Genomic DNA, 121,896 nt, shown 5'->3' with positions numbered 1-121,896 from the left:
GTAGTAACACAGACTTCTCCCAGGAGAAAGAAGGGGGCCATGACTGGTGTCTGGAATCCCAAGAACTGAGCATGCCCTGTGCTTCTTATAGGTTAGAATCTCCTCCTCTCTCCCCACTAATCTCTCTCCTTCCTGCCTATGTGACTACAGGCCCAGGAGATGTCTGTGAGATGGCAAAATGTGAGAAGCAGATGGGCAGGGAGCAGGGCCAAGTGGAGTGACCCAGGCAGGAGAGGCCCAGGGGGCAGTAATTAGCAATTCCCTACCCACAGGCTTTTGGAAAAGGGCAGGTAACCTTGGTAATCAAAGGACTCTGGGGCCATTGACTTTCCATTCCCCCAGGGTGGTCTCCCACTTGCATGACTCAGATGACCTCCACTCCTCAACTCCACTGATTTCCCTATTCTACACTAACTGCCTGTCCTCAATTCTGGCTTCTCTGTCATGGAGATCCATCCATGTCATTACCAGGTCTCTGTTGATAGGGTTTTTTTTTTTCCTTTTGTTGCTGGGTTGTATAGATACATCAGCTTGTCCATTGATTCACCTGTTGATAGATATTTGTGTTGTTTTCCATTTGGTGTTATTACCACTAAAACTGCCATGAACATTCTTGTTTTTTTTTGTGGGAACAAGTTTTTGTTTCTCTGGGATGAATGTCCAGGACTTTGAGAGATGGGTCATGTGGTGAGTGAAGGTTCATTATAAGAAACTGCCAATCCACTTCTCATTTCCACCTCTATTGTTAAAAATGTTCCCTTTATACTAGGTGTGAGGTGGTCATTCCTCATAGTCTTATTTTTAGTCCCCTAAGGACTCATGATGTCAAACAATTCTCAAGTGCTCATTGCTACCTGTTAGGTAGGAATTCTGGTGACTGTAGGGGGCACAGTGGAGCAACTGAGACAAAGGACAGTGCACCAAACGGTGACCGATCAAGTGGGCTGGATACTGCACTGACACTTAACATCCACCTGTCACTCAGCAGGACCCCCTCCCATTCAGGCCTATAAAGACCCTGGGTAGCCGGGGCCATGCTCAATTTTCTCCAGCTCCTGTACCCCAGCTTTGGTGCTGGAACCTGGGAGGGGTTTTCCGGCTCCCCTCCCAGGGTTGAGGCGCAATCCCTGCTGCAGAAGAACCAGGAGATTCTGTTCTGTTCTGCTCAGCTCTGCTCCGTTCTGCTCCATCCCGTTTCTCTTTATCCAGTGTCAGATTGGGGTAAGTTAGGGTTTTTTTCCCATTTGCCGTTCCAATTTCCCTCCATTCCACAGGGGGTCTATCTGTTCGTGCGTGCCATAGATACCTGCACCGTTCCATTTGGGCTCTGGTCACCGGGAGCTCTGTTTCATACATTCTCTAGTGCCCCCACACCACCTACCCTACCATTGCCCCCAGACCTGGTCAACCCCCAAGTCTAAGACACTTCTAAGTCAGTCATAGCCTTCCACCACAAGCCAGTCTTTATCCAACTGAAACCTCATGCTAAGTTTCCTTCACATCCTCAGTTTCCAATTTCCCGTACTCACAGGGAAGGACTTAAACCCATTATAGACTGGTTGCTTACTCAGGGACTCCTCATCCCTACTGACTCCCCTTGTAACACCCCCTATTGCCAGTACATAAACCCTCAGGAACATATCACCTGGTCCAGGACCTCCATCTAATTAATGAGGAAGTTATTCCCACCCACCCAGAGGTTCCTAATCCTTACAACCTTCTTTCCCACATCCCCCTTCTACCACCAACTTCATAGTCCTGGATCTTTACAGTTCCCCTTCACCTCACTCCTATTACCTCTTGTCCTTCACATGGGAGGATCCTACATTCTTTAGGTCTCAACAGCTGACATGGACAGTCTTACCCCAAGGCTTCTGGGACAGTCCTCACCTTTTGGGGCAAGACTTAGTTCAGGATTTGGCTACTTGTGACTTGGGAGATAACACACTCCTACCTCTAAGAGTCTCACAACAGACAGAAACCAAGCCCTGTGTGATTTACAGCCACCAGAAATGGTAGATTACATTCTCTCCTTCCTGGGTTTGGCTGGTTTTATCAGACACTGGATCCCTAATTTTGCACTCCTTGCCAAACCCCTTTATCAGGCAGCAAAGGAGATTCCACATGGGCCCCTTACCTCCCCTGAGATGATAGCTAACTCTTTTTACAAGCTCAGGGATGCTCTTATATCCTCCCCTGCTCTCTCTCTCCCCAACCCTAACTGTCCTTTCCACCTCTTCATGGATGAAAAACAGTATGTTGCCACTGGCCTCCTCCTCGTGCAACCAATGAACCTTCTTACAGACTGGTGGCATATCTCTCTACGCAGCTTGATTCCATGGTTTGTGGGTGGCTACCATGTCTCTGAGCACTGGCGGCAGCAGCTGAATTAACTAAGGAAACTCTAAAACTCACCATACTCCAACCAATAACTGTGTTTTCCACCTATCAACTGCAGGACCTCTTAAGCCAAGAATCCCTCCCACTCCCATAGGTGCTACAGGCACTACATTCACCTCACGAAGACCTCTTCAATTACCCACTCCTCTCAACTAACTTTACCATTTTTGTAGATGGCAGTTCTGTGCTGCCATCTGTGCAATAGGTACCATAGAGCTGCTTATGAAGTTGTCACCAATGCCTTAGTTCTAGAAGCCAATTGCCTTCATAAAGGAACCAGTTCCCAAAAGGTAAAACTCTTTGCTCTCATTAGGGCTCCAATTCCATCCAAAGGTAAAACAGGTAAACATCTACACAGATTCCAAATATACCTTCTTGATTGATCACTCACATTGGGCTGTATGGAAGTAGTGTGGATTTTTCACCACAAAGTGCTCACCAGATAGGAAAGAAAAATAGAAGGTTCTAAATATGTGGATATATTCAGTAGAAGGGAAAATAATGTTTCTGGGTAAGAAAGTTCTTGTGTAATGGAATATATGAGGGTCAAAGTAAGTGCTAAGAAAGTCTATGTAAGTAAAGGGCAAATTTCAACAAGTTTGCATATAACTAAGTTGGTTATATGTACATGAGACAATCAGTTAAAACTATTTAAGGTTTTTCCTAAGGTCAAATACTAATGTACTGATCATGATCATCCATATGTTAAAATGACATTGTGTCTGTTAGGTTTTATTCTTTATAAGCTTCTTAAAATGACACTTAAGAAAGAGTGTGATGCACAATAGCAAAAAATGGGACAATGGTGACTGAGATTTTGGTCTCTGATGATCTCATGGCTATGGCCTGGTGCCTGGGAGTGTTCCTATGCAAGATGCCTAACTGCTGTGGCAGTGCCTCACTGGGGAAGCTCTGTGCAGGGGTCCTATCAGCTCTGACATTGATCTCAGGCACACAGCTCTTGGGCAGGAAAGAATTCTTTTGCCAGATAACCAGTGTTTCCTCAGCTCCTTTCTCTGGTTCCTGCCTGCCTTACAGTAACTTTGGACAGTGGACTTTCTTGAGAGCTACACAGAGCTCCTAACATTGCACTTTGTGGCTATGAAAATTACATAGATATCCTAGTCTCTGTAACTTTCCTGAAAACAAAAAATAATGCTTACATAATATATAACCTGATAATAAGACATATATAAATAAAGATTGCTGACGTAACTGTTTAGATCTGCATTTCCATCAGACAACAGAGCTCCATCTGATCTCAGCTTAATCTTCAAAATCTGTGTTTTGTGAAGAGCCCTGCCCTACCTGAAATAAGGCTCTGCCTCACCCTGCTGCATGTTGGAATGGCTCCAAAGTAAGCCAGACTTTAATTCATTTAAAGTTGTGTTCAAAAGTTTGATATTTGTTGTAAAGATTACTGTGATCTCAAACAGGGGATATAATGAATAACTCAGCCAAAATTCAAGATAGCTATGGAACAAACTGAATGTTTTACTGTTGGTGATTCCATTTTGTGTTTTCCTTGTAAACTCTGTAACTATTGCCTAATTAATTTTTTTGCAGAAGTACTGCTTCAAGAGCTAACACTGTGAATTAACTTGAAATATTAAGGCATCACCAATAGGACAGATAATCTAAACCCCAATTAGATAAAAGGGGGTGACTAACTGTAAAGTCTTAGACAGTGAAGTTAAAGCCCAGCACTAATGGAGCTAAGAAGTTTCTCTTAAATTCTCTACGAATGACCCCTGTGGGAACTCAACCGATTCTTAACAGACAGGAACAGGTCAATTTGACCAGCTTGATCTTAGACACCTAACAAAACAGTTAAAACTAAAATATAGCCATTCTTGGGCATTAAAAAAAACAATAGTTAGATGCAACTTAAGATGTACACTTGTGTTAACCCCCCTAGAATAAATAAAGACTGGAAGTTCTTAGGCAGATGTACCTGCTAATTATCAAGAGAAACTGCCAGAATCAGGAGATTTTAGTCAGTGTAAGACCTACAGATCCTCCTAAACTACATAGGTAGACTTAACCTATGCTTGCTAGTATGATTACCTAGCCCTAAGTCACAAAAATATAGAGATCTTTACTAAACACAGGTTATACCAACAAGAGGACTTGGTCATGCAGTCACTGCCACTCAAAAGCTAGAACAGCAACTCCAAAAGGCAGAATGTTGTTGCTATATGAATGAAACCAGTCTAATGGAAAAGTGAGATCAAAACATTCAGATGTCTAAATAAAAGGCTGAAGCAAGAAAAATCAAATGACCCTTGGCCAGGATGGCTGAACTCCACTCTTGTCACCTAGCTGACCCCTCCACTTACTCCCCTATTTGTGATAAGATTTCTGCTAATGATTTCTCCCTGTCTTCTCAGGTTTGCCCAGAACCACATGGGATAGGTTGCCAGGGTGACATACAACCAGATGGTCCTACACTCTTATAGCAGCCTCACCACCGACCTAGAACCCGAATCTTTTTCTCTCCATTACACCCCCTAACATGCAGGAAGTAGCCAGATGGACTCCAGTGCCCTATATCACCAAAAAGGTCAGGATGTTAGGTCGGAATTTGGGTGACTGTAGGAGGCACAGGAACTGAGATAAAGGACAGTGCACCAAATGGTGATGAATCAAGTGGGCTGGAAAATCCCACTGATCCTTAACATCTACCTGTCACTCAGAAGGACCCCCATGCATTCTGGGCTATAAAGACCCTGGGTAGCTGGTACCACACTTGATTTTCTCTGGCTCCTGTACCCTGGGTGGCTGGGAATTTTGCCTGAGAGCCAAATTCCAATAAAACTTGCTTTGGCTGCTTTCTGTCTGATTTTGTTTGACTGCTGACCATGCCCTGAGCTTACACTACCTATATATCCTGTTTGGTTAGGTGCTGCTCTTACTTGTACTGAGTTGTTTGTTTTCTGTTTACTTTTGAGAACGTTTTAGACACTTGTAAACACTGGAAATATACTTCCACATACATGCATACTCAGCATAGAAATTCTATGTGAAATATGAGATGGACAAATAATGTTCCCCCCCAAAAAAATGAGTCCTGACAGAATTCTGTTTATCAACATCTGCTTTATTTATTTATTTGATTTTAAGTTTGGAAGTGTTCTCTCCTATTCTTTTTTTTCCCCCTTTTGAACCTGGGATCTCATGTATAGGAGGCAAATACTCTACCACTGAACTACATCCCCAGCCTTTTTATTTTATTTTGCGACAGGGTCTGGCTAAGTTGCTGAGGCTGGCCTGGAACTTGTGATCTTCCTCCCTCAGCCTCCTAAGTAGCTGAGATTACTGGCGTGTGCCAAAACATCCAGGTTGCCTTTTATATTTGGATCCATCCTGATATGAATTTTATATATAGTGTGAGGTACACTTACAGATTCTTTTGCCCCCGTACATGGGCCACTACTGCTCATTCTTTTTTTTTTTATTGTAAACAAATGGGATACATGTTGTTTCTCTGTTTGTACATAGAGTAAAGGCAAACCATTTGTGTAATCATAAATTTACATAGGGTGATGATGTTAGATTCATTCTGTTATTTTTGCCCTTCCCCCTCACCCCTGCCACCCCTCTTTTCCCTCTATACAGTCCTTCCTTCCTCCATTCTTGCCCCCCACCCTAACCCTAACTCTAACCCTAACACTAACCCCTCCACCCCCCATTATGTGTCATCGTCCACTTATTAGCGATATAATTTATCCTTTGGTTTTTTGAGATTGGCTTATCTCACGTAGCATGATATTCTCCAATTTCAACCATTTGCCTGCAAATGCCATAATTTTATCATTCTTTATGGCTGAGTGATATTCCATTGTATATATATATACCACAGTTTCTTTATCCATTCATCAATTGAAGAACATCTAGGTTGGTACCACAGTCTGGCTACTGTGAACTGAGCAGCTATGAACATTGATGTGGCTATATTTCTGTAGTATGCTGATTTTAAGTCCTTTGGGTATAGGCCAAGGAGTGGGAGAGTTGGGTCAAATGGTGGTTCCATTCCAAGTTTTCTAAGGAGTCTTCACACTGCTTTCCAGAGTGGCTGCACTAATTTGCAGCCCCACCAGCAATGTATGAGTGTACATTTCTCCCCACATCCTCGCCAACACCTGTTATTGCTTGTATTCTTGATAATCGCCATTCTAATTGGGGTGAGATGGAATCTTAGGGTGGTTTTGATTTGCATTTCTTTTATTACTAGAGATGTTGAACATTTTTCCATATGTTTGTTGATTGCTTGTACATCTTCTTCTGTGAAGTGTCTATTCATTTCCTTAGCCATTTGTTGATTGGATTATTTGCATTCTTGGTGTAGAGTTTTTTGAGTTCTTTATAGATTCTGGAGATTAGTACTCTATCTGAAGTATGATTGGCAAAGATTTTCTCCCACTCTGTAGGCTCTTTCTTCACATTGCTGATAGTTTCCTTTGCTGAGAGAAAGCTTTTTAGTTTGAATCTATCCCAGTTATTGATTCTTGCTTTTATTTCTTGTGCTATGGGAGTCCTATTGAGGAAGTCTGGTCCTCAGCCGACATGTTGAAGATCTGGACCTACTTTTTCTTCTATAAGATGCAAGGTCTCTGGTCTGATTCCGAGGTCCTTAATCCATTTTGAGTTTAGTTTCGTGCATGGTGAGAGATATGGGTTTAGTTTCATTCTGTTGCATATGGTTTTCCAATTCTCCCAGCACCATTTGTTGAAGAGGCTATCTTTTCTCCTTTCCATTTTTTTGGCCCCTTTGTCTAGTATGAGAAAATTGTATTTATTTGGGTTTGTGTCCATGTCCTCTATTCTGTACCATTGATCCACCTTTCTATTTTGGTACCAATACCATGCCTTTTTTGTTACTATTGCTTTGTAGTAGAGTTGAAGATCTGGTATTGCGATACCCCCTGCTTCACTCTTTCTGCCAAGGATTGCTTTAGCTATTCTGGGTTTTTTATTCTTCCAGATGAATTTCATAATTTCTTGCTCTATTTCTGTAAGGTACATCATTGGGATTTTAATTGGAATTGCATTGAATGTGTATAGCACTTTTGGTAGTATAGCCATTTTGACAATATTAATTCTTCCTATCCAAGAACATGGGAGATCTTTCCATCTTCTAAGGTTTTCTTGAATTTCTTTCTTTAGTGTTCTGTAGTTCTCATTGTAGAGGTCTTTCACCTCTTTTGTGAGATTGATTCCCAAGTATTTTATTTTTTTCGAGGCTATTGTGAATGGGGTAATTTTCCTAATTTCTCTTTCTGAAGATTCATCGCTTATGTACAAAAATGCATTAGATTTATGTACATTGATCTTATATCCCACTACTTTACTGAATTCACTTATGAGTTCTAAAAGTTTTCTGGTGGAATTTCCTGGTTCCTCTAAGTATACAATCATATCATCAGCAAATAGGGATAGTTTGAGTTCTTCTTTTCCTATTCGTATCCCTTTAATTTCTTTGGTCTGTCTAATTGCTCTGGCTAGAGTTTCAAGGACAATATTGAAAAGAAGTGGTCAAAGAGGGCATCCCTGCCTTGTTCCAGTTTTTAGGGGGAATGCTTTCAGTTTTTCACCATTTAGAATGATATTAGCCTTGGGTTTAGCATAGATGGCCTTTACAATGTTAAGGAATGTTCCCACTATCCCTATTTTTTCTAGTGTTTAGAGCATGAAGAGGTGCTGTATTTTATCAAATGCTTTTTCTGCATCTATTGAAATAATCATGTGATTCTTGACTTTAAGTCTATTGATATGGTGAATTACATTTATTGATTTCCTGATGTTGAACCAACTTTGCATTCCTGGGATGAAACCCACTTGATCATCGTGCACTATCTTTTTAATATATATTTGTATGCGATTTGCTAAAATTTTGTTGAGAATTTTTGCGTCGATGTTCATTAAGGATATTGGTCTGAAATTTTCTTTCCTCGATGTGTCTCTGTCTGGTTTAAGTATCAGGATAATATTGGCTTCATAGAATGAGTTTCGGAGGGTTCCCTCCTCTTCTATATTTTGGAATACTTTGAGAAGTATTGGAATAAGCTCTTCTTTAAAGGTTTGTAGAACTCGGCTGAGAACACATCTGGTCCTCGACTTTTCTTTGTTGGTAGGCTTTTGATGACTTCTTCTATTTCATTTCTTGAAATTGGTCTATTTAAATTGTGTATGTCCTCCTCATTCAGTTTAGGCAATTCATATGTCTCTAGAAACCTGTTGATATCTTCAAAATTTTCTATTTTGTTGGAGTATAGATTTTCAAAGTAGCTTCTAATTATGTTTTGTATTTCAATCGTGTCTGTTGTGATATTTCCTTGCTCATTCCGAATTTTAGTGATTTGTGTTTTCTCTCATCTTCTCTTTGTTAGTGTGGCTAAAGGTTTATCAATTTTATTTATTTTTTCGAAGAAACAACTATTTATTTTGTCAATTTTTTATATTGTTTCTTTTGTTTCAATTTCATTGATTTCAGCTCTGAATTTACCTATTTCCTGTCTTCTACTACTTTTGGTGTTGGTCTGCTCTTCTTTTTCTAGGGCTTTGAGCTGTAGTGTTAGGTGATTTATTTGTTGAGTTTTACTTCTTTTATTAAATGCATTCCATGAAATAAATTTTCCTCTAAGTACTGCTTTCATAGTGTCCCAGAGATTTTAATATGATGTTTCTTTGTTCTCATTTACCTCTAAGAATTTTTTAATTTCCTCCCTAATATCTTCTGTTATCCATTCATCATATAGTAGCATATTGTTTAATCTCCAGGTGTTGGAGTAGATTCTGTTTTTTACTCTTTTATTTATTTCTAACTTCAATCCATTATGATCTGATAGAATACAAGGTAGTGTCTCTATCTTTTTGTATTTGCTAACATTAGCTTTGTGGCATAATATATGGTTCATTTTCGAAAAGGATCCATGTGCTGCTGAGAAGAAAGTGTATTCACTCTTGGTTGGATGGTATATTCTATAAATGTCTGTTAAGTCTAAATTATTGATTGTGTTATTGAGATCTATGGTTTCTTTGTTCAATTTTTGTTTGGAAGATCTGCCCAGTGGTGAGAGAGGCGTGTTAAAATCACCTAGTGTTATTGTGTTATGGTCTATTTGGTTTCTGAGATTGAGAAGGATTTGTTTGACATATATTGATGAGCCACTGTTTGGGGCATAGATGTTTATGATTGTTATATCTTGCTGATTTATGCTTCCCTTAAGCAGTATGAAATGTCCTTCTTTATCCCTTCTGACTAACTTTGGCTTGAAGTCCACATTATCTGAAATGAGGATGGATACTCCAGCTTTTTTGCTGAGTCCGTGTGCATGGTATGATTTTCCCCATCCTTTCACCTTTAGTCTATGGGTATCTCTTTCTATGCGGTGAGTATCTTGCAGGCAACATATTGTTGGATCTTTCTTTTTAATCCAATCTGCCAGTCTATGTCTTTTGATTAATGAATTCAGGTCATTAGCATTCAGGGTTATTATTGAGCTGTGATTTGTATTACCGGTCATTTGGTTCATTTTTTAAATTTTATTTATTTATTTATTTTTTGACATGACTTGGTTCCTCCTTTATTTGACAGTTCCTTTAAGATAATTCCTCCCTTTGCTGATTTGCTTCTTTATATTTATCTCTTCCTCATGGAATATTTTGCTGAGAATGTTCTGTAATGCTGGCTTTCTTTTTGTAAATTCTTTTAGCTTTTGTTTATCGTGGAATGATTTTATTTCATCGTCAAATTTGAAGGTAAGTTTTTCTAGGTATAAGATTCTTGGTTGGCATCCATTTTCTTTCAGAGCTTCTAGCTTTTAGGATCTGGTTTGAAAAATCTGCTGATATCCGTATTGGTTTCCCCCTGAATGTAATTTGGTTCTTTTCTCTCACAGCCTTTAAAATTCTGTCTTTATTTTGTATGTTAGGTATTTTCATTATAATGTGCCTTGGTGTGGGTCTGTTGTAATTTTGGGTATTTGGAGTCCTATAAGCCTCTTGGACTTGATTTTCCATTTCATTCTTCAGATTTGGGAAATTTTCTGATATTATTTCATTGAATAGATTGTTCATTCCTTTGGTTTGTTTCTCTAAGCCTTCCTCAACCCCAATAATTCTCAAATTTGACCTTTTCATGATATCCCATAATTCTTGGAGATTCTGTTCATTATTTCTTACCATCTTCTCTGTTTGTTCAACTTTGTTTTCAAGGTTAAATATTTTGTCTTCAATATCTGAGGTTCTGTCTTCCAGATGTTCTATCCTATTGGTTATGCTTTCTATGGAGTTCTTAATTTGGTTTATTGTTTCCTTCATTTCAAGGATTTCTGTTTGGTTTTTTTTCAATATCTCTAACTCTTTATTGAAATGATCTTTTGTTTCCTGTATTTGCTCTTTTAACTGTCGATTGGTGCGATCATTCAATGCCTGCATTTGCTCTTTCATCTCATCATTCAATGCCTGAATTTGCTCTTTCATCTCATCATTTGTTTGCCTGATCACTTTAATTATGTACATTCTGAACTCCCTTTCTGTCATTTCTTCTGCCATGCTGTCATTGGATTTTATTGATGTAACATCTAGATTTGTTTGGGGCATTTTCTTCCCTTGTTTTCTCATATTGTTCAGGAATCCGTGGATCATTAAGATATTGCAGATTTCCTCTATTGACTTATAATGTCCCTGAAGATTGCTAATATATCCCCTCTCATCCTTCAGTAGCCTGAAGTCTTGGAGGAAATTGATAATGTGGAAGCTGCCTCTCTAGGGGTGGTGACCCTCAGGTGGGGTGTATTTCCTGATAGTGGGCAGAGGTGCCTCTACTTGTTGACAAATGATCATCCAAAGAGGAACTAGGCTGCGGGCTGAGGCAAGGCCTGTTTGTGCCTGTGTCTCTGGTTTTACCGTGCTTGTGGGAAAACCTCACCCGGCAGGGAAGACTCACCCAGTGGGGAGGTCTTGCTGCTCAGTTCCCCTCCTAGAAGTTCCCCTCAATCCACAACTACCGCCTGGGCTGGACTACCTTCCTCTGCTATGTTCCCAGGGGCCTGGACCTACCTCCTGGGCCTGGGAGCTTCACCCTTTGCAGACATGTCTCCTTAGGCTGCCTCTCCTCAGAGAATCTGCCCGCAGTCCTGGAACCTTCGCTCCGCCCCTAAGCGTGTCTCTGTGCGGCTCCTCCACCAAGAAGCTGCCTAGGTCCTGGGACCCTGCTCTTCACCTAATCACCTGGCTATGCAGCCCCTCCTCTGAGCCGCCACCTGGAGCCCTGTACAATAGCTCCGAGTCCCAGAGACCCGCCACACACCTCTTCCTCGGACAGCCACCCGGTGTTCCGACGCAGTCACTAGGAGTCCAAGCAACTCACTTCGCGTCTCTTCCTCCCGCCAACCGCCCGTAACCCTAGGCAGTCACTCCAAGTCCAAGTGACCCGCCCAGTTCCTCCTCCTCCTCCTCGGGGTAGCCCCCTGGGTGTTCAGGAGCAGTCGCTCGGAGACCAAGCGATCCACCGCGCTCCTCCTCCGGGCAGGCCACCGGTATTCAGGAGCGGTCGCTTTGAGTCCAAACAACTCACCACTCACCTCCTCCTCTGATCAGCCACCCGGAGCTCTGATGCAGTCACTCCTAGACCAAGTGACCTGCCACGTTCCTCCTCTTCCTCCAGGCTGCCCCCCAGTGTTCAGGAGCGATCGTTCTGAGTCCAAACAGCTCGCCGCACAGCTCCTCCTCTGGCAACCGCCTGTAGCTCTGATGCAGTCACTCCTAGACCAAGCGACCCGCTGCGCTCCTCCTCTTCCTCCAGGCAGCCCCCCGGTGTTCAGAAGCAATTGCTCTGAGTCCAAACAGCTCGCCACGCAGCTCCTCCTCAGGCAGCCGCCCAGAGCCCCAGTGGTTTCTCTGAGTCCTAGTGCTGTGCTAAGCAGCCACCTCTTCGATGTTCCAAGTTGTCCGTGTTTATCGCTCCAGCGGGGGGAGGGGCATCTCGCCGGGCAACTCTACTTCACAAAGTTCCCTGCGTTCCAGGACTACCACCCCATCTGGGACGCCTCCCCAATGGGAGAGACTCACCCAGCGGCTTTGAGTTGGTCCCAAGTCTCTCACTATCTCCTCTTTTGAATCCTGCATCCTGGAGCAACATGAAATGCAGCCGCCCTCTAGTCCGCATTCTTGAAACCCCCTGCTTATTCTTAATTCAATTTCCCTTGAGTCTTCTAAGTCATAACATTTAACATTTAGTTCATGTTTGATTTCTGGCATCAGTCATAGGTGCTCCTTCACCCACACATCCTCTGTGTGTTTTAACAGACTCAGACCTGAGTATTTCATGGGGGGTTGTACCTGGTACTGTTTTTCAAATGTCAGTTTCCAGTTGTTCAAGCTAGGGTAGAGAATTCCTGAGTTTGGGTACTGACTTTGCATCTTTCATCCACCCTCATTTCAGTGATCAGTTCCAGGAGATTTTCTGTGGTTTTAGGGCAATGACTCCCCTTGTTCCCTGGTCGTCCTGCATGTCTCCACCTGAGCCATGAGGGCACGAGAGCTGCTGCACGTTCATTGTCATTTTCATCTCTCTAAAGAGGTTGCCACAAGGAGGCCTCTGCTGGCCACCCGCCAGCGGGTATGATGATGTCTGAGGCTCTCCAGCGCAGCCCCCTGAGGAGAGAGCGGCAGGCTATGAAGTTGTGTAGCTGCAGCAGGTGTTCATGGCCTGGCCACAGTCTCTGATTTTCTTGTTTCCCATTGATTTTTGGCCCCATTGATTGATTGTCATCCTGGGCAAGGGACATAGGGAGCTGGCACCTGTGACTCACCTTGCTCTGTCTATGCAAGTAATAGAAGTGTCTGATTCAAAAAAAACAATGCTTTTATTGTCCTTTGTTTTCTGTTTTTTGTTTTCTGGAAGAATCTATCAGCCCTGATTTTTGCTTCACAGTAGAGTCCATGAGATTTTCAGATGTTTCAGTTATAGAGATTGATTCTTCTACTGGTCACCTTATTATTTTCCTCCATAGTTTTGTTCACCCAGGATTTCCCTTTCATGGGGTCTTGAATTTCTGGGTTGCTGCTCAGAGTTATGAATGTGGCATCAAATTAATTAGCTAAGATGGAAATGATCTGTATTCCCAGAGCAGTTTTGTATAAACCAGTGTGCGGCAGTGGGATGAGGGTGGTCTTTACAAGCAGCACTCCTGTTGGGGTGCAGGGGCCAGGAGAAGGCATGGGGAGAATCTGACACCCATACAGACACATAAGGAGAGTTGGCAAGGCCACATGTGTGGCAGATAACTCAAGTACTGCACATGCAGTTTAGAGAGAAGGAGGAGGAACAGGAATCTCCCTGATGTTGAAAAGGCCATTTGTGACTCTAAAGTTTCTGCCTGACTCCTCCTCCACCCTCTCAGCCTTTCCACTGTGACTCAGAGGAAATCCCTGGAAATCAAGGTGGGGAGGGTCACACTGTCAGAACACTCCAAGTGACAGCTCCTCACACACATAATACTTATCACATATATAATAGCGATGGTGACAATAAAATAATGGTATTAAACATGGATGGGGCATTTCTAGGACAAGGAATTGTACAGATAAAGTCACTGCCCTTCCCTCTGCTCTGGGAATCCCAGAGTTCTGACCTATAGGTCAGAACAGAGTTATAACTCTGTTCCTTTTTTGTTCTTCCAAGACTCTCTTGTTCCTCTAGTCCTTGCTGAAACTCCATAATTCCTCCTTAATACATGAAGAATTCTTCACATTTCATGAGGGGAGATAGACTGAGATGCAGGACTGAGATGCCTTGAAACTTACAGCGTGGAGAGAATGGGAAGCCTAGAAACAGCCAGTGGTAGATGGGGGTTTGCACACAAAACTCAGCTCCCTGAGCAGCAATGAAAAAAAGGGCACTTTCCAGGGTAGCATGTGGTAATCAGCTTGAAAACTGGTATGTGCTTTCATCTGTGGGTGTTTCTTACATGCAGATGCTTTGTGCCCAACCCTCCCCAGGGACAGCACTGCATCTGGATAATATGAGATGGGCGGGGCCCCCTTCAGATTCCTCCCTAGCTGTTTCCATAACCCTTTATAAGCCACAGATCAAGGTCCCAGACGGTTGTGCTGCTGCTCTGTCTCCCTCTACTCCGCAGCCTAACCAGAACCATGCTGCTCAGAATCTTTGGTAAGGAGGCTCCAGCCCCAAGTGAGCCTGAGTGTTCTCTCACCCCTTTGTCCCTCTGAACCTCGAACTCAGTTCTCTCCTCTGTATTCAGTTCTCAGCTTCCTACCTGGTGATCACCCCACTGTCTTCCCTGACTGCTCTGCATCCTCTTTCCCCACCTGCAAATTTCAGAGGCTTCACTCTTCCCAGACCCCTCCCTGCATTTCCTCACCTGCCAGCACAGATCCCAGGACCTAAAATCCACTCAGTCATTACCGGCAACCCAAGAAGAAGCAGCTCAGTGACATCACCCTGGGACCCTTGAGTATGACCTGGCTACACTCCCAGCATCACATTCATTTCCCTCTATTCTCAGTTTCTGTCTTCGTTGTTGGACTCCTGAGGTCAGACTCAGAGGGATTCACAGGTGAGGACAGGGGGTGAGGAGGTGCCACTGGTGGGTGGTCCTACACTGGCCCTTGGAGCCCACCCAGCTCTGACTCTTCCAGATACTGGCCCATGGCTGTGCCAGCCAGCGCCCAGGTGTGGGGACCAGACCTACGACCCCTTGGAGCAGTGCTGTGACAATGACACCATCCTGCCCCTGAATGCAACCCAGCTGTGTGTCCCCAACTGCATCTTCTATCCCTGCTTCCAGCACTGCTGCCTGGAGTCCCAGGACTCTCAGAATCAGGCAGTGGTGACATTCAAGGTCCCAGGCATGAAGCCTGACTGCAGGTCCTCCCCCATCTCCAGGATTTGTGCCCAGGTAAGCCTGTGATTCCAGGCCAGACTGAAGGAGGGGCAGGAAGGGACAGAGCTTGGTTGCAGCCCCTGTTGAGATTCCATCTCCCATCCCTGAATAAGAATGTGACTCCCCTAATTCCCTCTGTCTCTTGTCCCTTCACCTCACCCCTGCCTCTCTGCTGTCTCCCTTTCTCTTTATGCAGGAATACCACCCAACCAGCCCTTGGTCAGATCCAACTTCATCTGGACAAGCCTGAGGAGCAGAATCTGGTATCTAGTAATCAGTCATGCTGAGGTTTTTAATTATTGCTATGGTTTGAGTGAGTCCTCCAAGTTCATGTGGTAGAATGCTAATTTATTTTGGGGGGAGGCATGGTGCTGGGGATTGAACCCAGGGTCTTAAGCACTTTATCAACTGGGCTATATTCCCAGCCTGGTAATCTTAATTCTTCAATGCTGGAGTGACTCCTAGAGCTGGGGGAGGTTGGGAGTAAGTGGGAGTGTTGAGATCACAGGGGCAGAGCCGTCATTAATGTCTTAGTGCCATCTGGTAGGAGTGAGTTCTTCTCTCCAGATTCATTACCTTGAGAGCAGGTTGTTATAACAAGGCTGCTCCTCATGCTCTTTCTACTCTCACTGCACCCACTGCACTTGTACCTTCCACGGGGAGTTGAGTGGCATGGGGCCCTAGTGAGATGTTACCATGTGATCTTGAACTTTCCAGACTCCAGAACCATGAGTCAGAATAAACTTCTTTCCTTATACATTATTCAATCTAGGGCATTTTATTATAGCAACAGAAAACAGAACAAGACAACTATATTTCTTCTTTTTATCAGAGCCAGGTACTGGGGATTGAACTCAGGGGCACTCAAACACTGAGTCACATCTGCAGCCCTAGTTTTGCATTTCATTTAGAGACAGGGTCTCACTTTTCCTGAGGCTGGCTTTGAACTCATGATCTTCCTGCCTCAGCTTCCCAAGCAGCTGGGATTACAGGTGTGCAACACTGGCCCAGCCCTATAGCACTTCTTACACCCTTAAATTTCCTGAGATGAAAACAGAAAGCATGTGTTTTTTGAAGTGGTATTGGCTTCATTATGGACTTTTTTTTAATTGTAATTTTATTAAACCACAAAATTCTAGTAACAAAACTTAATTTATTGGAACAAAATTATTCTTTTATTTTCTTCTGGGAATTCCCACCTTGGTGATGCTGTATAAAAGTAACAAATCCTCACTATTAAATAAGAAGGTATTGGGTTCATAGAGGAAATTTTGATGGAGAGAGGTGTTTAATTTGTGAATTATCTACATCTTCAATTCGGGCTCCCCCAGAAAATCAATCCCATATATACCTTAAAAGAAGAAATTACCTGGAGCCTTCCCAGTTGCTCTTCTTTGCAGCCTGTCTTAGTCTGTTTTGTGATGATGAAACAAAATACCTGAGACGGGGTACATTAAAAAGAAAAGAGTATTTTAGCTCACAATTTTGGAGGTCCAAAGCTCAAGACCAGGAAGCCCTATCTGCTCAGTCTTAGGTGAGGTCTTCTAGCTCACCATGGTGGATGACATCACAGATGGCGCATATACTATAGTGGTTAGTGGTGTGTGCAGAAGAGAGGTCACACGGTGAAAGAGGAAGCAAGAGAGAAAGACAACAGAGCTGAACTTGGTTCAAGTAGCCAACCTAGTCCCATAATACCTAAGCTGTTTCTGCAGGACAGGCATGGATCCCTTCCCAGGATGCTTTCCCCCATGGCTTAATCACATCTGGGTAGACTCCTCTTCTTAAAGGTTCTACCATCCTTAGTACTTTTACACTGGAGACCAAACCTTCAGTCCATAAGCTTTTGGGGGAAAAAATCATAACCAAACCATAGCAGAGCCCATCTAACACCTGTCAAGTCAATCACACAATCCTCAAGGAAACCTCAACTCATCTGATACTTGGGCAAGCAGCAAATTTCAGGCCAATGGCATAGCTTGCTACAGCCTGATAGGACTGGGGGTTCCAGAAGACTGGGATGGGCAGAGTCTAGGCCTCCTGACACCCATGGTGGGAAACAGGGGTTCCAACCTGAGCACAACTTTCCAGGATTCTCACTCTAATGTAATGGGAACCTTGAGTTCTTGCGTCCAGGGAAAGTTCTTTCCAAGGTTAGGGGGTTTTATGTTCTAGGGAACATTTGGAGAAGGTAGACAGAGTCTTCGACATAATTTGCAGGGCCTAGTGCAAAATGGGTGAGCTTAGTTCAAAAAATTCAGGAAAAAGAGATAACACAATTACCTTCATTTGAACATCATACAGTCGTTCATGTATTTAAACACCACAGAGTAATCTATATATGTGTGTAATTTTATGTATTGATTTAAAATTTTAAAGACACTAAGATGTTGGGGATATTTCTTTTTAATTATTTTATTACTAACAAAACATAGTAGGGAAAGTTATGCTTCAATGGAGTAGACCATTTTTCCTGCTCTTCCTGCTAGGTAAATCTAAAAGCCCTGACTATTGTAAAACAAAGATAAGACTGTGAATGGTGGAGTGAAAAAGGCAGACTGGAGTCCTCAGGTCCAAAGGACAATGTGTTGGTGAGTTCCTGGACTTTCTTTCACATCATAGGTTCAAGACTCAGAACTGAAAACGTCAACAACCCAGAAAGAGTAATGGAAGAACACCAATAAGGCATGTCCAAAAGTCCTCCCTCTAGCCAAAGGACCAGGACAAGGGAAGTCTAACAAGACATACAATTTTTGGACAATAATGACTTTATTCCAGCCAAACTTCAGCAAAGGTCAGTGGAAAACCTTTCAACTCACCTGCCTGCAAGAAGGTACTCCAAATCCCCCTTGTCTTCATCCATATTTCTGTTACTATAGCAACATCCCTGAGGCTTTTAATGTATAAAGAAAAGAGGCTCATGTGGCTCACAGTTCTGGAGGCTTGAGGTCATGGCACCAGCATCTGATTGCCTCTGGTGTAGACCTCATGGTGCATCACAATGACAGGAGGGCATGTGACAGGAGAGATCACATCCTAGACAGGAAACCAAAGCACAGCTGGGGTCCCATGAAAACTACATCCACCCCTTCCAATGGCACACCCCAATAATCCAGAGACCTCACCCTAGGCCCCACTGCCATGTCCTACACTGCCAAACTCACAGTGCCAGTGAGGGGTGATGGGTGATGAGGGATTAGAAAAGAAAGACTCAGAGATTGTGACAATAAATAGCTGGGATCAAGTGGAGTGCTGCTCTCTGGTGGAGAAGCAGATGTAAAGAGTCACGCCAGCAATCTTTATTTATATATGTCTCATTATCAGGTTAAAGACTATGCAACCATTATTCTTTGTACTCAGGAAAGTTACAGAAACTAGAAACATCTATACAGCTTTTCCACAGTTGCAATGTGCAATGTTAGGAGGTTTTTGTAGAGCTCAAGGGGGTCCATTGTTTAAAGTTACTGTTAAGAAGGCAAGCTCAGGAGTAGCAGAGCTGGTGAAATGTTGTGGTTGTCTAGCATGAGAATTCTTCTATCCCTGGGAGCTATGTGCCTGAGATCAAGGTCGAAGCTGATAAGGTTCTTGCGCAGAGCCTCTTTGGGCGGAGTGTTGACACAGCAGTTGAGCATCCTGTGCCCTTGCTCTGAAACATTCCCAAGTAGCAGGCACGCCACAGCCATGAGGTCATCAGAGACCCCTAATCCCAGGCACTGCTCTCTCATTGTGGGTCACCGCTCTCCACACCCCACCTCCTAAAGGTTCCACCACCTCTTAACAGTCTTACACTGAGGACCAAGTTTTCAATCCCTGAGCCCTTGGAAGGAAAATCACATTCAAACCACAGCACCCGCATGGATGCTGTCAGAGAAGAAAAAGGGGTGGGCTGGGAAAGACATTCTGTCAGGCAGTGACAAGGTTTCCCTCCACCAATTTATCTGCTGTAAAAATATTTAATTCATGTTATATCTTGGATTATAAATTTCTTTTAAAAATTATAAAAATTTTATAATTCAATTTTTATATAAAAAATATAATTTTTTTGTACTAGGGAGTGAATTCAGGGGCACTTAACTAGTGGGTAACAACCCCATCCCTTTTTTTGTATTTTATTTAGAGACAGGGTCTCACTGAGTTACTTAGGTCCTTGCTAAATTGCTGAGACTGGCTTTGAACTCACGATTCTCCTGCCTCAGTCTTCCAAGCTGTTGGGATTACAGGCATGTGCCATTGGTTCCAGCAACATTTTTTGGAATTATCATTTTTTTTTCTTTTTTCTTTGTTTTTTTTTTCTTTTATTAGGTATGTAACCGAAGGACACTTAAGCACTGAGCCAAATCCCCAATCCATTACTTTGTTTTGTTTTGCTTTGTCTTTTGTTTTGTTTGTTTGTTTGCCTTTGATACAGGGTCTTGCTGTATTGAGGGCTTTGATCTTCCTGCTTTAGCCTCCTGAGCTGCTGGGATTTTAGGTGTGCACCACAATAGCTGGCTAAGAATTTTTTTTCTATCTTACATCTGTACAAATATATTGTGTCATCAAAATGTAGACTTTCAAAAATCTTAATTTTTGACATACAAAAAATGAAAAATCACCAAAAAATATTTACATTTAATATTTGGAATTATCTTTTCAATTATATGACTGGGGCTACTGAGATTATTTTACAGAATGACAACTCTATGGTAAATTTTTTTCTTATGCTAGATGTTTTCTCTTTAATTGAAAAATTACTCAATAACTTTTTTTTATTGTAAACAAATGGGATACATGTTGTTTCTCTGTTTGTACATAGAGTAAAGGCATACCATGTACATGCACTAATTTTAAAGGAATAGTGTTTTAAAACATATGTACATTGTTAACATCAGTAAAACTACCACTCATGTCAAGATACAGAGCATTTTTTGCATGAATGTCATATTATTTCTTACATAATGTTTCTTAAATGGACATCCTATAATGTATGTTTAGCAAACATGAAATATTTTGTTAGGGTCAGACACAATGCTGCATACCTATAGTCCCAGCTACTTGGAGGCTGGGACAGGAGGATTTCTTGAGCCCAGGATTTCAAGGACAACCTGGGGAACATTATGAAACTGTCCCAGAAATATCTATTTTGTTATATCCTTGAATTTTACCTGATAAAAATGTTGCTCTTAAATTCTGTGGACTGGCATGTTTTCCATTATTATAGAAGCTTTAATCCTTCATTTGCTACAAATGTGCATATCCAATTGTGTTTCGGTTTTTATTGTTGTTTTGTTTTCTTTTGTTTTGTTCTGGGCACCACAGATTGATCCCAGGGGTGCTTAACCATTGAACCATGTCCCCGGCCCTTTCTTTTTCTTTTGCTAAATTTTTGAGGCTGACCTTAAACTTGTGGTCCTCTTGCTTCAGCCTCCTGAGTCCCTGGGATGACAGACATGTCCCATCATGCCAAGCTCAATTGGGATCTTTCTAATAAACATATTTAACCAGTTTCTGAGGATGATAACTCACTGTATCTCTGTTGATATATTTTTGCTCATCCTAATGCTTCCTTGCTCTTTTCATTTTCGTATTGTTTTGACTTTTTACCTCTTCTTCTCCAATCCAAAAAAATTAGAATGAATATATATTGTACTTTTGTCTGTACACTTACCTCAGTGTTAAATTGACTCAGTGAACTATTATATGATGCAATGAGAGTTTTTCCAATGTAGCACATAAAACAAGTTTTAATCCACCCCTCTTCAACTACTGATACGGGAGTTTTCTTTTCAGACTATTATATTAACATTATGGACAAACATGTTAGTTCTTTTTCTTCTATAAACATAGTGGAAAAGAACACTGTAGCAGTTGTCTTTCATTTTTTGTTAGATTAAGAATAACTTTATTATGCTTCTCCTGTTCAGAGTGGCAAAGTCTTTTCATTTTACTCTTGTTTAGCTTAGAAACATAATACTACATGCAAAACTTACATGTATATGAAACCAATATTGGTATTTTGATGTTTAATCTCAAATCTACTGTAATATGTGAAGATCAAGCAAGAAACCAAAAATGGTTTCATAATTTGTATGTAATTTTAAATACTATTTGCAAGTCAAGCATTGGGGTGCCCATAGCCATAGTCCCAGCTACTTGGAAGGGTGAGGAAGGAGAATTGCTTGGGCCCTTGAATTCAGGTCAACCTGGACAACATAGTTACACCAGGGGTCCTGGAGGTGAGAGAAGAAGGGAGGAACTTTAGATTCCATAGAGGAAAATGAGAGGGAGGAGGGTATGAAAAATGGTGTACTGAGACAGACATCATTGCCCTATGTACATGTGTGATTACACAAGCGGTGTAAATCTACGTCATGCACAACCATAGAAATGAAATGATGTATCCCATTTGTGTACAATGAATCAAAATGCAATCTTTAAAAATAAAAGAAAGTAAGGAAGGAAAGAAGGAATGAAGAAAGGAAGGAAGGAAGAAAAAGAAAGGAAGGAAGAAAGAAAAAAAGAATTTTAAGAAAAGATTACTTACTTCATTTCTGTACCTCCAATTATAGGGAAAATTTCATTTTAAAACTATCTTCCTTACTGGTAGTAGCAAAACCAGAGTTGCTCTACTTCTGCTGGCAGGTGGCATCTGCAGAAGCTCCAGACCTCTGCAGCTGAGAAGTGTCGCAGCTCTTAATGACAGGCCATGCCCTCTAATGTTGCAGCACATTCCAGCAACTCACCATCCATTTCTTCTTTTTGGATTCTTGTTTTGGGGTTTCAAAGAATGAAATGCACAGACCAGGATGAGTGAGTATAAGAGAGGATTTATTGAAGAAGAGGAACAGAAGTCCAGCAGGGTAGGAGGGGACCCAAGAGGGCTTTGCATTTGAGTGTGTTAGTCTAGGGGTTTATATAGCACTTGGGTCAATGTTACTGTTCCAAACTTGCACTAATCAACATTTGGCCCAAAACTATACTAATTAGGTTTTGGAAAAGTACTAAATGCTATTGATTAGCCCTGCAATCCCATTCAGGGTTCCATTTTCCTGCTGCCTCAGGAAAATCTTCCTGCTGGAGATTGCAGTCAGTGGATCGTGCATGCTTAGGAGTTCCAGAGCTGCAACAGTGCATGGAGGGGGTTCCTGCATCAGTGTCCTCACGGGTCAGTGTGTCTTGGTTCACCTCGGTACTGGCCTGCAGGGTCTTAGGCCTGTGCTGGCATGGTGGCCTCCATGTGGCCACAGGCCATGCTCCAGCATCCCTGGGCTGCTGCTCTGCTGCTCCACCCCTCCTGCACTCTGCTGCTGCTCTCAGCAGAGACCAGTGGACTGGCTGCACAACTTGGTGGCCTGGGAGCCATGTCATTCCCCACTCTGAAGAAGTGTTTATAACATTTTCCTAACTGGCTGCTTCAAACTGAAAAGGATTGTTGGCAGGGAACAGGACTTAGGGTCTTCTTACAGAGGCCTACCTAAGGGCCCCCAGTGGGGTGGGAGCTTGGATTTGGATTCCATTTGTAAGGCTATTTGTAGCTTGGGCATCTCACACATCAGGGCAGTCCAGAGATCCATGGTGGCAGTTGGCAGATGACCAGATAGGGTATACATAGGGAAGAGATCGTATTAAGACAGCAATAAGCAAGACAGTAACACATTTTCTGTAAAGAACTAGCACAAAAGCAATTTGTTAGCCAGTCCCTGAAAACCATGAAGATGAGTAGATTATTAAGGTTTAAGGTGGGGTCTAATATATCACCAATTTATGAGTGGAGGCCATTTAAGACTTCAGAAAAATTAGCGAAGTTGTTAGAAACATACAAACCTTTAGTTTGTGTAATGTCTTAGGTATCCATTAGAGCAGTAAATATATCTAATCTTTACCACCTGATACTTGTAAAAACAGCTTTATCATTAGTGTCACCTGTTTGGTAGAGGGATTTCCTTCAGCCTCATCAGGTAGGGCTTCCTTGGAAAAGTAGGTTAGAGCTTTCACGTGTCATATTACATCTTTTAAAGGAGAACTTGTTGGGGTTAAATCATCATACCAGTGAAACTCAGATTGAGTTTATCTATGTAGGAAGTTAGATTTGTAGGCTCTGCCAGTGTGGTGACACACACCCATAATCCCACCAGCTTGTGAGGCTGGGACAGGAGGATTGCAAGTTCAAAGCCAGCCTCAGCAAAAGCAAGGCACTAAGCAACTCAGACCCTGTCTCTAATTAAATACAACATAGGACTGGGGTTGTGGTTCATTGGTCAAGTGCCCCTGAGTCCAATCTCCAGTACCCAGAAAAAAAAGGAAAAAGAAAGATTTGTACATCTTGAGTTGACTAGTTGACTTAGAAGAAACTTGTGACTCTGGCAGAGACTTTCAGGTAATTATAAGGACACCTTTATAACCTCCCAGTTATGCTTACTTTTCTGAGAACTGACACAAGTTTATGTCTAAAGTTACAAAAAAAAATTGTCTTCCTTGTATGACTGTGCTTTAGGTTACACCCTCCTGCCAGGTGTTTAGGACCAAGTTGGCCAAAATTGACCTTGTTTCTATCTACTCTTAAAAGTCAGCTGAGATTCCTCAGAGATCACTCTTGGGAACTCGTGAGAGGCCTCTTGGCTCCTTCATCTTTCCTCTACAAGTCATACCATCTGCCAGGATGGATGGGGGTCTTGCTGACCATATGTGGCTTCCCTTGGAAGCATCAGGGATCCTTCTCTTTCCACTGACCCTCCTCTTTGCAGAATGGACTGGTTGGCTTCCTGTTTTCTAGGGTCCTCTTGAGCCTCCTTATCGGCAGGTTGGGTGACTCAGAGTCGCAGGGCCCTTAGTGAAGTCCTATCATTACCCAAGTTCTGACTGACCTTAGAGGGCAAGGGCCAAAATATTGGCTGTCTTTTCTTAGCCCTTTTACAGCCTTGATTTTGGTCTCCAAGTTAATTTTAAACATCCAGAAGGGCAGTTTCACCCATCTTAAAGTGGGGGCGGGGGGGTAATGGGTTTTGAATTTTGGTACTGGAAGTCAGTATTTAGTACTGGAAGAAAGACAGGCATCTCTCTCTCTCCTGTAGGTGATGGTTTATTGTCTATACTCAGCTTGTTTTCTTAGGAGTAGTACACCTAAATGCATAACACTAATAGGCAACAGATATAAAGTCACTCAAAGCAACCACATATAAACCAGGTTTTGAAATGGCAGTGCATAGGGCTGGGGCTTGGTGGTAGAGCACTTGACTAGCACACATGTGACACTGGCTTCGATCCTCAGCACCACATAAAAATCAATAAATAAAATAAAGGCATTATGTCTCTCTACAACTAAATATATATATATATATATATATATATATATGTGTGTGTGTGTGTGTATATATATATATATACACATATAATGTAGACATATAGTCACATATATCTAGGGTGTCGACTATATTGTAATAAACTAAAATAATGGTTGCTTATTTAATCATTTATGGAGTAATTATTTAAAAGACCTTAAAACAGGTATAAACCTTCATTCTTTTAAGACTTGGGATTTTCCTAATAAAACCTAACAGACACAAGAAATTATCTTAATGAGCAGTAGAGGTCTCTTTTAACATATACTTACTTAGAAAGGTTTCATTAAGAATTGTATGTTACCTATGAAAACCAAGATATCAGACAAGCCTAGTTATTCCTGCCAAAGAAAAATTCTTCAAAGCAATGGACATTCCACCTTAAACATTTTGCAGAAACTGAAACTTTCTTAATTAACTGACCACCTAGAAAAAAGTGTTTTACTAATTTCAAAGATATCTTTACTTTTACCAATTTAAATTGATAATTTGATCAAAGTTTCACATAAACTAAAAGGCATTTGGATCCACTTTTCTTCATCTGTGTGCACTAATGTATCAATAAGTCAATTCTGGTACCATATAAACAATATATGCTACAAGCATGTGTGCAAACATGATAAGTAGGCAAAAATGTACATAAAACAGACAGGAAACAAAGGTTTAGTAGCTTTTTACCAGGTACTGAATCTCCACAGGTAGGAGACAAAAAAATTACACAGTGTCTATCAAGTTTAACCCTTTAGAAAGTAATCTGTCACAGATTTTTACATTATGACTTAAACAGAGGGAGGACCTGGGAAATGGGGAATATTAGAGTAGAGTCTTTCAGCCTTGATAGACACTGAAGTCAAGAATTCAGATGGCCTCCTGACCTCCATGGGGGTCAAATTCACTTCCACCATCCCCACTATTTAAAAAAAAAAAAAGCAAACTCCAGTTAACACAAAACAATATTTCTGAAAAAACTGATAAGAAAATGATTAATTTAGGTGCACAGAACCAAAGGCAAATAGAAACACTGAGCTAAAAAAAAGAGGATTTTCTTAAAAGAGGAAACAGTCATAATGGCTCTTTAAAGGAGCATGTGGTAGATCTTTATCAGATCAGAGTACACTTTTGGGTTGAAGTCGGCCCTTTCCCTTTGTCTCTCCCCTTTTTATAGCATTTAGGTAGGACCATATTGAGAAAGCAGAATCCCAGCGTACAAGAAAGTTTATAGCAGTTTGGATTTAAAAGTGACACCTCTTGGCTGGCATTGTGGCTCAGTGGTAAGTGCTTGCTTGCCTAGCATGTGTGAGGCTCTGGGTTTGATCCTCAGCACTGCATGTAAATCAATGATTCAATGAATAAATAAACTAATAAAACAAAGGTATTTTTAAAACATGCCTTTTAAATGATACTTTTTTTAAAAGTTACACCTCTTTTCCTTGGTCTTAAATTGGTTTGAGCAACTCTGTTCATGCAAGTCTAACTATAAAATGGTACTATAGTTTATCCTTTCCTTGGGCCATCGCTCTCTGTGTTCCAACTTGTATTTGAATCAGACTTGACTACAGAAAAATGTTTTCCCCCGGCGTTTGAGAATCAAAGGAATCCCAGTGTATGAGTGCTTGTGCCAGATGGAGAGTTACCTAACTAAAAGACAAATAAATGGGAAGGTGTCCGTTGGCATTTCTCCATTATCTGAAGCAGATTGAAGTGTCCCTCCATCCCCTATGGACCTCAAATGTTGGAAGCCAGGAGTGAACTGTGGGCATGTCTGTGCCAACTCTAAAGCAGAGGTAGGCCCTTTGGAGAACTCTTGGTGCAATTTCACCCGTCTGAGATTGCTCTGTTGCTTTGACAGATGTCCTGCTCAAAGAGAAGTCTGTGATTCTGAGGAAGTTATTGTCTCTGACAGCTCTAGGTTCAAATGCAATTCCCAGGAGGTGGAGAGAGATACCAATGCCCCAACTAGTCTCTTGGAGCCAACTGCCTGGAGGAGGAAGAATTACTGCACAAGTGATGAGTCCCCAGTCAAGTCAACCACCCCTAGACTTCTCACTTCTTATACCTTGAAGAACCCCTCCTCACCATAAATTCCTTTGGTGCATTTCATTCTAAATAAAGCATTCATGGGATTTTCTGTTTGTTAGAATCATACCCAGCAGGTCTATTCCACCCATTAATGCCCCCACTTTAAAAAAAAGTATTTCTCATCTTCTGTGTTTATTTCTTAATACTACTTTTCTTTCCAGCTGGTCCACACCTCCAAGGCTTACTTATTCCCTACCCCACACAGGCCGTGGCTGAGACTCAAGGCTGTTGGTGACATCCCTTGAGACCTGCCAGTTAGACTAGTTGCTCTTAACAACACAAAATACCTAAAGTTTCCTGTGATCCTCAAACTGTGAGCAATCATGTATTGAGGCCTGCTGGTTGGATTAGCCACTCTTGCCAACACAAAGTACTCAGTTTCCAAAAGACTGTGCAGCCAGGCAGGGGAGGGAATTCAAGGTTGGGGGGACAGTCAGGGAGCATGTCTTATATGCCACTGGGGTAGTGACCACTCAGGGACTGAGGAAGACCTGGCCAACCCAGCCAGGGAACCTTGTCTCCATTGGGCCTAATGTCCACCAGCTGGCTAGACCTCAGCAGAGCCTTTCCTTTCCAGACCACCACTCTTCTCTGGCCAGGAGAATGGCCTCCTCAAGCTCCCCACTGGATCCAAAGTAAGGAACCATATTTTACCTTCTTCTGTGTCTTCTGCACCTGGCACAGTGCCTGGACCCAAGGTAGATGCTTTAAAAACCTGATAGAATTGAATGGAATGGAATGGAATGGAATGGAATGGAATGGAATGGAATGGAATGGAATCAGAAGTGAATGCAAATAGAGAATTGGAGCAGGACAGGGAGGAGTGGAATTTTCTGAGCCCAGCTCAGAGAAGCCTCTATAAAGATGTCATGATGGAGAATTATGGGCACCTGGTCTCACTGGATGTTTTGAATAGATATAAGGATGAAGAACCAACTGAAAAACAAGAAATTAAAGAAATTGAGGAATAAATGGAGCCACAGTGTGTAATAGTTACAAGAATCAAAAGTGAAATTGACCAGGATTCCATGGGTACAGAAACTTTGAACTTGTTGGAAGTTTAGGTAAACAGACAGGAATTTTCTTATGGGAAATACCACAAGAATCTTTGACCCAGGAACAGAAAATAATCAGAGGAAACACTAATACTCTCCATAAGAAACAAAAGTCAGAAGAAAACTGCCATAAATGTGAAGAATGTGGAAAGGGTTTTGTTCACAAAGCCCATTTCATTCAACATCAAAGGGTCTATACTGGTGAGAAACATTTTCGGTGCAATGAACATGGGAAGAGTTTCAGCTGCAGTTCATTTGCTATTGAACATCAGAGAATTCACACTGGGGAAAGGCCCTATGAGTTCATTCACTGTGGAAAAACCTTTAGGGTGAGCTCAACCCTTACTAGACATAAGAGAATCCACACTGAAGAAAGACCCTACCAGTGTAATCAATGCAAACAGAGCTTCAGCCAGAGAAGGAGTCTTGTTAAACATCAGAGGATTCATACAGGTGAGAAATCCCACACCTTATTGAGCATCAGAGACAAACCCTATCACTATATCAAATGTAAGAAAAGCTTTAGCCAAAATTCATTGCTCAGTGAACTTCAGAGAATTCACACTAGGGAGAGACCCCATAAATGTGGTGAATGTGGGAAAGCCTTTAGATTCAGTACATAGCTTATACAACACCAAAATATCCACACTGGTGAGAAACCTTTTCTTTGTAAAGAATGTGGGAAAAGCTTCAGTCAGAGCTCATTCCTTATTGAACATCAGAGGATCCATACTGTTGAATGGCCTCATCAGTGCAGAGTGTGGGAAAAGTTTCAGTCAGCTTTGCAATCTTACTCATCATCAGAGACTTCACACAGGAGACAAACCTCTTAAATGTGAGGAGTGTGGAAAAGCCTTTAGTAGAAGCTCAGGTCTTATTCAGCATCAGAGAATCAAAACCAAAGAGAAGACTTATTCATACACGTAAATTAAGGACACTTTTGATCCAAATTGCAGTCTCATTATACAGCTAGAGATCTACCCTAAGGAAAAATCTAACAAATGTGATGAATGTGGGAAAAACTTTAAGTGTTAGCGCTCATCTGGTACAGCATCAAAGAATCCACATTGGCGAAAAGCCCTATCTGTGTACTGCTTGTGGGAAAAGCTTTAGTCAGAGTTCATTTCTCACAGAACACCCAAGAATCCACACTGGTGAGAGATGCTATCTAAGCAGACAGTGTGGCAAAAGCTTCAGTCAGCTTTGTGATCTTATTCAACCTCAAGGTGTTCACACAGGTAATAAGCCCCATAAACATATGGAATGTGTAAAGGCCCTTAGCCAGAACTCAGTCTGGTTCCACACCAGAGAACACACACAGGAGAGAAACCTGACAAGTGTGAGAAGTGTGACAAAAGTTTCAGTCAACAGCACAGCCTTGTCAACCCAGAAGATCCATGCAGAGGTGAAAACCCAAGAAATCCATGAATGTGGTGCTTGTGATGAAGACTTTGATTGCCATATTTCTCCTATTTAGCGACTTGTTTTACCTACACGACTACAGTAGCAATTTCTTTACATGACAGCATCAAAATATTGGCAGCCATGCTCGGTCGTCCCTGTGTGTCTGCTCGAGCACTGTTGTACATGCCTGCACACTCGGGGCCTGCGCCCCTTCCTCCCCAGAGCAGCCTCTCTAGCCACCTAGTGTTCACTGCGGGGAGGACGGCTTGAAAACCCATGGAGAACTTGGACGACACTATGAACATGACTTACGACTGGGTCTTGGATATTTTAAACTCGTCCTTGACCCAATAGTTGAACAATACTGTAACATTTATGGAAACTGACCAAAACAAACAAACAAACAAAAAAATGAGACAAGTCGGTTACTGTGAAGGGTCCATTTCCATTGATGCCTCTGGATAGCAGGATCCTAATGGTTTACATTAAACGTGTTTATCCAAGTTCTTGGAGGTGTTGGAGAGAGGTTGACAACAGATCTTAGCCTTTATTCGTGGTCAGTTGGCCTCAATTGATCTTATCTCAATACCGTTTCTTTGAAACCACCCTGGGTTAAAATAAAATAAATGTCATGTATTATCAGGCAGAATTCATGATCATTACAAAGATGGACGGTTTGTACTAAAAGGACTGTGATGGTCACATAGGCCCAAAGGACATGTGTAGCTTGGTCTACAAAATTCAGTATAAGAGGCAGGTGCAGTGGTGCACCCTGTAATTCCACATATCCGGAGGCTGAGGCAGGAGGAACACAGGTTTGAGGTCAGCTTCAACAATTACTGAGATCCTCTATAATTTGGCAAGAGTTTGTCTCAAAATAAAAATAAATGGAGGGGATGTGTCTCAGTGGTAATGTGTCCCTGGGTTCAAACTCCAGTATGAAAATAAAAAGTAAGAAATGAGAGTTGGTCTCACTGGGAGGGGGCTCTTGCTACACATCTTGCATCACAGTGTGTGTTGGAAGCTCCACCTACAGGTTGACACAAGATAATGGTCCTTGTGCTGTATTCTATGGTCGTTTGTTGGGCTAATCTGCACAATAACCCTGAAAGGGCATCAGATTGGAGAGCAACTTAGTGAGCTTCAGTGGTGACAGCCTCAGTCACCAGTTCTCTGTAGTGACATGAGACCCCAAGACCCCTGAGAACCACTTGATGGGCTGTGTCCTGAGAACTGTTAAGAGGTGATGATGTTACTGATGCTGTGTCCAGCCACTATTTGGGACAGTTTGTTCAACGAATAACCTGAGAGCTTCCACCACACAGTGACAGTATAAATCATGTCTACACAAAGGTATTGTAGGGCTGAAAAGCCAGAATGTCATCCAGCACAGGTCCAGGCACAGAGTGGGGGGAATTCTATAAGTACTGTATTTTGGAGCAGAAGAGAGTTGGGAAAGATGTACAGGAAAAAAATCATGGAACTGAATCTTATGAGATGGAGAGGTGGATGGACTTGTAGGTGGACAGAATTAAGAGACGTCTAGAACATGTCTCACTGGGCCCACTTTAGGCTGCTAAATCAACCTGCGAGATGAGTCTTTTGACAGAGAGGGGAGTTTTCTTCATTGAACTCATACAAGTATGAATGTGCATAATCCCAATATGCTCATGTTATCTGAAAAGTATGCTTAACTTTTCTCAACTGTCCCTTAAGCCAAAGATTCAGAAATATTCTCTTGTCTCTCAATACCCCCAAATTTACTTTCAGTTATACCCATCTTTTTTCAGACAGTTTGTACCATCACTGGGTTTCTCTATTGTATGATTGTTTTCTACTTCAACCACTAGGTAGTAGCAGTAGCATATTTCTTGGATTCATGTTGGCATTCACATATAAGATAAAAAAATGGAATATGACTTGGCACCAGTGTTAAAAATGCACACAGGAAAGAAATATAACCTGTTGGAAATATTACGCAAACTGAATGTTTTTCGTTCTTGTTAAATTCATTTTGTATTTTCCTTATGGAACTTTATTACTATTGCCTATTAGTGTTTTGCAGAAAAACTGTTTCTAATAGAACAATCTGAGTTAATATGAGACAATAAGCCATCAGCTATAGGACAGACAGGATATAAGACTGACTTTCAGTACTAATACTGACCTCAATTAAATGGAAGGGGTAAATATAAAATTATAGACATTGAAGTGTAAAACCGATACTCATAACTTGAAGACTGGTAAAACTGGCCTGCTGGATGTTTAAAACCAAAAGTTGAAGACCAAAGTCAAAGAAGTAAAATGGCTACAGAAAAAATAGTCAATATTTTGATTCTTGCCCTTAAGATCAGTCAAGATTCATGGAATGATGGAACCCTTCTAAGGATCCTGCAACTCCCAACCTCAGTGAGTCACCCAACTTCCTGATCACTCTGATGGCAAAGACCTTAGAGAACAGAAATCCCACCATGAACATTCTACTTAGAGGAGGATCCTTGGAAAGGGAAAGGTCCCTGATGCTTCCAAGGGAAGCTATACGTGGGCAGCAAGACCCTGATCCATTCTATCAGATGGCACAACCGGTAGGAGAAAACTCAAGGAGCCAAGAGGCTTCTCACATGATCCCAAGTGTGATCCCTGACAAATCTCAGCAGACTCTTAACAACATATAGAAAAAAAGTCAATTTTGTCCAAATTGATCTTAAATACCTGGCAGGGGAGTATAACCAAAGCACAGTCATACATGGACACTAAAGAAAAAGAAAAAGAAAAAAGGACAATGGTAGCTTTGGGTTTTTTGTTTTCTTGTTTGTTTTTTAGTACTGGAGATTGAGTTCAGGAGTGTTTAACCACTGAGCCACATTCCCAGCCCTTTTTATTTATTTTTTATTTAGAGACAGGGTCTCTCCAAGTTTCTTAGAGCCTAAGATGCTGAGACTGACTTTGAACTTGTGATCCTCCTGTCTCAGCCTCCCGAGTCACTGGGATTACAGGTGTGTACCACTGTGCCTTGGTTTTTTAATGTAACTTTAAATGTACATTCATGTCAGTCCTGCTAAGAGTAAGTAAAATGGGGAGATTTTAAAGGAAGGGTTTTCATAAGGAGTACCTGACAAATCTCACAGAAAGCTGTGTCAGAGACACGTTTGTTCTGAATTAATTTGAAACCCACTAATCTACCTAACTTCCGACATAGGGAGACTTTGATTTGTGTTTTCTGTATTTTTTCTTTTTTGTAATGCTTTGACAATCCAGCCCTTATATTTACTATGAGCTGCTATATAGTCTACCTTACCAGGGAAAGTCTGCAGAATTCCCTGCCCTGGAAACTAAAGGCCAATCTGAAAGAGAATATATTCTGGCCATATTCTCCATTTTATCATCCTTCAGGTTAAATGGACCAATCCTTCAGGGATACAGAGATATAACCACTAAGAGAAGGAACACTAAGGAAGTCTAATTTGCTAATTAAATTTTGTCCCTTTGCCCCTGTTGTGGAACACCTATAAAAAATTATCTGTGGCATATATAATGCAATTATGTAATGACAAATATAATTATGTTATGATAAGTATAATATAAAAATATTAATGTAATACATAAACTCTAGATTATTTCCAACTTATTTCAATCACCAATGTTAATGAAATTATCCAAAGATTGAAAACTTGGGGCTTAATATGTAAAATCCTCATATCTGTCCCCATAGTGGCTATGGGCACCAAAATCTATGATCAACTGAAGCCTTAATTCCTGTTTGAATCCTCCAGAAAGTCAGAGTACAAACTGGATGGTTTCCCTGTGCAAAGGACAACTGATCAGAAAGAGGAAAAGAAATGTGACATTTATTCATTTTGCATGTGAATGTGGCTACATTTTGAGAAAGGAGCTCCCTACCCAGACCATAGTTAGCTCAGAATCACCACCCACCTTCCATGACCTGAAATCTACTTGCTCAGGTACCTGCAGGTATTGTTACAGAGGTAGGGCCTGTAACAATAAAACTGAGGCAGCGTGATCAAGTCAGAAAGATTTCAGACATGTCCCTCAGAGTGACAGGTCTGAGTTTGTTGAAGGTTTAGGAAAATGGACACTCTCAAGGAAGAGAGTGGGTCCTCCCAGAGAGGAGGGACAGCGTGCCTCTCCTGCATTACAGTTTTACTGGGAATCCCAGAGACATTTCCAGAGAGTCCTGCCCAGGTCCACTACTTGACTTTTGACTGACAGCAGGATGACATCAGACTTTCAAGTCCTCACTGACATGACAACTCTAGGTCACCTAGGCCCATGTGGACCATTCTAACTGGATTATTAACCATAAATTCTAACAGATTTTATGATTAGTAAGAATTATCTCTCTGAGTTTTGGGAGATCAGATCTGTAAAAAGGGTCAGAAAACTTTCGCCCTTCAGGGTCACTTGATCCCTCTTACCAATGCTATTTCAGGCCTGCATTTCTCCTTCAGATAATAGAGAGTTTTCTGAGGAATGGACATATCCTGGCAGGCAGGGCTGCAGGTACATTGCATTTTGGAAGAGAAATCATGTGGGCTCAGCACAGTTGGTCCACATTGTGGACTTATTCTCTTAACTCTGTGTCTCCACCACTTGCATCTGTCTGTCTCCTATCAGTGCCATGCCCATAATTAGCTCCCACAGCAGAGCTGGACCAACACCGCGTGATCCTGCCATCACTGCAGCCATCCTGGAACTCTGCTTCAGTGGACGCCTGTTGGGTCCCATCCCAAGCTGGCTTTGTCAATGATACATGAGAAAATGATATGAATGTGGCCACCAGGTGGTACCTGACTGACCCTGAGGTCACTGGGTCAGATCTGGGTCTCCAAAGAGGCGACATGGCACTGCTGGCAGCCCTGACTCTGAGTGCCACCCTCATACTGCGTTCCTCAGCCCCAGGCAATGGAGGGCTACCAGCCAGACCTCAAAAAGGGAACTTGGGGAAATTTGCAGGGAGGCTCCTGTGATCACTGGGCCCTGCAGAGGTCAGCTGCCAGTAGACACAGACTTGCCTCCCATTCTGAAATGCCCCTACAGGCAGAAACCATGGTTGTGTTAGAACTTTGCAAAAAGCAGCCTTCAAGCCCCTGGAAAGCAACCTACAGGACCATTATCTCAAAACACACCTGTCAGATCTGTTACCTACAGAAAACCTAGTGGGAGACTAATAATGTACTGCCCAGTTCTGTGAAACCCCAAATCAGTGATTTTTAAGTCAACTAAGGGCAAGTGAACCTTGGGGGTTTATTTAGAATTTTCCCCATAACACATCCTAGTCCAAATAAATGGCTGCTACTTCCTTACTGACCACTCAAGTCTTTCTTCATTCTGGAAAACATTATGAAGACACTTTATGAGTCAGCTGGGGCTGCCAGAACAAAACATCACAGACCGGGTGGCTTTAACAATAGACATGTATCTTCTTACAGTTCTGGAGAAGGGGAGAGGCCTTGGATCACGGCATCCATCAGTTCAGTTTCTGATGAGGGCTCTCTTCCTGGTTTGCAGACAGTCACCTTCTCCTGTGTGCTCTCAAAAAGAAAAGGTTTTTATTTTAAAAATTTTAATTGGCACAAAATAATTGTACATATTCTTAGGGAACAGTGTACTAGTTCAATATGGGTACAAACTATGTGATGATCAAGTCAGATACTCCAATTCAACACATGCACAAAGTGTACTGGAAATGAATGTTGAGGCTTCTCATCATTCAGGTACTGATACTTGCAAGACAGGTATTGGTACAAGGAATCAACTTAACTAAAAGTCAACCTGGAAGAAGTTAGAGGTGCTAGGTCCTCAGAGTGGGAGGGAAAAGAGGCAGCAAGGCTGCAGGCTGAGTGGGGTCTCTGTCAGCAAGGGCCTCAGTCTTCTTCAGAACCTTGCAACTGACTTTGACCTCCTGGGATCAGTTCCTGCATTTAGTCTTCAAACATACACTCTTCTGCCAGCTAATTGATATGCTTTGTGTACATTGACACAATAAATGCTGTTTACCATGAATTGTCTAGGTGGAGCCTCTCTTAGAATTTAAAATGGCAGGCAGAAGGGAGGAATCTCTAAGGGACTAGGAAAGAGAAGCTCGGGACAGTTCTGAAGGAGCCTATTATAATAGTGTGTAACAATCAAATATCAGTGATCAAATGCTAAGTGATTAGCATTTCTATCTCCTCAAATTGTCATTTTCATGTGCTAGGAACCTTGAAACTCTACTTCTCTAATTATTCTGGAATGTGTAAATATCTGTGGTAGACCTAGAATTACCTCACTGTGCTATGGAACATTAGAAATCTCCCACAACTGTTTCCCCTTTCCCCTCCATAGTAGTCAGTTTTTCCACCACTGTGAACAAAAGACCTGATGAGAACAACATGGAAGACATAACGTTTATTTGGAGCTCATGGAGGAAGTGTAGGAAGCAGTTCAGGGCACAGCAGTTAGGAAGCAGAGAGCAAGAATTCCACTCACCAGGGAAAAAATACAAAACCCAAAGGTACAACCCAGTGACACAACTCCTCCACCAACAACACATCTGCCTACAATTACACCTAGTTAATCCATATCACTGGGTTAAGCTATTGACTCAATTACACATCTCATAACCTAATAATTTCACCTCTGAATATTCTTGCATTGTCTCACACATGAGCTTTTGGGGGACACCTCAGATATATACCATAACATTCCCCATTCTGGCCTGTGTCCTGTCCCATATTCAACTCACACTTCTTTAACTTTCAGGACACTAAATGTTTTGGGTTAGTACCCCAACCTTATGCAATCATTTACTCATTTTATCTCATTGATGTTGCCAGATGGGGTCTGAAGATGTCGCAAGAAGGAAAAGGGAACCACAACTCATCCCTGGAAGGTTCTTGATTTACACAGAAGAGCATTTCAGGACACTTAAAAAGTGGCAAAAGTCATGGCCAACATCATTCTTAATGGAGAAAAACTGAAAGCATTCCCTTTAAAAATGGGAACAAGACAGGGATGTCCTCTTTCACCACTTCTATTCAACATTGTCCTCGAAACTCTAGCCAGAGCAATTAGGCAGACCAAAGAAATTAAAGGGATACGAATAGGAAAAGAGGAACTTAAGCTGTCACTATTTGTGGATGACATGATTCTATATTTAGAGGATCCAAAAACCTCCTCCAGAAAACTTCTAGACCTCATCAATGAATTCAACAAAATAGCAGGCTATAAATTCAACACGCATAAATCTAAAGCATTTTTATACGCAAGCGACAAAACAGCTGAACGGGAAATAAGGAAAACAACTCCATTTGCAATAGCCTCAAAAAAAATAAAATACTTGGTAATCAATCTCACAAAAGAGGTAAAAGATCTCTACAATGAAAACTACAAAACATTGAAGAAAGAAATTAAGGAAGACCTTAGAAGATGGACAGATCTCCCATGTTCTTGGATAGGCAGAATTAATATTGTCAAAATGGCCATACTACCAAAAGTGCTATACAGATTCAATGCAATTCCAATTAAAATCCCAATGATGTACCTTACAGAAATAGAGCAAGCAATCATGAAATTCATCTGGAAGAATAAGAAACCCAGAATAGCTAAAGCAATCCTTAGTAGGAAGAATGAGACAGGGGGTATCGCAATACCAGAACTTCAACTATACTACAAAGCAATAGTAACAAAAACAGCATGGTATTGGCACCAAAATAGACAGGTAGATCAATGGTACAGAATAGAGGACACGGACACAAATCCAAATAAATACAATTTTCTAATACTAGACGAAGGGGCCAAAATTATGCAATGGAGAAAAGATAAGCCTCTTCAACAAATGGTGCTGGGAAAACTGAAAATCCATATGCAACAGAATGAAACTAAACCCCTATCTCTCACCCTACACAAAAATCAACTCACAATGGATCAAGAAGCTTGAAATCAGACCAGAGACCCTGCATCTTATAGAAGAAAAAGTAGGTCTAAATCTTCACCTTGTTGGCTTAGGATCAGACTTCCTTAACAGGACTCCCAAAGCTCAAGAAATAAAAGCAAGAATTAATAACTGGGATAGATTCGAACTAAATAGCTTTCTCTCAGCAAAGGAAACTATCAGCAATACGAAGAGAGAGCCTACAGAGTGGGAGAAAATCTTTGCCACTCATACTTCAGATAGAGCACACATTTCCAGAATATATAAGGAACTCAAAAAACTCTACACCAAGAATACAAATAACCCAATCAACAAATGGGCTAAGGATATGAACAGACACTTCACAGAAGAAGATCTACAAGCAATCAACAAACACATGAAAAATGTTCACCATCTTTAGTAATAAGAGAAATGCAAATCAAAACTACACTAAGATTCCATCTCACCCCAATTAGAATAGCGATTATCAAGAAAACAAGCAACAATAGGTATTGGAGAGGATGTGGGAAAAAAGGTACACTCATACATTGCTGGTGGGGCTGCAAATTAGTGCAGCCACTCTGGAAAGCAGTGTGGAGATTCCTCAGAAAGCTTGGAATGGACCCACCATTTGACCCAGCTATCCCACTCCTTGGCCTATACCCAAAGGACTTAAAATTAGCATACTACAGAGATACAGCCACATCAATGTTCATAGCTGCTCAATTCACAATAGCCAGACTGTGGAATCAACCTAGATGCCCTTCAATTGATGAATGGATAAAGAAACTGTGGTATATATATATACAATGGAATATTATTCAGCTATAAAGAATAATACAATTATGGCATTTGCAGGCAAATGGATGAAATTGGAGAATATCATGTTAAGTGAGATAAGCCAATCTCAAAAATCCAAAAGACGAATGATCTCACTGATAAGCGGATGATGACACATAATGGGGGGTGGGAGGTGGTCAAGAATGGAGGAAGGAGGGACTATATAGAGGGAAAAGAGAGGTGGGAGGGGTTGAGGGGAAGGAGAAAATAACGGAATGAATCAAACATCATTACTCTATGTAAATGTATGAATATGCAAATGGTATGCTGTTACTCCATGTACAAACAGAAACAACTTGTATCCCATTTGTTTACAAAAAAATAAATCAAAAAAAAATTTTAAAGTGGCAAAAGCAAAGATTTATTTGGGAAAGCAAGGAGGTTTACTTGGGAAAACAAGCAGTGGAGCAGGATCCACACTCAAAGGCCAGGTAGGATGGGTGCTTGAGAGCAATAGGCACTTTTGAGGCCTCAGTGTTTTCCTTCTAAAGGAAACTCTAAATGGTGAGCATGAGGGGTGAGGTGCTGTCAGCTTAATAAGGTGAGTCTTTTGATTTTAGAGCACAGAGCAGGTCACAGTAGCCTGACTCTTCTCAGAACAAGAAGAATGAAAAATGGCATATCCAGGATTTTGATTCTATGAATTTAAATGCATTTGGAATGGCTGCAAATAAAATTTACTAACCCCAAACACTCCAGAAGACAGTCATGTTAATCAGAGGTTTATTCCTGGAGGTGTCGCTTGAAGTTGTGTAATGGTGCAGGTCCTGGACAACTTGTAACTTAACTGCCTCACACAAATGTTCATCATTTGAGGGGAAAAGAATTAATAAAGGATGTGGTGAAAAAGGAACACTCATACATTGCTAGGTGGGGTTGCAAATTAGTGCAGCCACTCTGGAAAGCAGTGTGGAGATTCCTCAGAAAGCTTGGAATGGAAACACCATTTGACCCAGTTATCCCACTCCTTGGCCTATACCCAAAGGACTTAAAATCAGCATACTACAGAGATACAGCCACATCAATGTTCATTGCTGCTCAATTCACCATAGCCAGATTGTGGAACCAACCTAGATGTCCTTCAGTTGATGAATGGATAAAGAAACTGTGGCATATTATACAATGGAATATTACTCCGCAATGAAGAATGATAAAATTATGGCATTTGTAGGCAAATGGTCGAATTTGGAGAATATCATGCTAAGTGAGATAAGCCAATCTCAAAAAACTAAAGGACGAATGATCTCGCTGATAAGCAGATGAGGACATATAATGGGGGGTGGGAGGGGCTAGCATTAGGTTTAGGGTTAGGTTTAGAGTTAGGCTAAGGAGAGCGGTAAGAATGAAGGAAAGAAGGACTGTGTAGAGGGAAAAGAGGGGTGGGAGGGGTGGGGGGGGGGGAGGGGAAAAGTAAAATAAACATCATTACCCTATGTAAACGTAAAAAAATAAAACAAAACAAAACAAAACAAAAAAAAAAAAGATGTCAAGTTGACTGAATTTCACTGAATCATGAAAAGAGAGAGTTATTCAAAATATACCTCCTCTCAAAAAGGGATGCATGGCTTGTGGGTTAGAACTCTTATGCCCTCCCTTGTAGGGCTAGGCCTAAATACTCCTTATCAAGGCAGTTGGATTCCATTTATTCTGGGTGAGTGTGATGTGTTTTGAAGGGTTTATTATAGGCATGTGCCACCATGCTTGGATGCTGCCCAGTCTTAACACTGGGTTGTTGGCTTGGGTGGGATGCAGCACTCATGACTTGCAGGAACCAGGAATCAAGGATGTGATCCTTGTTCTTCCTCCACCTCTCTATCAGCTCAGTTTCCTCCATCCTCATAATTTCTTATGAGCATGGCATCAAGTTCAGGGATTCAGTACACAGTGAACCAGAACACCACAGTGCATGTCTCCTTGACATGGGGGTCTGAAGAAGTTACTGAGTAAGAAGAGTCTATGGTCAGCAATCAGAAGTGATGGGCCCCAGTCAAGGTCTCATTTAAATGCAGACCACACCAGGATGCTAACAGGCAGAAATATGAATGGATACCTTAAATGTAAAAGGCCAGGAAGCTCACCTCAGGTAACACTCCTGGACAGCTCCTTTGTCCCAGAAAAAAGAAAATAGGAGGGGGGGAGTGAACCAGGCGTCAGTTACAGGAAATATAAAAACTCAGACTAAAAGACATAGCTGATACTTTCTCAATGCCTCTTTTTTTTTTTATTATAAAATTGTAAACAAATGGGATACATGTTGTTTCTCTGTACATGGCGTAAAGGCATACCATTTGTGTAATCATACATCTACATAGGGCAATGTTGTTTGATTCATTCTGCCATTTTTTCCCCTTCCCCCCTCCCCTCCTACCCTTCCCCTCCATCTATACAGTCCTTCCTTCCTCCATTCCTGCCCCCCTCCCTAAACCCAACTCCAACCCCAACACTAACCCTTCCCACCCCCCATTATGTGTCATCATCCACTTATTAGCGATATCGTTCTTCCTTTGGTTTTTTGAGATTGGCTTATCTCACTTAGCATGATATTCTCCAGATTCATCCATTTGCCTGCAAATGCCATAATTTTATCGTTCTTTATGGCTGAGTAATATTCCATTGTATATATATACCACATTTTCTTTATCCATTCATCAATTGAAGGACATCTAGGTTGGTTCCACAATCTGGCTATTGTGAACTGAGCAGCTATGAACATTGATGTGGCTGTATCTCTGTAATATGCTGATTTTAAGTCCTTTGGGTATAGGCCAAGGAGTGGGATAGCTGGGTCAAATGGTGTTTCCATTCCAAGTTTTCTAAGGAATCTCCACACTGCTTTCCAGAGTGGCTGCACTAATTTGCAGCCCCACCAGCAATGTAAGAGTGTACCTTTCTCCCCACATCCTCGCCAACACCTGTTGTTGGTTGTATTCTTGATAATTGCCATTCTAATTGGGGTGAGATGGAATCTTAGGGTGGTTTTGATTTGCATTTCTCTTATTACTAGAGATGGTGAACATTTTTCCATATGTTTGTTGATTGCTTGTAGATCTTCTTCTGTGAAGTGTCTATTCATTTCGTTAGCCCATTTGTCGATTGGATTATTTGCATTCTTGGTGTAGAGTTTTTTGAGTTCTTTATAGATTCTGGAGATTAGCGCTCTATCTGAAGTATGATTGGCAAAGATTTTCTCCCACTCTGTAGGCTCTTTCTTTGCATTGCTGATAGTTTCCTTTGCTGAGAGAAAGCTTTTTAGTTTGAATCTATCCCAGTTATTAATTCTTGCTTTTATTTCTTGTGCTATGGGAGTCCTGTTGAGGAAGTCTGGTCCTAAGCCGACATGTTGAAGCTCTGGACCTACTTTTTCTTCTATAAGATGCAAGGTCTCTGGTCTGATTCCAAGATCCTTAATCCATTTTGAGTTTAGTTTCGTGCATGGTGAGAGATATGGGTTTAGTTTCATTCTGTTGCATATGGATTTCCAATTCTCCCAGCACCATTTGTTGAAGAGGCTATCTTTTCTCCATTGCATATTGTTGGAACCTTTGTCTAGTATGAGAAAATTGTATTTATTTGGGTTTGTGTCCATGTCCTCTATTCTGTACCATTGATCCACTTTTCTATTTTGGTACCAATACCATGCCGTTTTTGTTACTATTGCTTTGTAGTAGAGTTGAAGATCTGGTATTGCAATACCCCCTGCTTCACTCTTTCTGCCAAGGATTGCTTTAGCTATTCTGGGTTTTTTATTCTTCCAGACGAATTTCATAATTTCTTGATCTATTTCTGTAAGGTACATCATTGGGATTTTAATTGGAATTGCATTGAATCTGTATAGCACTTTTGGTAGTATGGCCATTTTGACAATATTAATTCTTCCTATCCAAGAACATGGGAGATCTTTCCATCTTCTAAGGTTTTCTTGAATTTCTTTCTTTAGTGTTCTGTAGTTCTCATTGTAGAGGTCTTTCACCTCTTTTGTGAGATTGATTCCCAAATACTTTATTTTTTTCAAAGCTATTGTGAATGGGGTAGTTTTCCTAATTTCTCTTTCTGAAGATTCATCGCTTATATATAAAAATGCCTTAGATTTATGTGCATTGATCTTATATCCCACTACTTTACTGAATTCACTTATGAGATCTAAAAGTTTTCTGGTGGAATTTCCTGGTTCCTCTAAGTATACCATCATATCATCAGCAAATAGGGATAGTTTGAGTTCTTCTTTTCCTATTCGTATCCCTTTAATTTCTTTGGTCTGTCTAATTGCTCTGGCTAGAGTTTCAAGGACGATATTGAATAGAAGTGCTGAAAGAGGGCATCCCTGCCTTGTTCCAGTTTTTAGAGGGAATGCTTTCAGTTTTTCACCATTTAGAATGATATTAGCAATGGGTTTAGCGTAGATGGCCTTTACAATGTTAAGGAATGTTCCCACTATCCCTATTTTTTCTAGTGTTTTGAGCATGAAGGGGTGCTGTATTTTATCAAATGCTTTTTCTGCATCTATTGAAATAATCATGTGATTCTTGACTTTAAGTCTATTGATATGGTGAATGACATTTATTGATTTTCTGATGTTGAACCAACCTTGCATCCCTGGGATGAAACCCACTTGATCATGGTGCACTATCTTTTTAATATGTTTTTGTATGCGATTTGCTAAAATTTTGTTTAGAATTTTTGCGTCGATGTTCATTAAGGATATTGGTCTGAAATTTTCTTTCCTCGATGTGTCTCTGTCTGGTTTAGGAATCAGGGTAATATTGGCTTCATAGAATGAGTTTGGGAGAGTTCCCTCCTCTTCTATTTTCTGGAATACTTTGAGAAGTATTGGAATGAGTTCTTCTTTAAAAGTTTTGTAGAACTCGGCTGAGAACCCCTCTGGTCCTGGACTTTTCTTTGTTGGTAGGCTTTTGATGACTTCTTCTATTTCATTACTTGAAATTGGTCTATTTAAATTGTGTATGTTCTCCTCGTTCAGTTTAGGCAATTCATATGTCTCTAGAAACCTGTTGATGTCTTCGAAATTTTCTATTTTGTTGGAGTATAGGTTTTCAAAATAGCTTCTAATTATGTTTTGTATTTCGGTCGTGTCTGTTGTGATATTTCCTTGTTCATTCCGAATTTTAGTGATTTGGGTTTTCTCTCGTCTTCTCTTTGTTAGTGTGGCTAAAGGTTTATCAATTTTGTTTATTTTTTCGAAGAACCAACTATTTATTTTGTCAATTTTTTGTATTGTTTCTTTCATTTCAATTTCGTTGATTTCAGCTCTCAGTTTAACTATTTCCTGTCTTCTACTACTTTTGGTGTTGGTCTGTTCTTCTTTTTCTAGGGCTGAGCTGTAGTGTTAGGTCATTTATTTTTTGAGTTTTACTTCTTTTATTAAATGCGCTCCATGAAATAAATCTTCCTCTAAGTACCGCTTTCATAGTGTCCCAGAGATTTTGATATGTTGTTTCTTTGTTCTCGTTTACCTCTAAGAATTTTTTAATTTCCTTCCTAATATCTTCTGTTATCCATTCATCATATAGTAGCATATTGTTTAATCTCCAGGTGTTGGAGTAGTTTCTGTTTTTTACTCTTTCATTAATTTGTAACTTCAATCCATTATGATCTGATAGAATACAAGGTAGTGTCTCTATCTTCTTGTATTTGCTAACATTAGCTTTGTGGCATAATATATGGTCTATTTTAGAGAAGGATCCTTGTGCTGCTGAGAAGAAAGTGTATTCGCTCTTGGTTGGATGGTATATTCTATAAATGTCTGTTAAGTCTAAATTATTGATTGTGTTATTGAGATCTATGATTTCTTTGTTCAATTTTTGTTTGGAAGATCTGTCCAGTGGTGAAAGAGGCATGTTAAAATCACCTAGTATTATTGTGTTATGGTCTATTTGGTTTCTAAAATTGAGAAGGATTTGTTTAACATACATGGATGAGCCACTGTTTGGGGCATAGATGTTTATGATTGTTATATCTTGCTGATTTATGCTTCCCTTAAGCAGTACGAAATGTCCTTCTTTATCCCTTCTAACTAACATTGGCTTGAAGTTCACATTATCTGAAATGAGGATGGATACTCCAGCTTTTTTGCTGAGCCCATGTGCATGGTATGTTTTTCCCCATCCTTTCACCTTTAGTCTATGGGTATCTCTTTCTATGAGGTGAGTCTCTTGCAGGCAACATATTGTTGGATCTTTCTTTTTAATCCAATCTGCCAGTCTATGTCTTTTGATTGATGAATTCAGGCCATTAACATTCAGGGTTATTATTGAGATATGATTTGTATTCCCGGTCATTTGGTTCATATTTAAAATTTTTGACACATCTTGGTTCCTCCTTTATTTGACAGTTCCTTTAGGATAATTCCTCCCTTTGCTGATTTGCTTCTTTGTTTTTTATCTCTTCCTCATGAAATATTTTGCTGAGAATGTTCTGTAATGCTGGCTTTCTTTTTGTAAATTCTTTTAGCTTTTGTTTATCGTAGAATGATCTTATTTCATCGTCAAATTTGAAGGTAAGTTTTGCTGGGTATAAGATTCTTGGTTGGCATCCATTTTCTTTCAGAGCTTGAAAAATGTTGTTCCAGGCCCTTCTAGCTATTAGGGTCTGGATTGAAAAATCTGCTGATATCCGTATTGGCTTCCCCCTGAATGTAATTTGGTTCTTTTCTCTCACAGCCTTTAAAATTCTGTCTTTATTTTGTATGTTAGGTATTTTCATTATAATGTGCCTTGGTGTGGGTCTGTTGTAATTTTGTGTATTTGGAGTCCTATAAGCCTCTTGGACTTGATTTTCCATTTCATTCTTCAGATTTGGGAAATTTTCTGATATTATTTCTTCAAATAGATTGTTCATTCCTTTGGTTTGTTTCTCTAAGCCTTCCTCAATCCCAATAATTCTCAAATTTGGCCTTTTCATGATATCCCATAGTTCTTGGAGATTCTGTTCATGATTTCTCACCATCTTCTCTGTTTGTTCAACTTTGTTTTCGAGGTTAAATATTTTGTCTTCAATATCTGAAGTTCTGTCTTCCAGCTGTTCTATCCTATTGGTTATGCTTTCTATGGAGTTCTTAATTTGGTTTATTGTTTCCTTCATTTCAAGGATTTCTGTTTGGTTTTTTTTTCAATATCTCTAACTCTTTATTGAAATGATCTTTTGCTTCCTGAATTTGCTCTGTTAACTGTCGATTGGTGCGATCGTTCAATGCCTGCATTTGCTCTTTCATCTCATCGTTTGCTTCCCTAATCATTTTAATTATGTACATTCTGAACTCCCTTTCTGTCATTTCTTCTGCCATGCTGTCGTTGGATTTTATTGATGTAACATCTAGATTTGTTTGGGGCATTTTCTTCCCTTGTTTTCTCATATTGTTCAGGGATCAGTGGGTCATTAAGATATTGCAGATTTCCTCTATCAACTTATAATGTCCCTGAAGATTGCTAGTATATCCCCTCTTATCCTTCAGTAGCCTGAAGTCTTGGAGGAGGTTGATAATGCAGAGCTCCACGAAGAAGCTGCCTCTCTAGGTGTGGTAACCCTCAGGTGGCGTATATTCCCTGCTAGTGGGTGGAGGTGCCTCCACTTGTTGACCAATGGTCATCCAATGGGGAAGTAGACTGTGGGCTGAGGCAAGGTCTGTTTGTGCCTATGTCTCTGGCTTTACCGTCCCTGTGGGAAAACCTCCCCCGGCCGGGAAGAGTCACTCGGTGGGGACGTCTCACTAGTCAGTTGCCCTCCTAGAGGTTCCCCTCAATCTACAACTACCTCCTGGGATGGGCTGTCTTCTTCTGCAACGATCCCAGGGGCCCGGACCTCCGTCCTGGGCCTGGGAGCCTCACCCTTCGCAGGCGAGTCTCCTTAGGCTGCCTCTCCCAGAGAATCTGCCCGCCGCCCTGGAAACTTCGCTCCGCCCCTAGGCGTGTCTCTGTGCGGCTCTTCCAGCAAGAAGCCACCTAGCTCCTGGGACCCTACTCTGCACCAATCGCCTGGCTATGCAGCCCCTCCCCTGAGCCACCACCTGGAGCCCCGTACAATAGCTCCGAGACACAGAGACCCGCCACACACCTCCTCCTCCGGACAGCCGCCCGGTTTCCGACGCAGTCACTAGGAATCCAAACAACTCACTTCGGGTCTCCTCCTCCCGCCAACCACCCATAGCCCTAGGCAGTTACTCCAAGTCCAAGTGACCCGCCCTGTTCCTCCTCCTCCTCCTTGGGGTAGCCCCCCAGGTGTTCAGGAATGGTGGCTCCGAGACCAGGTGACTCACCACGCTCCTCCTCCAGGCAGGCCACCGGTGTTCAGGAGCGGTTGCTTTTAGTCCAATCAGCTCACCACTCGCCTCCTCCTCTGGCAACCGCCTGTGGTTCGGATGCAGTCACTCCCAGGCTAAGCGTCCCACCGCTCTCCTCCTCCAGGCAGGCCACCAGTGTTCTGGAGCAGCTGCTCCGAGTTCAAACAGCTCGTCACGCAGCTCCTCCTTTGGCAACCGCCCGCAGCTCTGATGCAGCCACTCCCAGGTCAAGCAACACGCCGCGCTCCTCCTCCTCCTCCGGGCAACCTCCCGGCACTCAGGAGCGCTCGCTCTGGGTTCAAACAGTTTACCACGCAGCTCCTCTTCTGGCAACCGCCTGTGGTTCTGATGCAGTCACTCCCAGACCAAGCGTCCCGCCGCGCTCCTCCTCTTCCTCCGGGCAGTCCCCCGGCGCTCAGGAGCGCCCACTCTGAGTTCAAACAGCTCACCACGCAGCTCCTCCTCTGGCAACCGCCCGTGGCTCTGATGCAGTCACTCCTAGACCCAAGCGACCCGCCGGGCCTCTCCTCCTCCTCCGGGCAACCCCCCGGTGTTCGGAAGCGGTCACTCTGGGTCCAAACAGCTCGCCACGCAGCTCCTCCCCAGGCAGCCACCCGGAGCCCCAGCGGCTGCTCGAGTCCAAGCGCTATGCTGAGCCACCTCCTCTACGATGATCCCAGTTGTCCGTGTTTACCGCTCCAGCGGGGGGAGGGGCATCTGGCCGAGCAACTCCACTTCACAAATTCCCTGCGTTCCGGGGCTACCACCCCATCCGGGATGCCTCCCCAACAGGAGAGACTCACCCGGCAGCTTTGAGTTGGTCCCAAATCTCTCACTATCTCCTCTTTTGAATCTTGCGTCCTGGAGCAGCGTGAAATGCAGCCGCCCTCTAGTCCACCATCTTGGCCCCTCCTCCTCTTTAACATAGATTTTGCTCCATGCTGTACCCCAACCATATAACCCCCTAAACCAGCACACCAAATGGCTTTTTCTGCTATCAACCCCTTTCCCACATGGCAGGAGTTCTCTCTCTACTCACTTAAATAAATCCTGTTCCTCTTGCTCTTTCCTTCCATTATTGCCTATGGATTTTGTTCTTCAGATTGATGAACAGGGATACAGAAGGAAATTGGCAAAGGGGTATCTAGTCTCATTTCAAAGTGCCAGTATCATTGCTCTTCTCTACAAAAGCAGCACACTTTCCCACACCCTCTTTCTTCTTTCCAATTTTTCTCTTACATCACTACTTGGCACCTTCTCTTCAATCTAAGACCACACCAAATAAGCAAATAAATACACAAATACATAAATACTTTTCATTTAACCAGATGGGGGAGTAGAAGAGGAAAATAGTGGTGATTTACATTACAGAGAAAGTGGTATGAAATCAGGTGTCCTGAAACCTGCGGACCAAGGACATGAGCAGAAATTTTTGAGAGTTTTCTTTTTAAAGAATGCAGGATTCTGTATTGGACTCTGCAGCAGAAAGTAGACATTAGGGAAGAAATGACAAAATTAAAATGAAGTCTGTACCTTAGTTAATAGCATTCTGTCCATTTTAATATTCCAGTTTGGAGAACTGAGTTAGAATTATGTAGGTACAATGTTACATTGGAAGAGCCAGGAGGGTACCGTCTGTGCCAGACATTCTTTGCTGAGAGTCTCTGTAGTTTCCTGCTTCAACAGTGCTTGGACAGAACCGGCGCTTGACCCCCACACCGGCCAGCCACTCAGAGACAGCAGCCCTTCGCCACCTCCTCACAGTGCCCTTGGACCACCCCGAGGTCTCCACAGCTGCTCCAGCAACCCGCAGTGACTGCACCTCTCCTCAGCCACCTGCCAGGACTACCCCATCCCCCTCGCAGGTGTGCCAGAACTACCACCAGGACTCAGAGGCCGCCATCAACTGCCAGATAAATCTGGAACTCTATGCCTCCTAGATCTACATGTCTATGTCTTACTACTCTGATGGTGATGATGTAACTTTGAAGAACTTTGCCAAATACTTTCTTCACCAATCTCATGAGGAGAGGGAACATGCTGAGAAACTGATGAAGCTGCAGAACCAATGAGGTGGCTGGATCTTCCTTCAGAATATCAAGAAACCAGACCGTGATTGGGACAGTGTGCGACATGTAGTGGAATGTGCTTTGCACTTGGAGAAAGGTGTGAATCAGTCACTTCTGGAACTGCACAAACTGACCACTGAGGAAAAGGACCCCCACTTGTGTGACTTCATTGAGACTCAATACCTGAATGTACAGTGGAAATACATCAAAGAATTGGGTGACCATGTAGCCAACTTGCACAAGATGGGAGCCCCAGAATCTGGCATGGCAGAGTATCTCCTTGACAAGCACACCCTGGGAGACATTGATAATAAGAGCTAAACCTTAGGCTGACTTCCCATAGCTATGGAAGTGACTTCCCTGGTCACCAAGGCAGTGCATGCATGTTGGGGTTACCTTCACTTTTTCTATAAATTGTGCCAAAACATCCACTTACATTTTTTAATTTGTACCATTCCTTCAAATAAAGAAATTTGGTGCCCTCCCCCCCAAAAAATAGTTGTTACATTGGGGGAAATTGTGTGAAAGATACATAGTGTAATGTATAAATCTGCTCCCCCGCCCATCAGGTACAGCCATTTTCCCCGCCTCCCAACCACTTGTCAATCTGTGAACATCCTAGCTAGCTATTGGTTCATCAGTCAACTTGCAAGTATCCTTCTCCGATATTGGTCCCCTGTTAGCCCGGCGGAATTCAACTGTTTTACTGTAGCTTCCCCACCATCTTTTTTCCATTCTTCTGTCTGTCCTACTCACTTTTCTCTATCCTCCTGGCTTTGCACTCTCTCTAGCATGCGCCCTTTCTTTTCCTTTCTATTTTCCTCTCATTTTATCTCTTACCCTGCAGGGAGACACTCTGCTTAATAAATTCCCTATGTGATTTCCCATGTCTGGCGTGGTTTCATGGGATTTCCTTACACATAGATGTTTTGTTCTTCACAATTCTTTTGAAGTCTGAAACTATTTAAAAATAGTAAGCTAGAAAATATTTTACATGACACATATCACAATTATCATGACCATTCCCCAAAGATATAATCAAGAAGCCCATTGGGCCACCTTGTTGGGAGAAATACTAAGTCTTGGCTAGCAGCTGTGAATATCTCAAGTGTGTAAGGAAAACTTTCGCACATTCATGTCCATCAGGAATACCTATGGAGAGGAGCATTCTGCTCTGGTCACTTAGGAAAGTAAACAACTGTCCCCAAATTTACCTAGTGTTACCAAGGGAACCTGTATAGGGGCCTGGTGGTCTGATCCCCCATGGCACAGTGTGATTGTCTTAAAAGTCTATAAAATGTTTGGTTTCTCCTGCAATAAACAAGTTTGCAGGTTACTTGCCACAAGCCTGCTTTTACCCAACTCCCAGGGTCTGGGTCATGACTCCATCAGATCTTACCTGTGCCTGAGTTAGCCTGGCACACCCTATATATAGTGCTAACATGTCTCATAACTCAAAGCTCCTCAGGATTGGTGAGTTTGCCCTGATTCCTGATTTGGTAAGAGCCCCTTCATGTTCTGTGTGCTGAAGTTCCTGTGAGGGTAAGCACAGGACCTCTCTCCGCCCCTTTATTCCCTGTTTGTCCTAATTGTCCTAATCCCCAAGAAAAGGCACACACCACCGCTGACTCAAGTTACGTGCCCCCCGCACCAGCAGCCCTACTTCCCCCTTTGTTTCTTCCAGTGAATTTACATAAGGGATTGATCCCCCCAAATTCAGAACCAGGTCTCCCTCTGTGGAGATTTTTACCGGAGACACCATGCGGGACACACAGCTGTGATATAATGACTCACAGATGTTCCCCCATGAAGCACCAAAATATTTCAGATCCTAAACACTTCTCTTTATGTCTGAAGATAGGTTCCCGTTGTCTTCCCGCTGGGCCCCTATTTTAGGCTTAGGAGTACTCATTGCAGATTGCCTCACAGTCATTCTCTTTGTTTTGGAGAGATTTGTTTGCACTAATCCACAACTCAACACCATCCTTTCAGGAGACTCCACTCCTTAACAATGGGAAACCTCCCTCCTACACAGAGAGCTCCACAGCTCCCTGCTTTAAAGGTACTTCTCATGCAGCATGGGCTTAAGGTGAAACCAAAAGATCTAAACTGTTTTGGGGATGAATCAGTAATCATCACACCATGAATTAGCCCCAAGAACATTTGGGATCCCCAAATTTGGATGAGGGTTCTATACCTAGCTAGAAAAAGAGAAGTTCATGATGGCTATGCCCCACTGGCAACTTTCATTCCGATTCTCCTAGTGATTATTGCCAGCCTTCAGGGCTCCTCAGCAGAAGATATTAAAAATCACAATGATTCTCTAGATGACAAGAACATGATTTTGCAAACCTCCACTTCAAGAGTTGTGACCCCTGAGGAGGAGGAGACAGATGTGGATACTGACAAAGGTCACCCACAGAGTAACAAAGGCCTCCTGCCAAGTAATAAGGAACTCCTGCCATCTGCCCCGCCCCCTCTGTACTCTTGGAGTGAATTGGGCTCTCCCACTTCCTCCGGAGTTCTCTCCGGAGTTCCCTCCTCCAAGCGGGAAACTTTAAAAGGATCTTCTTTTTCTCCCAAGAATCCATTTGCAGTGTACCCCATCAATTTGGGTCTGGATGGGGGTGAAAGACCTCGGATCCCTACCCCATTTCCAGACCTTGCCCTTCTTAGGAAGGCATCTCAGGATTCTGGTCCTGACTCCCCTTACTTTGAAGAAATACTTAACCAATGCTCAGCTAATCTTCAAACTCTCTCTGATTGGATTACTGTCCTCAAAGCCTGTTTAACTTGCCCATGATTTTTGCAATGGAAGGCGTCCTATGAGAAGGAATCAGAACAAACAGCATGAGATAATTTGGCTTATAATATCCCCTTAACGTTGGACATTCTTGCTGGGCATGGGAATTATATTAGCCCACAAGCCCAGTGGCAAACTGGTAAACTTGTTTTTCAACCAAGTTAAAAGCTTGGCCATAAAAGTCTTAAAAAACTTTACACTGCTAAAAGCAGATTAACTATTTAGAAATTTAATACAATCCTCTAATGAATGGTTTCCTGACTTCTTATCACAGGTTACAGAGGCCATAGCGAAGAGAGTTCCATCTGGCCCCTTGATAGAACAATTGGCTTGGGAAGGGGCAAATACTGAAACAAAAAATGCCATAGACCCTGTCAGGAATGAGTCAATGTCAAAATGGGTTTCAGCTATGAAGGAGGTTACACATACGGCAGGACCCATACTTGCACTAGTTGCTGCAATCAATATATCGACCCTTCAGGATGGAGAAAAATCCTCACATGACAAGCTGGGGCCTATATGCTGGGATTGTAGTAAAAAAGGACATGTAGTGAAACATTATCCACGAGATAATAGGCCTTCAAAACCAAAAACTCCTTCCCCTAAATGTAAACAAGGATATCATTGGGCAAACAATTGCAAAAGAAACAATTTAAACTTAAAAGGAGGCAACCCTCAGCCTCGCAAGTAAGAGGGACCACTACACATCCCCAGGTGCTCTGGACATTGCCAATCCTGGACACAAAACCTCGAATGACAATCCACTTAGATGGCGTTCTCATTAAGGGTCTAGTGGTTATGGGAGCAGATATTACCATCATTGATTCTGGTCCACCTCAAAAATGCAATGGAAAACAATAGCTGGTCCTAACATTCAAGGAGTGGGTGGTCTCCAACCCACTCATCAAGTGTCCTCCTCTGTGATTTGGCAAGAATTTGGTGGTGAAAAGGGCACTTTTTGCCCCCTAATCGCTGATGTTCCCAACACTTTATGGGGATGTGATATATTAGGAATGATGGATACTGTTTTGACCACAGAAAATAAGGTCTTCTGTGATTAGATAATGGTACATGACAAAATAGGTCTTTTGGGCACACAGCCTCCCCAATTCTAAAGGCCACAGTTCCACCCCTCCAAAAGCCCAAGCCCATTCCCATACAGTGGACACCCAAGATGATATATGGGTAGAACAGTGGCCTTTCTAGAGCCTAAACTTACCATCCTAAAAATGCTGGTGGAAGAACAGTTAAAACTCAGGCACATAGAGCCTTCCTCTAGCCCCCATAATACTCCTGTCTTTATCATCCCAAAAAGAAATGGTAAACATAGACTCTTGCAAGACCTTAGACCTATTAATAAACACATGAAAAAGATGGGATCCTTTCAATCAGGATTCCCCCACCCCGCTAGTATTCCAAACAATTATCATATAATTAACATTGATATAAAAGATTGTTTTTTCTCAATTCCTATTGCACAACAAGACAAACCATATTTCACTTTCACAGTTTGGGAACCTAACACCGGGATCCCAGCGCAAAGGTACAAATGGACAGTACTGCCCCAAGGAATGTAGAATAGCCCCCCTATGTGTCAACACTTTGTTTCACATGCAACCAGGCCTCTCATTAAACAATGTTTAATAATGCACTATATGGATGATATCTTACTTACCCACAGAGATAGTGCCACATTATTAACTTGCCTTAACTAACTTTTGGCCAACCTCACTACATTGGGGTTACATGTGGCAACTGACAAGTTTCAACACCAACAACCCTTTGAGTTTTTAGGATATAAAATTTCATCAAAAATTAGGCCCCTCAAACCAACTATACTTATAAAACCTAAATATACCATAAATAAATTACAACAGCTTTGTGGACATGTTAATTGACTCAAAGCCTTTCTGCCCATCCCTCCAAAGGTCTCGATCCCCTTGTTCCACTTGCTCAGGCAAGACTCCTGCACTTCAAAGAAAATTACCCTAACTCCACAAGCCCTGCAAACAGTTCATCACATCAATAACTGTCTTGCTGACCTCCAAACACAATGTTATGATGAAAGCCATACCCTGCTAGGGTTTGTCTTGTTGTCCCCAGAGGTACCCCTTGGTGTCATTTGGCAGCAGGATGGTCCTCTGTTCTGGGTACATCTAGTGTGGCGTCACTGCCACATAATCACCAGCAGACTAGAAGGCTTAAGATAAGATATTATCATAATAAGGACTTCAATGCTTGCCGGGGTCCAGCCCTAGCAGGAGTCCATGGGTTCCACACCGGTAAACGGGGCGCGGGGAGACAGCATCGGCGATGGATGGAGAATGAAAGACACAGACTCTAGTTCTGGTGCAATCACTCCCACTTTATTCTGGGGAAGGCTGGGTTTATATACATTTTTTTTCAGGCTATAATGGCAGTCTTGTGGTTAATATTAAAGAAGCTTCCAAAGCATAGGCAGAAAACAACAACCTTACAGATCATCCTTACCTAATCACAATTGTTTTAAGAATATCTAACTACATTGATGAGCCAATACAATGTTTATTTCCTTAATATATAAACTTTATGTGACCTAAGACTGTTCTTATTATTCTCGCAGTTCAAGTGATAGACAAGTAATCTCATGTGACCATTTCTATTAGGTCCCTCTGGTTAATATTTAAATTGCTGAGTTAAGGGTTACAGGAGGGCAGCGGTCCCAATGGTTATTGTGTGCCAACGTTTATTATAAGGGTGACATATTCTTTGTAGGAAGGAAGGAATGTTGTGGAACCTTATTCTCTTACCTCACCACCACACATAAACAAAACCATTGTTAAAATTTAACCAGTCTGTTGGAGACAAAGGCAGATCTATAACTATTTTCTCCAGAGACTTTCAGGGACTCACTGCATGGTTGCAAAATTATTTTTAATTTTGTTAGTAGTTAAGACCCATTGTTTTTCAGATTGTAGGTAATATTTTCTGGAATTTTTGTTGTATTCCCCTGGTCCCCTTAAGCAATCCATTCAGACTGAAATGAGTAATATATTATCAGAAAAACACAGCAGAAAAAACACCATGCTCTGGAGCAAAACATCCGGCAATTCCTTTTAGGATGAGCCTTTGCAATCATCCTCCAGAGGATCTTTGTCAAGCACTGGATGGAATTCCGGACGCCCCCATTGTGTTAATGGAGATACTCTGGTACTTCCATTAACACAAGTTGAAATCTTATACCTCATATAGAACAACACTCAATTCCAAACCTTAATCTCTGACTTTCCAGGACAATTAGATAATCACCTTCCTCCTAACAAGATGCTTCACATGCTACAATCCCTAGATATTTCTCCTCCAAAAAATGCCTTCCCTTCCTCACAACCCATACCTAGTTCCTTATGTGTATTTACTGATTTCAATAAGCAAAAGTTTGGGGTACTTATAAAAATAGCAAATGAACCAGACATCACACATCTAGAAAACCATACAGGGTCTGTTCAACCAGGTGAATTAAGGACTGTAATTCAAGTATTTCTTTGATACCCAGAAACCCCCATTAATATATTTCCTGACAGCAAATACACTGTACAAGTGGCAAAAACACTCCCTTTTTCTGTGTTCAAATCGACCAATAAACTCATTGATCAAGCCCTCCACATCTTAAAGGAACTTACTGAAAGCAGACAATTTTCATGGTATATTACCCATGTACGATCCCACACAAATCTGCCAGGGATCATTGCTCAGGGTAATGATAAAATAGACAAACTTATCTCATGTTACTCCATTTCATTGAGTGCCTTAGAGCAAGCATGCATACTACATACTAAGTTTCACATGTCATTTAGCAATTTGAAGGTTTTGTTTCCTGGACTCACTTTGGCACAATGAAATCACATGGTGCAAGCTTGTAAACACTGTGCCCCTATGGCATCATTTGATCCCTTACAACCTTGAGGAGTTAATCCTAGAGGCCTATCCCCTAACAAACTCTGACAGATGGATGTTACCCATATTCCTTCATTTGGCATTTTAAAATATGTGCATGTCATTGTGGACACATATTCCATGCTCACTTTTGCTATTGCACAGTCTGGAGAAAAAACCTCAAAAGTAATAAAGGCTATAAAAATGACTATGTTAATGATGGGAGTTCCTTAGGCCATAAAAACTGATAATGGGCCTGCCTACACCCTCTTCCAGCTTCCAACAGTTCTTAACGTCATGGGGTATCTCCCACACAACTGACATTCCCTATAATCCACAAGGGCAAGGGCCAATCATACATTAAAGAAAACATTGCAAAACCAGAAGGACATTCATATATGCCTGGACCCTAAACTCACACTCACACATATTCTATTTACAATTAATTTTCTCACATTTGATAGCAATAGAGTGAGCCCTGTATATAAACATTGGGGCTCCTTTCCTTTCCTGACCCCCTTACAACTGGTACACTGGAAAGACCCACTCACAGGCACATGACAAGGACCACACCTTCTTAACACCCATGGACGAGGGTTTGCTTGTGTTTTCCCAGAGTCCACTCCTAACTCCATTTGGATACCAGCCATAAATGTCAAGCCAGCCACAACTAGCCAAATTCCAAAGATTAAGCCTATCAGAAAAGAAATAATGCCAACATCCCACACATCGGAGAGCCCACAGATGACATGGGGTGACATAAAGGCATTAGCCACCCAAGCCACAGAGATGTCACCATCCCAGGACCATAGCCCAGGCACTCTATTTGTACTCATATGTGCTATTATAACTGCTAACTCTCAGGTAAGTACTGCACAGGTAATCCCCCCCCCCACCTTTGGACACTTGTTCATCAACCCCCGTAATTCAGATTGTCCATAATTTGGCTCCTTCTTTTCCTAGGTTTTCCAACTGTGCCAAATGCCCCAACAAAGTTGTCCATTAACATCAGCATTGATATAAAGAATTCTCTAAGTTACTTGCTTATAAACACAACTTTTACAAATACACCACTTCATACTGATGATCATATATCATATCCAATTCAATTATCCAAGTAATGGAGGCGACTTTCCACAGTATTGCTGGACTAATAACATCCTTTGTCTCCTGAATGACATAGAATCCCTAGAAAGATGCAAGGTGCATGAATTAAGTCACCAAAAGGCCAAAAAATCAGGCCTTGGTGGTCCTACACTGGCTAATCCCACTTACTTTCAGGGACCACTAGACAATATTGAGGAGACAGATCTCTACCCAGATGTCCCCAAAAACACAATGAAGCCCCCCAATCCCAATGTACCCTTCCTGATTGCTCCAAACCTAGCACACTTAATTACCCTCCACCTCGTGTCCTATGCCATGGACCCTATGTAACTGGAATCAATGGAACACTGACTTATCATGATGCAGCCATTCCTGTGGTCTTCACTGATCTATCATTCAATGATTCATCTGCAGCCACAGTATTTCACTTTGAGACTGATAATGCTAGTAACCCCTTTGGCATAAAAAACCTATGCAACAAGTACACTTGCACAGACCTTTCTCCTCTGAAATTCCTGAATGCCACTGCATATGGAGATAAAGGCCATTACCACCGGCAAGATAAAAGTGTTTGTACATCTTCAGTTTCATGTTTTTCAAGTTCCAAACTTCAATTTGACCACCCTTGCAGGTAGCATGATTAACCGCACACAATTAAGCTGTGCTCTTTCTAACCATCTGGATATTAATATCCCACTTCATATCATGGTTCATAACCTCTCCTTTCTGTATACGATGGTTACTGACATGGATATAATGTTCCCTATCGCCTTAACAGAATCACTCATCACGACCATTAACTGGATCCGGCAGATGACGAGACTTCAGAATCTCTGCCCCCATAACTGCTGCCTTGTTTTCCTCCACCGCTGCTACAGCTGCCTTAATCCAGTCTGGATCCACCGCTGCTGCCCTTCAACAAACTATACACTCCTCCTCTGATTTGTTCTATGGCCTTACATCATTAGCCACACTTACCTTTGATGGCATACACAATTTACAAGCCCAAATAGACATACAACAACAGCAAATAGATTATTTAATAGTAACAAAAAGTTTTTGGTTTGCCATTATCGCTCAGCCTTCATCGTGACCTTACACATGACAGAGATTTACTTGAGCAACAACTGAAGGTTGAATGGTCACAAAAATTTCTCAATGTAACATGACTCATTGAACAGGAAATCACAAACATGAGAAAAATCAGGATTAATCAATTTGATACAACTATAATACAACAAATATGGTCAAAGCTAAAAAAACATGCTGAATCCTACAAATCTGATAATATTAGGGCTAGCCTGTATACTCTTTCTTACAATTCTTGCAGTTCTTAAATGTGGTCCATTTTTAACAAAAGATTCACGAAGGTTCAGGCCAATCAGGTCCTCCTGAAGGAATCCCTTGTTCAAATTAATAAAAATGATGAAATATTGGGAGAAATTCTAAGTCTTGTCTAGTAGCTGTGAATGTCTCAAGTGTATAAGAAAAACCTTTGCACATTCACACCCATCAAGAATACCTGAGTGAGGAGCATTCCACTCTGGTCACTTAGGAAAGTAAACAACAGCCCCCAAGTATATCTACGGTTACCAAGGGAACCTGTATAGGAGCCTGTTGATCTGACCCCCCATGGCACATTGTGATTGGGTTAAAAGTCTATAAAATGTATGGTTTCTCCTGCAATAAATGAGTTCCTGGGTTGCTTGCCACAAGCCCGCTTTTATCCAACTCCCAGGGTGTGGGTTATGACTCTGTCAGCTCTTACTTACACTACCTCTTGTGTGTCAGCACACCCTACACCACCTCATGCCTGAAATTACAATCAAACTCCTCCTCTTCTCTGTGCTATTTATCTAGGTTCCCTGGACTTTGGCATGGTCCAGGGGATTCTTTGGAATCATGATGTGCAATTAAAATACTCTAACACCTGCAGGACAGCTGACCAATTGTTGGGCCAGATGTAAGAACCAAGGCATCATGATCATTTCAGAATGTGTTCAGCATGTTGCGGAAACCCAGGAAAGTAATGTCCTGACTACCACATGTAACCCACATAAACCACTAAAGACTGAATAGGTCCAGTGGTATGGTTTGCCTATTTTGTATACCCTCCACCCTCTGCTGGGTATCATGTTAATGCAGGGATGCTTGGAGGTGAAATCACTGGAGTGTGAGAACTGTAACCTAATAAGTCCATCCTAGTTTGAATAGATGGCTGTGGTGGTAACTGTAGGCAGGTGGGGTGTGGATGGAAATGATGAGTCATTAGGTGTGTCCTGGGTGGACTCATCTTTCCTCTTGCCCTTTTCCCATTTCCCTCTGCTTTCTGGCTGCTATTAATGGAGCAGTGCTCCTTCATAAGCCCCTCTCACCATTTTGTACTCCCACATCTTGGGCCTGGGCCAATCGAGTCAGCCATGTATTGACTAAGATCTCTGAAATCATAAGCTCCAAAGAAACTTTTCTTCCTGTAAGTTGTTCTTTTTGGATATTTTTCAGCAACACAAAGCTTACTAAAACAGAAGTTGGTACCAGGAGTGGGGCTATTGCACTAACTAGCCTTACCATGTGGTTCCAGAGATTTTGGAAACAGTTTGCAGGGGGAGTTGGGGATAAATCAGGCTGGAAAAGCTTTAGAATGTTGGAAGAAGAACTTAATAGTGATTCTGGTGGAAACTCAGAGGGACAGAATGCCAACAGGAATGCAATTTTTGCTCATGAGGTTTCAGAGGGAAATGAGAATTCCTGTGGGAATTGGACTAGAGGCCATTCATGCTACATTCTGGCAAAGAGGCTATCTACAACATGACTGTGTCCTGAGATTTTCAGTGTGGCTGAATAGAATAGTGGTGAACTAGTTAATCTGGTGGAGGAAATTTCATGGCAGCACAACATACAGTCAGTAGCATGGATATTGCTGGCGGTTTTTAGCCAGGTTTACTGTGAGAATCAGGAGAAGAAAGCAAGGCTAAAGGATGTGTAATACTTGCAGTTTGGCCAGGAAAGGACAATCTTAGGATCAACCAACACAGACCCCCAAAGTGACAGGTGGCCTGGAATGCAAGTACAGGTGGACAAACACCACCTGACATTACAGAGAAGCAGGACAGTGACAACATCATAGGCAGTGAGGCCACAGTGGAAGATCATCTTGCTCCTGGACTGACACTGACTTTCAATTCATCCCTCTCACCTAACACTGGGGAAACATGCTGAAATTGAGACAGGATATGAGTGAGCAGGAGCACGTTCACCTGGGCTGCAGGGTGGCCTCTGACATGCCTGGGCCCTCCACAGAGGTGCTCTGGTGTTGAGCCTGGCTGACTAACAAATGAATTCTGAGACTGCAGTGTCCCAAGTGACCCAGAGCAACTTCCCAGTTGGCTATAAGACATGAGTTCCAGCTTCACACTAATGTGATAAACAGAACCGAGTTTGGTGGCTCCATTTATCAGAAGGTAAACAAGAAGTTGGAGACCAATGTATTTCTCTCCTGAACAGCAGGAAACACCTGCTTTGGAATAGCATTGAGGTGTTGGATCCACCCTGATGTCTGCTCCTCAGCCAAAGTGAACAACTCCAGCCTGGTAGGTTTATGATACACCCAGATCCTAAAGCCAGGTGTCAAACTGACATGGTCAGCTTTGCTGGATGGCAAGTAGATCAAAGCCAGTGGTCACAAACATGGTGTAGGACTGGAATTTCAAGCAGAAATTAATACTGTACCATCATTAATTTTAAACTATTTTGCAGCATAGCTACCTTCAGAATTTAGTGTACCTTTTAATGCTCTATGTTGGGATACAAGAATTGGTGAAAATCATATAGACCTTAGTCAAAGTAGATTCATCTTTAAAGTATTATCATTTCAGAGTTATAGAGGATACCCAAGTACATAAAAATACCTTTCAGCTGAGGACTTGTGTGTAAGAGGCCTTGGTGATCCCTCTACAGATATTCTCTCTCTCTCTCTCTCTCTCTCTCTCTCTCTCTCTCTCTCTCTCTCTCTCTCCCTTAACTTAGAAATTCCTGGAAGTGGAAGCTGATAATGTCTGAGCATTTTATAAATTGCACTGAGTAAATGAATGAAATGTGACTTCCTGGGAGTCACACACTGGCTTCCTAACCCTAACAGATAAGACACTCATGCTTTGTGGTGTGTACAAGCTCATCCCAAAGGACTATGCTTAGAGAGATCTTCATGACCTGTTTCCACCTTAGTCCATCATGACCTTGTTTACACCACAAGTAGTTTTCAGGGAGTGGTTGCTCTCTCTTTGGTGGCATTTTGGGGTGGAGTGTGGGTGTAATGAAGCATGTAATTTCAGACTTCATTCCTTTTCATATTTTTTGGCCTTTTCAACAGTGTATGAAACAGCTTCCAGGAGCTCCAGCTACAATCTGGGAAGGGGCTGTGTGATTATGATCCACAGTGACAACACTAGGAATCTACACTGGACCTCAGTTGTTCTCTCACCACTCAATTTATTCTTTAGCAGTTTCATGGGGACACTTTTCAGTTTTCCATTTTGTGTGCAATTGGATCCTCCCCTTCAAATAATGTAATTAACATCACTTAAATTTGAACATTATTGAAACCTATAAAAATTCAATTCATTTTTAAAAATGACTTTGTTTATAAAGAAATTAGGAAACAAATAGCAGTCCATACACCTCCAATCTATTTTCCACTATTATTGTGTTCTTAAATCAGGGTGGTAGTGTGCTATACTTAAAGAAGCAATATTGACACATTGCTACTTACTAAAGCCCACACACCATTCAGAATTCTCAGGGTTGCTCTCCAGAGAGGGAAATGGGAGGTCTCAGGTGAACAACTGAGGCAGTCAGAACCAGTTTCTAGGGGTTTGAGCAATGGTGGGAGCTTGCGGAGCGGGGGGGTAGGGGGGCGCTGAATGTTGTACGTGGCATAAAACAAATAAAAGAGAACCAGAGAGCCCATCAAAAGGCTGTGTACCAGGCGTACCCTCCACCCAGTGAGGAAACACTCCCTCCCTGACTCTCCATTGACTTTTTAGGAGCATCCTTTCCTGCCTTCCCATCTCTGGATCTCAGACAGTGCAAGACCAGTTCGCAGGAACACTGCCCACTCCCTGAGGACCTAGATCCCCAAATGATCAGGCTCCAAACAACACTGGCCTCAGAACACCAGAACTACCTTACAATGTGCCATGGCAGGAAACACTTCTACAAATCAGGCCCATCACCAATCCATTCGTCCCACACAGGGCTTATTTGCAACCCTTCCCACCTGTGCTTAGACTCATGGAGTTTCCAGGAAGGAGAGGGTAATTAATAGGGAGGAAAGAATCTGTGGGGGGATTGGGCTCCCACAGCCCAGAACTACAGTCAAGTCTGTTGTTCTCTGCCCCCCACATCTAATGCATCCCTGGGGAGCGCTGGCCACCTTCCAGTATTACACATGGAGGACTGATGTGTGGAATAGACCTCAGCACACTTTACCCACCTACACCACACCTAATCCCACACTTCTAGAAATGCTCTTCCAGATTCGTAGGTCTCCTGGAAAAAATGACTTAGAGACAAAAGGTCCTAGCTGTGAACTGTGACTATAGCACTCCTTCCACCATCAAGGAAAGAACCAGCCAGGAAGCCTGCTGGGCTCCAGGAAGGAGGGAGCATGGAGAGAGTGGCAGGGAGGGTTTCTGCACTTGCCCCTCCTGAGAGAGGACCTGCTGTGTCCCCCACCTTCCAGCTCCTCTCCCAGGTTCCCATCCACCTGCTCTGCATCTGTGTCTCTCTGAATCCCAATTTCAGAAAGCCTCTCTCTTTATTGGAAAGCAGATACTGTGTATTGAACCCAGGGGCTCTTTGCACCTAAGCTACATCCCCAGTTCTTTCTACTTTTTATTTTGCAATAGGATCTCTCTAAGTTGCTGAGGTTGGTCTTGAACTTGAGATCCTCCTGCCTCAGCTGCCCCAGTTCCTGGGATTACAGGCATGCACCATCATGCCTGGCTCTCTTTATCTTTCCAGATTAAAAAAAAAAAAAAAAGACTCATCCAGGATGTGCAGCAGATGCTCTTTGTCAGGGCTTAGAGAGGAGTCTGGGTCTGGGATATGGGGATGGGCAGTTTACATTGCAGCTTTAGAAACTTCCAGCTCTGAGCATCATTTCTTATACTTATGAAGAGCACAGTAAGGTGGTCCAACTGTTTTAACTGTGATAAACTGAAAAGAATGGTCTTCCCCTGACTTTACTTCTTGCAGATTGTGGAATAAGTTCAGTGTATAGGAACTCTTTCCTTATTCATCATCCTGACTTGAGGATTCCCTAAGGAAGAGTTTAGGGTTTGTTGGGAGTTGATAAATCTGAAGCCCGAGAGGAGGACTGTGGACTCACTGATAGACTTTATTTTTCTGGCTGCTCTCCATCTTTTTCCCTGGGCTAGGCAGCCATGCCCATGGTCTTCCATGTGATAAAGTTTGGTGAAAAATCTGTAGCCAAACTCTATAATTTGTTCAAAATGCAGCCTGAGGTATTTGTTTTTGTTTAAGGAGGAAGTGTTACAGGTGCCTCAGATGCAAGTGGCCATCCATAAGCCCTAGGTCACTGTGTGCTTAGCTTTGCAGGGCACAGCACTCACAGCCCTGGGGACCCAAATCTCTTTTCTTTACTGAACTCCTTTCCCGTCAAGGTAACAACCTCAAGCTAGAGACCACTTCAGTCATGATTAGGATTGGAGAGCAGGTTTCTGTTCTGTCCTTGGATTCTGGCTGCAAGAGGGTTGCTGAGTCCAGGTCCCAGGGTAGCAGGGAGTACAGGCGGAACTGTCCAGTCAACACTGCTCAGAGCAGGAGGCCAGATAAATGCCTCCCTGGACTGTGGAAACCCATGCACATTACTGACTGTTCCCAGAGGGGACAAGAGGGTGATGGGTGCATGGCTTTGTCCCAGGGCCCACCCCAGGGACCAGGCACTGCCAGTGCTAAGAGTTGAGTGCTCTGATCTCTCCCTATGTTCCCCTATCTGGCTTTTCTGTTGATGAAATCATTTTCTCTCTCTCTCCACCCTCTATAATTCTTCTCAGCCATTTTCACATTTTTCTCAATATTCTAATACACTTGAACACCAATAGAGATAATGTAGGCCTGTACTATAATGAAAAACGCTCATCTGCTGACATGGCAAGGGCTGTTCATCCTTATCACATGTGCTCTCTCCCCAGAATAGATTTCATGGGCAGGGCAGCGTTTGCATTCTCCTCTGTATTCTGAATAGCTGCCTGCATATAAACACATGTACATAGAGTTCACATTTATGTAAAAGGATAATATAATATTCTCTTGAAATTCTACAAGACTACAGATATTTCTTAGGGTTGCCAGATTTGCATTTTATGAAAAAATTGTAATTTATTTCATTTGATCATTTTGAAATCATTTAATTCATTCCTTTTATTCTGTCTTGCCCTAAAGATGCTGCAATGATTATCTTTTAAAACTTTTTTACTTGTTCTAATTGATTATACATGATAATAGAATGCATTTTGACAGTTTGTACACACATAGAGCACAACTTCTCTTTCCTCTGGTTGTACACAATGCAGAGTCACATGTACATAGGGTAATAATGTCTGTATTGTTCTACCATTCTTCCCATACCCACTGCCCCACCCCACCTCTCACTCTCACTTCCCTCTGCATACTCCAAAGTTCCTTCATTCTTCCCTACCCACCCCCCGCTATGTATAAGCATCTACTTATCAGAGAAAACATTCAGCCTTTGTTTTTTGAGGATTCACTTATTCCTCTTAGCATTTTATTCTCTAGAGCACAGATTTTTCAGTCCAGTCAATGTACAGAGCAGTGAAAGTACTTCAAGTGAGGAAACTCCTCAGTACAATAAGGTCTTCTGTTTGAATGACTTAGAAACACTCTGCAATTCCTCTGTCCTTGAGATATAGTGACAGTGTCTTATTATAAAAACCTTTGGTACTTGTGGACTCTAAGGAGCAAGCAAGTTATGTGGTCTGCACATGTGCAAAGCTAACCACACTATGTAACCTAGGTAACTTGGTATGACCCTGGAATAGATAATAAAACTGAACTGGCTTTCCCATGGGAGACACTTCTTACTGTACACCATCCTGTGTGCTTGCCTCTTTATTTAATCTCCCCTTAACCTTTATAGCTGGACCCCAATTCACCTTTACAGCTGGTGCCCTGATCAGAGACTCTTGTGGGAGAAGGAGATAGTTTACTGCCTGGAACAGGTTTTGATGCATTGCTCATACCCTGGTATTGATCTCACTGATAAGCTATGGAAAATTCCCTATTTGATGCTCAACATCATCATCAGGCTGAACTTTCCTAATTGTTTTGAAAGGCTAAACGTTCTGTAAGTAATGCTGAACTACGGCTTCCCTGTCTGAAATAGATCCTTGCTGTCCATGGTATCTGGAGAATGAGTCATTAAGATCCAAAGATTGAGGAGACATAGGTAAAAAGTTTCGTGAGGAACTATACCTGTTATATGCTTGTGTCAAGATGCTATCTCAAAAATAACCTTGACAGAGCCACAAACTTCTCTGGTAGTCTCTACAACTGAAGATTTCTCATTCACCTCTTCCTCCTTCCACTCCTCCTTTTTCTCTCCAAGTTCAGTCTTGTTTATCTGAATGTCTCACTCAGTCAGTTGCAGAGGGAGAAACTCAGATCTTGGCTGTCTGCCCAATAGATTAAATAATGACAATCAGCCAGAATATGAACAATTGCCTTTTCTGTGTTTAAAGAATTAAGAACCACAATGTTGGAGAGTGGAATTAATAGTAATTTCATGCTGAATATGATAGAGACGCATTGGTGAAATGGTTACTTCTCCTGCCCAAAATACAGTGTTTTTACAAGAATACTCTCATTAAGCCCATCTTCAAGTTGAGGATACTGTTCAGGGGATTGTTAATATTGATTATGATGACTTGTTTTTTGTGGGTCAAAGGGGGACATTACAATAAGCTGTTACCCACAGCTGCCTTTGCCCAGATTAGAACTTTAGTTTGTAAAGCATGGAGGAGTCCTTTGCTATGTATAATTCAGCAAGCCTCAAGGGAACCTTTTATTAATTTTGTTAACAGATTGACTAAAGTTATTGGAAGACAAATAGACAATTTGGAGGTTGCCAATATTCTGAGCATTCTAGCTTACAAAAATGTCAACGATGATTGTAAGGAAGTAATGAAATTTATTTACCATGAAGTGGATACTGCACTTTCTGATTTAATAAAAGTATGTCAGAATGTTGGAACTGAAAGTCATATAGCATGTTTACTGACCACTACTTTCATCAGTCCCCTGATGAATTATAAAAAATACCTGGCCATCTTCAAATGAATTGTAAGAGGGCTGGGGATATAGCTCAGTTGGTCATGTGCTTGCACAAGGCCCTGCGTTCAATTCCCAGCACTGCAAAAAAAAAACAATTGTAGAGGAAATATGAGGCATCAGTTTGGCTACACATTGAGAATCTGTAATGATGTTTAGGGCAGAGGGAAACATACAAAGAGCCAAAATAATTGCAGCTAATTCTGCTCGCTGAGGAGAAGCTTGAGGTAATGTGTAATAACCAGTTGTAAATTATCAATGAATATAGATACCACACCCCATTTTTTTCCTCCATTAGTATAGACAATAATTCCACTGTATAGTGGAATGGACAATATTATAGAAGGAGGACTGTGAGAGAATTGACACAATAAGGAATGGTGTTCATCTGGAGGTTCATGGAAAGCAATAGAAGCTAAAAATCAGTTAAGACAGCTTGATAAAATGAAGAAAATTGTAAATACTTTAAGTGTAAAGTCTTTCCATAAATAATATAAATACATGAATATCTGTTCCTGTAAAAGATAAAATACGATTGCAAACATCTGATCAATTGAGCTTACATATTAGCATAAGAAAGAACAGTTCTTCCTGAAAAGTGAGGAGAATATAACCACTCTATTATGTACAAGTCTTGATTAAATGGCAACAACTGTATCAGAGGCATAAGACTTTCCTGTAAAGATTATTAGTGATAAAGGAACACTGAGATTGGGAGTCTGTCTATAAGAACTGTAGATAATTTTTATTAGCATGTTGAGGAACTGCAGTCAGTGCAGGAGTTAACTGGAAAAAACTGGTAGGATTGTGTTGCTTTTTCAATACCTGAAAAAAAGGCAACAGTCTATCAGTAAAGAAATACATTGTTCTAAAAATTATTGCAAAAGAACTCAGGAAATTTGGAAGAAAGAATCAATTCGGGAATATTCTTATATTCCTCTGCAATTTTCTCACCTTATTTGGACTCTAATTCATTATCCCTTTTTATCACTCTTCAATCTCTTTTACAGGATTGTACAGCTCCAGTATTTCTTGCTCACATACACAGCCACACTAAGATTCCTGGACCACTCACTGAAGGAAATGCTCATGCTGATGCTGCTGTAAAATCACTTTTTCCTCTCTTTTCTGTTGCCGTGCAATTGCACAATTTTTTCTATCAAAATGCTCTTTCCTTAATGAAAACCTTTTCTATTTCCTCTCAGCAGGCCCATTTCATCATTAATAATTGCCGTCATTGCATACCCTTTCATTCCCCTATTTGGGAAACTGTAAACCATCAAGGGTTGCAATCTAATACTGTCTGACAGAGGGATGTAACTCATTTCCCTCCTTTTCATACCTCTTGCTTTTTACATGTTACCATAGATACATCCTCAGACTTTTTCTGGGCCAGTGCACATCATTCAGAGAAGGTACCAGTCTGTAGCTCTCATGTGCTCCTTCGCATTGTCACCCTGTGTAAACCTCATTGTTTAAAACCTAACAATATCCCTGCTTATACTTCTAGTACCTTTGATCAGATTTGTAATCAATGGAATATAATTCTAACCCATGAAATCCCTCACAATCCTACTGGATAGGCCTTCATTGAACATGCACATCACACACTTAAAACATGACTTTTAAAAAAAGGAGGGGACCTAGGATTGCTCATGTTAATGATGCCCTCAATATTGTCTTGTTCAAAATAGATGTTCTTAATGTACAGTATGAAGATAATACACAGTGCTGGTCCTCTGCCTTGGACAGGCACTTTATCCCTAAGGAACCACTAGCAAAGATTTATGTGAAATACCGAGTTCCACCAGATCTGATGTAGTGGGACTCTGCACCCTTAATTAAATGGGACATGGGGGGTTCTCAGTCACATCCTGCATAGATGAGAAAAGGGTTAACTGCCAAAGGACAATGTTGGCTATAAATCTATCAATTACCCATAAGCTTATCTAGTCAATAAACACACAAGAGCCAATACACTTTTTAACTGAGAGGGGATGTGATGGGTCTGGCCATACTAGCTGTGGCCTCTAACAACATGGAATAGCCCAACTCTCTTTTATTTATAGACACAGAGGTAAAGGGGCCCAGTACAGGAGGGGTTTCTTCTGTGATGAAAAGGATGGGGTGGAGTTAGGGGAGCCAATTTTCTCAGGGAAACTATCATATAACCAGGCAGGGAACCATTCCCACAGTGCCACATCTCCCCAGCAATCTGGGACAGACCTCCATGTATGCCAGTTCTGAGAAGTCAGACCTCTGTGTCAGGAGGCTCCATCTCATCTGATTCTGCTAGATAAGAATGGCTTCCCACAATGGGGGAAGGGATATGATGTTGTTCTTATTCCTACAGGTCCTGGATTCCTGCCAGTTGTGTGAGACACGACAATCATCATGAGTTGGCATCAAGGACTTCAAAATCTGTCAAATTCCATTTGAATCTGGATGAAAAGGACCCTGATTCAAATAAGGAAACTCCAACAAGATCAAGAGACCTGAGGGACCCCTGGTCTTCTAATCATCTAGTGACTTGGGGGATATAAAGAGTTTAACAACATCTGCTCAACAATTTGTAGCTTAGATGGGTTTAGTTTGTACCCTGGAATATTTGGCTACAACTCTATTTGCAAAACTTACCCAAAATTCACAAGTATTGTGGCTATTATTGTGTTATTTCTCTGTTGTAGTGTCCCTGTTGGTGGCACCCTTGTACAGAAAACTGTTCCATCTTTCACTGCCCGCACTTATTATAATATTTATATCCACTTAGAGGAAATTGCTAATTTGTCTGAAAAATTGTATCCATCAAGCTATTGTGATAATAAGGCTGCTATTGATTATTCGTGTCATTACATCATAAGGGATGCTGGGAATTTAATATGTGTTGTTTCAACTTAACTGATAAGAGTAATCCTGTTCAAAGAGATTGTATCATCTTAAAGACAGAGTAAGGAAGGTGCAACAACATGATGGAGGTTGGGATTTATTAGATTGGTTAACTTCATGGCTACCAAATTTTACATGGATCAAACAGCTTTTCATCGGGGATGTTTAATGATACTAGCATATTTTGCTGTGCTTGTTTTTGTCAATGCCTGCCTTGCTTTCTCCTTCCACCTTTCTTAAGCAAAAGACAAGTCATGTCTGTTCAAAAGGCCATAGGACACAAAGAGGGGAGTTATAGAGATTTCAGGCCAGTCAATGTACAGAGAAGGGAAAGTCCTTTGAGTGAGCAAACTCCTCAGGACAATAGGGCCTTCTGTTTGAATGGTTTAGAAACACTCTGCAACTTCTCTCTTCTTGAGGCCTGGAGACATTGTCTAATTATAAAAACTTTCGTACTAGTGGACTCTGAGGAGCAAGCAAGTTATGTGGTCTGCAAATGTGCAAAAGTAACTGCACTCTGTAACCTAGTGTAACTTGATATGACCCTGGAATAGATAATAAAACTGAACTGGCTTTCCCACGGGAGACACTTCTTGCTACATACCATCCTGTGTGCTTGCCTCTTTATTTTCTTTCACCTTAACCTTTATAGCTGGACTCCAAGTAACATTTACACTCTAGTTTCATCCATTTACCTGCAAACATCATAATTTCATTCTTCATTAGGGCTGAGTAGTATTCCATTGTGTTTATGTAACTCATTTTATTTATTCATTCCTGTGGGCATCTAGGTGGGTTCCATAGTTCAGCTATTGTGAATTGAGCTGCTATAAACATTGATGTGACTGTGTCACTGTAGTGTGCTGATTTTAAGTCCTTTAGGTATATTCAGAGGAGTGGGATAACATAACTGGGTCAAATGGTGGTACCTTTCCAAGTTTTCTGAGGAATCTCCATACTACTTTCCACAGAGGTTGCACCAATATGCAATGTATGGACATACCCTTTTGCCCACATTCTTGCCAACACTTATAGTTACTTGATTACTTAATAATTAACAATATGACTAAAGTGAGATGAAAACTTAGAGTAGTTTTGATTTGCTTTTCTGTAATTATAAGAGATGATGAATATGTTTTCATGTTTGTTGATTGTATTTCTTCTGTGAATTATCTGTTCAATCCCTTAGGCCATTTACTGATTGCACTATTTGTCTTGTTGTTGTTGTTAAGTTTATTGAGTTCTTTATATATCCTAGAGATTAGTACTCTTTCTGTAGTGGATGTGATAAAGATTTTCTCCCATTCTGTAGGCTCTCTCTTCACATTATTGATTTTTTACTTTGCTGTGAAGAAGTTTTTTTTTTTTATTTGACCATTCCATTTATTGATTCTTAATTTACTTCTTGTGCTTTAGGAGCCTTCTTAATGAAGTCAGATCCTAAGCTGATTTGATAAAGATTTGGGTCTACTCTTTCTTCTATTAGGTGCAGGGTCTCTGTTCTCATGCCTACATCTTTGATCCACTTTGAGTTGATTTCTGTGCAGGGTGAGAGATAGAGGTTTAAGTTCATTTTGTTACATATGAATTTCCAGTTTTCCTAGCACCATTAGTTGACTAGACTATCTTTTCTCCAATGTATGCTTTTGGTACCTATGTCTAGTATGAGATAACCATATTTATGTGGGTTTGTCTGTGTGTTCTATTCTGTACCATTGGTCTACATGTCTATTTGGTGCCAAAACCATGACTTTTTTGTTACTGTAGCTCTGTAGTGTAGTTTAAGGTATTGTGATTCCTCCTACTTCACTCTTCTTGCTAAGGATTGCTTTGTCTATTCTGGGTCTCTTATTTTTCCAACTGAATTGCATGATTGCTATTTCTATTTTTTTATTTTAATTTATTTAAAATAATAATAAATAAATAATAAGTTATTTATTTAAACAAATGGGACATGTTGTTTCTCTGTACATGGAGTAAAGGCATACCATTTGTGTAATCATAAATTTATGTGCTACATTGGAAAAACTGTTATTGCATTATATAATAGTACAGACAGAAGTACAGTATATATTCCTTCCAATATTTTTTGGATTAGAGAAGAGGTAAAAAGTTAAGAACAATGTGAAAATGAAAACAGCAAGGAAGCTTTAGGATGAGCAAAAATATATCAACAGAGAAACAGTGAGTTATCATACTCAGAAACTGGTTAAATATGTTTATTAGATAGGTCCCAATTGAGCCTGGCATGATGGGACATGTCTGTCATCCCAGTGACTCAGGAGGCTGAAGCAAGAGGACCACGAGTTTAAGACCAGCCTCAACAATTTAGCAAAATAAAAAGAAAGGGCCGGGGATATAGTTCAGAGGTTAAGCACCCCTGGGATCAATCTATGGTGCCCAGAACAAAACGAAACAAAACAACAACAAAAACCCAAACTCCATTGGATATGCTCATTTGTATCAAATGAAGCATTAAAGCTCTTATAATAATGGAAACCATGTCAGTCCACAGAATTTAAAAGCAAACTTTTTATCAGCTAGAATTCAAGAATATAACAAAATAGATATTTCTGGGACAGTTTCATAATGTTCCCCAGGTTGTCCTTGATATCCTGGGCTCAAGCAATCCTCCTGTCCCAGCCTCCAAGTAGCTGGGACTATAGGTGTGCAGCATTGGCCTGACACTAACACAATATTTCATGTTTACTAAACATACAATATAGGATGTAACATTTAAGAAACATTATGTGAGAAATAATAAGACATTCATACAAAAAATGCTCTGTATCTTGACATGAGTGGTAGTTTTACTGATGTTAACAATGTACATACATTTTAAAACACTATACCTTTAAAATTAGTGCATGTACTTAAAAGTTATTGAGTAATTTTTCAATTAAAGAGAAAACATCTAGCATAAGAAAGAAATTTACCACAGTGTTGTCATTTTATAAAATATATTCAGTTCCCCTAGTTATATAATTGAAAAGATAATTCCAAATATTAAATGTAAATATTTTTGGTGATTTTTCATTTTTTGTATGTCAAAAATTAAGATTTTTGAAAGTCTACATTTTGATGACACGATATATTTGTACAAATGTAAGATAGAAAAAAATTCTTAGCCAGCTATGGTGGTGCACACCTAAAATCCCAGCAGCTCAGGAGGCTAAGGCACGAGGATCATGAGTTCCAAACCAGCCTCAGCAAAAGCGAGAACCTGTCTCTAAATAAAATGCAAAACTAGAGCTGGAGACAGGGCTCAGTGTTTGAGTGCCGCTGAGTTCAATCCCCAGTATCTGGCTCTGTTTTCTGTTACTATAATAAAATGCCCTAGATTGAGTAATTTATAAGGAAAGAAGTTTATTCTGACTCATGGTTCTGGAGTCTGGAAAGTTCAAGATCACATGGTAACATCTGGTGAGGGCCCCATGCTACCTGAACTCCCTGTGGAAGGTACAAGGGCAGTGGATGCACTGAGAGTAGAAAAAGCATGAGGAGTAGCCTTGTTATAACAACCCGCTCTTAAGGTCATGAATCTGGAGAGAAGGAGAATGCACTCCTAGCAGATGGCACTAAGACATTCATGAGGGCTTCACCCCCTGTGTCCTCAACACTCCCACCTACTCCCAACCTCCCCTTCTCTAGGAGTCACTCCAGCATTGAAGAATTAAGATTCCCAGGCTGGGGATATATCCCAGTTGGTAGAGCGCTTAAGGCCCTGGTTCAATCCCTAGCATATCCAAAAAAAAAAAAAAGAAAGAAAGAAAAAAGAAATTAGCATACCACCCCCTGAACTTGGGGGACTCACTCAGATCATAGCAATAATTAAAAACCTCAGCATGACTGATTACTAGATACCAGATTCTGCTCTCTCAGATGGTCTGGATGAAGTCATATTTGGCTGAAGGGTGGTTGGGTGGTGTTCCTGAAGAAAGAGGAAGGGATACAGCAGAGGGGCAGGGTGAAGGGGGAGAGGGAAGGACAAGAGACAGAGGGAATTAAGGGAGTCACATGATTATTCAGGGATGGGATGTGGATCCTCAACAGGGTCTGCAATCAAGCTCTGTCCCCTGCTGCCCCTCCCCGAGCCTGGGCTGGAATCACAGACTTACCTGGGCACAAATCCTGGAGATGGAGGAGGACCTGCAGTCGGGCTTCATGCCTGGGACCTTGAATGTCACCACTGCCTGATTCTGAGAACCCTGGGACTCCAGGCAGCAGTGCTGGAAGCAGGGATAGAAGATGCAGTTGGGGACACACAGCCGGGTTGCATTCAGGGGCAGGATGGTGTCATTGTCACAGCACTGCTCCAAGGGGTCGTAGGTCTGGTCCCCACACCTGGGCGCTGGCTGGCACAGCCATGGGCCAGTATCTGGAAGAGTCAGGGCTGGGTGGGCTCCAAGGGCCAGCGTAGGACCACCCACCAGTGGCACCTCCTCACCCCCTGTCCTCACCTGTGAATCCCTCTGAGTCCAACCTCAGGAGTCCAACAACAAAGACAGAAACTGAGAATAGAGGGAAATGAAAGTGATGCTGGGAGTGTAGCCACCTGGTCCTGCTCAAGGGTCCCAGGGTGGTGTCACGGAGCTGCTTCTTCTTTGGTAGCTGGTAATGACTGAGTGGATTTTAGGTCCTGGGGTCTGTGCTGGCAGGTGAGGAAATGCAGGGAGGGGTCTGGGAAGAGTGAAGCCTCTGAAATTTTCAGGTGGGCAGAGAGGGTGCAGGCAGTCAGAGGAGACAGGGAATGAGTATACAGAAGAGAGAACTGAGTTTGAGGTTCAGAGGGACAAAGGGGTAAGAGAACCCTCAGGCTCAACTTGGGGCTGGAGCCTCCTTACCAAAGATTCTCAGCAGCATGGTTCTGGTTAGGCTGCAGAGCAGAGGGAGGGAGAGCAGCAGTACAACCATCTGCGACCTTGGGCTGTGGCTTATAAAGGGATCACAGAAATGCCTAGGGAGGAATCTAAAGAGGAAGCCTCCCATCTCATATTATCTAAATGCAGTGCTGTCCCTGGGAAGGGTTGGACACAAAGGATCTGCATGTAGGAAATACCCACAGATAAAAGCACATACCAGTTTTCAAATTGATTACCACATGCTACCCTGGAAAGTGCCCTTTTCTTCATTGCTGCTGAGGGGAACCCGAGTTTGTGTGTAAACCCCCACCCACTACTGGATGTTTCTGGGCTTCCCATTCTCACCGCCCTGGAAGTTTCAGGACATCTCAGTCCTGCATCTCAGTCTACTTCCCCATATGAAGAATTCTTCAGGTATTAGGAAGAATTATGAAGCTTCAACATGGACTAGAGGAAAAACAGTCTCAGGAGAACAACAAAGGAACAGAGTCATAGGACACAGCTCTGGGATTTCCAGAGCAGAGGGAAGAGCAGTGACTTTATTTGTACAATTCCTTGTCCTAGAAATGCCCCATCCATGTTTAATATCATTATTTTATTGTCACCACCACTATTATAAATGTGATGAGTACTATGTGTGTGAAGAGCTAAGCTGTCACCTGGAGTGTTCTGACAGTGTGGCCCTTCCCACCCTGATTTCCAGGGGCTTCCTCTGAGTCACAGTGGAAAGGCTGAGAGGGTGGAGGAGGGGTCAGACAGAAAGCTTTAGAAACCACCAGAGAGACCCCTGTTCCTCCTCTCAAACCAGATGTGCAGTACTTGAGTTATCTCCCACACAAACGGACTCACCCTCGTCTCCTTCTGCAGATGTGCCTGTGTGGGTGTCAGGTTCTCCCCATGCCTTCTCCTGGGTCCTGCACCCCAACAGGAGTGCTGCTTGTAAGGACCACCCTTGACCCACTGCCACACACTCGTTTATACAAAACTGCTCTGGGAAAACAGATCATTTCCATCTTAGCTAATTAACTTGATGCCACATTCATGACTCTGAGCAGCAACCCAGAAATTCAAGACCCCATGAAAGGGAAATCCTGGGTGAACAAAACTATGGAGGAAAATAATAAGGTGATCAGTAGAAGAATTAATCTCTATAACTGAAACATCTGAAAATCTCATGGAATCTACTGTCAAGCAAGAATCAGGGCTGATAGATTCTTTCAGAAAAAAAAAGAACAACGACAAAAGCAAATATCTTTTTGAATCAGGCAGTTCTATTAGTTGCACAGACAAAGCAAGGTGAGCAACAGATCCCAGTTCCCTATGTCCCTTGCCCAGGATGACAATCAATCAATGGGGACAAAAATCAATGGAAAACAAGAAAATCAGAGACTGTGGCCAGGCCAAGAACACCTGCTGCAGCTGCACAACTTCACAGCCTGCTGCTCTCTCCTCAGGGGCTGAGCTGGAGAGCCTCAGACCTCATCATACCCGCTGGTGGGCGGCCAGCAGAGGCCTCCTTGTGGCAACCTCTTTAGAAGAGATGAAAATGACAATGACCGTGCAGCATCTCTCATGCTCCAATGACTCAGGACATGCATGACCACCAGGGAACAAGGGGAGCTGTTGTCCTAAACCCACAGAAAAGCTCCTGGAACTGATCACTGAAATGAGGGTGGATGAAAGATGCAAGGTCAGTACCCAAACTCAGGAATTCTCTACCCTAGCTTGAACAACTGGAAACTGACATTTGAAAAACACTGCCAAGTACAACACCCATGAAATTCTTAGGTAGAAGTCTGTTAAAACACGTAGAGAATGTGGGGGTGGAGGAGCGCCTATGACTAATGCCAGAAATCAAATGTAAACTGAAAGGAGGTTTCTTTCTTTTTTTTTTAACCCATTATGTTATGATTTTGAAGACTCAAGGGAAATAGAATTAAGAATGAACAGTTGTGGCCCATTCCAGGGGGCTAAAGAATCTGTAAGGGTACCTCACACTTTATATAAAATTCATATCAGGATGGATCCAAATATAAAATGCAACCTGGATGTGTTGGCACATACCAGTAATCTCAGCTACTTAGGAGGCTGAGGCAGGAGGATCACAAGTTCCAGCCCAGCCTCAGCAACTTAGCCAGACCCTGTCTCAAAATAAAATAAAAAGCCTGGGGATGTAGCTCAGTGGTAGAGTATTTGCCTCCTATACATGAGATCACAGGTTCAAAGGGGGGGAAAAAAAGAAGAGGAGAGAACACTTCCAAACTTAAAAATAAATACATAAATAAAGCAAACAGACATTGGTAAATAGAACTCTGTCAAAACTCATTTTTGGGGGGGGCACAATATTCATCCACCTCATATTTAACGCAGGATTTCTATGCTGAGCATGCATGTATGTGGAAGTATATTTCCAGTGTTTACAAGTATCTGAAAAGTTCTCAAAAATAAACATAAAACAAACAATTCAGTATAACTAAGAGTAGCACCTAACCAAACAGGATATATAGGTAGCAATAAGCACTTGAAATGTGTTCATAATCGTGAGTCCTTAGGGGGCAGAAAATAAGACCACGAGGAATGACCACCTAACACCTAGTAAAGGGAACATTTTTAACAATAAAGGTGGGAATGGAACCAGCACTCTGGGAAAGAGTTTGGCAGTTTCTTTTTTTTTTTTATTCCATATTTTTTTTTATTGTAAACAAATGGGATACATGTTGTTTCTCTGACTGTGCATGACGTAAAGGCATACCATTTGTGTAATAATAAATTTACATAGGGTAATGTTATTTGATTCATTCTGCCATTTTTTCCCTTCCCCCCCACCCCTCCCACCCCTCCCCTCCATCTATACAGTCCTTCCTTCCACCATTCCTGCCCCCCTCCCTAAACCCAACTCCAACCCCAACACTAACCCTTCCCACCCCCCATTATGTGTCATCATCCACTTATTAGCGATATCATTCTTCCTTTGGTTTTTTGAGATTGCCTTATCTCACTTAGCATGATATTCTCCAGTTTCATCCATTTGCCTGCAAATGCCATAATTTTATCATTCTTTATGGCTGAGTAATATTCCATTGTATATATATACCACATTTTCTTTATCCATTCATCAATTGAAGGACATCTAGGTTGGTTCCACAATCTGGCTATTGTGAACTGAGCAGTTATGAACATTGATGTGGCTGTATCTCTGTAATATGCTGATTTTAAGTCCTTTGGGTATAGGCCAAGGAGTGGGATAGCTGGGTCAAATGGTGGTTCCATTCCAAGTTTTCTAAGGAGTCTCCACACTGCTTTCCAGAGTGGCTGCACTAATTTGCAGCCCCACCAGCAAAGTATGAGTGTACCTTTCTCCCCACATCCTCGCCAACACCTGTTGTTGCTTGTATTCTTGATAATTGCCATTCTAATTGGGGTGAGATGGAATCTTAGGGTGGTTTTGATTTGCATTTCTCTTATTACTAGAGATGTTGAACATTTTTCCCGTATGTTTGTTGATTGCTTGTATATCTTCTTCTGTGAAGTGTCTATTCATTTCCTTAGCCCATTTGTCAGTTGGATTATTTACATTCTTGGTGTAGAGTTTTTGAGTTCTTTATAGATTCTGGAGATTAGCGCTCTATCTGAAGTATGATTGGCAAAGATTTTCTCCCACTCTGTAGGCTCTTTCTTCGCATTGCTGATAGTTTCCTTTGCTGAGAGAAAGCTTTTTAGTTTGAATCTATCCCAGTTATTAATTCTTGCTTTTATTTCTTGTGCTATGGGAGTCCTGTTGAGGAAGTCTGGTCCTAAGCCGACATGTTGAAGCTCTGGACCTACTTTTTCTTCTATAAGATGCAAGGTCTCTGGTCTGATTCCGAGATCCTTAATCCATTTTGAGTTTAGTTTCGTGCATGGTGAGAGATATGGGTTTAGTTTCATTCTGTTGCATATGGATTTCCAATTCTCCCAGCACCATTTGTTGAAGAGGCTATCTTTTCTCCATTGCATATTTTTGGCTCCTTTGTCTAGTATGAGAAAATTGTATTTATTTGGGTTTGTGTCCATGTCCTCTATTCTGTACCATTGATCCACCTTTCTATTTTGGTACCAATACCATGCCGTTTTTGTTACTATTGCTTTGTAGTAGAGTTGAAGATCTCGTATTGCGATACCCCCTGCTTCACTCTTTCTGCCAAGGATTGCTTTAGCTATTCTGGGTTTTTTATTCTTCCAGACGAATTTCATAATTTCTTGCTCTATTTCTGTAAGGTACATCATTGGGATTTTAATTGGAATTGCATTGAATCTGTATAGCACTTTTGGTAGTATGGCCATTTTGACAATATTAATTCTTCCTATCCAAGAACATGGGAGATCTTTCCATCTTCTAAGGTTTTCTTGAATTTCTTTCTTTAGTGTTCTGTAGTTCTCATTGTAGAGGTCTTTCACCTCTTTTGTGAGATTGATTCCCAAATACTTTATTTTTTTCAAAGCTATTGTGAATGGGGTAGTTTTCCTAATTTCTCTTTCTGAAGATTCATCGCTTATGTATAAAAATGCCTTAGATTTATGTGCATTGATCTTATATCCCTCTACTTTACTGAATTCACTTATGAGATCTAAAAGTTTTCTGGTGGAATTTCCTGGTTCCTCTAAGTATACAATCATACATCAGCAAATAGGGATAGTTTGAGTTCTTCTTTTCCTATTCGTATCCCTTTAATTTCTTTGGGCAGTTTCTTATAAACCTTCACTCACCACATGACCCATCTCTCACCGTCCTGGACATTCATCCCAGCGAAACAAAAACTTGTTCCCACAAAAAAACACAAGAATGTTCATGGCAGTTTTAGTGGTAATAATGCCAAATGGAAAACAACACAAAGATCTATTAACAGGTGAATTTGTAAGCTTGGGGGCAGGGCTAGTGGCCAAATAAAATTGGACAGAAAGTGGCTGAAGCAAGCTTTATTGGAATTTGGCTCTCGAGTGAAATTTCCAGCCCCCAGGGTACAGGTCAGGGTAGGGAGCAGGAGAAAATAGCCCATGGCCCCGCCTACCCAGGGTCTTTATAGACCAGAATGGGTGGGGGGTCCTGCTGAGTGACAAGTGCACATAAGGGTCATGGGAATTTTCCTGCCTATTTGGTCATGGTTTGGGCTCACTGCCCTCTGCCTCAGTGGCTCTGCTCTCACTCATATAGTCACTCAAATTCTGACCTAACATCCTGACCTTTTTGGTGATATAGGGCAGGGGAGTCCCTCTGGCTACTTCCTGCATGTTAGGGGGTGTCTTGGGGGAAAAAAGTTGAGGTTCTAGGTCAGTGGGGAGGCGGCTCAAGAGTGTAGGAGCATCTGGTTGTATGTCACCCTGGCAACCTCACTCATGTGGTTCTGGGAAAACCTGAGAAGACAGAGAGCAATCATTAGCAGAAATCCTATCACAAAAAGGGGAGTGAGGGTAGCAGTCAGTCAGGTGACAAGTATGGACTTCAGCCATCCTGGCCAGGGTTCATTTGATTCTTCTTGCTTCAGCTTTTCATTTGGATGTCTGAGAGCTTTGACATTTTTTCCATTAGATGGGTTTCATTGATGCAGCAACAACATTCTTCTCTTAGGAAGAGGAATTCTCCCTCTTTGTCTGCCATCAGATCTAGTGCTTGACAATTATGCAAGGAAATTTGAGCAATAAATGTTATTCATCTTTGCAGGGATGTCAGGGGGGCAGCAGGTGCCTCTACTGCCTTCTGGAGTTTCTGTTCCAGCTTTTGGATGGCAGTGACTGCATGACCAAGTCCTCTTGTTGGTATAACCTGTGTTTAGTAGAGATCCCTATAGTTCTGTGATTTAGGGCTAGATAATCACGCTAGCAAGTATAGATTAAGCCTACCCGGGTAGCTTAGGAGGATCTGTAGGCCTGAAACTGACTAAAAACTCCTGATTCTGGCAGTAGTTCTGACTCTTGATAATTAGCAGGTACATCTGCCTAAGAATCTCTCTTGTAGCTTCCAGTCTTTATTTATTCTAGGGGGGTTAACACAAGTGTACATCTTAGGTTGCATTTAACTATTGTTTCTTTTAAATGCTCAAGAATGTCTACATTTTGGTTTTAACGGTTTTGCTAGGTGTTTAAGACCAAGCTGGTTAAATTGACCTGTTCCTGTCTGTTAAAAGTCGACTGAGTTCCCACAGGAATCACTAGTAGGGAACTTAAGGGCAGCTTCTTAGCTCCGTTAGTGTTGTCTTAGGCAGGGTCTCCTCGATGAGGTGGCTTCCCTTGGAAGTATCAGGGACGTCTCCCTTTTCCAAAGACCCTCCTGTGCAGCAGGTGCACTGATTGGCTTTTCATCCTCCAGTGGTCTCATCAATCTCCCTGATGGGGAAGTTGTGTGGCCCAGAGTTGCAAAGTTCCTTAGAGAAGTTCTCTTGTTCCCTGATTGGGCTTACTCCCAGGGCAAGAGCCAAATACTATATTTTCTGGGCCTCTGTATTTAATCTCAATTTCTAAGTTTGATCTTAACCATCCATCAAGTTAGTCTCACCAGTCATAAAGTAAGTGTACTGGACTTTAATTTCAATGTCTATGACTTTACAGTTATTCACTCCCTTTTATCTAATTGGGGTCTACATTATCTGTCCTATAGGTGATGGCTTCCTATTTGAAGTTAATTTAAGGTTTTTGCTCTTGAAGCAGTACTTCTGCAAAAATTTAATCAGGCAACAGTTATAGAGTTTACAAGGAAAATACAAAATGGAATCACCAACAGTAAAACATTCGGTTTGTGCAGTAGCTATCTTGAATTTTGGCGGAGTTATTCATTATAACCCCCGTTTGAAATCACAGTAATCTTTACAACAAACATCAAACTTTTGAACACAACTTTAAATAAGTTAAAATCTGGCTTACTTTGGAGCCATTCTAACATGCAGCAAGGTTTGAGGCAGAGCCTTATCTCAGGTAAGGTGGGGCTCTTCACAAATCTTAGGTAAAATTTTGAAATTCTGAAGCTGATTTTTGCCTCTTTTGCCATGACTAGCATGACCAAATTCTCAAGATCAGCGAGGGGCAAAGGAGGATTAGAAAATAAAGATTCATAAACACAGATTTTAGAGATTAAGTTGAGATCAGATGGAGTTCTGTTCTCTGATGGAAATGCAGATCTAAAGAGTTACATCAGCAATCTTTATTTATATATGTCTTATCAGATTAAAAACTATGTAAGCTTTATTCATTGTTTTCATGAAAGTTACAGAGTCTATGGCATCTACATAACTTTCTCACAGCTGTAGAGTGCAATGTTAGGAGCTCTGTGTAGCTCTAAAGAATGTTCACTGTCCAAAGTTAGTGTAAGGTGGGCAGGAACCAGAGAAGGAAGCTGATGAAACACTGGTTATCTAGCAAAAGAATTCCTTCCTGCCCAAGAGCTGTGTGCCTGAGATCAATGTCAGAGCTGATAGGACCCCTGCACAGAGCCTCCCCAGGGAGTACCCAGGGAGGGTACTGCCACAGCAGTTAGGCATCTTGTGCCCCTGCACGGGAACACTCCCAGGCACCAGGCATACCACAGCCATGAGGTCACCAGAGACCCCAATCTCAGTCACTGTTATTCCATTTTCCACTATTGCCCTTCACACTCTTAAATGTCATTTTTAAGAAGTTTATAAAGAATAAAACTTAACAGACACAATGTCGAGAATAAATTAGCGTTTTTAAAGGAATCCTTGTCATTTTAACATATAGATTAAACATTGGTTTATATCAATACATTAGTATTTGACCTTAGGAAACTTTTGAATAGCTTTAGCTGATTGTCTCATGTACATAAAACCAACTTAGTTACATGTAAACTTGTTAAATTCACCCTTTACTTACACCCAGACTTTCTTAGTGCTTACTTAAACCATCATGCATTTTATCACACAAAGACTTTCTTACCCAGGGGCATGGCTAGTGGCCAAATAAAATCGGACAGAAAGTGGCTGAAGCAAGCTTTATTGGAACTTGGTTCTCAGGCAATATTCCCAGTCCCTGGGTTAAAGGTCAGTGTAGGGAGCAGGAGAAAATAGCACATGTCCCCAGCTGCCCAGGGTCTTTATAGTCCAGAATGGGTGGGGGGGGTCCCACTGAGTGACAGGTGGAGGTAAGGGTCAGGGGAGTTTTCATGCTCATTTGATTGGTTATGGTTTTGGCTCACTGCCCTCTGCCTCAGTGCTCTGCTCTCACTCATATAGTCACTCAAATTCTGACCTAAAAGAATTGATGGACATGCTGATGTATCTATACAGCCCAGCAATAAAAGGGAAAAAAAACTATCAATAGAGGCCTGGTAACCACATGGGTGGATCTCCAAGACAGAGAAGCCAGAATTGAAGACAGGCAGTTAGTGTAGAATAGGGTCCAGTGGAATTGAGGAATGGAGTCCATCTGAGTCCTGGAAGTGGGAGACCACCCTGGGAGAAAGGAAAGTCAATGTTCCCAGCACTCTTTGATCACGAAGGTCACCTGCCCCCTCCCAACAGGCTGTGGGCAGGGAATTGCTAATTACTGTCCCCTGGGCCCCTCCTGTCTGGGTCACTCCACTTGGCCCTGCACCTGCCCATCTGCTTCTCACATTTGCCATCTCACAGACATCTCCTGGGCCTGTAGTCACATAGGCAGGAAGGAGAGAGATAAGTGGGGAGAGAGCAGGACATTCTAATCTATAAAAAGCACAGGGCATGCTCAATTCTTGGGATTCCAGAACACCAGCCATGGCTCCCTTCTTTCTCCTGGGAGAAGTCTGTGTTACTACCTGTAAATCAGATCTGCTTTGTATGTTTGCCTCGGCGTGCTTCTCTAGTGTTAATCTTTGACATCTGAGAGAGCAGAACTCATCACCCATAAACAGCACTATTGACATTATGGGTGGAGAAAGAAGTCACTCTCTAAAGACTGAACTTGGTGCCAATCACTTACCTAATATTCTTGGACAGGCCAAACTGCAAGGATGGAGAACAAACAGTGGGTTCCAGGAGATAGTAGGAAGTGACCACAAAAGAGATATAAGAGAGTTTTGGGGGTAAAGGAGCGGTCCTGTGAGAGACAATGTTAGAGAGTTTGAGAAACAGGAGGGGCTTCAGGAACGTGGACACCTGCTGTTGTGATAGCTGTGGGTCCCTCCCCTCCCCCCAGCAGCCTCATACAACCAGGACATCCAAGGGTGTCAGTGAAATTCTCTCTGATTTTGCAGAGTGTGAGCATTCTTCAGTGCATCTATTTCTACTACAAAAACATTTTCTGGTTGGGGATATATCTCAGTTATATCCCCATATGTGTACAGCTTAGTTATGTGCCTCACAGTACAAGGCCCTGGGTTCAATCCCCAGCACCACAATTTTTTTTCCCCTGTGGAAACATGGCAGTACTAAGTCAAACAAAGTTATCTTGTGAAAAATTTTCACAGTGCATGTATAGAAACCAGGTGGGGAGGAGGCATGTCAGGGGCTCTCCTGCAGGACTGTTTCTGGGCTTGTTTCTATCTGCTGACTCCTTGGCTTCTTTGCGCTCATGTCCCTGAGGATTTGCCCTGGATAGGTGCCAGTTGTGTGTCTGTTATGGTTCTGATAATTTAGATCTTAGGTACAACTGGCACATTTTATTTACAATGTATCTTGCTACAGGGCACCGTGGTTTCAGTGTAGAAGAAACAGGTCATATTTTCTGCTCTTGCAGAGTGCTGTTCATTAGACTTCCATGTGGATATCGAGTCCAATCTCAACACCTTAGTACAGTAGTTGTCTCCAGTGCTTCATATCATGCAGCAACCCCTGATGGGCTCTTCTGTGGTTTTCTAAGACTAGTTTTGTGATATTTGGGGAAATTGCTTGGGGTTACTAAAAGAGATAGAATTAATAGCATATAAGATTCTATGTCCTGAAAAATCTCTATACAACATGTTTACCGGAAAAGGATTTGATTTGGTAGCAATTCATAAGGAACGTGCCTGGAGATTCCAATTTTCATGCTGTTTACAAATATTTGATTTGATGTTATAAATCCTGACATGGGCACATATCACTATTTCATTGACTTTGGAGAGGAAATGGAAACTCAGAGAGGTTAAGTACTTTAATAAAAATTCCACAGCTTGTGTTAGAGCTGAGCTCCAAGAACCACAAAAGGAATTATGAAGTTATAAAGCCAGAAACTGGGAACAGCATCAGTCTCTGGGGATTGTCAGTGGGGGTTGCAATACAAGGAGGGAGGGAGACTTTCATTTTTAATTGATAAGAATTACATACTAGAAGTTTTCTTTTCTATGCATGTCTTTAATAGTATTTTTAAAAAATTCCAGGTTGAACAAACAAGCAGGAGCATCATAGGCTATCACAATAAGCACAGTGAGGATGTAAGCATGAGTCCTATGGGTGCAGAACAGGCACGTAACTGAATCAGACAGGGTAATGGTAAGAGGCTAGGATCATGGGCAGGAGGTGCCTGAGTAGAGCCTGGGCAGAGCAACCACTCAGGTGAAGGGCCAGGGAGGCCTGCAAACAGGGATGGAGGCTGAGCTGGGAAACAGAGGCCTGGTTGGGGCAATGTAGGAAGTGACTGGTGGGCTGATGGGGATTGGGAGGGAGGGGAGGAGGTGCTGGAGGACACACAGGACCAGGTCCTGGAAGGTGTCACTTAGGGCTGGTGGGGAGTCATCAGCAACTCTGAGTTGTGAAAACTTATAATGAGATCTGCATTCTTCCAAAAGCAGGTCCCACTTCTGCCATGCTGGGGCATCTTCACCCCACACACTGGGGACCCTCAGTCATCAGGGCTGCAAGGCACTTGTCCCAGCATCACACCGTGTGCACTGTTATTACTTTGTGGATTTATTCATTTGGAAATCAGTGTTGGCTTGTGGGCATTGGAGGAATATCTCCATGGCCTCTTGCATTTCCACACGTATTGCAGTGAGGCAGTGACTGTCCTCCTGTTCCTCAATCTTTTCAAGGATGTCACATAGTGAGCAGTGGAAGACAGAAAGTGTCTCTCTCCAGGGCAAAGCAGAGCACTGGTCAGCGTCCTGCATAACTATGATGCCCTCTGCCATCTTCCTCCAGGACAAAGGCCAGGCTGCAGAGCTTACTGCCCACTTTCAAAAGGCACTACTTAGCTGGGTGCTGTGGCCCATGCCTCTAATCCCAGATACTGGGAGACTAAGGCAGGAGGATCTTGAGTTCAAGGCCAGCCTGGGCGATTCAGCAGCACAGTTTCAAGATAAATATTAAAAGTTCTGGGGTACAGTTCAGTGATAAGGAGCCCCTGTGCTCAATCCCCATTAAAAAAAAGAGCTGGCATTTTAAGTACACTCCATCTTCATACCCCGCCTTTGTGTTTATTTTCCAATATACAGCAACTCAGAAATAGTCTGCTTCTCATAGAAAACAGATAAGAGTTTCAGCTCCTGTCTATGTGGAGTTGCACTGAATATTCCAGCCTTGATTTCCCCTGCAGAATGTGTACATTGAATGTCCTTCCACAGCTGATATTTCCCTGGTTTTTTTTCCCCCTTTGGTGCTGTTTTTGCCATGATTAATGGGTTTGGATTTGGTCTAAGTGTCAACTGGGGGCCTGGCCCATTGAGTTGAGACTTGGCCAAATTGAAGCAAGACCTGTCAGCTGTTGTTGGGGTTGAGTGTGTCCTCTCAATAACAGCTATGCCTGGGGATTTTGTAGATCAAAATGGCGTGTTTAGAATGTTTACCCTAAAAAACATGCAGGTATCCACACCACTCAAGGTAATTCTTCTGTCTGGAAATTTGAGTCTCCTGTGCATTTGGGTGGCAGAGGCACTCCCTGTTCTCAGAAACAGACAACATGCCAGAAGCTTGATGGTGATTTTGTAAGCGCCTGGCAAAACTCATTCTCTCTCCATTACACAATCAGCACCTGTAGTTTCAGGGCCATCCTAGTGTATGTGCACCAGGGTCAAGCAATGAACAATGCACTCCGCGTGACACACAGGGAAGCCTAACGGAAGGTTGAAAATGGCAGAGAGAACAAGGAAGGACTCAGAGGTAAGGCCAGGGGAAGTGAAGTACCATCTCACTGTGTCAGAATGTATTCACAAGGAGGATCCCAATGGTATTTACTATACCACATTCCCTTCTGCAGGTGACCTTGGCACCCCACCTACCTCTGCTAGAACCTAGGTCCAGGCTGGGTCATTCAGGGCTCCACTCAGAACCCAGTCTTGCAGCAGCCCCAGGCACTGAGAGGCCACATCTGAGGGCCCTGAGTCCCAGCTGCACTGAGCATTGCTTCTCCCTGTCCCAAGAGCCAGACTTGTGCAGTGGAGCCCCCAGATACTTCCAGCTCCCAGGTATTGAGTCACCCCAGCCTTCATGTCTTATCTGCTGAAGACTCAGAAATCATGGAGCAGAGACACATGGTTCTTGACTCCAGATACCATGGAAATAGAAAAATTTTTCCTTTATGCCACTACACTCTGGTGGTTACTAGTGAAGCAGCATTTTCCTAGGACAGAAAGTGGCACGTGGCCATGAAGAGCTGCAGCACACACTTTTGACTTGGTCTGTAGACACTAGATGACTGCAGAGGAAATGCTCAAGAAGGCTGTTGGGACCTTGGTCCGACATGGTGGAAGCTGGGAGATGATGGGAAACTGCAAAGGAAATCTGATAAGAAGAGCTCATTATGTGCTGGTGGAAAGTTCGGTAACTCTGACACTTGTTATAGTGTTTCTAATAATAAACATACCTAATGAACTCATGGAATTAGTTGAGAATGTTTCTAGGCAGGGCATAGAATAGAGATATAAGATGAAATAAAAAATATCCAGTTTCCAGGTCAATCTTAGAGCATACACATAGAAGTGCCAGAACTTGCTTGATTCTACTGTAAAAATTTCAAAACTCCTGTCTCTCCTAAGGGGAAATTTCTCAAATTTTCAGAAAATTCTTTTCAAGATCAGATCAAGGTGATGCTCTCTGAGTTTTTTTTTTTTTTTTTTCTTGACAACCTCATGTCTTAGTCTGTTTTCGTTGCTCTAACAAAATACCTGAGGCTGGGTGATTTATAAGGAAAAGAGGCCTTCTAAAACTCAGGGTTTGGGAGGTTGAACCATCCAGATAGATGGCCCCATGTCTCCAGCTCTGATGAGGCTTCCTGGCTGTGTCAGCATGTGGGTGCTCATTAGACGGGGAGAGGTCACATGGTGAGACAGGAAGCAGGAGAGAGGGGTCCAGCTTATTTTTTGAAATTTTTTTAGATGTTGATGGACCTTTCTTTTCATTCATTTATTTATTTTACTTATTTATTTATACATGGTGCTGAGAATTGAACCCAGAGCCTCATACATGCTAGGTAAGCACTCTACCACTGAGGCACAGCTCCAGTTCGAAGCTTACCTTCTATAAAAATAATAACCTGTTTTCTCAGGAAGTCACCAGGGTGGGCCTTCAGCCACCTCAACACCTTCACTATGAGACCAAGTTTCCAGCACGTGAGTATGTGGGGGACACACTCAAACCATATTCAGATTGTCACACCTTAGAAATATCCAAGGGGATGCCCCACGGGGCATTTCAGCAAGACAGGATGCCCTCTGAGCATCTCAAGGGCATATCTCCTAGACCTTCCCTGTCAAACTCTAGGGTGCTAAGAATCTATGTTCATCAGGTTAATATTACAAAGGACATTAAGAGAGCACAGATTAAGAGCCATTTGAAGCTGTACAGAAGGCAAGGACTAGAGGGGTCCCAAGATCAGGGTCTCCTACCTCAGTGGATTTGGGCTGCCTAACCCTCTCAGCACAAGATTGCATGACCAACCTGGAATCTCCCAAAGAATCTTAATGTCATTGTCCCTCCCAGGGGACTGAAGATAGAGAGAAGGTCCTGTATCAAAAATATGTATAGTGTGGTTTCTCTCTAGTGGGATGACTCCTCTCAGTAAACATCACAGAAGTCATAGCATGTTAAAGGTAGTTGTAGTAAACAAAGCAGTGTTGACTCTGGTGGAAAATGACAGTGAAAAAATAAGTGAGAAGATGCCTACAGAGTATCAGATTCTATAGGCAGGAAGAAGTCTCCAAAAATAGGAAGAGACAGAAGCTAGATCTTATGGAAAAGGAAGGATGACTCTGTAGGGACCAAAGATGCTTGGGGTGGAGCCAATGTACAAAGAGAAGCATTAACAGTCAGCAGAAGGGGTCCAAGTCCAGACCAGTGCTGCTATCTGTCACTTATCCTTTTAGGACAACTGCTCATATAAGGCATGCAAGAAGCTGGACTGGGTGAAACTACAGAGATTGCCTCATGCAGTTGTGGAGGTCTTCAGACCCAAGACTCAGGGTGCCTTGGGGAATAGGAGATCCAGGAGAACCATGGCTAGTTCTAGTACAAGTCCAAGGGTCCAGTAGTCAGGAGGGTCCATGGTGTAGGTCCAGTCTGAAGGGCAGCAGACTTGACGCTCAGGAAGAGCTGCCATCCACTTCGAGTCTGAAGATAGGGGGAAAAACCACCACTACTGTCCGAGTTTGGAGACAGTCACTCAGGTGGAATTCTCTCTTACTCAAGCAAGGATGTCTTAGTCAGGTTGGGATACAGCAAAGTAGCACAGACTGGGTGGCCTATAAATATCAGAAGGTTATTTCTCACACTTTGGAGGCTGTATGTCTGAGATCATGTGCCAGGTCAGAAGGGTCACATTCTAGTGAGTCCCTCTTCCAGGTGCACACCATCATCTTCAGTTTTATCCTCACAGGCAGAAAGAGGGTGACAGATCTCTGGAGTTCCTTTTGATGGGCACTAATGGCAATCATGAGAGCTCCACCTTCATGATGTAACCACCACCAAAGACCCCACCTCCTAGTACCATCACTTAGGGGTTAGGACTGAAGCACATGAATCTGGGAAGATACAATAATTCAGTCCATTAAGGAGATCCAGCTTTTCATATACTTCAGGTGGTTGGGAGAGGTCCATCAGCATCAGGGAGAACTACCTCCTTTATTCATCTGCAGCTTAAGTGCTAACTCATCCAAAACATCCTCACAGAGACAGCCACAATAATATTTGAGCAAACGTCTGGGCACCTCATAGCTCAGTCAAGTTGACACATAAATTTAACTATTACACAATGTTTTTGACATCTAGCATTTCCTTTTTTATTCCTTGTGAGGATTTCCATCACCCCACTACCTTGCCCATTTGTTATTGCATGTCATCTAATGATTCCATTAGAGATCTATATTGATCCCTTTTCAATTCCTATAAGAGTATGAAGAGAGAACCTATCCAATAGGAGAAGATCCTTACCACCTTATGGAATGGCAAGTGAAATGCATCCTGAGGCTGGATGATACCTAATGAAAAGCGGATCATTTAGTTTACAGTTCTGGATGGTTAAGAGAATGTTAGTAGCACTGTTCAGCTCTGACAAGGGTGTCAAGGCAGATGGTCACATGTGGTGGGAGTGTATGCAAGAGTATGCATGAGACAGGAAGCCAGAGATGACCATAGTAGGGTCAGGCTCACTATTTTATAATAAATCCCTCTCATGAGAACTCACTGATCCTAGGAGACAAGCACTAATCCCTTCCAAGCAATGTCCTGATGACCTAACCATCTCATACAAGGTCCCAGCTCTTGAAATTTGCACCACATCTTAGCATTACCACACTGAGGACCAACCTTCCAGTACATAAATCTTTGGGGGACACAATAAAGCCATATCCAAACTAAAGCTTCCCTCCCCAGACTCCCAAGGTCTGTATCTGTCTCTCCATGATCATAGTCCCATTAACTGGCTTTTTTTTTTTTTTGACGTGAAGTGTTTTGGGTCCTTTATGTGTTCTAGATATTAATCCCCTCTGAGGAATAGGTGGCAAAGATCTTCTTGCATTCAGTAGGTTCTCTCTTTGCACTCTTGATTGTTTTCCTTTGTTGTGCAGAATTTTTTAATTTGATGCGTCTAGATCAAAATTGGGTGTGGGGAGGGAGGCAGTGACAGTTCCCTTGAAAACAGAAGAAATTGAGTGGAGTAGAGAAAGGGGATTGAGGGGGGAGGAAGGAGGGATGGGGAGAGAGAAAGAGTGGAATGCAAGCTATGCTATATGAATGTATGGATACACCACAGTGAACTCCACCTTCATGAATATCTATAAAGCACCTATTTTAAAAAACTACTACAAATTAATGGAAGGACAACCAGCAGAGTGGAGGAAGGGGAACAGGGGGAGGGAAGAGGAGAGCAAAAGGGGAGGTACTGGGGACTGAAATGGAGCCAGTTATAGTCTATGCTTATATAATTATATCAAAATGAACCCCATTATTATGTATAACTATAATGTAGTAATTTCAAAAGTCCCCCAATTTTAACTCATTCCAGCATCATTAAAAATCCCAAGCTCAAAGCCACATTCAAGACTCAAGGTAAACTCTTCCCAACTTTGAGTGTAAAAAAATAAAATAAAATCAAGTCACAGGGCTGGGTGCAGCTTTGAGGTGAAGAGGTGGCCCAGGAAGAACAAGGCACTGGGTTTAATACTCAGGACAAAGAGTAAAACCGAAAAAAGTTACATGCTTCCAAAATACAAGGATAGAACAGGCACAGTGTAAAATTCTCCTGGACATTAACCAGTGAAAGGGGTCCATAGGCTTCAGAGAGACCAAATATCCACAGGGCAGACACTAAGTCTCAAGCTCCCTGATTGGCACCCAGTGCAGACTGCAGAGTCCAAGGGCCTTGGGCAGCCCTGCCACCTCTGGGTTGCTGTTCAAGCCCACGTGGCTGCTCTCCTGGACAGTGCAGTGATGTCTGTGGCTTTCCTATTTGGTTGCTGCATGGTGCCCACTGCTCTGCATGTCTGAGGTCCTGGCAGCAGATCCACTCCCATGGCTCCACCAGGCTTTGCCCCATGGGGTTTTCTATGGCACCCCCACTCTGCAGCAAACTCCAAACTGTCTTCCCAGGTTTACCATTAAAACATTGGTGAGAGCTGCCATGATCTCTTCACTGTTCCATTCTGTGTGCCTGCAGAACCAGCACCTCACAGATGCCACCAAGGGCTGCAGTGGCACTAACCTCACCTGGGCCTGCTTCAACCATGGCTGGAGCAGCCACAGAGCACTGTGTGGGAAAGCAGGGGCAGAGTCCCAAGGAGGCCCTGGACAGTGGGTCCATGGAGAGTGCCCTGAGCTCCTTTCCCAAAATGATCTGCCTTGGAAGGCCTGTGGACTTTTGATGGTGAGACAGACTTGCAGGTTTCTAGATGCCCTCAAAGTCTCATGGGGGTGAGGTGGTTGTACATGCTGCTGTTAGGGGTCATGAAGTCTTCCACCAGGATTTCAAAGGAAGGCCTGAGAGGCCAGGCCAAGTGCAGCAGGGTTGGAATCCCTGCAGACAGCCCTTGAGATCTTGGTGTGTGAGGATGTGAGAAGGAAGCCAAAGTTGCAGTGGGGACTCCCTTGGGGAATTATCCCTGGCTCCTTGCACTCAAGCTCTCTCTGCTTCCTGGCTGCCATGTCCTGAACTGCTTTCTTCTATCAAGCACTTCTATCATGATGTTCTGTCTCTTCTTGGACCCAGAGCAATGGAGTTGGCCAACATTAACTGATCCTCTGAAACTGTGAACCAAAATAAACTTTCCCTTTCCAGGTTGTTCTTGCTGGGTCATTTGGTCACAGCTATGAGAAGCTGACTAACACACCATATGCTTGTCTATCACAGCAGTCTCTCCCTATTTATAATCAATTACTTTGTTTTATAAAGAGGGTTGTAGAGGGTGAACCCATTTATCTAGCTTTCTGATTTATTCTCTGGGCTCCTTTATATCCTTTCAATGAATTTCTTTTCTGGATATTTTTGTGTGTGCTGGTGATTGAACCCCAGGCTTTTGCATGTGAGTCAAGCATTCTACCAACTGAGCTACAACCCCTGCCACCCCTTTTCTGGATGTTATCTATCCTGATTGCAAATCAGATTCCTGAAGGAGTCATAGGTCTTCAGATGAAATTGAAAATGTTTCAGACTTGAGCAGTGAAAAGCCTCTTGCAAAACTCAGAAAACCCTTGTGGGATGTTTAATAGGAAAAAGTACTGTCATTAATGACTCATGTGGTAGAGACATTGGTGATGCATTGTGCTCAGGAACACAGGCACCAGTCAAAACATGCAGTGTAAACATTGAAACTGGTGAGGATATACATATGAAGAAAGAGATGAGCAACTAATTCTTTGACCTCAGTGTCACCTGACAAGCTGTGCTGGGGTCAGGCTGAGTGTGAATGGATGTTCCATGGGAGGGCATCAGTGGTTCTTTTACTAGTTTGTCAAAAAGTCTTGATAGAATAGGCATGAGAATTGGAGGCTATGTTCAACTTTAACTTATTCTTTCAGAGTGAATATTTCTGCACTGTGCTCCATAAATACTGGGTATCTCTTTCTAGAGTGCTGCCCTGATATCCCCTCTGCAGATCTTAAGTGAAAGCATCACATGGTCTTCCAGAAAACCAAAAAATCATGGATTCTGAAAGGATTCAGCCCCAGATGCTGTGTGCAGATATGAGGACCACAGTCACTGCTCCTCTCTCTCTTGGCTCTGGGGGATTGTGGCAGCCCTTGGTTTTCTCCAGTTCCTGTCCCCTGTCCCCCATGGTGGGAAATATGAGGTCTCAGAAGACTCATGATGCAGCCAGGAACCAGTTTCCAGGAGTTTGTTTAAAACTGGGAGTTGGTGGAGGGTGTGGGGTTGGAGGTTGGAACTTCCAAGAAACATAGGAATGAGAACAAGAGACCCCATCAAATTAGCCTTGGAGAGACCTAGAGGATTTTCCCTCTTGCCTTGTGGGAAGGATGAGCTTGTTAAGACACAGGGAACCACAACCCAACTCCTTGAAAACCTAAAACCCAAGTTCAATAAACATCTGGCATCATCTCTCAAGGAGAATTCCCACATTAACATAGGTATGCTAGTTGTGTGTGAATTTCAAATCAGAAGATAAAAATCTTCATTGTAGATTGTCAAATGTTTTACCCAAAGTTCTCCAAAATTGGATTCGTTATTTATCTGACTATCAAATGTAACTGGTCTTCTACTGTGGTTTGGGTGTGGTTTTTTTCCAAAGGGTCCACTCGTGGGAGGCTTTGTCCTCAGGGTGATGGTATTGGGAGGTTGTGGAAAACCAAAGAGATGGAGCCTCATAGGAGGTCCCTAGGTCACTGGGGCTGTGCCCGTGTTAGGGATTAAGGGAGGTACCCTGGATTTCATGGTTTTTTTTCTTTACAAGTCTCTTGTAAAATTCCAAACTTGGCCCCATACAACCCTCTGGCTTCCTGTCTGGAAATGTGATCATTTATACCCTCACATACTCCCTTGTGACTATCTATAATGGTGTGATACTATGAGGGCCCTCCCCAGAGCCAAATTGATGCAAGCCATACATTTGAATCTCCAAAACTGCAAGCTTAATCAACTCTCCTTCACAAGTTGTCTTAGGTATTCCATTATGATAATGAATGCTGACTAGTAAAGTGTCCTTTTATTTCTGGAATTTGTCAAACTTAACAAGCAGCACCTGGCTCCAGTGTCCATGACAAGCCCCTCCACTTCCTTGCACATTTGAGGTCAAGGAATCTCAGTGCTCCTTCAACAAACCTGTTTAAATTAGGGCTGTGGCAGAGGAACACTTCAGAAAGCATGAATTATTTCTAGTTTATCACACTCTTACCACCATCCCAGCTCAAGTCAAGTTCAAGGCCAGAGTGAGATTTCCTCACATGCAATCTGGTCCTCTTTAGAGTTGGAACTCTGATCTGGCCATGCAAATCAGAGAACATCACAGAGGCACATGTGGCTTCAAGCTGCACCAACCCATAAAACACTCCATTCCCTGGATTCTGACATTGTGTCTTAGGAGTGTTCTCTGTGTCTTTATTTTCTTCATTAAAGGCAGTCCAAGACCAGTCCTAGGGACACTTCCTCTGCCCTGATAACCAAGATCCCAAAAGAATGAGTGTCAACCTTACACTGGACTTTAGGCAGAACCAAAACTAATGTTGGACATTCCCATGAAGGAAACAGATAAGCCAGGTGCAGTGGCACACACCTGAAATCCCAGTGGCTCCAGAGGCTGAGGCAGGTGGATCATGAGTTCAAGGACAGCCTGGGCAACTTAATGAGCTCCTGAGCAACTCAGTGAGACCCTGTCTCTAAATAAAATATAAAAAGGTGTGATTAGGCAGCCCTGGGTTCAATCCATGATACAAGGAGAAGAAGAAGAAGAAGAAGAAGAAGAAGAAGAAGAAGAAGAAGAAGAAGAAGAAGAAGAAGAAGAGGAGGAGGAGGAGGAGGAGGAGGAGGAGGAGGAGGAGGAGGAGGAGGAGGAGGAGGAGGAGGAGGAGGAGGAGGAGGAGGAAGGAGGAGAAATAATGACTGAAAATGAGCCCCATCACCACCCCGCTTCCTTTCCACAGAGCTGGTTTGTTTCCTTGCACACCCGTGCTCATACTCAGAGATTTCCGGTGGTGAATAGGGAAGAGTGAGGAGGCAAATCCGTCCCCCAACCACAGCAGAAGTCCAAATACATTTGATAATCAAATAAATAATAAATCCAATTTGGAGCACTTTGTGTAAAACGTTTGACAGGTACTTACACTGAAAGTTTTTATCTTCTTATTTGAAATTCACATACAACTAGCAGACCTATGTTAATGTAGGGATTCTCCTTGAGAGATGGTGCCAGAAATCCAGCATTGGACCCAGGCCTGGTGTTCTCTGCCACTTGAGGACATTACCCAATGTGCCCCAGGAGAGGACTGGCCAGCCCCAGGTGAGGGAACCAGGTCTATTACACAAGGAGGGTTGATGTGTGGAATAGACCATGCACCCTTTACCCACCTCGGGGCACAACTGCACCTAATGCCACACTTCTGGAAATCCTCCTCCAGATTTGTGGGTCCCCTTTGGCAGATGACTTAGAGGGAAAATGTCCCAGATGTCAGCTGTGACTGCAGGACTCCTGCCACCACCAAGGAAGGAACTAGCTGAGAAGTCTGCTGGGCACCAGGAAGGAAGACGCATGGAGAGAGCAGTGGGGAGGGTTTCAGCACCTGCCCCTCCTGAGAGAGGACCTGCTGTGTCCCCCACCCTCCAGCTCCCCTCCCAGGTTCTCTTCCACCTGCTCTGCCTCTGTGTCTCTGAACACCAATTGCTAAAATTCTCTCCTTTTGTCTTTTCAGATTATAAAAAAAAAAAAGCTTGTCAGATAAGCCAGAGCTGATGTTCTCTGGGAGAGGCTTACAGAGAAGCCTGTAGTCTAATCTCTGGACATGGGCAGGCTACACTACAGCTGTGGAGACTGTGAGTTTGGAGTCATTTCTTATTAGGATAAAATGAAATGTAAAGTAGACCAAATGCAAAAGTGATATTTTAATTGTGTGCTGAGTTGAAAGAGATGCTTTTACTTGATGATTTTGCTTGCAAAGTGTGCACTTAGCTAGTTCTGCACTGTTTCTTTATTTTTTCTGCTTTGCTGATTCCTGAATCAAAACATTGAAGTTCATTTAGAGTACTAAGGACATTAAAGCACTCTGACTGTTCACCTGATAATGATTTTTTTTCCTCTGACTGGATCCATCTTTCTTTCTGGACCAGTCATGCCCTTGACCTTCCCTTTGATAAACAGTGGGGAAAGATCTGGATCCTAAAGACAGACTTGGGTGGGGATCCAGCATTATAGGTGCTTCAGGTATATGTGGCCACCCCTCAGGCTCAGGCCACTGCATGCATGGCTTTGCAAAGCACAGCACACAGAGCACTGTCTCTTTGCTTTACTGACTTCAGTTCCCACCAAGGTAACAACCTCATGCTAGAGACTGCATCAGCCATGATGAGGGATTGGAGAGCAGGTTTCTCATCTGTCCTTGGATTCTGGCTGCAGGAGGGGTGCTGAGTCCCAGTCCAGGGGCTGCAGGAAGCACAGGGAGAGCTGTCCAGTCAGCACTGCTCAGAGCAGAAGTCAGATAAGTGCCTCCCTGGACTGTGGAAACCCATGCACTTTATTGACTGTCCCCAGACAAGAGGTAGGGGGTAAGGGGCTTGTTCCAAGTCCCACCCCAGGATCAGGCACTGTCAGTGCTTAGAGCAGAATCCCTTGCCCCTTCCCCACTTTCTCTGCATCTCAGCCTTGTTGCTGAGGTCATTTGCTGTATGTATGTGCATTCTCTGTGATCCTTCTCTGTATTTTTCTATTTTTAAGCATCACTTAAAGTAATTATACAGATAATGAGGCAGAATCGTTTAGGGACCCTTGTCCGGGCCCCACTCCACCTTGATTAGCAGAGCTGACACAAAGCTAAGGATCTACCTTCTTCCTGTCCCTTGCAGTTGTCAGAAGAGCAATCCTTTCCCCAATCATAAACAGCAAGATCCTGTTTTCCATCTGGGTAGTGACACATTCCTGTAATCTCAGTGATTCAGGAGGACGAGGCAGGAGGATTGTAATTTCAAGGCCAGCCTCAGCAATTTATCAAGGCTCTGTTCAAGTTAGGGAGACCCTGTCTCAAAATAAAACATAAAAAGGGCTGGAGGTGTGACTCAGTGATAAGTTGCCCCTGGGTTCAATTCCCAGTACCAAACAAATAATACAACAGACAAACATACATGTTTTCCAAAATATTGCCCTACCATCCAAAGGAGCATGCACAGAGATCCTCAAACTTGACCTATAGTAACCTGGAGGGAAGAATCCCCTACTTAAGATCTCATACATATTCCTTCTATCTTATGCATCCAATGTAAAACCTAGGAACAAACATTTGGTATATGCACAAGAGATATTATGGGCAAAGTATGGGAATCTGTCAATCATCCCACATTTAGCATGAACTACTCCTAGTGAAAAGTTCATCAAAGGTGAACAAAGAACTCAGATGTGCAGAGAAGCCCATTTCCCCTCTGAGTGGGCAGGCAGATGTCTATGTCATGCTCCTGCTACCAGGGTGCAGCTTATCTCCCTCCAATAAACTCTCTCAACTGCTTTCCTTTGTCCTGGTGAATTCTTCTTTCCCCCCACCTCACACTATACCAGCTACCATCTAAAGGTCCTGGGGCAGACAATGTAGGAATATATTTTATGAAAATACATTGATAACTAGAGCTTACACAGTGAGGGATGGTCCTCATCACACGCCTTCCCCTCCTCAGAGGTAAGTACATTTACAGGGTGAAGTTTGTAATTTTCTGTAAATTATGCATAGTTGAATGCATATGTATACATACAGACTACACATTTGCTTCTCATAGGTACAATACCATAATACTTCCTTGAAGCCCTAAATGATAACAGGTATTTCTGCCTGGTTCTCCATAATAGGGATAAATTGTAATATATTTCATTTGACCCTTTTGAAAGTCATTTTGTTTGCACCCAATTTTTCAGTCTTTTCCTAAAAATGCTGCAACAGGTGTACATATATTATAACATAGACTTGGAAAGTTGCTTTTGCTACAAACAGTGACTTTCCTCAGGCCTGCAGATGCCCAAAGGGCAACTAAAGCAGGATAAAACTTGGCATCATGGCCTTTGCTTACATCTGTCTCTTTTTTTTAATAAAACTTTAGATCATTTCCTTATTCAGCTCTGCACAGAGTCATGTCAATCATTTCAGGAGAGTTCATCTAAAAACAAACAGCATGAGGTTTATCAGTCTTAGGTTTAACTAAATTCTCATCCTCCTTCAAGATTTGCAGATTTGCAGCATCCTGTTTCAGATGCCTGGAGTGGCCCTGGAAGATTCCAGTCACTGTCCTACACTTCCTACACTCAGGCTTAAAGATTCAGCTGATACCTTCTCGATGCCTCTTTAACACAGATTTTGCTCCATGCTGTACCCCAACCATAGAAGGCCCTAAACCAGCACACCAAATGGGTTTTTCTGCTATCAGCCCCTTTCCCACATGGCGGGAGTTCTCTCTCTACTCACTTAAATAAATCCTGTTCCTTTTGATCTTTCCTTCCATTATTATCCATGGATTTTGTTCTTCAGATTGATGAACAAGAAAAAAAAAGAAAAAAAAAAAAGATTGATGAACAAGAATACAGAAGGAAATTGCCAAATGGGGATTTAGTCTCATTTCAAACCTCTGATATTATCTCTCTTCTATACAAAAGTGGCACACTTTCCCACGCCCTCCTTCTGTTTTCCAATTTCTCTCTTACATCTCTAGTTGGCACTTCTCTTCAATCTAGGACCACACCAAATAAGCAAATAAATACACAAATACATAACTAATTTTCATTTAACCAGAGATGGGGAAAGAGAAGAGGAAAACAGTGGTCATTTGCATTACAGAGAAAGTGGTGTGAAATCAGGTGTCCTAAAACCTGCTGACCAGGGACATGAGTAGAGATTTTTGAGAGTTTCTTTTTAATGTAATGTAGGATTCTGGATTGGATACTGCAGTAGGAACTAGACATTAGGAAAAAAATGACCAAATTAAAATGAAGTCTGTACATTACTTAATAGCCTTGTGTCCATGTTAATATTCCAGTTTGGAGAACTGAATTAGTATTATGTATGTAAGATGTTGCATTGGGGGAAATTGTGTGAAAGATACATAGAAGTTTTGTTCTTCTTCACAATTCTTTTGAAGTCTGAATTTATTTAAAAATAGTAAGATGTAAAATATTTTACATGACACATATTACAATTATCATGACCATTCCCCAAGGATATAATCAAGAAGCCCTTTGGGCCACCTCATGCCTGAAATTACAATTAAAAACTCCTCCTCTTCTTTGTGCTATAAATCTAGGCTCCCTGGGCTTTGGCATGGTCTAGGGGATTCTTTGGAACTCTGGTGCTCAGTTAAAATACTCTAACACCTGCAGCACAGCTGACCAATTGTTGGGTTAGATATAAGAGCCAAGGCATGCTGATCATTTCAGAATATGATGGGAATGTTGTGGAAACCAGGGAGGCAATGTCCTCACTACCACATGTAACCCACATAAACCACTAAAGGCTGAACAGGTACAGTGGTATGGTTTGCCTATTATATATACCCCCTGCCCTCTGCCAATCTCATGTTAATGCAGGGATGCTTGGAGGTGAAATGATTGGAGTGTGAGAACTGTAACCTAATTAGTCCATCCTAGTTTGAATAGATGCCTGGGGTGGTTACCTGTAGGGAGGTGGAGTAGCCTGGAAAAGATGAGTCATTAGGTGTGACCTGGGAGGATTCATCTTTTCTCTTGCCCTTTTCCCCCTTTCCTCTGTTTGCTGGCTGCTATGAATGGAGCAGGGCTCCTTTATCAGCACCTCCCACCATTTTGTGCTCCCACATCTTGGGCCCAGAGCACTGGAGTCAGCCATGTATTGGCTGAGGCCTCTGAAATCATGAGTTCCAAATAAACTTTTCTTCCTATAAGATGTTCTTGTTAGATATTTTGGTTACAGCAACACAAAGTTTACTAAAATAGAAGTTGGTACCAGGAGTGGGGCTATTGCTCTAACTAGCCTGACCATGTGGTTCCAAAGCATTTGGAGACAGACTGCAGGGGGAGTTTGTGATAAGTCAGGCTGAAAAATCTTTAGAATGTTGGAAGAAGAACTTAGTAGTGATTCTGGTGGAAACTCAGAGGGACAGAATGCCAACAGGAATGCAATCTTTGCTCATGAGGATTCATAGGGAAAGGACAACTCTCTGGGGAATTGGACTAGAGGCCATTCATGTTACATTCTGGCAAAGAGGCTATTTACAACATGACCATGTCCTGAGATTTTCAGTGTGGCTGAATACAATAATGGTGAACTAGTTAATCTGGTGGAGGAAATTTCATGGCAGCACAACATACAGTCAGTAGCATGGATATTGCTGGTAGTTTTTATCCAGGTGTACTGTGAGGATCAGGAGAAGAAAGCAAGGCTAAAAGATGTTTAAGACTTGCAGTTTGAGTAGAAAAGGACTTGTCAATCTAGGATGGAGGAAGTTGTACTTTACTAAAGAGAGTATGTCCTAGACATTCTTTGTGGAATTAGGGCAGAGGATGGGACCTGTTTCTTTGTTGCATTTTGGTCCTACTTTGGTTTCATCCCATCTTTCTATGCCCCTATTCCTCTCTTTGGGAATGAGAATGTTTACCCTGTGCCACTATATATTGGAGATATATATATATATATATATATATATATATATATATATATGACTTGCTTTTAATACTTACAGAGTCTTGCAGCCAAGAATTTTCCGAGTTGTAGAGGAGATTTTGAACTTGGACTTCTGACCAATGGTGGAACTGTTAAGACTAAGTGACTCTTGGAGATGAGCAGAATGCATTTTGCATTGTGAATGGACATGAACTTTTGGAGGTCAGGGGGGAATGTTATGGTTTGAATAAAAGTGTACCCCTAAAGCCCCTATGTTAATGTGGAAATATTCAGGTGTGAAATTATTAGATTCTGATAGTGGTAACTTAATCATCCTAATTTAAATAGACAGACTTTAGGCAGATGGGGCATGCTTGGAGGAGACGGGTCACTGGGGGTTCCTTGGAAAGGTTCATCTTCAGTGTGGCCCCTCCCCCTCCCCTCTCTCTCTCTGCTTTCTGGCTGCCATCAACAGAGAAGCACTCCTGCACCTCACCCTTCCTCCATGATGTAGTCCTTCACCTTGGGCCCAGAACAATGGACTTAGCCATCTCCAGACTAGATCTCTGAAACCATGAGTGCCCCCACACCCAAAATTTTTCTTCTCTAAGTTGTTTGTGTTGGGTATTTTGGTTACAGGGACTCAAAGCTAACCAAACATCCAGTCTCTACTAAGAGTCCATGTTTCCTGGTCCTTAACTGACCGCAACACATGTTGGGAAAACTGCAGGGACTTGGCAAATATTTCTGTAAAGCAAAATTACTATAAGTGTGTAAATAGATCATATTGATAAAAATTCTTGATTGCCAAACATCATTACAAACCACATTTGCTCTTTATTTGTGGCTTAAAAACCACTCATTTCTTTTCCTTACACACAAATTGGGGCAGGTCTCAGATTGGGAAAGCTCATGTCTCTTTCATGTAATTGTAATAGGTGAACAGACTTGGCCTGGAGAATTTTTATTCTGAATGGCTCATTTATGTTCCTGGGAAGTGGTGCTGAGTGCTATTTGGGAGCCTAGGCCAGGCCTTTGACTGGGGCCCTAGTTCTCCCACATGGGCCTTTTGACAGGGCTCCTTGGTCTTGTTTGCAGACTGACAGATGAGCTCCATGAGAAATTTTAAAAAGTTGTTTGTTTTTGTACTGGGGATTGAACCCAGGGATACTTCACCACTGAACTGTACCCACAGCCCTTTTTATACTTTATTTTGAGATAGCATCTCTCTAAGTTACTGATCCTGACTTCAAACTCTCCATTCTCCTGCCTTAGCCTCCCAAGGTGCTGGGATTTCAGATGTGTGCCACTGTATCTGATTTGTGGGCAAGTTTTCCTGGAACCTTGTGCAGTAGCCAAAAAGCTTATGGGCTACTTTGGAAATTAGCCTTGATGGTGGAAAACCATGTCATTGACATGAAACTCAGATCATTTCCAACACAATCCTCAGGGAAACCCAAGATTTAGTGGGTTCAGGGGACAAATTAGAATTCAATCTTCATTGGGAAAAACAGGAAGCATTTGTGGCCATCTTTCATCTACCATATATATGGAAATTCAATATTAAAATAAACAATATTCAGTCTTGTGCCTCAGCCCCTGTGGTACCATTGTCACTCCCACAGCTCCTGTTGCCACCACCTCTGTGTAGAAGATGGTTGTGTCTGCCACATATGATGATCTTGGCAAATGGTCCAGGGACATCTTCATCAAGGACTGTGGATTTGGCTTCATACAACTTTTTTTCAAAACAAAATCTGAGAATGGATTGGAATTACAATCTCAGGATCAGCTAACACAGAGACCCCAAAGAGACAGGTGGCCTGGAAATAAGTACAGGTGGACAAACGACACCTGACATTTACAGAGAAGCAGGACAGTGATGACATCCTAGGCAGTGAGGCCATGGTGGAAGATCATCTTCCTCCTGGACTGACCTTTGATTCATCCCTCTCACCTAACACTGGAGAAAATACGCTAAAATCAAGACAGGATATGAGCAGGAACACAACACCTGGGCTGCAGGGTGGCCTCTGACATCCCTGAGCCTTCCACAGAGGCGTCTGGTGTTGGGCCAGAGAGTTGTCAGTTGACTGACAAATCAATTCTGAGACTGCTGTGTCCCAAGAGACCCAGAACAACATCACAGATGGCTACAAGACTGACAAGTTCCAGCTTCACACTAATGTGAATCATAGAACCGAGTTTGGTGGCTCCATTTATTAGAAGGTAAACAAGAAGTGGGAGACTGCCATCTATCTCTCCTGGACAGGAGGAAATACCTGCTTTGGAATAGCAGCAAAATATCAGATTCACCCTGAAGCCTGCTTCTCAGCCAAAGTGAACAACTCCAGCCTGAGAGGTTTAGGTTACGCCCAGATCCTAAAGTCAGGTGTCAAGTTGGCATGGTCAACTCTGCTGGATGGCAAGAACTTCAAAGTCAGTGGTCCAAACTTGGTCTAGGACTGGAATTTCAAGCAGAAATGAAAACTGTAAAATGGTTAATTATAAACTATTTTGCAGGATAGCTACCTTCAGGATTTAGTGTACATTTTAATGCTATATGTATGAGATCAAGAATTGGTAAAAATCATGTTAGACCTCAGTCAAAGAGAATTCATCTTAAAGTATTGCCATTTCAGAGGTATAGAGGGAACTGAGGTTCAAAAAAAGTCCTTTCAGTTATAGATTTGTGTGTTAGAGGCCTTGGTGTCCCTCTACAGGTTATCTCTCTCTCTCTCTCTCTCTCTCTCTCTCTCTCTCTCTCTCTCTCTCTCTCTCTCTCTCTCTCATAACATAGACATGCCTGGAAGTGGAAGCTGGTAATGTCTGAAAACTTTGTAAACTGCACTGAGTAAATGAGTGAAGTGTGACTTCCTGGGAATCACACACTGGCTTCCTAACCCTAATGGATGAGATGCTCATGCTTGCTGGGAATCACACACTGGCTTCCTAACCCTAATGGATGAGATGCTCATGCTTGGTGGTGTGTACAAACTCATCCAAAGGGACTTTACTTTGACATATCTTCATGAACTTTTTCTGCCCTAGTGCATCATGACCTTTATACCACAAGTAGTCTTCAGGGGTGGGGGTTGCTCTTTATTTTGTGCCATTTTGGGGTGGATTGTTGGTGTAATGAAGCATGTAATTTCAGACTTTATTCCTTTTCATGTTTTTTGGCCTTTTCAACAGTGTATGAAACAACTTCGAGGAGCTCCAGAAACAACCTGGGAAGGGGCTGCACGATTGTGATCCACAGTGACAACACTGGGAATCTACACTGGACCTCTGTTGTACTCTACCACTCAATTTAATTTTTAGCAGTTTCATGGGGACACTTTTCAGTCTTCCATTATCTGTGGAATTGGATCCTCCCCTTCAAATAATGTAATTTACATCACTGAAGACTTGAACATTATTGAAACCTTTAAAAATTCTATTCATTTTTAAAAACAGCTTTAAGTTTATAGAGAAATTAGGAAACAAATAACAGATTCCATATACCTCCAATCAATTTTCCACTATTATTATGTTCTTAAATCAGTGTGGTAGTTTGTTATACTAAATGAAGACATATTGACACATTGTTACTTACTAAAGCCCACACCCCCTTCAGAATTCTCAGGGTTGCTCTCCAGAGGGGTAAATGAGAGGTCTCAGGGGAACAATAGAGGCAGTCAGAACCAGTTTCAGGAGTTTGGTCAATGCCCAGAGTTGTTGGGGTGTGTGTGAGGCTGAATGGTGGACCTGGCATGAAACAAATAAATGAGAACCGGAGAACCCATCAAAGTGGCTGTGTCCCACGACCATCCTCCACACAGCCAGGAAAAACTCCCTCCCTGATTCTCCTCTCACTTCTTAGGAGCATCCTTTCCTACCTACCTATCTCTGGATCTCAGAGAGCACAAGACCAGCTCCTAGAAATACTGCCCATTCCCTGAGGACCTAGATCCCCAAATCATCAGGCCCCAAACAACAGTCACCTTAGAACACCAGAACTACCTTACAACATGCCCTGATGGGAAACATGCCTACAAATCAGCCCCATCACCAATCCAATCCCCACTACAGGGCTGATTTGCAACCATGCCAACCTGTGGTTAGACTCAGGGAGTTTCCACTAAGGAAAAGGTGATGAATAGGGAGGAGGGAATTTGTGGAGGGATGGGGTTCCCACATACCTCGGCACTACAGTCAAGCCTGTTGCTCTCTGCCCGCCACATCTAATGTATCCCTGGGGAGTGCTGACCAACTTCCAGGTGAAGGAACCAGATCTATTATAAATGGAGAGCTGATGTGTAGACTAGACCTCATCACAGTTTAACCACCTGGAGTACAACCACACCTAATGCCACACTTCTAAAAATGCTCCTCCGGATTCGTGGGTCTCCTGGGACAGATGACTTAGAGGCAAAAGGTCCCAGCTGTGAACTGTGACGATAGTACTCCATCCACCATCAAGGAAAGAACAAGCTGGGAAGTGTACTATGTTCCAGGAAGGAGGGAGCATGGGGAGAGCAGCAGGGAGAGTTTCTGAACCTGTCTGTCCTGAGAGAGGACCTGCTGTGTCCCCTACCTGCCAGGTCCCCTCCCAGGTTCTATTCCACCTGCTCTGCATCTGTGTCTCTCTGAATCCCAATTTCAGAAAACTACTCTATTTATTGGAAAGTGGATACTGGGGATTGAACCCAGGGTCTCTTTACCCCTAAGCTACATCCCCAGTCCTTTCTACTTTTTATTTTGCAATAGAATCTCTCTAAGTTGCTGAGAGAGGTCTTGAACTTGAGGATCCTCCTGCCTCAGCATCCCCATTTCCTGGGATTACAGGCATGCACCATCATGCCTGGCTCTCTTTATCTTTCCAGATTAAAAAAAGACTCATCCAGGATGTGCAGCAGATGTTCTTTGGCAGGGGCTTAGAGAGGAGTCTGGCCTGGGATATGGGGATGGGCAGTTTACATTGCAACTTTAGGAACTTCCAGCTCTGAGCATCATTTCTTATGATTATGAAGAGCACGGTAAAGTGGTCCAGTAGTTTTAACTGTGTGTTAAACTGAAAAGAATGGTCTTCCCTTGACTTTACTTCTTGCTGATTGTGGGATAAGTTCAGCATATAGAAACTCTTTCCTTATTCATTATCTGCCTTGAGGATTCCCTAAGGAAGAGCTTAGGGTTTGTTGGGAGTCAAGGGCTCTGATGCCCAAGAGGAGGGCTGTGCACTCACTGATAGAATTGTTTTTCTGTCTGGTCTCCATCTTCCTCCCTGGGTTAGGTAGCCATGCCCATGATATTCCATGTGATAAAGTTTGGGGAACCATCTAGCCAAACCCTAGAGTTTGTTCATGATGCAGCCTGAGGCATTTGTTGTTGTTGAAGGAGGAAGTGTTACAGGTGTCTCAGGTGTGTGTGGCCATCCCTAAGCCTTAGGCCACTGTGTGCTTGGCTTTGCAAGTCACAGCACTCAGAGCCCTGTGGACATGAACCTCTTTTCTTTACTGACCTCAGTTCCCATCAAGGTAACAACCTCATGCTGGAGACCACTTCAGCCACGATTAGGGATTGGAGAGCATATTTCTCATCTGTCCTTGGATTCTGGCTGCAGGAGCGGTGCTGAGTCCAGGTCCTGGGGCTGCAGGGAGCACAGGGAGAGCTGGCCAGTCATCACTGCTCAGAGCAGGAGGCCAGATAAATGCCTCCTTGTACTGGGGAAACCCGTGCACATTATCAACTCTCCCCAGAGGTGACAAGATAGTGGTGGGTGCATGACTTTGTTCCAGGACCCACCCCAGAGGCCAGGCACAGCCAGTGCTAAGAGCAGAATGCCCCTCTTTCTCCCTATGTTCTGCATCTGGTCTTTCTGTTGATTAAATCATTTTCTCTCTACCCACCATCTGTGATTCTTCTCAGTTATTTTAACTTTTTTTTCAATCTTCAAATACACTTGAACACAAATACAGATAATATAGGAATAAACAATATTGAAAAACACTCATCTGCTGACACGGCAAGGCTGGGTATCCTCATCCCACATCCTCTTTCCACAGAGGAGATTTCATGGGCAGGGCAGCATTTGCATTCTCCTCTGTATTCTGAATAGCTGCCTGCATATAAACACATGTACATAGAGTTCACATTTCCCTTTATGTAAAAGGATAATATAATATTCTCTTGAAATTCTACAAGAATACAGATATTTCTTAGGGTTGACAGATTTGCATTTTATGAATAAATTGTAATTTATTAAAATGATAATTTTGAAATGATTTAATTTTTTCCTTTTTTTCTGTATTGTCCTAAAAATGCTGCAAGGATTATCTTTTAAAATTGTTTCTATTTGTTCTAATTGGTTATACATGACAGTAGAATGCATTTTGACACATCATACACAAATGGAGCACAACTTCTCATTTCTCTGGTTGTTCATGGTGCAGAGTCACACCAGTAGTGTGACTACTTACTATACATATACATGTATATAGGGTAATAATGTCTGTCTCACTCTACCATCCTTATCATCCCCACTGCCCCACCCCACAACACACTCACCTCTGCATAATCCAAATTTCCTTCATTCTTCCCTACCCACCCCCCACTAGGAATCAAAATCTGTTTATCATAGGAAACTTTTGGTTTTTGTGTTTTTGGGATTCGCTTATTCCTCTTAGCATTATAATCTTCAGTGTAGAGATATCAGGTCAGTCAATATACAAAGGAGTAAAAGTCCTTCGAATGAGCAAACTCCTCAGGAAAATAAGGCCTTCTGTTTGAATGGCTTAGGAACACTCTGCAACTCCTCTGTCCTTGAGGCCTGGAGATATTGTCTTTTTATGAAAACCTTTGGTACAAGTGGACTCTGAGGAGCAAGCAAGTTATATGGTCTGCACACGTGCAAAACTAACTGCAGTATGTAACCTATGCAACTGGAGATGACCCTGGAATAGATAATAAAACTGAACTGGCTTTCCCATGGGAGCCACTTCTTAGTGTACACTATCCTGTGTTCTTGCCTCTTTATTTGCTCTCCCCTTAAACTTTATAGCTCGACCCCAATTCACCTTTAGAGCTGGTGCCCTGAGCAGGGACTCTTGAGGGTGTGTTGATGGAGGAAGGAGATAGTTTACTGCCTGGAACAGGTTTTGACACATTACTCATCCCCTGGTACTGATCCCACTGCAAAGCTATGGGAAATTCCCTGTCTGATGCTCAACATCGTCATCAGTCTGAACTTTCCTATTTGTTTCATGAGCCTAAACATTCTGTAAGTAATGCTGAACTTGCTGCTTTTCTGTCTGAAATAGATCCTTCCTGTCCATGGTATCTGGAGAGTGTGTCCCTGAGACCCAAAGATTGGGAAGACATAGGTAAAAAATTGCATGAGGAACAGTGGGCTCCTATACCTGTGTTACATGCTTGTTATTTGTGTTGAGATGCTATCTCAAAAATAACCTTGACAGAGCCACAAACTTCTCTGGTTGTCTCTAAAACTGAAGTGTTTTCTCAGCCAACTCCTCCTTCCCCTCCTTCTTTTACTCTTGAAGTCCACTTTTGTTTATCTACATGTCTCAGGCAGGCAGCTTCAGGGGGAGAAACTCAGATCTTGGCTGTCTGCCCCATTAGATTAAATAATGGCAATCATCCAGAATATGAACAATTGCCTTTTGCTGTGTTTAAAGAATTAAGAACCACAATGTTGGAGAGTGGAATTAATAGTAATTTCATGCTGAATATGATAGAGATGCATTGGTGAAATGGTTACTTCTCCTGCCCAAAATACACTGTTTTTACAAGAATACTCTGAATTAGCCCATGTTGAAGTTGAGGATATTGCTCAGGGGAACGTTAATATTGATTATGATGACTTGTTTCTTGTGGGTCAAAGAGGCACATTACAATAAACTCAGTTACCCACAGCTGCCTTTGCCCAGATTAGAACCTTAGCTTGTAAAGCATGCAGGAGTCCTTTGCTATAATTCAGCAAGCCTCAGGGGAGCCTTTTATTAATTTTGTTAACAGATTGACTAAAGTTATTGGAAGACAAATAGACAATTTAGAAGCTTCCAATATTCTGAGCAAACAACTAGATTACAAAAATGTCAACCAGGATTGTAGGAAGTAATGAAAGCTATTAACTGTAAAGTGGATACCACATTTTCTGATTTAATAAAAGTATGTCAGAATGTTGGAACTGAAAGTCATAAAGCAGGATTACTGACCACTGCTTTCAGATCCCCTGATAAACTTTGTCACAATTATAAAAGAAACTGGTCATCTTCCAAAGGATTGTAAGAGGGCTGGGGATATAGCTCAGGTGGTAGAGTGCTTGCCTTGCAAGCACAAGGCCCTGGGTTCAACCCCCAACACTGTAAAAAAAATGTAAGATTAATAAAAGGGTCACAAAAATGACCCAATCAGAAATGTCCAATCTGTCATAATGAATTTCATTGGACTAATCAATTTAGATCTAAAACAGACATGTTGAGAAACCCAATTCTGGGTAGCCTCCTGACCCAGGGCCAAAGGAGGAGGAACTCTTTTCACCTGCAAATGCAAATGTCTCTTACACAAATGTTTCAGATTCAAACAGAAGCTCCTTCAGCAAATCCTATCATGCCACTAGAGGAAACATGGATAAATTCAATCACTGCTGAGGATACACAAATATGTCTCCCTGGGGAAGTTTGTAAAATTGCTACCTAAATTCAAGGATTTCTACCCACAGATACCATTGGTTTAATTTTGCACACTTCCACAGTGCTAAAAAAGGATGAATTGATTCTGATTATGTTAGTGTTATATACATCAATTTGGTCACATGCCTTTAAATCTCCCCAACGGATCCTCCATAGCTCAAGTATTGTCATTCCTTATATTACTGTCCAACAACTCCTAAATGAAAGAGGGAAAACAGAATTTGAGAAGAATTTGTGTGATGTACATGGATGCACCATTGTTTGGGCCATAAATATTTACTATTTTATGTCTTCCTGATTTATGGTTCCCTTAAGCAGTATGAAATGTCTTTCTTTATCCCTTTTGACTAACTTTGGCTTGAAGTTCACTTTATCTAAAATAAATATGGAAACCCCCACTTTTTTACTGAGTCTGTGTGCTTGGTACTTTTTTCCCATCTTTTCACCCTTTTTTCCCATCCTTTCACCTCTAGTCTGTGGATGTCCTTATCTATGAGATGAGACTCTTGAAGGTAGCATATTGTTGGGTCTTTCTTTTTAATCCAATCTGCCAGTCTATGTCTTTTGACTGATGAGTTTAGGCCATTAATGTTCAGGGTTATTATTGAGATATGATTTGTATTCCCAGTCATTTGAGCTTATTTTTGGTTTAACTTGACTTGGTTTCTCCTTTGGGGTTTCCTTTAAGGTAGTTCCTCCCTTTGCTGACCTGCATTGTTGTTTTTCATTTCTTCCTTATGGAATATTTTGCCGAAGATATTCTGTAGTGCAGGCTTTCTATTTGTAAATTCTTTTAACTTTTGTTTATCATGGAAGGATTTTACTTTGTCTTCAAATCTGAAGGTTAGTTTTGCTGGGAATAGGATTTTGGGTTGGCAGCCATGTTCTTTCAGAGTTTGAAATACATTGTTCTAGGCCCTTCTAGCTTTTAGGGTCTGGACTGAGAAATCTGGTGATATCTGTATTGGTTTCCCCCTATATGTAATCCGATGCTTTTCTCTCACTGCCTTCAAAATCCTCTCTTTATTTTATATGTTAGGCATTTTCATTATGATGTGCCTTGGTGTGAATCTTTCGGAATTTTGTGCATTTGGTGTTCTGTAAGTCTCTTGTATTTGATTTTGATTTTGCATTTTATTCTTCAGGTTTGGGAAATTTTCTGATATTATTTCATTGAATAGGTTGTTCATTCCTTTGGTTTGTATCTCTGTGCCTTCCTCAATCCCAATAATTCTTAAATTTTGTCTTTTCATGATGTCCCATAATTCTTGGAGGTTCTGTTCTTGATTTCTCACCATCTTCTCTGTTTGGTCAACTTTATTTTCAAGATTAAATATTTTGTCTTCATTTTCTGTGGTTCTGTCTTCCAAGTGATCTAGTCTGTTGGTGATGCTTTCCATTGAGTTTTCATTTGGTTTATTGTTTCCTTCATTTCAAGGATTTCTGTTCATTTTTTTTTTTGAGAATCTCTACCTCTTTGTTGAAATGATCTTTTGCTTCCTGCAGTTGCTCTTTCACTTGCTTATTGGAGTGAATATTCATTGCCTGCATTTGCTCTCTTATCTCATCCTTTGCTTCACAAATCATTGTAATTATGTATATTCTGAACTCCTTTCCTGACATTTCTTCTACCAGGCAATCACTGGATTCTATTAATATAGAATCTAATTTTGTTTGAATCATTTTCTTCCCTTGTTTTTTCATGTTGTTTACATATCTTCTCCTCTCCAGTGCAGATGTGGGATATTGCAGATTCCCTCCTATAGGCTTGTAGTGCTTCTATAGGTTTCCAAAACCTTTTCTTTAAGGTGAAGATCAATATTAGCAGTGCTCAGTACAGACAATAGGCAACCCTAAACCAAATAGCCCCTATAGATGTTAACTATATTGTCACAATAAACAGAATGAGTTCAATTTTATCTATAGTATTACAAATATATTTGCAATAAGGTCTTCAGTTTCTAATGGAGGATGAAGACAAGGGAGAGAGGTATAGGATGTAAATGTTAGTGTGATAGGAAAAGAGTATATAGTAATTCTTGATTGTAGAAAGAGTGAAACTGTAATCAAAAGAAGATGGTTGTTAGCATGAGAAAAGGAAGAAAAATATTATGAGGAAACAGGTAAACAGAACGAAAATAGAGAGCAGGAAAAGTAAAGAAAAAACTCAAAAATTTTCAAAAAGAAGTAAAGAAGTTTGGGGTATAGCTCAGTTGGTGGAGTGCTTGACTACTGGCATAAACATTTATAATCAGTATATCTTCCTGATTTATGGTTCCCTTAAGCAGTATGAAATTTCCTCCTTTATCCCTCCTAAATTTGACTTGAAGTCCACTTTATCTAAAATAAGGATGGAAACCCCCACTTTTTTACTGAGTCCATGTGCATGGTAGGTTTTTTCCCATGATTTCACCTTTGTCTGTGGATGTCCTTGTCTATGCGGTGAAGTCTCTTGAAGGCAGCATGTAATCCAACCTGCCAGTCTGTGTATTTTGATTGATAAATTTAGGCCATTAATGTTCAGGGTTATTATTGAGATATGATTTGTATTCCCAGTCTTTTTGGTTAACTTTTGATTCTTTCACTTGATTTGGTTTCTCATTCGATATATCTTTACTTTGGTGTAGTTCCTCTTTGCTTGTTTTCATTTTTTAATTTTTTTTCATTTCCTCTGCATTGAATGTTTTGCTGAGAATGTCCTGTAGTGCACTTTTTGTCTTCATTTTCTGTGGTTCTGTCTTCCAAGTGATCTAGTCTGTTGTAAATTATTTTAACTTTTGTTTATCATGGAATGTTTTCATTTCTTTTTCAAATGTGAAGTTTTATTTTGCTGGTTATAAATTCTCGGTTGGCATCCATTTTCTTTCAGAGCTTGATGTATGTTATTCCAGGACCTCCTGGCATTGATGGCCTGGGTTGAGAAATCAGGTGAAACCTGATTTGCTTTCCCCCTATAAGTTATCTGATTTTTTTCTCTCGCAGCCTTTAAAATTCTATCTTTATTCTGTATGTTAGTCATTCTTATTATAGTGTGTCCTTATGTGGGTCTGCTGTAATTTTGTACATTTGGGGTCCTATCAGCCTCTTGTAGTTGTATTTTTCCATTTTATTCTTTAGATTTGAGAAGTTTTCTGATATCATGTCATTAAAAGAATTGTGCATTCCTTTAGTTTGTATCTCCTTGTCTTTATCTATTCTGATAAGTCTTAAATTTGATCTTTTCAGGTTATCCCATATTCCTTGGAAGTTCTATTCATGGTTTCTTACCTTCTTCTCTGTATCATTGACTTTATTTTCAAGAGTGTATATTTTGTCTTCATTGTCTAAGGTTCTGTCTTCCAACTGATCTAGTCTGTTGCTGATACTTTCTATCAAATTTTTAATTTGGTTTATTGTTTCCTTCATTTTGAGGATTTTTGCTTGATTCCTTTTATGACCTCTGTCTCTTTATTGATCTTCCACTACCTCTATTTTCTCTCCAGTATCATCCTTTATTTCAAAAATCAATCTATGTATTTTCTAAACTCCTTCTCTGGCATTTCTTCTACTGTGTTGTCTTTGGATTCTATTGTTGGAACATCTTGGTTTCTTTGAGGCATTTTGTTCCATTGCTTTTTTATGTTGTTTTTGTGTCTTCACATCTAGTGGTGTGGATCTGATGCAGTACAATTTCTACCCTATAGTCTTATAGTGTCCCTGAAGTCCTCTGGTACTTCACCTTTAAGGGGGAGACCAATATTAACAGCAAACAATACCACCTTTACCCACATGGCTCCTATTAAGGCATTTCCAGCTTTGTCACAATGGACAATTATGAAGTGTTCAATTATTGTCTACAATATAAACAGTAAGTTTGCTAAAAGGGTTTACCATTTCAAATGATGGAAAATGAGGGAACAGAAGTATAAGATGTGATGTTTCTGAGGGAGAAGGAGAGAAGATAGATGTAAAACTTTATAGTAAGATTGAGTAAGGAATTAATAGAGGTTGACTGCTAGTATGAGAGAAGTGAGAAAGAGAATCCAGGGAACAGGTAAGAGAAAGTATATATACAGACTTTAAAAAATAAAAATATAAGAATACACAACAAAGCTGTAATATGCCATTCCTCAATAAATTAATGCATGAAAAATATGTAGATTCAAAGATAGTAGATGTGTGTGAGAGAGGGTGACAACAAAAGAAATAAAAAAGGAAAATTTTAATGGAAAATTAAATGATTGCTTCTGTAGGCTTTCAAAAATTTTCTCAGCTTCCCTTCTCCACCAGTAGGTGGAGTTGTCTGAAGTTTGATGTTAGCTCCAGCCTAGTGGGTGTGGGACTGCTCGGTTAGGTGACCTGATAGCAAGATGCCCTCACACCCTCTTCCAGTATTCCCACCAATTTTATCCATCCCCTTCTGTGCCTGCACACTTCAGGACTCAATGAACTGGAGAAAGTTCAGTTTTCTCCAGTTAGTCCAACCTGTGCTCACCACAGGGAACTGCCCCTAGTCTCTTGCTTTCCACATGCTTGCCAGACCCAGACTAGCCCATGGAATCCCGGTTGCAATCTGATGGACCTTGGCTTCAGCTTCCACAGGACCTGCCTTGATGATGTTCCAATATCTCAATTCCCTTTCAACTTGCAGAGAGACCACCAAGGATGGACTCACACAGAGGAGTGACCCTGTAAAGAGGTGGCCAGATGGCAGCCACTACCACCCTGAGCAGAAAGACCTCAGGTGCAACCAGAACTTCAGGTACGCCAACATACCTTCATGTCCTGGTCTGTGTCCCAGATCAAGGTGGCTGTTATCTAAGATGGAAACAATGGTAGCTGCAAACCTGTAGGCTCTGGCTAGTGTCCCAAGATGGCAGTGGCCACATGTAACCAAACCGGTTTGGTTACCAGGTTACCAGACTTACAGGCAACAGCAGGCAGCAGGTGATCCAATGGTGGTCTGTGGGTGGTCTGCAGGCAAACAGTTGATCAGCAGGTGGACCTTGGACAATGGGTGATGGGCAGATGAAAGGTGGGTGATGGGAGGGTAAGAGGTGGGCAAATGGGCAAATGGTGTATGATAAGCAGGGTCAGCAAGCAATCTGCACTCAAAAGGCAGGCTAATTGCTGGAAGATAGCAGAGGATTGTGGCAGATGAATGCAGGGGGTAAATCATTGGGGATCGGTGGCAGCAGCAACTGCCTCACAGAGAAACAGTATTTCCACTGCTTAAATCCTGAGAGATGAAGAGACAAGGAATGTAGCTTCCCTCTAGTCCACCATCTTGGATCCCCTCTGCAGTGAATATCTTTGCAAATATTTGTGTACACATAGTGTGTTTTGTCACCCACAGAGGTATAAGTGAGAATTCTGATGAAAAATGTGTAGGACAGACCAAGTCACATGTGAGTGATAAACCACTGAAGCCAAAGCAATGAACCAATTGATTACTTCACATGAGAAGAAGCCTGCACTGTAACAAGGCCAGGGTTTCCATTTTGTTCCAATGCACTCACTCCAAACACTACAAAGGTGACTGTCATGTTTATCAGAGACTTCACTCTGGAGAAGTTAGTCACTGCTGTGTGATGTGCAAGTTCCAGGGACCTTCTGTCCTAAATTCCTCATGCCAGGTCAAAACATCCAGTCCCTTCCTAAGGAAAGAGATCAACACTGAAGATTTCAAGGATAGCTGCCCTCACTGACCCATCGCAACAGACATGCCTGGGCTCATGTGCTCTCCAACATCTTGTCAAAATAAAGCTCCTTTCAGGAGCAGTCACAGCCCACAAAGAGGGATCACCCTGTACCAACTCCCTCCCTTACAGGGCCTGAAGTCTACCATACCAAGGCAGATGGATCCATTTCTTTTTGGTGAGTTAGATGTGCTTTTTAGGTTTTGCTTAAAAGTACTTTTGTTTTGGGTGAAGAACAGTCATTGATAGTGGGATAGTGTTCTAAATCTCTGGGTGACCTCAGGAGATGGCACCACACTGTACTCCCCAGACGCCTGGGGCATATCCCCATGAACACAGCCTCAAACAAGTGGCAACCTCCATGCAGTCTATGACCTACAGTACCAAAGCTGGGATCTATGGCTCAGGTGAGATCTGAATTCCATGACTCTCAAGAACCAGAGACCCAATCCCAAGATCCTGGCTCTTCCTTTGCTTGTCCTAATCAACTGAACTTATCCCCCCTGCCAGTGATCCAAAATCCAGTGCACACAAGTATGTCAGCAAGATCAGGGCTCCAGTACACAGTGAGCCAGAACACTGACGTGCACCTCCACCTTGAGTGTGAGGGGCTGAGGACGTTACCCCTCACTAGGTGAGCAATGCATGCCCCAATGGGTTGCCCTAGGCTGCCTTCCAGTTCTCCTCTTATGTCACTAGTTGGGCTGCTTTTAACACTAATGTAGAATTCAATATCCTGTTAAATTAGCCTTCAAAAATTAAGTACCAAGGCTCCAACATACATCCCTGAAGGCAGTGACTGAAACCAGACTAGTTATCCTGCTTTTAACAACTGAGAAGACAGATGAAAACTGAGACCACTGCACCCAGACAATGGACAAAGGTATCATAGTTCTCAATCTCTGAAAGAAGAGAAACTCACAAAGTGACTCCTGGATGACCAAGCTCTCTGCCTGAGACACTTTCCCAGCTAAAGTGCAAGTGGAAGTTGAGGATCACATTCTTCAGAGCTGTGGTTATTCAGGCCAATGGTGGAACTGGAACATCTCAGATGTGGCATGAAGAAAGTGAGCAGAGGTAAGTCCAGGCATCCATGGGGTTCTGCAAAAGTTTCACACCAGGACCAGCTCCACATAACCAGCAAGACCATCAGAAGCCTACCAGAGAGGTAAGGCTTGAGGAAGAGCTACGTGTCTCATCTCAACCCACAGGATTTAAATCTGTAGAGTGACCACTCAGAGAGAACAATGCCATTGAATGTAGTCTCGTGTTTCTCAGCTTGCTAGAGATGAGAGCCCCAGCATGTTTAACAGGCACATGGGGAAGCACCAGGCATACTGAGGAGGGAGAAGCAAGAGTGAGGGGAACGCTGGACCAGAGTTGTTACTGTTTCCTGTAAGAAAGGCAAGGCCAGGAGGGAGATACAGCTAAACTGGCTAGTTTGAGTAGCAATAGCAGGCTATGGGGCATAAGAATCTATTTTCTGCTGCCTGGTCCTGGGTTTATTTAGAGTATGGGAAATACTAGCTTGCTGTGTAGATCTGTGAGCAGATCATAGGAGACAGGTAAATAGTTTTGGTGCTTATTTGGATCCTATAATTAATGGATAGCAAAGAGATAAATAGAGAGTCTATAAAAACATAAATCACTCTTCCAGTTGGAGGGTACTAAAAGTTATGATATTGAAAAGTAAAGCATGTTCCTGGAGCAAGAAATGGACATTATGGAACAAATGAGAAAACTAAGTTCAGCTCTATAGATGAGTTGATAGTATCATGTCCTTGTTAGCTTCCTTCCTGTGTTGAGAATTGAATTGGGGATTATGTAAGAAGTTGCATGAGGCTAAGCTATGTGAAAGGCAGACACTATGACAGTTTTGTAAGTCTGAAATGACTTCAAAATAGTAAGTTAGAAAATATTTTAAAAGAGCCAAGTGCAGTGGCACACTCCTGTCATTCTAGCTATTTGGGAAACTGAGGCAGTAGATCTAAAGTATGAGGTTAATCTTGGTAATTAAGAGAGACCCTGCCTCAAAATAAAAATAAAAATGACCGGGGATGTGGTAGAGCACCCTGGGTCCAATCCCAATAAAACACACACACACACACACACACACACACACACACATACACACACACAGAGAGAGAGAGAGAGAGAGAAAATATTTTAAATGATATAACAATAGCACAAGAGAGGCTGCTTCTGTCTTTGAATAAAGAATGTCCACTATCTCAAAACAGAAACAAATAAAAATAGACCAAGAGCAATCCAAGAAACTCACTAAAGTCACAATCAGGGTGCCCTAAATGCTTCCACAAGCCTGAAGTTGCAATGACAAACACCTCTTCTTAGTACTATTGTGTAGGCTCCCAGGATTTTGGTGTGGTCTAGGGCATTCTTTGTGTGCAGTAGGAGAGAGGTCCTGGGAATTCTGGGGCCCAGGTAGAATGACTCTACACCCACAAGATAAGTGACTTACTGTTGGGACCAAGTTTAAGAGCAAAGACAGGCAGACCATTTCAGCATGGGATGGATGTGGTGTTGAAGCCCAGGAGGCAAAGTTCCACCCACCCTATTGAACCCAGAAAAAACCTCTAGAGACTGAACTGGTCCAGTTCCTACTAGCACCAAAGTAACTGCATTCCTCCCCCCAGACCATGTTGCCTGGCCTCTCCTGAGGAATGACCCTGAGTCAGAGTCAGGGTCTTGACTTCTCATCTGGACAGTGGAAGTTTTAACAGAGAGAAATATTTTGGTCAGAATGATCGAAAGCCTTTTTTATAATGAGAAATGAAATTCCTATTAATATTTAAATAGAATCATGTCCTTGAAAACTTTTCTTTATGCAATGTAATTATAAAGCATCTTTCTTCTTTCATGACAAGTCTAAAAAGCAACAACCATTTAATTTTCCTCACACCTATGTGTTTCCACAGCTCTGTGGGGGAGGCTCATGTGTCCTTCACACATGATAATGGGTAGACAGACTGGGCCTGGAGGATTTGCTTCCAGAAGGGCTCATTTGTGTTCCTGGGAAGCTGGTGCTGGGAGTCATTTGAGAGCTCAGTCCAGGCATTTGGCTGGAGCCTCAGTTCCTCCTACATGGGCTTCTCATCAGGGCTATGTGGGCTTCCTCACAGCCATGAGCAAGTTTTCCAAGAATCATGAGCAGTAGCCACAAGGCTTATGATCTGTCCTTGATTGTGGAAAGAACATCACTGACATGAAAATCATTTCACTTTCACCCCATTTTATCAGAAAAATCCAGAAGTAAGAGGCAGGGACTAGATTCCACCTTTCATTGGGAAAAAATACAAAGAATTTGTAGCTATCTTGAATCTACCACATATGTGGAATTTTCAATTTTTATAAAACCAAAATTCAGTTTTTAGAATACTTTTAGATTTACAGAAAAATAGGAAACTATACAAAGGTTACATACTTCCTGATTCCAGTTTCCCCCAGTATTAACTACTTACATTTGTGTGGTACATTTGAAATAATTAGTGAGACACAATTCCTACATCATTACTAACTAGAGCCCAAGGTCTATTCAAATTCCTTCATTTCCACCTACTGCCCTTCTCTATTGAGGGTAACACATCTGCATTGGGATGTCTAATCTCTTCAGCCTCCTCTTGACTGTGACAGTTTTCAGATTTTCCTTGGTTCTGAGACTTGACAGTTTTGAGGAGTACAGGTAAGGCATTTTATAGAAGGTACTGGAATCTGTGTGAGGTTTTTCTCGTGAGTACACTTGAGTCGTTGGTTTGGGGTGCCGGGATCCAGCCCTAGCAGGAATTCATGGGTTCCACACTGGTAAACGGGGCGTGGGGAGACAGCGTTGGTGATGGATGGAGAATGAAAGACACAGACTCTAGTTCTGGTGCAATCAATCCCACTTTATTCTGGGGAAGGCTGGGTTTATATACATTTTTCTTCAGGCTATAATGACAATCTTGTGGTTAATATTAAAGAAGTTTTCAAAGCATAGGCAGAAATTGTTTTTAACAAGGAACAGAAAATTATGAGAAAACAGTAACCTTACAGATTATTCTTACCTATTCACAATTGTTTTAAGAATATCTAACTACGTCGGTGAACAAATACAATATTTACTTCCTTAATATCTAAACTCTATGTGACCTAAGACTATTCTTAATATTCTCGTGGTTAAAACAATAGACAAGTAATCTCATGTGACTATCTCTACTAGGTCCATCTGGTTAATATCTGAATTGCTGAGTTAAGGGGTACAGTAGGGCAGTGGTCCCAATTGTAATTGTGTACCAACGTTTATTATAGGGGTGACATATTCTTTGTAGGAAGGAAGGAATGTTATGAAACCTTATTCTTATACCTCAGCACAACACATGAACAAAACCATCATTAAAATTTAACCAGCCTGTTGGAGACAAAGGCAGATCTACAACTATTTTCTCCAGAGGCTTTCAGGGACTCATTGTACGGTTGCAAAATTATTTTTAATTTTGTTAGTGGTAAAGACCCTTTGTTTTTCAGATTGTAGATAATATTTTCTGGAATTTTTGTTGTATTCCCTTCGTTCCCTTAAGCAATCCATTCAGACTGAAATGAGTAATATATTATCAGAGAAAACACCATGCTTCGGAGCAAAACATCCAGCAATTCCTTTTAGGATGAGCCTTTGCAATCATCCTCCAGAGGATCTTTGTCAAGCACTGGATGGAATTCCGGACGCCCCCACATTGGGGGAGGAAGGCCACGGAGGTAAATTGCTATGCTCTCACCTCAGAGCAACGTGGCACACAACTGATTACTGTGACACTGATCACCACACAGATGGAGTATTCTTTAGATTTCTCTCACGTAAACTTACTCTTTCTCTCCCCTTTACATATTGTGCTCTTTGCAACCAGGGCATTATTTGCAGCATACACATCAGGAATGGAGTTATTCTCCCAATCCTTGAGGATGCTTGTCCACATAAATTGCTTAGAATTCTTCTGCACTGGAGATGTGCCATTTCCTATTTACTTACTTATGCACACATACAAACACACATACCAGTCTGGATTCAAGCATATTTATTTCAGATATGGGTTTTTCTTAGTCCATTCCTGCTGTAGCAAAATACCTTACACTGGGTACTTTATAAACAACAAAATTTATTTCTCCTGGTTCTGGCAGTGGCAAGTCCAAGATTAAGGTACCCGCAAGAGTTCATGTCTGGTGAGAGCTGCTCCGGGCTTCAGAGGTGGTGCCTTGTTTTGATTTGTTTTTAAATGGGGTCTTTCTATGTTTCCAAGGGTAATCTTGGACTCTTGAGCTCAAGTGGTCCTCCTGCCTAAACCTCCTGAGTACCTGAGGCTGCAGGTGTATGCCACCATACCTGGCTCAGATGGTGCCTGGCTGTGGTGTCTCACAGGGTGCATGTTAGTCCGTTTTTATAACTGTAACAAATACCAGAAGTAAATCAACTTCATAAGAGTATGTGCTTCCTTGGCCCCCACTTTCATAGACTCCAGTGCATGGTCAGTGGGCCCCCCTGCTTTGGGGCCTGTGATGAGGCAGACTGGATGGCAGGAGTGCCTGGCAAAGGAGGCCAATCACCTCATGGCAGTCAGGAAGGAAAGGGAGGAAGGGGCCAGGGTCTCATTGTCACCTACAGGGACACGACCCCACCTACCTGAATGCTCACAAGTAGGCCCCACCTCTTATAGTTCAACCACCTCCCAACAGAGACACACACTTGGGACCAAGTCATTAACACATGGGTCTTTGGGGGACATTTCAGAACAAAACTACAGCAGAGTAAACAGTGGAAAGGTGACTGCAGACTCCCTCATTCCCTTTATACAAGCAGTAGTTTCTATCAGGAGGATGGAAGAGTGATAACCTAATCTCTTCCTAGTTCCCACCTCTTGATACTGTTGCACTGGGGAGTTAAGTTTCAACACCTTCTAGGAGGGACACAAACATTCAAACCACACCAGGATTATCAGTGAATATCACTTAACTTGTTTTTGCCTCAATGGTTCCAGTGTTGTCACTGAGATCTTTTCCAGTGGGCTCCTGAACCCCTGGACATGCAGTAATCAATGTGCGTGTTATGAATTTTATATGTACTTTTTTTCACTGCCTTATTTCCTGGCACCCCATGTCCCTGGATCAGGTTGTATGCTTCCCACCCACAGCCAGAATCTCACATTTCTCCAAAGGCCCTGCAGCTTGCTTTCACATAGTTTCCATTATAAACTCATTCTGTGATTCTAGTTCATTAATATTCAATAAATATTCTCAATTGATGAACTTAATATTTCCAGAAATATATAGAAGTGAAAACAATAATCTTAATTTAAAAGTTACATTTTGCCAAGTTATATTGCTATATTGTGTGCATGTATGGATATGTAACAACAAGTCTCATCATTATGTACAACTATCATGCACCAATAAAAAAATGTGGACTAAAAAATATAAATAAATAAAGTTACATTTCATTGAACAGGTTTTTCTGCCTTGGAGGGGTAGGGCCACGGTGTCACCTACACACAGACACCGAGAACTCGCTCGAGGTGATGGTGAAACAAAATCTGTTTATTGTGCACCAAGATTTTGTTTACATAGACTATGTAGCTGCTTATGTGAGGGGAGGCTTTTTCTGCATCAACCCATGAAAAGGTCATCAACTCTGCTTATCGGGATGTTTCAAGGCCACAGGCAAGCATCACAAGTCCACTGGATGGTGTTCCAATCCAGCCTGAGTGGTGGGCCTTTGCTCACACCATTGACTCAGTGACTGCTTCCAAGTATGCCTGTGGGACATTACCTACAATATTTCATTCTATCTACTCCAAAGCTTGACATACGACAGGATATGGGCGCCTTTCTCTCTGTCTCCCCAACCTGTGCATCTTCTCCATTGACCTGGCTTCTATTTCTCTGCCGCTGGGAGCACAGGCAGGGAGGACGAAGGCAGGAAGCTTCCTCCCTGATTTGTAACACTAGGGTGATCGTCCACTGACACTGTGGACATCACAGACAAGTAAGGCTGAGAACCTCGGGAGCATCTGGCTTCTGCAGACACCAGAGTGCCAAAGATCTCTCAACTGAGCTTCCCTGGAGAAAACAGCAATGGCTATTCACACTCCTCGTCCTCTCTGGAAGGTCCCTGAGCCAAAGCCAGGCTGCCGCTGAGCTGGCTGGAGCCCTGAACACGTAGGTGCAACTGGAGCAGATGCGCTGGGGCTGCAGTTCTCCAGGTGCTGGGTTTACAAACGCAGGGCACGGCCTGGAGACTCCGGTACCAGGCTGCGGAGAGAGGTGGACAGGAAGGCTCCCCGAACCACACGTGTGTAATTTGGTTCTCTGTGTCTAAGGGGGTGCACGTTGTCCCCAGTCCTCAGGGGGACGCACTTTAATGACCTGCGCAGGCTGCCACACAGGGGCGCTGTGATTCTCTGAGTTCCAGTTTCGAGGCGGGGAGCTCCAGTTTCGACCGCGGGACGACATCCAAGGGGAAAGGTGGCCACTTTTCACACCCCCAGGGCTGCACTCGCAATTTCTTTATGTGACAGCTTTGGAATTTTGGCAGGGAGTTAACTCCCTCAGCCCCGTGCGCCCAAACAAGCCCTACAGTAGGCGCCTGCGCACTGGGGATCTGCGCCTCCCTCCCTCCCTTCCCAGAGCATCTTTTGCTGCCCCCTAGTGTTCACTGCTGGGGTTCCAGCCTGAAAACCCAGGGAAAGGGCGGCTCTTCTGAGAGAATGTGAATGTGACATACAGCGGTTTGATCCATTTTTAACTCGCCCTTGACCTCACGCTTAAACGATACTGTAACACACACACACGCACACACAAGATAAAAGCCCCAGACTAATTGCTTAGAGTGGGAACTTTTCATTGATGCCCATAGAAAGTAATTTCCTGTGGTTTACATAAATTTGTTAATCCAAGTTCATGGTGGTGTTGGAGAAAAAGTTCACAACAGATTTTAACATCTCCGTGGTCAGTTAACTTCAGTTTATCTTATCCCAACACTGTTTCTTTGGTACCATCCTAGGTTAAAATAAAATGAAATGAAATGAAATGAAGGTGGAGTGTGCAGCATCTGTTATCATTAAAAAAATCCTCTATACAAATATGAACTGTGAGTACACACACAGCCCCAGAGTACCTGTGCAATTTGG

General features: G+C 42.2%; 2 protein-coding genes and 4 pseudogenes across 2 annotated transcripts; 5 read left to right on the top strand and 1 right to left on the bottom strand.

Moving 5' to 3' along the window:
* Positions 1-14,500: 14,500 nt before the first annotated feature.
* LOC124966465 (insulin growth factor-like family member 4) lies at positions 14,501-20,797 on the top strand. Its single transcript, XM_047527721.1, has 5 exons — positions 14,501-14,578; positions 14,934-14,984; positions 15,067-15,326; positions 15,508-15,574; positions 20,601-20,797. The coding sequence occupies exons 1-4, from the start codon at positions 14,560-14,562 to the stop codon at positions 15,559-15,561; spliced, it is 384 nt and encodes a 127-aa protein (XP_047383677.1). The 5' UTR covers positions 14,501-14,559; the 3' UTR covers positions 15,562-15,574; positions 20,601-20,797.
* A 6,513-nt stretch (positions 20,798-27,310) lies between these two features.
* On the top strand, positions 27,311-29,239 carry LOC124966147 (zinc finger protein 189-like; annotated as a pseudogene).
* Positions 29,240-34,025: 4,786 nt separating this feature from the next.
* Positions 34,026-48,601, top strand: LOC124966146 (ferritin heavy chain-like; annotated as a pseudogene).
* Positions 48,602-49,722: 1,121 nt separating this feature from the next.
* Positions 49,723-59,863, top strand: LOC124966145 (voltage-dependent anion-selective channel protein 1-like; annotated as a pseudogene).
* An 11,802-nt stretch (positions 59,864-71,665) lies between these two features.
* LOC124966460 (insulin growth factor-like family member 4) lies at positions 71,666-73,280 on the bottom strand. The gene is made up of 4 exons (XM_047527715.1): positions 73,202-73,280; positions 72,818-72,868; positions 72,476-72,735; positions 71,666-72,288 (listed from the first exon to the last, which is right to left on the bottom strand). The coding sequence occupies exons 1-4, from the start codon at positions 73,269-73,271 to the stop codon at positions 72,214-72,216; spliced, it is 456 nt and encodes a 151-aa protein (XP_047383671.1). The 5' UTR covers positions 73,272-73,280; the 3' UTR covers positions 71,666-72,213.
* Positions 73,281-101,008: 27,728 nt separating this feature from the next.
* LOC124966144 (voltage-dependent anion-selective channel protein 1-like) lies at positions 101,009-101,882 on the top strand (annotated as a pseudogene).
* The last annotated feature ends 20,014 nt before the right edge of the window (positions 101,883-121,896 follow it).

The sequence above is a fragment of the Sciurus carolinensis genome, chromosome 16 (assembly GCF_902686445.1).
Source record: "Sciurus carolinensis chromosome 16, mSciCar1.2, whole genome shotgun sequence".
Classification (NCBI taxonomy): domain Eukaryota; kingdom Metazoa; phylum Chordata; class Mammalia; order Rodentia; family Sciuridae; genus Sciurus; species Sciurus carolinensis.
Note: the sequence above shows the minus strand (reverse complement) of the source record. Positions and strands in the feature narration are given on the sequence as shown.

Coding starts and splice junctions, on each gene's coding strand:
- LOC124966465 (XM_047527721.1), top strand. Junction 14,985..15,066: donor AGACTCAGAGGGATTCACAG/GTGAGGACAGGG, acceptor TGACTCTTCCAG/ATACTGGCCCATGGCTGTGC. Junction 15,327..15,507: donor TCTCCAGGATTTGTGCCCAG/GTAAGCCTGTGA, acceptor CTCTTTATGCAG/GAATACCACCCAACCAGCCC.
- LOC124966460 (XM_047527715.1), bottom strand. CDS start 73,271: ATGGTTGTACTGCTGCTCTCCCTCCCTCTGCTCTGCAGCCTAACCAGA. Junction 72,736..72,817: donor GGACTCAGAGGGATTCACAG/GTGAGGACAGGG, acceptor TGACTCTTCCAG/ATACTGGCCCATGGCTGTGC. Junction 72,289..72,475: donor TCTCCAGGATTTGTGCCCAG/GTAAGTCTGTGA, acceptor CTCTTTCTTCAG/GAACACCACCCAACCACCCT.